This window comes from Lampris incognitus, chromosome 6 (assembly GCF_029633865.1).
Source record: "Lampris incognitus isolate fLamInc1 chromosome 6, fLamInc1.hap2, whole genome shotgun sequence".
NCBI lineage: Eukaryota > Metazoa > Chordata > Actinopteri > Lampriformes > Lampridae > Lampris > Lampris incognitus.
Genome location: NC_079216.1, coordinates 33,758,868 through 33,903,046, shown reverse-complemented (window position 1 = coordinate 33,903,046; position 144,179 = coordinate 33,758,868).

Here is a 144,179-nt window from a genome sequence, read left to right as displayed (position 1 = left end):
GTCATAGCCAGTCTTACTGCCCGGCTTACAAAAGTGTCTCACTACGCGCTGACCACCGACATGTGGTCCAGCAGGACCTGCGAACCTTACATGAGTATGACGGTGCACTTCATGGAGGACTGGAAGATGGCTTAAACTTATAACTGACTGTTTGTTTGTTTTTTAAAGGGTTTGCTTCTGGAAAAAAATGAATCTAATATGCTATAATGTTTTGGGGAAAACCACAATTACGTCACAGAAAAAATATCAATATATATCGAGTATCGCCATTCAGCTAAAAAATATCGAGATATGACTTTTAGTCCATATCGCCCAGCCCTACGTGCTCTGCCCTCTCATGGGCTTTACTATTGGTTCACACCTAAGGCGAATGCCATTAGGGATGAGTGTACTCCCAGCTGGGCCTGACTGACACTAGTCAGACACCAGCCAAAATGAAACCCTACACAGCAGCAGTCCAACGGTTGAGTACTGCCCCCTCTGACGGTCGAGTACTGCCCCCTCTGACGGTCTGATATCATACTGCACCACAGCAGCAGTCCAGTGGTTGAATACACCCCTGAGGGTCTCATACCATACTGCAACAACCCCCCAAGGGCTTGTCATGAGGCCCCCTCTTGACAGTACACTGAGCACCGCACGGGGTACCAAGTCAGCAGTCATATCCCCAAGATATGACTGCACGAAGGTCAAACTGGAGGACCAGGAAGCCGCGGGGCAGATGTCTTCCACTTACTCTCCCCTGAAAAGGGCCATCAAGGCCACAATGCCCCTAGTAGAGTGCGCCCTGAGGCCCACAGGGGTGGGGTGGCCCATTGCATCATAACTCTTTTGGATTACATCACAAATCCATTGAGCGAGCCGCTGCGCTGACAGAGGGGCCCCTGAACCCAACCGCCATGGCAGACGAACAGTCGGTCAGATTTTCTGACCTTTGCGGAGTGCTCCACATAACAGCAAAGCGCCCTCACTGGACACAGGGTGTGGAGGTGCTCCTCCTCCCTGTCAGTGTGAGGAGGAAGAAAGAACACTCTCAGACGAATGACCCTCGGTCTGAACAAGGAGGTGATGACCTTTGGCTGGAAGGACAGGTTGGGGCACAGTTCCACTGACCCCTTGTCATCACTGACAGACATGCAGGAAGGATGTACCAACAAGGCACACAGATCCCTCTCTCTCTTGGCCAAAGTAAGAGCTAAGGGAAAAGCTGTCTTGATAGATAACAACTCCAAGTCTGCCTGGCCAAGCAGCTCAAAAAGTGGGCCAGCCAGCCCACCCAGAACTGTCTGCAGGTGCCACTTAGGAACAAAGCACTGAGTAGGGAGCCTCAGCCTATGGACCCCCATCAGGAAGCACTTGACCAAGTGGTGGCTACTGACCTTGAAGTGGCTAAACCCATCATGGCCCGCTGTCATCGCTGTTGCAAACACCCCCAGGTGGAAGTAGCATGGCCACCATCAGATAGGTCCTGTAAGAACTCCAGAACATTCTGCAAAGAGCATGAGCATGGATTGAGGTCGCTGGCCTTGCACCAGACCACAAAAACCTTCCAGTGCATAGAATAAGCCCTGGAGGAGGAAGGGACATGTTCATTCCGAATAGTTGCAACCACCGCCTCAGGGAGGCCCATGTCACTCAATATCATCCTCTCAACTTCCAAACCATGAGGCACCAGCCCAAAACTGGACGCAGGAGGATTGCATTTTCTGCTTATTGAAGGGCCGTCAGTAGGTCCGGGACTGGCCACGCACCTGCCACCATCAGCGGAACTAGGTCTGGAAACCACCTGGTACCTGAGCTCTGTGGCGCCACAGGTATCATTGATAGGTGTGCGTCTAAATTCTGTAAAGCAGCTGTATCAGCCACAGGGGCAGAAATGCGTACAGCAGTCCGGGAGGCCATGCTTGATGAGCTAATGCATCCACCCCCAGTGGCGGGCATTGATTGCTCTCACAAAGAACCACAGAGGGCACTTGGCTTCTTCTTGCTTGCAAACAGGTCGACTATGATTTCCCCAAACCATCGCCAGATCTGTTTAGCTATGTCCGCGAAAAGGATCCATTCCTCCTGGAGCCACCCCCCTTTGCACATCCTGTCTGCCCCCACATTGAGACTCCAGAAAGGACATCCCCCTCCAGCCCAGGTGGGGTGCCTCAGAAAGCTATTAGTGCTAACACCTGAAACTACCTGAGTGGTAGTTTGATTAGCACAGAGAATAGCTCCTTTTTTTGGAGGATGTAAGGGTTTGTGCAACATCCTTTTAATGATACCAGAAAACACATTCTGCCTCCCACCAAGAAAAGCCGTGCGAATGGGGCTGGATCCTCCACCGATAGATTGAGGAGACTTGATCAGGCACAGGTAGACTCGCGCTGGTGGTGGAAGAGCCAAAGGACCTGTCCTCAGAGAAGCAGCAACAGGAGAACTGTGATGAAGGACGAAGCAGCTGCTGCTGCCACAGAGGGGGTGCTGGGGACAAAGATGGGAGCCCAGCTGCTCCGACGCCTTCCGGGCCATTTCCAAGCAGTTGACAAAAGCATGGCTATCTGGACCAAAGTGGGAGTCACAAGAGGGGTGCGTTGAAAAGGAGGCACCGCTTGCGCTCGTTCAGGGACAACAGGCCCAGCCAGAGATGTCTGTACCCCCCCTTTGTAGCACACATGATGCGGCCACCATTGATGGCGAAGGCCTGGGACATACGGAGAATGGCAGTGGCAGTCATCTAGACCTCAGTAATTTCCACAGCAGAGGGCTCGGACCACTCGTGTGTGGGCTTGTTAAGATGCCCAGCCAGAAAAGCTAAATTGCTAGCCAGTGTCATGGCCTGGGAGGTACCAGCATGGCCCTAGTCAAGAAAGGCGGCATCAACCAGACCCGTTTGTTGGGCACTGATGGCCTACCATCTGGCTAAAGGGAGGCTGAAGGGATCTGCATCCTCGATAGGGGGAACTCCCTTGTTCCACTCCCAACCCTCCATGGAGCAGTAAGAACCATAAGCCACATCCTTACCACCTAGAGGAGAGGCCCACTCATGTAGTGGAAAAGGGGCGCCACCTTGGGACATAACACTCGAGGATGAGGCCTACCAAGTAGCTGGGCACAAAAACTGACAGTGAGGTCAGCCAGGGGGGAAGCAGAGGAAGGAGTGAGCTGGAGCTGGATACCCAGCCTCTTGGCTGAATAGGAAAACAAGCTGGGCAGGTCATCGAGAGGGTAACTGTAAAAAACCTCAGGCTGCTTATCAAGGAAGAGAAAGGCCGGGTCCTCTTCGTTGAAGACACGATGGTCATCCTCCTCATCATACTCATCCCAAGATTTAGAGCAGGCCGCTGCCTTCTTGCTCACTGGTGCCTCGCCAGCTCGGGAAAGGCAGAAGGAGCTGGCACACTTCTGCCTGTTCTTGTGCTCCACTTGGGGGAGAGCGAGGCAGGCAGGGCAGGTGTCAGCTTCCTCCTGATGATGCCAACCAAGGCAAAAGAAGCAGGTCTGGTGGCTGTCCAGACGAGACATCTCAGAAGAGCAGGAAGAGCAGGTATTGAAAGGGGTAGACATACTGCAACACCAGAGGGTGACAGGAAGGAAAAAATTGGCAGATCCATACTCAAGGCGGCTGAGTGAAAAAGGGAGATGAGCAGCGGAGACACAGTGATTTTATAGGTGGTGGGGTGCGGTGTGGCTCCTACCACTTAATTGAGCGGTGAACAAAAAGATCTGTTTCAGGTGCCAAGGCGGGGCCTCAAAGGTAGAATTAGGTGCCATTCACATTTGAACCAATATCGGTATCATTACCGGTACCTGGAATTCGGTACCGTACCTTTTTTCGCTACTTTACTGTCTCTGTAATGACAAAAACATAATTTCAGTAGTAAAATATTATAAGCAAAGAAGCACAAAACCAACCTGACCCACGGCACACCTGCCAAGTGTGAAGTCGATCGAATGAACGGTTGTCAGGAAAATCCAGAGATAGACAGAAACTACTTCGATCTCATTTAGATTGATTCTGAGGAATTTTGAAATGTATATAGTTAATATAGCAAAGACTAACGAGCATGTGTTTGCGTCCTACTAAACATGCTACTAAACACCCACTAATGCCTACTAAAGTGTCCCTCTCAGGTCATCCATGAGTGAGTGGCCACAATTTTCGATGCGTAGCCCACAGCAGCAGTTGTGCGGTTCCTTGAGCTTTGCATTTCGCATCACAAATATCGCAGCGAGCATTGTCTGCGTCATTAGGAAAAATGTAACCACATTTACAACTGTTTTCGGCTCGCCATTGCTCTTGCCTGTGTCGGACTTGAACAAGCTGTAGGTTTAGGGGAGGGGCAATCTAGTCTCACTCCCCCTCTTTCTCACTAACTGTCTCACCTAGATGTGCACATGCCGTAAACTAGGAGGGATTTTTCGAAAGGCTCATAAGGAATCTTATCAATATTTATTTTATTTCCAAACCCGCTCTAAAGATACAAAAATTTGGCACCGATTTATTATTATTACTCGGTACTTTTAGGTACAGAGTAATAATAAGTACCAAGTTCGGTACCCAACTCTACTTGAAGGGTAAACCAGTAGTGAAGTCAATAGCGAAGAGGCAAAGAGGGGCAGAGCACCTACGACATAGAATCAGCTAGCTAGCTGACCAGACAAAGCTGATTGAGAGCATGGGTCACAGAGGCTGGGTGGTCACAGAGGTGTGGCCTACTAAGTACCCTACTATTTTTGAGTGAAGACCAAGAAATTCATCTTTTTAAATAGTTTTACAAACAGACCTTTGTATAAATTATCCAGTAAATGTGTTATTATGATTTGATTTAACATGTGTAAATCTAATTTTGGTAACCTCAGAAGAGACAAGTCCTCACACACCTCCTGTGATCTTTGGCACCCTCTTGAGGGGGGCGTGGCCCCTAGATTTGCAGCACAGTAATGTGTTTACAGGATTCTTAAATTTTCTTCCTTCAACTGTGTTATGAACTTAAAAGTATTCCCACTCCAAAAACATGGTTGCATTGAGCATCTCTCTTGGTCAACTCTGTCTCATGGTATTAAGGGGAAAAACATACTACATATATGATTCTAAAGCATGTCAAAAAAGAAAAATGTTAATGTTACTTATGGATCATGTCAAGCTAGCCCCCATTAGTCTTCAGTGGATACAGTAGGGGAGGTCCTGCGGTGTGGTACAGGGAACTGTGACCTTTCCTTAAAGCCCAAGCACTAAATCATTTTCTGTGCAGCCACGTTTCCATGTGGGCTAAGATAAAGTGGACAGCTCTATCTGGAGATCTGCCTCAGTGACTTGAGACCTAGCTCATTAATTGCTGGGGCAGCAGATGCAAGGGCAGTCCCCTTTGGTTAAAATAATCTGGATTTTTAGTTTAAGAAATGCTGACACAAGTTTGGCTGCAGTTTTGTGCCCTGAGGCAGCTCAAGTTCTTTAGGAGCTAAACTTTTAATATGGCCCTCTCTTCTCTGATTCATTTCAGATTTAGTCAGTCTGAGTAGACATAGTATAGATATTGTCTTGTTGACATGGTATTAAAAGGTATAACTTCTTTTTCAACCGACCAGTACAATTACTCCCATAAATCAACCCCAAACCCAAGATATCTGACAAAGATGTTAAACGGCTGCAGTTGCACTGTGCAGATGCTGCTTTCTTCATTTCAAAAATGGTACAACCACTTTGAATAAGAACAGTCTGTCTCAGTGTGAACACACTCAGCAGCATCTGAAGCCAGTCTGCAGAGCTGGAAGTTGAATCCCATGATACTCTTGTCTTTGTACACTGTTATCTGAAAGTTAAGATTCTACCAGCGATTTTATAATGTACCTGTATTTCATGAGCCCAAAGTCAATGTTTCTAAAATAGAAAGTACTTATATAAAGTTAAATAAAGTGCAGTGTAGATTCAGCTGTCTCGCTATTTATTTTCAGTCCATTTTGAAAATGCTTGGGGAAGGATTTATGGAAAAATGCAATACTTAGATATATGCTGGAGAAATTCACTATTTCCTTGTTTGTAAACACATCAGAAACCATTCAGGTATATTTGTGTATGTATAGATATAGATAACGGTTGGGCAGATATTTGTTAATGCAAGGAGATAAGTCGCCAGCAGAAAATTAAACACCGGAATGTGACAGGGTTACGCTTGCACAGGCAAAAAATACTCTGCGACTTGCCAGGCAGAATGAGCTCAACTTTGTCAAAGATATATATGCCACAAAATTCATCTTTATCTCCAAAACCCTTGCATGACACTGCTTGAAATCCAGAGAAGCTTGCCATTTAAGAGAACGTAATAAGCATCCAGAAAAGATTCAGAATTCCTCCAATCAAGGTGTAAGTATAATGAATGCACATAACCTGATATTCATATTGCAAATAATAAAAGCATGCATTGCATTCCATTAGTGTTACAGCTTAAAAAGCATATGGAAGGGCTTTCCCTAAAATGTCTTTGGAGAAAGCTATACAGATAATAAAAATGAGGAAACTCCATGCTAGTAGGGTTAATACATGGGGCAGGATGCATTGTTGTGGAACTAGATATAAATATACAGTTTGTATTTATGGTTGTTATTCTATGTGAAAATGTGATGCTCTCAAATTGTCACCATATTGAAAATTGCCAAGAATAACCGAGTGCCGCTAACACAAAATGAGACATATCACAAGCTTGGTGAAGATTTCCCCACTTACCCACAGCATTTGGCATCAACACAAAGCATCAGAATGGACACTGACATATTTATTTACAAGTAGGCTGCATTGGAGTAATTTACCCATATTGTCTAAAAAAAAAAAACTAAAAAAAAACAACCTGTACATTACAAACTGGAATCACTGTGGTGTTTCAACATGACTGAAATGCCAAACATTGCTTTGGTACTAAAGCCTGGCGGAGGTGGTTGGTTGTTTTGTTTGTGATTCTTTTGAAACGAGTAATTTTGTCAAATTAATGGATAACTCTGCTGCAACTAAACCTTCCGGTGTGACATCCATTGTGACAGTTGACATTCAAAGTCAACACAAATTTTTTTCCCCCATCCTCATCTTTGTCTGTAACTAAGAAATAGGGAAGAACCTCTGTGACAAATAAGGCTTCCTTCACAGACTTTGCATCTTTGTTCTCTGAAAGGTTCCTGTCATTTTGAGATTAGTGCCTGTGCCAGAGACATGCAGGGTTCCTCCAGGGATATGCACATGCAATATGGCTTGTGTTTCATCTGTCATCTTGTAACTTTTTATGACATTAACAACATCATTAGCACCATTCTGTCAAAGGAATATAATAACTACCCACTCCCAAAAACAGTGGAAATGGCATTAACTTTGAATTTTTTTTTACTAGCATTTAGCTGATCCAGAGATGAATTTATAAGCTTGTCAGCTTTACAACTCCACAATAGACAATATATGTCAAACAACATATTCTTTCAATGCTGGAGTGATTGTGTGCAATAGAAAAGTGCCAGGTAAAAAAAAGGCCTTGGAAAAAATGGGAAAACATTTTTTACATATTATTATTGTAGCGGCACAATGGCACAGTTGCCTCACAGCAAAAATGTCCTGGGTTCGAGCCCCGGGGTAGTCCAGCCTTGGGGGTTATTCTGGGTTGTCCTCTGTGTGGGGTTTGCATTTTCTCCCCGTGTCTGCGTGGGTTTCCTCTGGGGGCTCTGGTTTCCTCCCACAGTCCAAAGATATGTAGGTCAGGTGAATTGGCCATACTAAATTGTCCCTAGGTGTGTGTGTGTGTGTGTGTGTGTTTGTGTGTGTGTGTGTGTGTAGGCCCTGTGATGGCCTGGTGGCCTATCCAGGGTGTCTCCCTCCCTGCCTGCCGCCCAATGACTGCTGGGATAGGCTCTAGCATCCCCACAACCCTGAGAGCAAGATAAGCAGTTTGGATGATGAATGAATTGTTATTATTATTATTTATTGTTGATGTTATTATAATAAAAAGTATTTGACTCATTTCATAAAACAGAGATTTCCAGGATAAGGTGACATTTTAAGGTTTCGCTTGGCCCTTTTACCAGAGTAACTTACAATACAGCGCAACAGTGAAGTGAGTTTCAACATCATCGATATCAAAAGTAAGGAAGTCGAGAGAGAGCCACAGCACTGTTCAGTTCCCTGGCAGGAAGTAAAAGCTTCAAAAATTAAATTGAAATGAGAATGAAATGAAATCAACAGCTGTGTGTCAGTTTGTTCTAAAAAATCCCTGCCAACAGGCAGTATGTGAAAGAAGCGTAACAACAAACTGACCTTCCAGGCTACAAACCTGATGAAGGTTAGATGATCAAACAAAACGAAGTAGAAATATCTCATTCACATTCAAGCTCTTCCTCGCGTTACATCAGTTTTGAGACCAAAGACAGCAGAAGAAGATGGGCCTACACTACACAGAAGCCAAACTTACCAAGTTATTTTATGTTGTTTTAATTCCCATAATGCTTATTTCAAGATATTGTTAGTAAAATGCGTTTATTCCACTGAAACAAGTGTTATGATCATGAACAAGTACACTTTCTTGAAATCAGCAATACCTGCCAATGGTCTGAGAAAAAATTACTAGCAATAGCTTGAAAAAACATTATGAGATGAAACAAGATACCTTGATAAGCTGGTCTTTTTTGCAGTGTAGCTTTGAGCTGACAATAACAAGCCTGAGATTTTTACTACAAAGAGGTGCACTATTGATTATCTGACAACATGGATGTCATTTGCTTTTTGCCAACTATTCAACTGTATGCTCTGTTTCATGGACATTATTTTCCCTGCTTATCATGGTCTGCACCCACAGAACTGTCAAAAATCTTTGAGTTAAATATGAATTATGCATTATTTTTTGGGGTGTTCCAAATTCAACTTAAAAATGCATTCATGGGGGCGTCCAGGTTGTGTGGCAGTCTGTTCCATTGCCTACCAACACGGGGATTGCTGGTTCGAATCCCCGTGTTACCTCCGGCTTGGTCGAGCGTCCCTAAAAACACAAATAGCCATGTCTGCAGGTGGGAAGCCGGATGTGGGTATGTGTCCTGGTTGCTGCACTAGCGCCTCCTCTGGTCAGTCGGGGCGCCTGTTCGGGGGGAGGGGGCCTGGGGTAATGGCGTGATCCTCCCACGCGCTACGTCCCCCTGGTGAAACTCCTCACTGTCAGGTGAAAAGAAGCAGCTGGAGACTCCACATGTATCGGAGGAGACGCGGTAGTCTGCAGCCCTCCCCAGATCAGCAGAGGAGGTGGAGCAGCAATCGGGACGGCTCGGGAATTGGGGAGAAAAAAAGGGGGGGTTAACCATTAAGTAACCCATTATAACCACCTACTCAGGTGAATTTTTTATGGATTCCTAACAAGGTTGTTTCCAACTTAAATGTTCTCATGTATAATTACTGCTTAGGAGGGATCCACTCTTTGCAGTTTTCCTTTGTTTTGGTGGTTTATTTTGAGAAAACTTTCTGTGAAAATGTGCCAGCTTATGAACTTGTAGCAGGAAGAGTGACAGTGAACTGCTACACAGTGGGCCTAACCTGAGGAAAGCATGGAAACATCTCAAAGCAGATTAAGTCATGAATATTCAACTTCAGAGGTAAGAGATTTACTCCTGAAAAAAAGGGTGACTTGTCCCTTTCATCAGTTAGCGACGCCGACTGCCTTTGATCACACGCTGAAATTTAGGTTTCTTGAATCTCAAGATTTGACACCGTGTGGGAATGTTTCATATGCCACTTGCTACTCTCTTTGATTCTACACTGACTAGTAATTCTCCGCAGACAAAGATTACAATTTCTCCATTATAAACCATATGAGTACTAACCTCAGGTAAACTTGAGGTTAAACTTTCCTTATAAGGACTTTTACCTTCCACGGTGCTACCATTTACAGTAATTAACAGAAATGTAGATTTATCATTGAAAGTATAATTAAAGCACTTGTAACATCCTCAATACCCTCAAACAAAAAGATATACACCATGACAGGACGTTTTTGCCCCTCTAACCCATCTCCTATACATGTGAGGTGGCTATTTGTAAACAAAATCATACCCAATCACAGATCCTCAACATCATCAGTATTACAAGCTGCCGATACTAAGGAAATCAATCAATCAAGTTGCATTTTTTATAGCGCTTTTCTGGCTGCAACAGCCACTCAAAGCACTCTCTCCCATGACAGACAACATGCAATGGACGTTGTGGTTACACAATTTACAGAATACAACATTTGAAAGAGGATAAACAAAATTATAATGGACTTATAAAATGTGCGAACAATATGATGCGCAGGATGCCAAGCAGTGTCCCGATGCCACCGTAACAGTCCAGGACCCAAGCCACACAACCAGCATCATCATGTAAACCAAAAAAGGTCAAGGGTCAATCTAAAAACCATACCCTTCCATGTCAGCATGAATGGCTCTGAGACTGTTTCTGATGCAGCCAGTCAATCTCTTTCTTAGCAGGTACTACAGAATCCCTCGCAATGGAAAATATGTTCCGGAGGAGCCCTTGTTTAATTTTTCCAACTTCAGCTGCCAAGCTTTGTCATTTCTCAGCCAGCTTGGCCAGAGGAGCTAAAGCACTAAATTGCTGTCTGGAGACACTCGGCGGTTCTTAAAAAGTAGGCTGCTAAGATGTTCTAGTAGAGAGCTGCAGCCAATTGCGTGTTAATTCCTGTTTAATCAACAGGAGCGATAGTGCATATAAGCAGCTTATTCTGGCCCCCTTCATTTTGGAACCCGTCATATTGGGGCAGATCAGTTACGTCTGAGGAGTGTATCGACTCAGTGCTCCTTTGTTGTGGGTGAAAGACATTATTTTTGAGCATCCAAATGAGAAGTTTGAATCAAGTGTGAACGCAACGATGAGCCTTGTACTTTTTTTTTTTTTACCTTTTTTCCCCAGGAAGGATTTCATGCTATTGTAATTTTCTTCTCGTTTTATTTTCACATTCTTCTCAGGAATATGTTAGTTGGATCAGAAAGAAGAAAGAAAATGTTGTCATTGTGTTCTTACAGTGAATTAATTCTCTGCATTTTACCCATCCTATTGTATAGGAGCAGTGGGCAGCTGCAGCGCCCAGGGGACCAACTCCAGTTCTTCCTTCCATTGCCTTGGTCAGGGGCACAGACAGGAGTATTAACCCTAACGTCTTTTTGATGGTGGGAGGAAACTGGAGCACCCAGAGGAAACCCACGCGGACATGGGAAGAACATGCAAACTCCACACACAAAGGAACTGGGACAGCCTGGGGTTCAAACCCAGGACCTTCTTGCTGTGAGTCAACAGTGCTAACCACTAGGCCACCGTGCCACCCAAAGTATATGGTAACAGTGGCCTGACCCACCGTTAACATACAACCAAATCTAATGTACAGCATATGAGACTTTTTTTTTTCTGTCAGATTTAACCTGTATCACATTATGATTATGGTGAGAAAGACAGATGGCTTGCCAGAGATATAGCTTTGTAAATGTAGTTAGTTTAGTTTATGTGGAAGATTATGCAACAGTTGTTTGTAATCAAGTGATCTAATTGGCCAAAATTTGTACCTTATTTACTACGACGTCATGGGAGCCGTTTCACTTTACCTTTATTCTGCTTTGAACAGCTGATGCAGTGACTGTCATCGATTTCCTTGTCAGCAATGGATATGTTTAAAAATATCTATTCAGTATCCAGACAACCTGACAAAACGCACAGGGAGACGCCACCAGTGAAGCGTTAGCTTATTTGATGCTAGCAGCTGTCCTGCAGCATACACCTGCTTCTCTTAACTGCAAAATGAACAGAAGTGTACACATTAACATATAGTAAAAAAACATTTGTATACCTAAAAAGCCACAAACTAGCTGTCAGTGTTTACTAGTGTTATTTAATGTTTGTTTACTATGTTATTTATTTCATTAACGCTGTTGTTTGTAGAGGTACATATAAAGTGTTAATTTACAGGTTTTAGGCGGTGGCAACATTTGTTTCCACTATTTTGCTGAGATCATATCATGTTTACTTGGTTACACAGTAATAACCCACTTGTGGTAGAACTATATTTTTTTGTTGGAAGAAGCTGCAAATATTAGAAACATATTTTAAAAACGTTTATGGTTTTCTTTACTTTGTAAAACTGTTGTGAAAAAGCAATAGAACACTAAAGGTCATAGTGCTAGGTGGGTAACAAAAAGGACATTTGTTTGCAAGTAAATCTTCAGGATTTTAGCTTTAACTTACTATTTCTAGCACTCAAAGTAATTTTGGATAAGGAAGTCAGCAAAATCCTTTAAAAGGAAAATTATTATTTAAATGTTGTGCCAAGCAAGAAGGGGATCAAGCGTTGGTTGGGAGGTAGACAGAGTCAGGAGTCAATACCTGCCAACATGATTTTGGACCAGATTAAAAAATCCTTTCCATCCTGCCTAACACATTCAAGTTGTATCTTCCCAAAAGCGATAACAAACCATCGAGCGAAATAAGACAATCAGACACATTAACAGTTTATGCTTACCTGTATGTGTTGACCCCACCCCCTGCCACCCTCTCACACACACACACACACACACACACACACACACACACACACACACACACACATTTCCAGTTACCTGGTTAAGAAAACACAGACAAATGTTGATTCTTAGTGGCCCTGCTCATTTGCAGACATTTAATCTCTTCCCATATACAGCCCGGTAAAAAATTAAAGGAAAAACCTGAATGTTTGACCCCTAGAGTGAGGGGGTCCGGGGGCTCTGTTATGCTGTGGAGGGCATTTTCCTGGCATGGTTTGGGGCCACTTGTCTCCTTAGATTGAAGGGGCCTCTTCAATTCGATAGAGTTATTCTGATTGATCACCTTTATCCTATGATGAGACAACAATTACCCCCATCCACAGGGTATGAGGGGTCGCTGAATGGTTTTGTGAGTATGAAAATGATGTAAATTATATGCTATGGCCTTCGCAGTCACCAGATCTCAACCCAGTTGAACGTCTATGGGAGATTTTGGACAGACGTGACTTACGGCACTCTGCGACCATCATCAAAACACCAAACTAGTAGAAGAGTTCTCTCAGTAGAGTGCAGACCTCCACCAGGCGTATCTCCCCTTCTCCAGAGCACAGACTTGGCGACAAACCACCCCTTTTTTCACATACCCAGAGAAGGGAAAATACAGAGGCACTGCCTACGTATCTTCTTTCATCCGGTGCTTGGACTTAGGCAGAAAACCAGCTGAGGAATTAACACTCAGTTGCGGTGTAAAACATGTTTTTCAAAGGTTTTAAATCACCACAACCATGAGAGGTCCTTGATCATACAGTCATAACTGCACAAAAATGATTAAACTGACAGGCCTAGTAGTATGTGAGATTAGCAGCAGACCGATACATGGACAGATGAACCAGTTTTTCCTGCCATCCTAAAACCAAGTCGATTATACAGGAAATATGGGGGGGGGGGGGTTAATATGCAGCGCGCAAGCTAAAAAGTACCTAATAAAAACATTTTACCACTCAGTCTGTGGATGCCCTCCAGACTATACCACCTGGCAGAGATAAACAAGTTTCCACAGTTTATGTAGTGTTCACCAGTCACTCATGCAACTTCAACAAATTCAGTAAAGTATAGTCACAATATTATCACTGCACCGCCTTCAATTCAGTAAGAAAATGTGCGCACCAACCTGGAGTTGAAGTTCCACCTCACTTGAGAGACTCGTGGCAGCCTTCTCTCACAACATTCATCCAGTAATTTAGTCCGCTGGGGAGAATGCATAAAAAAAATGCACAGCCCTACCAGATTCACAAAAAAATACAAAGTAGATCAGCAACAAGTTCGTCAGTAATGCGGCAGCCATTGTGCTTAGTTTGCTCACAACCTGCCAAAAGCTCGAGCTCAAAGTTGATGACGACACTGGGGGATAGCACTGATACATTGCAGGACCCCTGGGGTATTCTATCACTACATGTCAAAATTTGATAGGCTTATGATACAGTCACTCAAACTTGTAAGCAGTTTGCCGCTTCAGACTTAAATAAAAGGCTATCAATACCACTAGTGCTGGGCTAAGGAGCTGCGGTGCATTTAGATGACATAGGCCCCAGGAGAAAACAAGTGATTGAATGCAGACACATTTGAGGCACACTTGAATCTAACTATGAAAAACAAATTATGAGAGGGCCCCTGACAGCCCACCACAACATAGTCACAGATCTTGAATTTCTCAATAATGAGGGAGAAAGAGTAGATGTGCTTCCAGCCCCTTTTTGGAGGTTTTTTTTTTTATGTGGGAAAACCATGTTAATCAATATATTAATCATCTCTGATTATTTTGATACTTTTAATGTGTCTGGATGGGTACTTTAAGCAAGGCTGGAAATGTACCGCCAGGGGCCCCTGGGCGCTGAAGCTCATAGCCCCCTGCCGCACACACACACACGCACACACACCATGCCCACTCCACGCCACTCGCCCCAGCCATTAAACCCCACCTTGTTTATTTTGAGCCTCCAGTAAAGCTGGCATGTCAAATCCACCAGACTATAATCACACACCTATTGGTCAAAGGCTGAATAACCAGTCCAGCTGAGCAGGTATGCCTATACAGTTCAATAGACCAAGTACTGCCATTTCACTCACAAATCACAAGACAAGGAAACAATGGATTAAATCATCCCAGGGTAGTGTATGACTATAGACTATGGCAATATTTGTGTTCACTGAAAACCACCCAAACAGACAGCACACCAGTTATTACTGATACATAATAATGTGACTGACTAGGAACTGGCTTACAACAGTGCCGTCCTAAGTTAATTGCACAGCACAGCTGAATGCAGGTTTAAAAATAAGACTCACCTTCACAGAGAACTGTAAAAGCCCACATAATATGACCTTGACAAACCGACTCCAACAAAATCATGTTCAGATTCATCATCATGTTTATGTTTATTGGCCATGTAGGTTTGCACAAACATGGAATTTGACACTGGTTTCGTGGCTCTCTCAGTGTACTTAACATAGTATAACAACACTACAACACAGCAATCGAATTGAATGTTGGCACTACGACTGGTAAAGGGAGAGAGCTGGCTGGTATGATGGAGAGAAGGAAGGTAGACATACTGTGTGTGCAAGAGACTAGGTGGGAAAGGTGGACTAGGTGGTAAGGCCAGGCGCATCGGAGGTGGGTTCAAACTCTTCTACCATGGTGTGGATGGGAGGAGAAATAGAGTATGGGTAATTTTGAAAGAAGAGTATGTTTAGAATGTGTTGGAGGTGAAGAGAGCGTCGGACAGCTGGAAATTGAAGGTGTGTTGATGAATGTTATCAGTGCATATGCACTACAAGTTGGATGTGAGATGGAAGAGAGAAGAATTCTGGGGTGAGTTGGATGAAGTGGTGGAGAGTGAACCCAAGGAAGAGAGAGCGGTGATTGGAGCAGACTTCCATGGGCATGTTGGTGAAGGGAACAGAGGTGATGAGGAGGTAATGGGCAGGTATGGTGTCAAGGAGAGGAATGTGGATGGACAGATAGTGGTGAATTTTGTGAAAAGGAGGAAACGGCTGTGGTGAATACATATTTCAAGAAGAGGGAGGAACACAGGGTGATATATAAGAGTGGGCAAAGTGCACACAGGTGGACTATATCTTATTTAGAAGGCACGATCTGAAAGGGATTGGAGACTGCAAGGTGGTGACAGAGGGGAACGTAGCTAGGCAGCATCAGATGGTGGTCTGTAGGAGGACTTTGGAGATCAAGAAGAGGCAGAGAGTGAAGGCAGAGCCAAGGATTAAATGGAGGATGTTGAAGAAGGAAGACTGCTGTGTGGAGTCCAGGGAGGAGTTAAGACAGGCGCTGGGTGGCAGTGAAGAGTTGCCGGATGGCTGGGCAACTACTGCAGAATTAGTGAGAGAGATAGCTAGGGAGGTACTTGGTGTGTCATCTGGACAGATAAAGGAAAACAAGGAGGCTTGGTGGAATGAGGAAGTACAGCAAAGTATACAGAGGAAGAGGTTGGCAAAGAAGAAGTGGGATAGTCAGATAGATGAGGAAAGTAGACTGGAGTACAATGCGATGAAACGTAAAGCGAAGAGAGAGGTGGCGAAGGCAAAGGAAAAGGCGTATGGGAGGCGTATGAGTTGTATGGGAGGTTTGACACTAAGGAAGGAGAAAAGGACTTGTAATGATTGGCTACACAAAGGGACCTAGCTTGGAAGGGTGTGCAGCAGCTTAGGGCGATCAAGGATAGAGATGGAAATGTGCTGACAAGCGAGGACAGTTGTTGAGAAGGTGGAAGGAGTACTTTGAGGGACTGATGAATGAAGAAAATGAGAGAGAGAGAGAGAGAGAGAGAGAGAGAGAGAGAGAGAGAGAGAGAGAGAGAGAGAGAGAGAGAGAGAGAGAGAGAGAGAGAGAGAGAGAGAGAGGGCTGAATGATGTGGGATAGTGAATCAGGAAATGCGGTGGATTAGCAAGGAGAAAGTGAGGGCAGCTTTGAAGAGGATGAAGAGTGGAAAGGTGGTTGGTCCAGATGAGTATGTCATCTGGACCTGGATCTGGATATTTAGGAGAGATGGCAGTGGAGTTTTTAACGAGATTGTTTAACACGATCTTGGAAAGTGAGAGGATGCCTGAGGAGTGGAGAAGAAGTATACTGGTACCGATTTTCAAAAATAAGGGTGATGTGCAGAACTGTAGCAACCAGAGGTAAAAAGTTGATCAGCCACAGCATGAAGACATGGGAAAGAGTAATAGAAGCCAGGTTAAAAGGAGAGGTGACGATTGGCGAGCAGCAGTATGGTTTCATGCCACAAAAGAGCACTACAGACGCGATGTTTGCTTTGAAAATTTTGATGGAGAAGTATAGAGAAGATCAGAAGGAGTTACCTTGTGTCTTTGTGGATTTAGAGAAAGCACATTGACATGGTGCTGAGAGAGGAGGTGTGGTATTTTATGAGGAAGTCAGGAGTGGCAAACAAGTATTTAGGGATGTAGGTGCAGGATATGTATGAGGGAAGTGTGACAGTGGTGTGGTGTGTGGTTGGAATGACAGATAGGTTCAAGGTGGAGGTGGGATTACATCAAAGATCGGCTCTGAGCCCTTTCTTGTTTGCAATAGTGATGGACAGGTTGACGCACGAGATCAGACAGGGGTCTCCGTGGACTATAATGTTTGTGGATGACATTGTGAGCTGTAGCAAGAGTAGTGTGCAGGTTGAAGAGAGCCTGGAGAGGTAGAGGTATGCACTGGAGAGAATAGGAATTAAAGTCAGTAGGAGCAAGAAAATACATAGTATGTGTGAACGAGATGGAGGACAGCGGTAAGGATGCAAGGAGTAGAGGTGATGAAAGTGGATGAGTTTAAATACTTGAGGTCAACTCTTCAAAGTAATGAGCAGTGTAAAAGGTGAAGAAGAGAGTGCAGGTAGGGTGGAGTGGGCGGAGAAACGTGTCAGGAGTTATTTGCGACAAAAGGATACCAGCAAGAGTTAAAGGGAAGGTTTACAAGATGGTAGTGAGACCAACTATATTGTATGGTTTGGAGACGGTGGCACTGGCGAAAAGACAGGAGGCGGAGCCGGAGGTGGCAGAGTTGAAGATGTTAAGATTTTCATTGGCAGTGACGAAGGACAGGATTAGGAACGAGTGTATTAGAGGGACAGCTCAGGTTGGATGGTTTGGAGACAAATCAAGAGAGAAAAGATTGAGATGGTATGGATGTGTGGAGGAGAGATGCTGGGTATATTAGGAGAAGGATGCTGAATATGGAGCTTGCCGGGGAAGAGGAAACGAGGAAGGCCAAAGAGGAGGTTTTTGGATGTGGTGAGGGAGGACACGCAGGTGGCTGGCATGACAGAGGAAGATGCAGAGGACAGGAAGAGATGGAAACGGAAAATATGCCGTGGCGTACCTTTACAGGAGCAGCTGAGAGTAGTAGTAGTAGTAGTAGTAGAAGTAGTAGTAGTAGTAGTAGTAGGTGGTGCTTGTCTAAAACTGCTTGGACCCTTTTAATCTCCATTTGTGGCTATATTTTAATCACTTGTATTTTAGGGTCTTTGTGCCAAAGAGCTCTGGCTGTGGATGATATTTTCTGCAGTGCTTGTGTGCGAGAGCATCGGCATGGGGAAGAGATACAGACCTGGTGACTGGAAGACTGTCGGCTCGCACGGTATTGTCCCTTCGCTGTGGGCCGCTGGCCAGAGTGAGCAGTGCTGACCAGTCGCTGAGGGACAACAGCCCATGCCATGGATACCAGCCCCGGCCAGCTAACCATCCCCATCATAACAGACGACAGTCATGTTCCAGACGATGGGTAGGTATTGTTTTTTAGTTTGTTAGCAAAAAATGGTTTTGATGCCAATGCATCACAACTGCAATTACAAGTAATTGCTAAAGGTTTGATGCATATGCTTTCTCTTTCACTATTTTGCAGCTCCTCGGAAGAAGAGAAGATTGTATTTTCAGTTCAGTATTTTCAGGCAAGAAAATTACATGTTAAAACAATTTGTACATGTAAAAAAATGCGCAAAATATTCAATTTATTCAGAAAGTTGAATCAGTTCATCTGGACACAACGTTTAGTGGGAGATCGTTTCATGACTCATCTAAGTTTGTCACATCTCAACTGACTGCAGATATCCCCTAACCTTATAAACAGCACAGTTGTATAATGACCGAAACCAACGATCTGTTTCATATGCAAATTGCCATGACTATTAACTAGAGTTGCAACGGCCATGTGTACTGTTCACAGAGGATTGGGGAATAATTGCAATCACAGCATTGTGTAGACTGCCGAGTCCTTGCCTGATATACCATCCTCTTCGCCAGTGTCTGTTTGGTTTCCCAGATGTACAAGTCACGGCAATCCTCACGGCACTTAACAGCGTACACTATATTGCTCTGTTTGTGCCGAGGGACACAATTTCTGGCGCAGCGTGTTTTGGGGTTTGAAAGCAACTGTGATGCAGTGTTTGGAAAGTACGTGTCTGAACTGTTCTGACACTCCCGTTGCATACAGAAGCACCACTAGTTTAGGCTTAGACAGCTGTTGTGCTTCTCCTTTCTTCAATCGGCTGGTGAACTGTTTGGGTGTCTTCCTGGATTTATAACCATACTGAAGCAGGACTTGTTTAATATGGGAATTTTCCCCTTCCCGGCCGCTGTGTTGGTGGGTGATGTTGTCAGCTCGGTGGTACAGCATCCTGATGACTCCTAGTTTGTGCTCCAATGGATGATGAGAGTCACACCTTAAGTACTGATCAATATGTGTTGGTTTACAGTAAACATCAACAATCAAATGTCCCCCATCACCAACTGTAATTTCACAGGGCTAACATCCTCCCTGGTGAACTTGATGTGGTTTTCCAACAAGTCAGTGTGGCTGGTGAAATGTGGTATGCCCTGATATTTAATTTTAACCCAGATGTCGTACACAAATCTGAACCAATGGCTAGGTGGTGTCCCTGAATAGGACATCAGAGCCCTCTTTTCCACTTCCTCCATATACAAGTTGGCCACTAGAAGTGAAACTGGGGAACCCATAACATATCTATGCTTTTACTGCCCCCTGTATGTGAAGTATGTGGACTGAAGACATTTTCAGGAGCAGACACACTTGGTCAGTGTTAAGGGTGGTGCTATTGCTAAGGATGGGGTCGTTTTGTAATTTCATATGGGCTACCTCCACTGCTTCATCAACAGGAACGCATGTGAAGAGACGTAATATCATAAGAGGCCATTGTTTCATCCACCTCCATAATGATGTCCCTCACCTTATCCACAAAATGCATAGTGTTCTGAATGTGATGTTGATCACTGCCTACCAACATGTTAAGAATAGAGGCCAGAAACTGAGATGCTATAGGTCACTTTGTTAATCATACAAACAATAGGCCGTAAAGGCACATCCTGTTTATATATCTTAGGTAAACTATACAGACTGGATGTAGCTTCCCCTGGGTATAATCTCCATCCATCCCTTATCTAAACCACTTATCCTCCTGTATAAAATTCGGTCAACAGCATTGTCTTGTTCTAACAGCTTCAGACGGAGACCCGGTTCGCGGCGGATTCCCGGCTGCCCCCTAAATTCGCTACATTGATGTCAGAAGTGAGATGGTGAGACTGAGGCCATCGGAAGCACGTGCGCCCAGAGGCGTGAGGGAGCTGATATTCTGAAGTGCGGGGATGCGCTTCCCGAAGAATGGGGGTAGTCACGTGCACGAATGACTAGACTTGCTAGCCATCGCTAGATGCTGAAACTTTCTTCTGCAATTGCTCCGCTTCCGGGTCCATGGCGGTATTTGTCTCGGCGTGACAGCAAAATTCAGCCCTTTAGCAAGGATGTCTCTCTCTGCCTAGTGGGGTGTCTATCGGACGGATTCGTCACCCACTTGTCCACATCACCGGTGTGTGTCTGGCATCCGTCTCTCTGCCATTGAGGGTGCCATCCATTGTTTGCCGATGGCATGCAGCAAGTAGGTCGAAATTCTTTTGCTGCCTATTTTTCAACTTTCCGTGTTGTGCTAGACAAGCCTTCTCCGTGAACTCAATCACACGTTGGAAAGTGGTCTCATCGACGTAAGTCTCTGTTGGATCTGCTCCTCTTTGCTCCTCTTTGGCTTTCAAAGTGTCAATGGTGAGATTAGTTTGTCTCACCCATATGTTCAACAGCTGGCTTTGTGCCTTCTGGAGGATCTTGCTAGCTCAGTGGCCCTTGACAGTAGATTTAATTTGCAAGCTCTTAAGAGTGATCCTGCTCTGTCTGCACAAATTTAATTGTATTCAATTAAATGTATTAAACAACTTGTATTTTTTACATTTGTATAATTTCCTAATGCAGAACACCTGAACCACCATAAGCACACACACACACACACACACACACACACACACACACACACACACACACACACACACACACACACACATTAATTTATCAGCAAGGTAAAACTTTTTTTGTGATAAAGCCTATTTGGACTCATCTGTAGGACTATTATAAGTTCAAACTCAACGTTACTGTCATGAGCAACTGTGTATAGGTACATAATTGAAATAATGTTTCTCCATGACCGCAAATTTAAAACTCCACAGAAGACAATGTCCAAAAACAACTCGATGGAGAAATGTGTGTAATATGACTGTTAAGGAATTAGCAGCATGGAGTGTAGATGCAGTCATCTGCAGCATAAAAAGGCAACCAGCATATGTGTAATTGGGGAACATAATCAAACTGCATTTACCCCTTCTGATTCCAGTGCTTGTTGATGGTATTGGAGGCAATGGTTCGCTGCCAGATGGTGTTGAGCTATCTTCATCACATGTGACATCTTATAACACAAAATGATTATGAAATTAGTGTTTATGTACAGTAAATAATAAACCTTAGTTACTGCACATTAGGGGTCTTGTACATTGTGATTGATGATTACAATCATGTTCCGTGTGTCTCAGGGGTGGGAGTATTTGTATTTGTGTACACCCCTACTGCACAAGCAATAAAACAGCTAGTGAAATTATTTCGGTTGTACAGCATTAACTATCTTACAGGTAAAACCATCATTTATTTTAGGTATTTGAGAAAAAAAACAAAAAAAAAGAAAACTTACTGGGGTCACAAGAGGATGTAGCATCCAATTCACACATTGCTTCTAGCATTGCGATCACTGAATTTAATGCACCAGTCACTTGGTTGAATGGTGTTTGACCAAGTACATTACCCAGTAAATTGGTGTATTTAGCCCAGTTTTCAATTTTTCCTTCCTGCATCACTTTCCAAAAGTTATTTTTTTATGATCTCTGTAATCCTTCTTCAGTTTGTTTGTGATTTGCTCCGTTCCACTGAAGCCAGCCATCTCAAGCTCTGCTCTTATTTCCTCATATACCTTGTCCTTTCTCACACTTCCTGCCAGGTTCTATTACATTTCTGTGGAGGCTCAGAGTGCCAACAAACCATTGGTCTCTTCCACAGACCACTGCTGGCTCAACTTTTCACTGCTGCTTTCTCTCAGGTTTTATCAAAATGGTGGCAAACTTCTTGTGGTAGCCCTTCACATAACTATTAACATCAGTGGTTCCGACTTCTGGACCAGCAATTTTGGGGAGCCATGCCAGTACCAGCTTTTTGGCACTGGCACCAGTCTTTTTTTGGTGGAAATTTGTGGAACCGGCTCTAGATTAGGGACTGGCACCGCATCGGTGGAAAAGGGCTATTGGAGAGAGATGAAGACTGCAAGGACCAGAGCTATATAGCTCTCTCCCCAACAAGACGTTTAATTGACATCTGTTTTAAGTCCTTTAAATGGTTTTTAACTCTGGTGTGTTTCAATCAATCTTTGTGTATTTTCTAATAAACAGCATGTAGAGCCCTAATCTACCATCTGTGTCCATGCCTCTGTGCCCGAGAGCCTCGGCTGTGGTGCAGGTTTGTCACAATGACAAAATATATCTTATACATTAAAACACCAGCCATAGTAACTGACAGCACAGCAACTCACTAAATTAATAGCTGTGTGAATGTAGTGTAATTGTTGTATGTGTGGAGTAGGCTGTACTAATGTAATGAGGTGTGTGTATACTAAATCACATCCTGCAATGGATTTGGCAAATTGTTTAGGATGTCTCCCTGCATTCTGTATTCTGGGACAGATTTTGCTGTGATTCAAGTGCAAAAAGGATCAAGATGGTAAGAAAATTAATGAATACATGAAACTAAATGCCATATCATTACATCACATTTTTTCTTTCTCTTCACTGACATTTTTGTGATAAAAACTTGCCGCCAGTGAATCCAAATTCAAACAGAACATCATGTTGTTCATTAGCCTTCCTTTGCTACATCTTTGGTTTGTGGATGCTGAAATGTAGTATGACATATGTGTGGTCACGATGTTAACACCTTTATAATCTCCCAATGTCATTGTGAGGACACATATGTGTTCACACTGGGTCTGATTGCCTCCCAGGGGTTTTGTTGCTCATTTCAGCAGGATCAGATTAACAGTTGACACTCTTCACTTCTTCTGTGGCAGAATGATGATGAGGTATGCTACTGGCTTGCACAGGTATTGATCTGGTACAGTAATGTCACAGTTATGTAGATCATATGAAAGACACAGAAACAAACCTCTTCTCAGTCATCTCCCTTTCAGAGACAATAATGATTAATTGCCGTCTGTCATAAATCAATAGTAAGAAAGGATATCTTAAGCCAACACAGCTATTCCTATCACAAAACCATAGTTTAACAGAGTAAATGAAGGTAAGGCTTTTACAGCTTTTAAAAACAGATGGTGACTGATCACATTTGTCATTTTGAAGCAGTTTTTGCTGAAAAATTGTAATTAAAGGTTTGCTGCTTCTTAAATGATGTGGAAGGCTCACTCCAAATCCAGAGGAAAAACCGGTGTAATCTGGCTGCTGAATTTGCACGATATGCTGAGGTGAAACTGGCAGCAGTAAAGAAATGTTCTTAATCATCATCAAGGGCGAGAAAACTGACATCACCTCAAAAGACATCCTTTTGCCAAAGTCTTTCATTGTCTTACAATAAGTAATTGTGCATAATTATTCACAAATATGGTGACAGCAGTTGTAACTCCGCTACAAACATCAGCTACAAATTACTCACACTAAAGGATCTTCACAACTGTTATTTTCTTCCTCTCTTGACAAAGGGTTCTTGCCCAAACAGCAAAGGAAGCAGATTAAAGGTAGAACGAGTAGGATTTGTCAGCTGTGGTTTGTAAAGACAACGTTCAAGGTTGGCCCCTCCTCCCCGGCTCACCGTCACCATAAGCACACGCCCCCTGACCGCAGTAGCCAGAGCACATCCCAGTGTACAGGTCAACTCCGCGTCGCTCCTCATCCCCATCCTTCCTCTCCTTCAGTGCTCGCCAGCGGGGAAAACCCAACCCCAGATTCCCTCTCGCTTTGGAATCGAGCTTTGTCCGCTTGGCGCTTCGCCTTGCTATATTTGCGTTTTTCCGGCCCCGTGTCCGCCATTGTCGTAGCTTCCCCACGGATGTGTGCTTACGATCTCGATCTGGCACCTACGCGTTGTTTATAGAGTCCCGCTACCCAAAAGTTAACGCCCGGAAACGTCCCGCACAGGCGTCCTTACAGACACAGGCCCGTGTCTGCGAGCGGGAAGTCGGATGTGGGTATTTGTCCTGGTCGCTGCACTAGCGCCTCCTCTGGTCGGTCGGGGCGCTCCCCGGATCGGCAGAGAGGGGGTGGAGCAGCGACCGGGACGGCTCGGGGTAATTGCAATTGGGGAGAAAAAGGGGGAAAATTGAAAAAGAAAAAAAACGTCCCGTACACAGCAAAATGAGAAAAATAAGAAAATACTACAGACAGAGGACAGGGTCTTTGCACATACAGACACACACGTCTTGACAATAAGTCAGAAGTGATGACTGAGAGGGATTATTTTGTATGAGTCAATGCATTGATTTTTAGGAAAATCCTACTCGTTCTACCTTTAAATAAATCTCCGAATATAGTTTAATATATTGTTTTTTCAGTTCTTTTTTCAGTAAGGCGCTAACTGCCATCGCAGACTGTAGAGGGGTAGCACCTTACCTCAGCAAGGACCCTTTGGCTAAGGACGACGTCCCTACTGATAGATCTGGTCCTCCTGCTTGCCTGTATGGTATTTCCCATGGTGCCAAGTCCAGCCAACACATTGGGATAGGAGAAGGAAACTCTGATTTCATATCCACCTGCTGCCTTGTGGGTTGATGTTTGTTTAGGCAAAGGCTAGGAGAAGGTAACTGAATTCAAATCCCCAGGCACAGTCTACCCAGCTGTCAGTACCCGGAAAGGGTAAACCATGGCGGCTCCGCTCAGTCAACTCGGCAGCGGTTCCGGCCACCGGCAGCTCTGTTTGTCAACTCGGCAGCAGTTCTGGCAAAAAGCAACAGGATTCTTGCCAAGGGACACAATAGAGCACCACATAGTGTTGTCATCTAGAGTGCAGCCTCACGTTTGAATATGTAGATGGTGAAACAAAGATATTATCATCTTGTGTATACACTATCTTTGTATTCACTTGTGTTTTACTCGCTTCGGGTGAAGGCGTATATATTTTTCAGTTCTAATTGATGCTGGATTGTGTTTGAGTGAGAGACGGCTATGAGAATCAAATCAAATTACTGTTAGTGTCACCATTACTAGACATTGTTAAAACACTTTTTATCAATAATTCTAAACTGCATGGAAACGTTAGTGTGCATAGTTTATGCTCCAAGGGAGATGATACTGCTTACAAAGTGTGAAATGTCTTCTTTTTAAATCGTCTACTTAGCGAGAGAAGGAAATTGAGGTACGCTGTGTAGTTGTGCAAACACTGTGAAAAGAAGTGCAGAGAGTAAATGCCATTCAGTGAGGTTGCTAGAGATTTCTTTCACATTTAGAAGTCAGCCAGCATCTCTCTAGTATTTACCTCACTGTCTTTTTAAATTATTCTTTGCCTTTATTAGACAGCAACAATGAAGAGGCCAACCGGAAATGGGGGGGGGGTTATGACATGCAACAAAGGTCGCCGGCTGGAATCGAACTGGTGACGGTTGCGACCATGTGGCCATGTGCTGAAAGTCAGGTTAATTTTATTTGTATAGCCCAATATCACAAATTACAAATTTGCCTCGAGGGGCTTTACAGCAACACAACATCCTGTCCTTAGACCCGCGCATCGGTTAAGGAACAACTCCCTAAAAAAAACATTTAACGGGGAGAAAAAATAGGAAGAAACCTCAGGGAGAGCAACAGAGGAGGGATCTCTCTCCCAAGATGGAACAACGTGCAATGGATGTTGTGTTTACACAATTTACAGAATATAACATTGAAAGAGGATAACAGAATTATAATGGAATTATAAGATATATGAAGAATATGATGAGGTGGGGTGTCCAGATGGCGTGGTGGTCTATTCCATTGCCTACCAACACGGGGATCGCCGATTCGAATCCCCGTGTTACCTCCAGTTTGGTCGGGCTTCCCTAGAGACACAATTGGCCATGTCCGTTGGTGGGAAGCCGAATGTGGGTATGTGTCTTGGCCGTTGCACTAGCGCCTCCTCTGGTCGGTTGGGGCGCCTATTCGGGGGAGGGGGAACTGGGGGGAATAGCGCGATCCTCCCACGCACTCCGTCCCCCTGGTGAAACTCCTCAATGTCAGGTGATAAGAAGCAGCTGGTGACTCCACATGTATCGGAGGAGACATGTGGTAGTCTGCAACCCTCCCTGGATCAACAGAGGGGGCGGAGCAGCGACCGGGACGGCTCGGAAGAGTGGGGTAGTTGGCCAAGTAAAATTGGGGAGATAAAGGGGGGGGGGGATATGATGAGGAGGATGACAAGCAATGTCCAGACGCCACTGGTATAGCCCAGGACCCGAACCACAAAATCAGTCACACATCTGACTTAGAGAAGGATGTAACATCAAAACAGGATAACAACATTATATGGATTTATAAGATATATAAAAAGAAAATGTGATGAGGGGGATGCCAAGCAGTGTCCAGCTGGTGACCACCATCACCATGGAGACCTGGGCAGAGGACAGACTGCACGTGCACACAAGGGAGACTCACATCACACCATTCACATACACAGAAGAAGAGAAAGGAGGAGACATCATTCAGAGAGAGAGAAAATGCATGTGAGAGAAGAGAACAGTTTGCAATAGTTAATAATCTATACTCTATAATCTCATCGACAGAACAGTGCTTTGTGAATTTATTGAGACCGACACCGACCCGCCATGTAGTACAGGTTTTGAAGCACTCAGCTTAAAGGCAACTAATTGTAGGTTAAGGCAAAAAGATGAGTTTTAAGTTTGGATTTAAAGGACTCAACAGACTGATTGTCTGATGACACCCATTCAGCTACGAAGGCGCCCTATTTATCTTCCTTTCTTGTCCATAGTTGAGATTCTGATTCAAGTGAGTATGAGGCTACCAAAGTAAAAACTGCATCTAAATCGGTAAATAAGTGTGTAAATGATATGTGTAAAGGGAATTTGTTTTTGAGTTGCTCCTATTTGGCTTTTTTGTATTTAAGCATCTCGTCAACACTGAGAAATACATAAAAGACTTTTCAAGGGCAGGTTTACACTGACCACGCGATCGCATTTCTAATGACACGTTTTTAATGGAGACAATGTTGCACATGTTCATCTCTGGCCACACCACCCATTTTAGATAGCACCATCCGTCCGCGGTGGTGTAGCGGTCTAAGCATTGGCTTTGTGTCGATGCAGTTGCCCACTGGGGACTGGGGTTCGCGCCTCGGTCTCGTCAGATCCGACTATGGCCGGACTCGATGAAGCAGCGATAATTGGCAACGCTGTCTTCGGGAGGGGGGCGGAGTCGGCTTGTGTTCGTCACATGAATGCGTCTCTATGTGTGTCGGAAAAAGCAGTGGTTCGGCCTGGATTCACCTTGTCCCGAAAGTGGCGAGGCGTCTCCTTCGAGACTACCGGCCGGAGAGATGCAGTTGGCGAACGCATACAGTACGAGGGTGGGTGTTTGAACTAAAATAGGGATCGATTGACCACTAAATTGGGAGAAATCAGAAATAAATTCAAAAATAAAAATAGATAGCACCATCCCTCTCTGAGTATGAACTTTTGCATCCATCATTTTATTTAGTTTCAGTTTCTTATAATCAACACTGAGCTGTGTGCATGGAAATTTCAAAGGGCAGGTCAGGGCAGTCGTTCAGCAGGGGTGTCCAAATCCCACATTTTCAAACAGGATGCTCTGATTCTCAACAGTCAGGAAACTGTGTGAAGTGATTAATGAGTCTCTTAGCACAGCGAGAGAAGGTAAAGGAGATTTCATTCTGGTGAGCTCTATGGGTGCCTGCCTTTAAACTAATTTCTGCATACGGAGGTACTTTTACAACCTGCACTTGTGTCATTTTTCTTAATGACTGTAGGGGCAGCCTGGCAAGGCAAACAGGCACTCGGGCTACTGAACAGAATGCAATTAAAATTGGGTGGGGGTTGGGGCTAAAAACTTCAGTATAACAATATTCACTGCAATCCTTCTAAACAGCTAAATGGCTAATTTATGGGCTGGGTGATTAAGATAGGAATGACTTCCTGTAGAATTCTGGACTTTGTCAAAGGTCTGTAAATTGAGTTCTGCCTGTTAAAAGATGACAACCCCGTCGTGGTTGCTCAGAGATACGGCTGGAGTGGGGTGGGTGGTCATGAATGAGCTAGCTAAAATTTTACTTTTTACCATCAGGAAGCCAGATCACAGTAAGCCATAATCTATTATTGGCCTCAGTATTTGTGATCAGCCACTGAATGCAGGGACTGCCTTGAATCCCTTGACTGCCCAGGGCTTTGTGTCTCAGCCCAGTTGTGCAGCCAACCAACCTGTCGCTCTGACCCACTTTCCAGCCTCATTTGTCATATGAGAGTCCTGGAGACTCTGATTCATTTCCCACAAATCCCATTTACGCCTCTCAGACCTTTTTGTCATCATTAGAAACTGACCTGTTAAAATCCCTTGGAAGGAGCTTGACTGCATTTGAATAGTCCATTATGTCTAATATCTTAAATAAAACAAACAATACATTCTATGTTGGTGAAAGATGCTCATGCCCATACATATACATGTATAGTATGTATGTATGGCTTTTTGTGGCTTTTTTTCAGTTATTTCTGAGCACAAAAGTCATAGATCTGTGATCAGTAGTTGAAAAATTAATCATCTGTTCCTCTGCTGAAAAATCAGATCAGATATTCCTTAAATACAAAATGCTCCTCAGCTAGAATCTTTGTAAAACACAAATAATATGGAGAAACTCAGTACGTGCACATTAACATGGATAAATATGAAAATGCATTTTTTCTCTCCATTTTGGCCTTCCACACACTAACCCAGCATTACCACCAAAAATTTAACTTTTTGAAAACATGGATAAGTTTGAAAAAGCTGGTTTTGCATTTTAGTGTGGACAGTGAAAATTTAGCTTTTCAAAAATGCTGATTTATTATTGTCATGTGACCAGCATATAGTGAGTGGCCTGTGCATGCCCAATAGAAAAGACTTCAGCCTTTTCCCATTGTTTTCAATGCAGACGCCGAACATTCTGAAAATGGTCAAAAAACGCTAGTGTGGACAGAAAACTTTCTACCCATTTTTGCCATGAAAACAGTGTTTTCAAATGTATTTGTGTTAGAGTGGATATACTCTCAGATATACAAATTGGCTGGTCTTTACATCAGCATCCATTTCACAGACAGCACCAGGAGTGATAGCTCTCCTCCCTCCACTCTGAGGGTGGAAAAAAACCTGTACACATTTTTCTCCCCCTCCCTTTCCAAATTGATTAGTGCATCAGGGGGCTAATTCAGACCTTGAGGGGCTACGCTCAGACAGCAACTCCCTAAGAGCCCCAGAAGAAGTCATCTGTAAACCACACATTGCCCGCAAAATCCCATCGCCAACCTGTTTCACAATTCCATAAAGGACTGCCTGTTACCAAGCGCCAGGCACATTCTCTCCCAAGCAATTAACTTTAATTTGATGGTGAAGCCTCCTTGAAGTTCTGGTCACGATAATCCAATTAGATTTTATATATCATTATAGTAACCGAGGAAAAGACCAATCAATTCTGCTTGCACCACTGCGCAACAGCACTGAAATAAGGCAGAAATGAAATGAATAGGTGTAGAGAGGGGGCCTGTGTCACGCTGAGGTGCGGTCATGTGAGATGCTGGTCCAGGCTCCCATCCTTTTCATTATCTTCTGATTTACACACATCGTTCTGTATTAGTGGCATGGCACTGAGGCGTAGCAGACTAACTCACTCCCAAACAGAGTTAGGCTTGGTTGGAAGAGGGACAAAGGGAGGAACGGAGGGGGGCATTGTGGATGTTATTAAGGAGCAATGTCACAGCTTCTGGCTATTGTGGGGATACAGCATGTCTGTAAAGGTAGATGGTGCAGCAGGCGATTTGGGGAGCTTAATGACCCAGGAGTTGCATGATTAATGGAAGGGTTTACGTGATATTTCCCTGACTTCAGGGCAGAGCGCGAGGGAAGCCTGAAGGCGTCATCTTTTAAGAGCCCCCATGCTCAAGGTCGACCAAGCCTGGAGGAACCCGCAGAGACAACAGTGCTATTAGTGGAGTCTCTTTTTCCACCCCATACCACTGACACACACACACAAAAAAAGGTGCACGACAACACACACACTAACATATACACATGCATTGTGTGCATGCACACAGGGTCATGTCTGTGTGTATGCATGGACCTACACGCAGGCACATGGTTATGAAAAGTACAAACTAAGTATAAAGACATTCCTGCACACACACACACACACACACACACACACACACACACACACACACACACACACACACACACACACACACACACACACGTGCACATGCACACACTTACACAAGGGACCACCCTAGCACTGGAGCAACCTCTGGGATTTGTGCAACCTGCTTGCAGGCAGCAGAGCTCACATCCCTTGTTAGGAGTTGAGCACAGGGAGAATGATGGAGTACATGTGCGATCAGACTGAGCAGTATTCAGGTCTCCCATTCTTATTCACCATACTAATATGAAATGCCCCATATAATATAAACTGCCACACAGACAGTGCTATACATTTTCACGTTTATGACTGCATTCGGTGGTGTACAAGAAAAGCTTCCTAAAGCAGGATTTCAGACTGTTTTGAATTGGTTGCAGGGCCAAGTTTAAGCGCCAGAATCAATGGATATCGGCTACTTTTAGCACACAAAAGGGGCTTACAGAGGTTGACATCTTTGCTAGGTCCAGAAAGGGATATTTATGTACAGTCAGTATAGTATAATATCAGTCACTGCAAAGTTTCCCACCTCTGTTGCACATCTCTCTGTATGTTTTCTCAATTTTCTTTGTCCTGTTGGCTTTTCAGGGCCATAGTTTGTTTAACATCTATTCAGAAACCATTGAAGCAGCTCCAACGGGTGGGGTAATTACGAATGCAAATTTCCCATTAAATGCCTTGAGGTATGTTGAAAGGTTCTCTGCAAGAAAAAAAATACCACAGCTTTATTACATTTTAAAGGAGACAGGAGTAAAAAATTTATAACTCATGTAAGCAAACAAAAATAGCCTGTGAGCACAAGCTCACAGGATTTTGGTCTGCAAGGAAATGCAGATATGAATCATAGGGATTTGGACTCTGACTCTACCCTGCAGGTTCCTGGCACCATGATAAGAAATGAAAATTCAGACTGAGTGCAGTTGTTTTCAAAGTCAAAGTTTATATTGTTAATGGTGCTTGAAAGTACACATAAAGTGTGTTCTTTGGCAATTGGCATTAGGGGTGTAACGGTTCAATAAATTCGGTTCTTACCTTGGTTTGTGAATCCTGGTCCGTTTGGTTAAAAAAGAAAAGAAAAAAGACCTGAAACAAAATGAATGTGTTTTAATGTTCATTCAATGTTTTCATAATGAGATTATAAATCATAAGTTTACAAAAATGTCAAAGACGACTTAGCAAGACTCTTTATTAACCTTCTCCTTCCTCCACTAATTTATTTTTCATTTGTTGTGAACTGTTCAGCTGCAGCTGCTAACATGTTTAGCTTATAGCAAACACAACAGATGACAGTGCTGATGCTCTGTTTGCAAGAGTTTACTGCCTGCCACTCCATTCACAGTCACAGTTAGCTGGCTAACAGCTAACTTATAGACATAATACCAAGTAGCAACACAAGTTAAGTGGTTTTTCAATAACAAATCGAAAATAAATTCAGACATTCTGAGAAAACAATCAGACATATTGCTTTAGGACTGTTACTGCCTTGACTGGGCAGTGATAATGGGAAGTATTGGAAGAGCAGACATACCTTAGACTATATTAAAGTACCCCTCCAGACACATTTTTAAGTTTAAAAATACTCTGAGATGATTCATATATTGTTTAATGTGATTTTCCCACCTAAAAAGTAAAAAACAACAAAAAAACAACAAAAAACTCTACTCTATCTCCCTCATTACGAAATTCAGGATCAATGATTATGCAAATATCACGGGCCTCGCGCCCTGCCCACCACCGCTGCTTGCTCTAGGATGTCCAGTGAGAGTGGTGCGCATCAAGATGGCTAGCGTTAGAGCAAACATCAGAGAGATTCAGCCATACATGTTTGAGCCTCAGTCACACCCAGACTCAGACTCCGGTGTGCAACAAAATCAGTTGCTAGCAGACATATCAGAATGGTAATTGTAGTTAGCATCTTGTATTTGTTTATGTTGGTTTTTTTTTAGCTTGTATCAGGCAATGGCTGACACGGCAGTGGTTGTGAAATATACAATAATATCTGCTACGACGTTACAGTGTGTTCACATTGTCACATTGTTATTACGTAATTATATACCAGAGTCTAATCAAAGTTTACAGGGAGATATATTCCGTTTGGCTGAGATTTTCATATTATGTGTAATATCTGTTTATCTTGATAGCCAACCAAGTTTATCTGGGCGCTGGCTCATTGACTGTAGTCTAAAATTCAAAACCTCCAGGATGTCAGGGTAGGGCAACCCGCACTACACTTAAGTTTATGGTTTCAAGAGTTTTGTTTGGAACCAAGCCCGGAAAGGACTGGAGGGGGAACCCCGCCGCTGATGACTCCCAACGTCACTCCATCAGCCCTCGGAGAGCACGACAACGAACGACTTTAGTGGTGCCACTGGAACAGGGGGATCCGCTTGAGCCTGGTTGGGATCAAAGTCCAGAGTAGAAAAGAGGTTTACATTGCACACCGAGCCGTTTTTCAGGTGAAAAACGATGCACCTCAGGCCGCAATCATCATCATCATCGTTTAATTTGGCTGAACTCTGAAACATTAGCTAAATACATAGTTCACACTTTTACTATTACCAAAAAACTAGCAGCAGCTAGTAAAAAAGCTAACATAGGTAATGTGGCGGACACTAGGGGCTATGCCTCTCACCCAGCAGGACTGAGCTGGGGGCGTGGTTTACGTTCCCGGGCTCGCCGGTGCAGGGTTGTTCCTGCTGCATGTTGTGACTTCTCTTATGTACACTATTGTAGTGTTACTATTCGTGTGTTACTAACTTAATCACCATTATATATAAGTACACGGAGACGAGGATGCGGCACAAGTCTGATCTTTACTGACGGAGACATCACACACTACTAGGCTCGACCAGTTTATTACAGAACTCAGTAGTGGTGACAGTCCAACACAATCGAGCACCGAGTGCTCGATCCAATACACCACATCCCTCTTTTCCAACTGAGATGTGGCCTACTCATCAGTTGCTTCAACAGTAGACCCTTTACCGAACCATTAACACTATGGCATTAACACTGAACAAGTCTTTTCTACTTGCATACTTCAATGATTAATACAGCATTTTTTTTAAATGACAGATGACTCTCATTAAATAGCATAAACCATTTCCTTTTCACATTCTGGTGGTTAGCATGTAAACATTTTGAACATTCAGCAATCTTGCAACATTTCAGGTTAAACACACCTTGTACTCTTTGTTTCACCTTCTTTTTTTTTCTTAATAAACACTTGAATGATCACACAAAAGAACCCTGAGGTTAGTCATTGTATCTGGCAGGGCGCCTAACTGCTCTGCCGCACTTTGTGTAGCATGTGGGTGAACTGCCTGTAGTCACCGGAGGAGGGTCGTGTGGTGGCAGGTCATGTGGTGGTGAGTCGACTGGCACAGGCGCTTGTGAGGGTGAGGGTTGTACCTCTGGGTCAAAATGTTCCTCACTGTCCGTGTCTCTGAATAGGCTCGGATGTATCTTCCTCAGATGTCGCCTGTTCCTTCTTTGCATCCTCCCAGCCGGTGTCTGCACAGTGTAGGACCGTGGTTCATCTCGCTGTCGGATGACAACGGCAGGCTCCCAGCCGCGCCGCGTTTGCATGTGTACGGTGTCTCCTGGGGTCAACACTGGCAGGGGCTTTGCACACTGGTCGTAACGTTGTTTTTCGCGGAACTGCAGGTTCCGAATCTTGCTGTGAATGTGCTGTGGGACTGATTGTGTCAGCACAGCACTGGAGCACGAAAGTGTGCTTCGTAGAACTCTCCCCATCAACATTTGTGCAGGTGATACGTCCAGTCCTGTCACCGGTGTGCTCCTCAGTGACAGCAGCACCAGATGTGGGTCAGTGCCGGTCTGCATTGCCTTCTTCAGCGCATGTTTCACTGTCTTTATGGCTCTCTCAGCCATGCCATTTGAAGATGGAAAACCTGGGCTGGAGTGTGTGAGCTTGAACTCCCATGAAGCTGCAAATGACTTCATCTCATAGCTGGCAAATGGGACATGGTCACTCACTATCTCCCTAGGAATCCCGTGTCTGGCAAACACAGACTTCATCTTCTGGATTACTGTGTATGCTGTTTTGTCAGATATGTTGAGCACTTCAGGATATTTGGTTAGGTAATCAACTAACAACAGGTATGACTGACCGTGTAGCTCAAAGATGTCAGCTCCGACTTTCATCCATGGCAGTTCTGGGACCTGATGCGGCATAAGTGGCTCAGCCTGCTGTTTGGGCTGTAGCTGCTGGCATTGCACGCACTTTCCCACCATTGCCTCTATATCTCGTGCCATGCCAGGCCAGTAGAGAGCCTTTCTTGCTCTGGCTTTTGTGCGCTGCACTCCTTGGTGTGCAAGATGCAGCTTCTCCAAAATCGTGCTCCTGAAGCTCTGGGGTATGATGATTTTGTCTCCGACCAAGACAATGTCATCTTCCATGCTTATAATGTCCTTTACTGCCCAGTAGGCGTGTAGTTTTCTGTCCAAACTTTTCTTTTTCATGGGCCAGCCTTTCTTGTGTTTCTCACACACAGCTTGCAGCACGCTATCTGCTGCCGTTGCTTTCTTTAATTGGCTGAGTGTTTCCTCGCTCAAGGCATCTGTGGCATTCAAGGCATACACGACTCTCTCATCACAAGGGTTTTCATCAATATGGTCACCTTCTCTGCTAGCTGTAGCGCGTGAGAGTTTGTCGGCAATGTACATGTGCTTGCCTGGTGTGTATGTTACACTCAGATCATACCTCTGCAGTTGTAAAAGCATACCTTGCAGCCGCGCAGGTGCTTTGCTCAGCGGCTTGCGCATGATGACCTCCAGAGGCTTATGATCGGACTGGACAGTTACTGGTCTGCCGTAGACATACTGGTGGAATCTCTTAGCAGCAAACACTATAGCGAGCAACTCTTTCTCTATCTGTGCGTACCTCTTTTCTGTGTCGGTGAGCGCTCGTGAGGCATAGCACACTGGGCGGTCGTCCTGCATCAGACAGGCTCCCAGTCCATCCTTTGAGGAGTCTGCTTGTAGAGTGAGAGGCTGCTTGTGATCGTAGTATCTCAGCACAGGGGCTTGTGTGAGGATGGTCTTTAGTGCCTTTAGCGCTGAGCTGTGGTGCGGGCACCATTGCCACGCTACATCCTTCTTGAGCAGCTGTCTGAGGGGTGCCGTGAGTGAGGCTTCGTTTGGTATGTATTGCGCTAGGAATTTTGTCATTCCCAGCAGACGTTGGAGACTTTGTTTGTCTTCCGGGGTTGGCATGTCGACAATCGCTTTGATCTTTGTGTCGTCAGCTCTCTGTCCTGCTGCCGTGATGACGTGTCCCATGTACTTTACAGTATCAACTTTAAACTGGATCTCGTCCCTGTTAAATTTCACATGTGCGGTCTTGGCTCTCTCCATTACTTTCTGCAGGATTTCATCGTGTTCCCGCTCTGATGACACTGCGATGATCATGTCGTCTTCTATAATGTACACACCTGGGATATCGCCGAAGGTCTCACAGTTCTTTTGTTGAAACACTTCGCTGGCCGATTTGATCCCGAATGGGAGTCTGAGGAAGCAGAACCGGCCCCACGGCGTGTTGAAGGTGCATAGCTTAGACGACGGCTCATCTAGCTTGATATGCCAGTATCCATCCTTTTCATCTAGGATGAAGAAGATGGATTTTCCTGTTAGCCTGCTGCGCACGTCTTCCGGTGTAGGAGTGGAGTAGTGTTGACGCTTGACTGCCTCATTCAGGTTGCAAGGATCCAAACATACCCTTAGCGCACCATTTTTTTCTTTGTGGCAACAAGACTGTTCACCCATTCTGTAGGTTCATTGACAGGAGTTATGACTTTCCTGTTCTGCAAGTCTGTGAGTGTCTCTCTTAGTGAGTCCATGATGGAGAGTCGTACGTTCCTGCACGCGTGAATCACAGGCGTGACGCTGGGGTCAATGTGTATGTGATGAACTCCAGGAAATTCGCCTAATCCTGTGAAGACCTCCGCATACCTCTGCAGCAGCTCCTCTTTGGTGGCCGGAGGTTTTGCTGGCTGTGGGGACTCCACTGTAAGCGCCTCGACTCTTCTCACCAGCTGCAGCTCTTCACACGCATCTCCACCCAGGATTGGCTTGTCAGCTCGGCTAGACACATGGAAGTCCAATATAGCCGTATGCTTAGATGTGTGGCAATCTAGAGATGCAACACCATCTGAGGGTAGTCGTGCACCACCAAAAGCAATCAGCACAGTCTTTGTGGGCCGTAACTGAACGGGACCTGGTAGCTGCCGGAATACGCGCATAGGAAGCACATTTGCATCGGCGCCTGTGTCCAACTTGAAGTTAATTGCTACGCCTCTGACCGTGGCTGTTTCACGCCATACAGTGCCTTTAGCTTGGTGGGCTGCTTTGTTTTTGTATTTTCCAATCATGCATATATATAAGGAATCAATTTCACTTTCTAGATTATGCACTGTCTTTGTCTTGTAATTGCCGCTTTTTTCAGTGCTTGATTTACACACCTTGGAAAAATGATTGTTCTTACCACATTGGTGGCACACTGCACCATAAGCTGGGCATTGACGGGGCTCATGTTTATTTCCACACTTGTGGCAGAGAGTTGTTGCTGCATGCCTCTTGCTGCTCGTTTTGTCCTTGTTCCAGCTGCCCGTGCGCGTTTGCCCTGTTGCTTTCTTCAATGCCTCCACTGAGGCGTCTTGGACAAAATGTGACGTCTGCATCGCTTGTATTTGTGACTTAGCGAGCTCGGCTGATCTACATATCTCTACGGCCCTGCGCAAAGTAAGCTCATTATCACGTAACAGTCTTTCTTTCAAACGGGCATCATTTATGCTGAACACTAATTTATCCCTTATCATGTCATCTTCATGTCTGCCAAACTCACAGTCTTTGCTCTTCTGGCGCAGCTCTGTGATGAATCTGTCCACCGATATTCCTGCTGACATCGTGTGCGACCAGAATTGATGGCGTTCGAACACGACGTTCTTCCGACGCTCTCGGATGGTAACTGGGTGGATCGTTTACCTTGGGTTATGCTCGGGTTGCGTTCGATCGGCTCCTAAGGAGGACCTCGACGCGTCACCCGCTGAGCTGGTGCTCGGTCAGCCGCTCCGCGTCCCTGGGGAATTTTTGCCTGGGAGTTCCGCTCCTCGACCCCGTCCGGCCGTTTATCCTTTTTTGTCCGACAGCACTCGGGTTCCAGGCCCCGTTCACCACTGTTTTCCGCGGTCGTTCGTGCCTGCGGAGCTCATGTCGGCTCGTTTTGTTTTTGTACGGCATGATGCTCACCGCTCGCCCCTCCAACTTGAGACGGGTCCTAAGGGTTTTGTGCTAGATATGGATGGGCGTAGGGAGCGTGTCACGCTTGATAGGCTTAAACCGGCGCACAGGGTGGCAGGCGAAGTTGTGTTTCCGGCCCAGGTTCCCCGTCGGGGTCGTCCTCCTTCCAGGACCCCGGCAGTGTCTTCACGGATTGAGCGTTCTGCTTCTCAGCCGGCTTTGGACTGTGTTTCACCTACTGTTTCGGCTAAGCCTCCAGTGAGACACTAATTTTCTTTCCAGGAGTCCCTTCTGGGTGTTCGGGGGGGGGGGGGGGGGGGGGCTGTGTGGCGGACACTAGGGGCTATGCCTCTCACCCAGCAGGACTGTGAGCTGGGGGCGTGGTTTACGTTCCCGGGCTCGCCGGTGCATGGTTGTTCCTGCTGCAGTTGGTTTTTGGAGTTGAGGAATAAACATCAAACTCGCCTTGGTCTCCTGTGCTTTTCCTCATCCTGCCACAGTAATGCTATTTATAAGTCACGAAGAAGCTATGTTACATGCAGAAAGCTTTCATTTGACTGTTGGTTGAGTAAAACAAATACATAACTTACATACAAAATCCCACTCACTGTCGCAGTCCCAGGATAAATAGTCGGCAGAGAATCAGATTTCAAAACTAATTTCTTGTGAAACCCAGTCACATTTGTATTAGCTTATGGAAACCCCCCTCACTGAAATGAGCATTGCAGATACACAGTCCCTCCAGGTTTGTAGGCATGTGAGCCTGATGTCTGTGAAAAAATTCCAACCATTTCAGCAGTATAGTGGGACTTTTTGGTAGATAGTGGGAGGAAGCTCCAGGGTCCGCCTTACATCCTAAAACTGCACACTCTACCATGTTTGCTGTCAAAACTTTCACTATGCTAATGTAAACTCGCTCTCTGTACTGAAAAGTCTGCTCTGCGCAGGAGGTTTCAAGTTTCTTTGCCCGCCCTGCATTTGCATATTAGACAGCGATTGGCTTTTGGATTTGTGGTGTACCAATTCTAGTTTATCCAGGGTATGTTTGAATCTCAGATTTTAGGGAAGTGCATAGACAGGGCCTCTTCTAGTAGGAATGTGAAAACACCACTCTAATGACAAACTTTGCACAGATACAAGTCAGTATAATCAAGGCCATACATAAGAAAAACACATTTTTGAGTGGAGGATATTATAAAATAATCTGTATCAACTTGGGTTCTAGAGAAATCAAGTTATTTCAAACTTTGGGGAGCCTTAATTCCAAATATTGTTTTTTAATTGATTATGCGCCGCAATCACTTTATTAGTTTCCAGCATAAGCATAAATGCTCACAAAGTTATTTGTGTGGAAAATTGCCTACGCATGGTAGCATAAATACCCTATTGCCATCTTGGTTGGTAAATGGGAAACCATGTGGGAAATCTTCCTGTACAGCTGACTTGTAAGAGGATGGAGGGTTCTGTTATTCAGGATCTTACGTTCCACTTGCCACGTAGCATTTAAATTAGTTTTCATTCTGCTAACGTTTGAGTTCACTGAACTTTTGAAGTGGACATGCCTTTACTCAGGAGCCCTTTTAACAGTTACAAACCCCAAAACATGCTGCGCCAGAAATTGGCCCACCCCCCAAGGATCGGGTCCCCCGGCACAAACTGAGCAATATAGTGTACACTGTTAAGTGCCAGAAGGATTGCTGTGACTTGTACATCAGGGAAACCAAACAGACACTGGCCAAGAGGATGGCACAACACAGAAGAACTAACGTGTTAGGCCAGGACTCCGCAGTCGACACCCATCTACAGGCCAGTGGTCACTCTTTCAAGGATGAGGATGTACACATCCTTGATAGGGAGGAATGCTGGTTTGAACGGGGAGTCAAAGAGGCCATCTATGTGAAGAGGGAACAACCATCCCTGGGGACCTAAGAGTACATCTGTCACCGTTTTACAATGCTGTGATTGCAACTATTCCCCAGTCCTCTGTGAATAGTACACACGGCCATTGAAACTCTAGTTAATGCTCACTCCAATTTGAAACCAATCGTTGGTTTCGGTTGTTATGCCACTGTATTGTTTATAAGGGTGGGGATACCTGCAGTCAGTTTAGACTGAAGAGGTCACTGATGAAACATTTCTCCCAATGAACGTTGTATCCAGATGAAATGATTCAACTCTGTTACATCCTTACCTGGATTATTGAGCATGCATCAAGACGTCTTTCTTCTAAGTGCTGTGGTCTCACTAACATCACTCACCATTAAGCATGATTATGATTTTGTTTCCTTGGCAGCAGTGGGTAATTACAGAGACAGTGCCCACACATTATCTGAGGTTTGTTCCATATTTCACACAGACAGCCTACAGCACAGACTGAAAACAGCTCTATTGTAGAATTTGTGAATGTAGGCCAAAATCTTAAGTTTATTCTCCCTTTCTCTGTCTGTCCGTATCTCTCTCTCCCTCCCTCCCTCTCTCTCTCTCTCTCTCTCTCTCTCTCTCTCTCTCTCTCTCTCTCTCTCTCTCTCTCTCTCTCTCTCTCTCTCTCTCTCTCTCTCTCTCTCTCTCTCTCTCTCTCTCTCTCTCTCTCTCTCTCTCTCTCTCTCTCTCTCTCTCTCTCTCTCTCTCTCTCTCTCTCTCTCTCTCTCTCTCTCTCTCTCTCTCTCTCACACACACACACACACATTACAACACACACACACACACAAACCTCCTCAGTGTTCCATTAAAGGCATACTGCATTCAATGAACCAAGGCTCTATAATGAAGGAATACGGTTTGAATTAGATGACCCATTTAACCTTAGTTGGCACTGTTTCATATTTGATTTGAATAACAAAAACTAATGACCACAAAATAGTAAATATATTGAAAAATTTATAAATAATTAAAACAGCCCTAAATAGCCTTGAAACACCTTTCTGCAGGAATAGTTTTTTTTTCCTGCAAGCGGCTTGCCTCCAAAATGTCCCTTTTTGGTTGACAGTGAAGTGAAAAAATGTAACCTGGAATGTCGATCTGTTGGAGAATTGTGAAATTTTGATTGTGTGTGTGTGTGTGTGTGTGTGTGTGTGTGAGAGAGAGAGAGAGAGAGAGAGAGAGAGAGAGAGAGAGAGAGAGAGAGAGAGAGAGAGAGAGAGAGAGAGAGAGAGAGAGAGAGAGAGAGAGAGAGAGAAAGACTGTAGCGTGACCTTTAATGTAATGGTTGTAATGAAGATAATGTCTGTCAGCAGGGAGCCTGGAGTGTTTGTTAGGGCTGCTTTTCTCTTTGTTATGGAGCATTATCAAGAGTCTGATGCCTCTGGATGGGAATTAGCTGGAACGATGTGGTGAACTGTGAGGAGCTGATATACGTATAACTGACAAGCACAACTCACCATGAGTAAAGCTACAGTTAAAACAAACTTCACAAACAACACACATGAGTTTTAAAAAAAAGTGTAATCAGCTACTATTTCCTGTCCACCAAGGAGTGTCCTTCTTTCTCTTTTTTTTAACAAACAGTGCCCAACTGTCTATGTGGAAAACAGTTTCTGCTGCTGCTTTGCAACTCTATAAAGCCTACATGGTGTGCGGTGCTCTTTTGCTGGAGTTGGAAAGTTTAGAAGTTTCAGTATTTGTTACACAGAGTGCTTAACAATATATTCAGTTCTCAACGCTGTCAACAAATCCTTCACTTCAATAACAAACAACCCGGAAAAAAAGCCAGCTCTGTAAGGAGAGGTCTCTTTGTGGAAATGCAACCATATAGTGAAGCATCTCTCAGACTCAGGATGACGTGTGTGTTTCTATGTTTGCGTGTGGAAGAGAGATGGAAAGAAGGAGACAAAGTTCTGCTTATTGATTACTAAAATAAAATAAGGAGGGTGTCCGGGTAGTATAGTGGTCTATTCCGTTGCCTACCAAAATGGGGATCGCTGGTTTGAATCCGTGTGTTACCTCCAGCTTGGTTGGGCATCCCTAAGGACACAATTGACCATGTCCAGCATGATCCTCCCTCATGCTACGTCCCCCTGGCGTAACTCCTCACTGTCAGGTGAAAAGAAGCGGCTGGCAACTCCACATGTATTGGTGGAGGCATGTGGTAGTCTGGAGCCCTCCCCGGATTGACAGAGGGGGTGGAGCAGCGACTAGGACAGCTCAGAAGAGTGGAGTGATTGGCCGGATACAATTGGGGAGAAAAAAGGGGGAAAATAGTCCAAAAAAATAAAATAAGCAACTCCATCATTGTGGCAGATCTGCTCCACCAAATTCCAACAAGGTGATGTAACGAATGACTTATGCTTTGGTCTTCCTCTCATGCCTGTCTCATACCAACCTGATGAAATTATTTTAAACATTCCGGAAATACGTCAATCTGCTCCTTTTGCAAGGGTACGGGGCTACCTCGCACCCACAAGCTATCACTTTCAGAAGAAACAAGATGAGGCTTCCATTTGAACCAAGAGACTGGCCAAATGTGCTGCTATTTTTTTTTTCATCTTATCCAGATGATGGAGAGCAAGGCTAGTCTGAAGTGCTTGGCAGTTTAATAGCAGAAGCATTTCTGAGGTCTATCTGCCTGTACTTCACCTCTTCACAGCCTGAGTGGACAAGCCTGAGGAAAGAGAGGGAGAAGGTGAAAGAGGTTGACCCCTCAGAGAAAGAAGCTGGCCTTGGAGAGAAAAATTACTTGGAAGAGGCCAGAGGTCAGTCTCCCTCTGCACTCTACTATTTTAATGAAGTTGCCAAATCCTCACTGACACGATCAGGCTATTTGTTATGAGAATGGGCTTCACTCCAGTCACGATTGTCCACCCAATTAATCCAACCAATACAAGCTTTTACAACAACTTTGAAAATGTAAAAACTGTTTAACTGTGTTGTGACACATGTAGGAAGTACTTGTGGCTGTTCGATCCTAGTATGAGACATACTTTTAAAATGTTTCCCTTTTTTCTCCCCAATTGTACTTGGCCAATTACCCACTCTTCCGAGCCATCCCAGTCACTGCTCCACCGCCTTTGCTGATCCAGGGAGGGCTGCAGACTACCACATGCCACCCCCAATACATGTGGGGTCACCTGCCGCTTCTTTTCATCCAATTGTAAGGAGTTTCGCCAGGGAGACGTAGCATGTGGGAGGATCACGCTATTTCCCCCAGTTCCCCCTCCCCCCCCAACAGACACCCTCACCCCACCCGACCAGAGGAAGCACTAGTGCAGCGACCAGGACAAATACCCATATCCAGCTTCCCACCCACAGACACGGTCAATTGTGTCTGTAGGGATGCCCGACCAAGCCGAGGACACACAGTGGTTCGAACCGGCAATCCTCGATACTTTTAATTTTAATGAGTAATGGTGTGGGCAGCACGGTGGCGCAGTGGTTAGCATGGTCACCTCACAGCAAAAAGAAGCTGGGTTTGAACCCCAGGGTTTCCCAACTTTGGGGGTCATCCGCTGTGTGGAGTTTGCATGTTCTCCCCGTCTCTGCATGGGTTTCTTCTGGGTGCTCCAGTTTGCTCCCACAGTCCAAAGACATGTAAGTCAGGTGAATCAGCCATACTAAATTGTCCCTAGGCATGAATGTGTCAGCCCTGTGATGAACTGGCAGCCTGTCCAGGGTGTCTCCCTGCCTGCTATCCAGTGACTGCTGGGATAGGCTCCAGCATCCCATGACCCTAATTAGGATAAGGAGCTTGGATAATGGATGGATGGATAATAAATAACAACAACCATTACTCCAATGGTTGTTGTTATTTATTGTGCTGTGATGTATGAGCCATATTAAAGAAGACTTTCTGTTACATTGTGACAGACAATAAAGAAACACAAGCTCTAGACATTTTTCAACCAATCCAGTTCAGCCCAATTATCCTGGTATTTGGAAGTGAAAACAAAAGTGCATTTTAAAAGTTATTACCCGAAATGTCCAATATTATTAACAATGGTCCATCATAAATACCAGAACTACAACTTGCAGAAACGAGCTACCACTCTTATCCTATTCTTGTGTGAATGCAAAATTTGTTTAGACTTCTCAGAAAGTTGAATCAGTTGATCTGGACACGACGTTTATTGAGAGAAATGTTTCGTCACTCATCTAAGTGACGTCTTCAGTCTAACTGTAGATATCCCCACCCTTATGAACAATACAGTGGCATAACGACCGAAACCAGCAATCTAACACAGGTTTCACATGTAAATATGGGCGTGACCATTAACTAGAGTTTCAATGGCCATGTGGACTATTCACAGAGGACTGGGGAATAGTTGCAATCACAGCATTGTAAGATGGTGACAGACGTACTCTTAGCCCCCCCCCCCCCCGTTAAGGGATGGTCATTCCCTCTTAACATAGATGGCCTCTTTGACTCCCCATTCAAACCAGCATTCCTCCCTATCAAGGATGCGCACATCCTCATCCTTGAGAGAGTGGCCACTGGTCTGTAGCTAGGTGTAGACTGTGGAGTCCTGGCCTGACGCGTTAGCTCTTCTGTGTTGTGCCATCCTCTTGGCCAGCATCTGTTTGGTTTCCCCAATGTACAAGTCACAGCAATCCTCCGAGCACTGGTTTACGCTCCTTCTCCTCTCTTCAATCGGCTGGTGAACTGTTTGGGTGTCTTCCAGGCTATAACAAATGCTCAGTTAGGATAACCACACTTAACCAGGCCCTTTTAACGTGGGATTTCTCCCCTTCCCCAGCCGTTGTATCAGTGGAGACATTGTCAGCTTGGTGGTACAGCATCCTGATGACTCCTAGTTTGTGCTCCAGTGGATGATGAGAGTCAAATCTTAAGTACTGATCAGTATGTGTTGCTTTACGGTAAACATCAACAATCAAATGTCCCCCATCACCAATTGCAATTTCACAGTCTAGGAAGACTAAGCTGTCATTTTTCATATCCTCCCTGGTGAACTTGATGTGGTTGTCCACAGAGTTAATGTGGTCGGTGAAACATGGTACATCCTGAGATTTGATTTTAATGCAGGTGTCGTCCATAAATCTGAACCATTGGCTAGGTGGTGTCCCTGGATAGGACACCAGAGCTCTCTTTTCCACTTCCTCCATATACAAGTTGGAGAAGACATCTCTTGCTCTGGTTGCTCTTTGATTGACTTAGTCTTAGATCTTTTTGTAGATCCAAAATTTGCGACTAAGCTCCCTTGTTTTCTTTTTGACATAGCTATCTGTAAGCTGACTACAGAATAGAAGTGAATAATGGCGACTCGGCGCGCAGACTGAGTGGGACTAAGAGAGTTTGTTTTGTTTTGTTTTGTTTTGTTTTTCAGAAAGTTTGTTTTTTTCTGATTGCGCCGCCACGCTTCGATGGTGGTGGCAATAATTGCATGCATGCCTGTATCTTTATTAAAAGCGAATTAGTGATCCTCATGTATGAATCATGCATCAATAATAGCCTAATTTTACGGATGATCCATAATGATGAAGACACGGAAAAATAGAAATGCATAGCATATTGTCAATATTTTAGCGACCCACCCCCCAAAAAAAATCCCAAATCATGTTTTCAGGGGAGCTCATGTCTTATTAAGGGGAGCCAAGCGCCGCCTGGCTCCTCCGTAGTTCGCACCCTGTAGGGGCGCCCGACCAAGCCGGAGGTAACACAAGGATTTGATCCGGCGATCCCCGAGTTGATAGGCAAAGGAATGGACCGCTACGCTACCCGGACGCCCCCCCCCCAAAAATACATTTTAACAAAAAAATCAATGCCACCAGTAGAATTAAATAAATATGCAGGTAAAGCATATCAGATACTGTTGGGATTCTTTAACAATTCTATAAGCCACTTAATCTTAAAAGTATTAATTAATAAATTAAAATCCAAGACTTCAAGACCACCTTGTTCTTTATTACCTCTTATAACTAAGATAATTGGGGTGTTCTTCCTCCAAATGTAATCCTATAGCGTCTTATCCAATTCCTTACGAACATTTGTTGGGACACTGAGCAACAATAATACATATACTGATCTAGAGATTCCATCTGTTTTTGGTAACAGAACTGTTGTGTATCTACAGGATAACTGAATTATACAACGATCAAGGTGTATCTTGGTCTTCCTCTTTTATTTGCTAGACCGTAGTAACATTACAAAAACGACTGCGTTAAGCAGGCACGAAAACACATGAGTGACCCTCTTGCTCTGTCTTCTTCCAAGTGCGCGCACCAGAGTGGCGCGCGTACATTCATACAACATACACAACCAATAGACATCGAGGGTCAGAGGTCTAACATAAAATACATAGTACTGCAAATAAAAACATTTGCTTTCGTGTGTATCTCCATACGCTACAAGAACCTTACCATATATGGTAATATCTCTTTAAACACGTGCACAGCCATGAGCACTTATTGTGACGTCATAAAATTATGGTTTATAAAACCGCGCAGGAGCCGCGAAAAGTTATTCGATAGATTCACGACGGACAGAACACATCAGATTACAGTCACAGACAGAGAAGTGAGAAAGGAATTAGGTACAGGAAAACAACATAAGAGCTGATTTGAACCAAGAGTACCGCCAGCAGGAAGACAGGCGACAGGTAGAAATAAGCCAAGTCAGACAGGTGAGGGATGAAATGAGATATTTCGTACTGACAGACTTCGTGTTTGCCACTGATGTGTTGAGCAGATCGAAACACATTTAATCATAGGCGGCGCTATTAAAGGCTAGGGGAAATTATAAGTGAAAAAAAACAACTTTCAGTTTAAACCCCAGCGTGGAAAACTAAAGGTATTGGTTTGCGTTCGTTATTATCCGTTATGAATTATGTGTTTTAAGCATTTTGTCTTGAGAAGAACATCAGTTATTTAAACTCTTTAAAATTCCTTTAAAAAAGTAAATAACAGATTTTCTTCTTTTATACCCCCCCCCCTTCGCTTGGTTGCAATATTAAGACGAACTGCTTCATGAGGCAAGTCACCTTACTTGTCACTCGGTTCGGAAAGTGAACTTCTCGAACCGAGTGACGTCATTCATGGGGACTGCCCGTTGTTACGACGGCCCATTATTCCGAAACCCAGCAGTCCGAAAAAATGTCCCACTGGACCGAAAGCCCATTTGTCCGACAGCCAGTTATCCCGAAAACAAAAGCCCACTGTTCCGAAAATACACTGTCCCCTTTTGCCCGTTACATCTTATTGTATTTTGACGTGCAAACGCGAAGATACCGTAATTCGCGTGAATAGGAGGTTTAACGTTAAAAGCATGTGTGAGAATGTCATCTACTACAGCAAAAATATCAACTTTCTTGTATTTATCTCTGGTCAGTGAAGAGATCGGGGTGATCTCCGCGGAGTCAATAGGGTGGAATGGATGAGCACCAGACAAAAATCTTCATACTTCAGCTGTAGTTTTATTGAGGACAGATGTTGTTGTGATACAGGTGTCACCTGGTGACGAAGTCTGCCTTTTTTTTCACGTGTTTCGCAGATCGACGTTCAACCAATGATACGCCTTCTCCTCATGAACTGAGTAACGCTCTGCATGCCTTTTCCTGATTATCTTGATTGTGCCCAGGTGTAGTAAATTGAGAGACTCCTTTAAATGAGGAGACCAAGCAGGGCCTGAGAGAGTACGAGAGCGGCCGCGGTTGGCTGTCGCGGCCGCCTACCCAGAATCTTGCATCCACCCGACGAGAGACGGCTAATCCAACGAACGGGAAGGCGCTCCCTGAAGAGGAAACCAGACGCCTCGGACTGACAAAATTGGGATGAGTAGCCTACATGGAATAGGAATCCTTGCAGTATCGGATTATAGGCACCTTTTGGACTACGGATCTACATAGAAACACTATTGGGAATGTTTTGTAGCCTATACGAAAGCCACAAAAGACACTTTATGGACGTAGTTGAATGGACACTTCTTTTAAACGGTTTTTCTACCTTTTCCTTAAATAAACTGATACCTCAAGAAATACCTGTTTTCGGTCGTCCTGAAATTGCACTGGGGCGGAAAAGAATTTGAGCACATCGACCGTGACACAGGTCCATGGTTTCAGCACGAAAGGGGAATTATTCCAAAACTTGGTGATGACGGTACGTTACCAAAATTGACACCTAGGCAGCGATCATGACATCAGTTCAGATCAATGATTAGCAACTTACCGGTGTTGTATCGAACTCTGTTTCCCGGTAGCAATCAGTTACGATTGGGTTAATGTAACCAATAGGTCGAAGTTAACGTTAAATTGAGATTAGGTTTGACCACAATTTGCGACGCATAGCCCACGGCGGCAGTTGTGCAGCGTCGTGGGGGGGGAAAAGGTCAAAATAATTACGGGTATGAGATGCTTTGTCTTCCAGCTACAGTTTATAGGCCCACACATACGCCCTTTTCATTCTGAGATGTATGACTCTGAGCCTCTTAAATACAAAAAAAACCAAACATCTGACTGGTAAAAGCACATTGAATTTAGGCTTAGGATAAATGAATGTAAATCTGTGTACCGAATGAATGGAATTATTCTGCTGTGCCACCTCAGTTTGATGACACCAGTGATGGGCCCGATGGGAAATTTGATTGTAATTTTGAGTCAAATGCTCACAGTTGAATGAGGTTCACAGAATCGTATTTTAAGAAGATGAGGACTTCATTATTTTTAAGTGTAAGTCTCGTTGTTGTGGGTTAAGCTAATTTTGGTTTATGAAAATCCTAGGAAATCTAGCTTCCCCATACCTGATGCCCTAACGCCGCCTATGCATTGATATTTACTATCTGTTGTATAGCAAACATGGTGAACATCACTGTCATGTAAAAAAAAAAAAATGACAAAGTTGATTCAACTGATCCTTTTCTGTATTAGTGTCCAATGACAGAAGAGGGGGACAGCAGGACGGAGAGACTCCCGACTGTAACATAGGAAGTGAGATGGAGAGAGCAGGAGCCTCAGAGTACGGCGATACCCCCCCACTGCATTACAGGTGGTAGCTCTCTCGCAAGCATGCCTGGACAATACTGCATACCTCCAGAGACCTCTCCAGGAGAGGAAACTCTTCTGCTAGAATGAGATTCTCAAGAGCAAGTGTCTCCTCAAATCCCAAGAGGCACGGCCCCTCTATGCCAAGGAGAACATGGCGTGAGAAAATTAGTTGGCTGTATTGAGAGAGGTGGAAGATATGTTGTGAGCCATCCTGCACAGGGCTGCATACCTCCAGAGATCTTTCCAGGAGAGATATATTTATCAAGGGGAAGTCCTCTGTCAGAATGAGATCCTCCAGAGCAAGTGTCTCCTAAAAACTGAAGAGGCACAGGCTGCTCTTTCTGCCAAGGAGGCCATTGAGCGAGAAAAGGAGTCAATTCTACTGGACAAATGCATGCTCCTGCAGCAGGTGGAGGCCCTGCAGAGAGACGCCATGCTGAAGGTGCAGGAGTTACAAACTGCTGCCATGGAGAAAACATCCTCTGGAGGGGCAGGTGGAATGCCTCACTGACGATGCTGAGCTTTGGGAGCAGCGCACAGAAAAGATGGCTGCTGCCCTCCACACAGAGGAGGATTTAAAAAGACCCCTCCAGTGGAGGCAGGAGGAGAAGGAGCATCTCTTTATTGATCAAGAGGATCTCCTCTGTCAGAATGAGTTCCTACAGAACGAGTGGCTCCTCGAATCTGAAGAGACGCAGGCTGCTCCTTCTGTCAAGGAGTGAGGAAAGGAGTCGATCCTGCTCATGCAGCAGGTGCAGGCCCTGCAGCGAGACATTGACGTGAAGGACGGGGTGTTACTTCGAATTGCTAACAAGGTGATTGGTAATAGCTTGGGCATGGTGCAATGCCTCTCTGAGGAGCTTCGCCGAGGGGACCCGAGAAAGGGAGAAAAAAAAGCTGGCAGCGGCCCTCCTCCAGGCAGCGGCATTAAATAGGGTTGGTGCTAGAATGCATTGTCCGGTGGGAGGGAACTCCGCTACATGTCATCAAATGTTGACAGCGGAATCATGGATTATGTTGCTAGCTAGGGTTGTTTAACTTTAGCTGTGTATTTTTTACAAGACACGTTGACATAGAGTTGATTAGTAAAGGCGCGAGGGCCGTGGGCCCGAGCTGCATCTAAAGAGCGAGGCTCAGGACCGCCCTGGACAAGCGAAGGCCCGAGCTGTTTCGAACATCAATTTACTTTTTTCCCGCCGTTCCTAAACTGAACTAGGCCTCACCCAATTATAAGTGTTTTTTTTTCTTTATTGAACAACACCTATAAACAAGAAAATATTACATGACAATAGGACAAAAAGTAGTTACAAAAATAATTATTTCACAATTAAAATTTACATATCCATAAAAGACAAAATAAAAAAGCTCGAGATACAGAATTTGTTATATTATATTCTTCATAGTCTTCTGGTTTTGCTGGCCTTAGGATTCATACTTCTTTTTTTTTTAAAGATCCTAAATAGGATGAAAGAAGTGCTTTGAATACACTGTTTGGACGCTGGTGTGCAAATTTGGTACGATGAATATGAAATTTAGCAAATATTAATAGAAGGTTGATAATATAAATTTTTTTCTGAACTCATTTCCTCATTTTGTGACAGACCAAATAAAACATGTTGGATGTTCAGTTTACAAGATTCAATCTTGTTATTAGATTATTTAGATCAATCCAAAAAACATAAGTACAATCCCAAAATAAATGACATATGGGTTCATCCACATTGCCACAAAAGGAACAGTGTGTCAATATTAATCTTGTATTTTACAAGAAGGGCCTTGACTGGATAACATCTGTGATGCAGTTTAAATGTAACTTCTCGTACCTTATTTGTAATATATTTTCGTGATAAAATCCAAGTGTTCCTCCAATCTATGTCATAAATATTATTCCAGTAGAAAACGGCTGCAGGTTTAGAAACAATGTCTCTCTGAATATTTCTAATGCATTGGTTAGTGGCTTTATCACTTAAAGGACACAAGTTACCAATACATATGTCATCAGGAGTTAAACCTGGAATAGTACAACTTTTACCTTTAGGAGCAGACAATGACCTAACTCCATCTGGTATTGCATCAAATACAATAGAATATTCTCTTGGTGTAACAGGGAAACCATATACAGAAAGACTTTCTTCATAAGTGAAAAGCTGACCATTGTCATTCAGTAATTGACTAACAAGTAAAATTTTATTATCAACCCGTCTCTTAATATATAAAGATTTGTTCTTAAACCTAAAATCTTGATTGTTCCAACTGAAATATTTATGGGGAGAAAAATTGTGTAAGTACATTGACTAGGATTAAAAAAAGTTGACTATGAAAGTTGGACAGTTTTATCGGTAATTTATAAATATTGTAATTGCACCTTAGGAGAAAATGTATTCCAAGTGAATTAAATATATGTGCAGTAATAAAATTCCAGACTGAGTTGGAATTTTTTAAGAAAAGTTTGATCCATTTGACTTTAAGAGTTTGAGGTGAAGTCTAAAGAATTAATCCCACCAGAACATAACTTATTCATCATGACATTCTTAATATAATGTATTCTTTTTTTCCAGATAAATTCAAATAATATTCTGTCAATTTTAGTGCATATGTCTTTTGAGACAAGTGCCATAGCTGCATATATAAGTCTGGAGAGGCCTTCAACTTTAGCTACCAAGGATCTTACAGTAATAGACAAATCTCTCTGAAGCCAAAGGTTAAACCTCTGTTGAACTGAAGCTATAAGTGGATTAAAATTTTCAGATAGTCTAGAACTTTGGTCTTTTTCAATTATAATACCAAGATATTTAACTTTATGCTTCACAGGGATCCCAGAAATAATAGTATCTGTGCAACTATTAACAGGAAGAAGCTCACATTTTGAAATGTTCAGTTTAAGGCCGGAGGCCATTGAGAAAGAGTTAATGACTTTGATTGCTTTATCAACTTGAAATGTATCCTTTAAAAAAAGTGTATCATCTGCAAGTTGAGTGATAGACAGTGTTCTGCCAACAATAGAGAGACCCAATACATCACTGTTTTTGAAATGAATGGAGAGTAATTGCATAGGAAGAGATATGCCGAGATCGGACAACCTTGACGGATTCCATGATTTAAGTTAAATCTTTTAGTGCCATATGGGAGTTTGATTGAACTATTTGCACCTGCATATAACGTTTTGACAGATTTTTTAAACATATTCCCAAAACCAAAAATGTCAAGTGCTTTAAATATGAATTTGTGTTCAATGGAATCAAAAGTTTATAAAAATCTAAAAGAGAATGAAGCTGTTATCTATAATTAATTCTGAATGATCCAAGATATCAATCACCAGTCTTATATTGTTTATGTGTCTACCAGTCATGAAACCAGACTGTGTTTCATCAATAATGTCATTAAGTGTACTTTTCAATTTTTTAGCCAAACACATAGCAATTATCTTGTAGTCATTGTTCAAGAGTGAAATAGGTCTCCAATAATCTAACAACAAATAGTCTTTTTGCGATTTGGGAATCAAAGTGATCAACCCCTGAGACAGTGAAGGAGGGAGCTTTTCATTAGCAATGCTTTCCATATCTACTTGATGTAAAAAGCGTGATAAGTCCTTGGAGAAACATTTATATAACTCTGAGGTTAATCCGTCATTCCCAGGACTCTTATTGAGTTTCATTTTTTTAATAGCATCCTCAACATCCAAGGTTGTGATGGGGGCATCACACAAATCTTTATTAGCATTGCTGATGCTCTCAATATTACCTAAAGAGTTGAAGAAACTTTCCATGTCATTTGTTGACAGTTTAGACTTATATAAGTCTTTATAAAATAGTTCACATGTCTCAGAAATCTTTTTAGGGTCTTGTGTGATGACACCATCTGAACAGAGTTTGGTCATGCTGCAAAGTGTATTATGTCGTTTCTCTAATTTGAAGAAATAGCTGCAGTTTTGCTCTCCCTCTTCAAGCCATCTCCTCCTAGAGCGCACAAAGGCTCCTTTTGCCTTGTGAATATATAGATAATCTAATTTTAATTGTAGAATTTGAAGTCTGTTCTTGTTATCCTCTGATAAATTTCAAGTGGCTGTGATGATAAAGCAATAATGTCAGAGATAATTTCTGATTCTTTTTTTCTGTTTTTGACTATTTCAGCGCCTCTTTTCATTATAAGGGACCTTAATTCAAATTTCATGAACTCCCAGTTTTTGCCATACATATTTTCAGCACATGCCTAACCCCAGCATTAATCTATTTTATTTTAATCTCCTTTACCAAAGATTCATTCAATAAAAGAGAATTATTTAATTTCCAATATGAGCTGACTCTTTTAGTTTGATGACTAGTAGACATATACAACTCCAAAAAGATAGTTTTATGATCTGTCAAGGGTGTTGGTAACATTTTAACTGAAGAGACATGTTCAGATAATGGATCAAAAATCAACCAATAGTCAATACGAGACTGTAATGACCCTGGCCTGTTCTTCCACGTAAATTCTTTAACTGTAAGATTCTTATACCTCCAAATATCAATCAGATCTCTTTCATTTATAAAATCTAACAAATAACTATTATTTGTATTACTTTTATTTGGCCATCTATCTAACATATCATTAATTGAATGATTCCAGTCTCCTCCGAATATGATCTTTAGATCTGCAAATTTACTTATTATAGAATCAAATTTTGCATTTACTGAATGCATTAAGGTAATATTCTCCTGTTTGTTGTTATAACCATAAACGTTTCCCAATAAAAATACCTGGTCATTAAATGAAATAACCAACAAAATAAAGTGACCGTTTGGATCTGTCTGTGAAGAGATAACTTTCCCTTTAAACTTGTGTTTCAAAGTCAGAGTTCCTGCTGAGTGGTTTGTGCCATGAGACATCCACAAGTCCTCTCCCCATTGGGATTTCCAGAATCTAATGTCATTAGGTGCAGAATGAGATTCTTGTATCAAACAAAAATCAGTATTCAGGCTTTTAGCATATAATAGCAGTTCTTTTCTTTTGGTGTTGCCCCTTAATCCTCGAGCATTAAAAGAAACAAAAGATAAAGATGAAATTTTGAGTGTAACTAACTTTTCACCCTGAGAAAAAGTGTGTAAATTACAGAGAGAACAGAACTACTCTGTCATTACATAAGTGTTTTTAGCAACAACAGTATATTGTATATTTATAAAACGAATAAGGGAAAATAAATCCTGAGTCATATTAGCTTACATGATGAAAGGCCCTTCAGTGAATCTCCTTTCTGTTCACAAACGCACGGGCTCCCACGAAGTATGCAATCTTCCCCTCCTTTCGTGCTTTCTCAACCTGTGGCCACAATAGGCTGCGCCTCTCTCGGTCCTCGGGAGAAAGGTCTTCCTTAAAGCGCAGCTTCCTGGTCGTCAAATAGTCGGATCGTTAAGCCGTCTTCCAGATAATGTCTCGAAAATGCCTCATAGTGAATTGAATGATTACTACACGGGGCAGTGGTGCTGCTGAAGACTCACGTCTTTGCCCAAGCCTGTGGACTGAGTCGAGTACCTCCGGGAATTTCTCTCGGTGGTCAGGAGCCATGTTTTGGCAGATTTCAATTACCTTTCTGCGAACGTCTTCTCCGTCTTCCTCAGTTAGCCCGTGAAGTCGCAGGTTCCATCTTCGTTTGTATCGTGACAGCTCCAGCACCTTGCTTTCCAAATTTTGGGTTTTCTCCTCTGCTTTACTCACTCTCGCTTCGGTGTGCGTCAACTTTCCTTTCAGCTCCTTGAGATCTTCAGAAATAAAGTTAACAGTAACCTGCAGGTCACTGATACTTTTCCCAATGCTACTAGCTCCTTGCTCTTTGATAGCCATCTTGAGCGTAGCAATGATGTTTTCTGCGGCGTCGGTTTCCATGTTTTGTCTCTTGCCAAAACGTTTGGATGGAGAAGAACTGGGAGTCGTAATTTTCCTCTTATCTGAGCCCAGATTTTTTGCCATCACATGTGGCTTCAATTTTTTATCCTGAAAGTTCGTTTTGTTGCTTTTAAAAAGTTTTCAAGACAGAGCGGGTTCTGCAGTAGACCGAACACTACGCCGCCATCTTGGCTCCCCTCCAATTATAAGATTGGTCGATTCCGCTGTGAGCATTTGATGACGTGCAGCGGAGTTCCCTCCCACCTCCCTCCAGGCGATGCATTCTAGCACCAACCATTAAATAGACAGCTCCAGCAATGCCACAAGGATAAGTCTTGTCTCCTCCTGGAGAACGAGCCCTCCATGGATAGCAGAGCAAATGACAGAGACAGGTATGATCACTGTGTATCTAGTGGCAGTTGGAAGAAACAATGCACATTACAGAAAAATATACAACTTTGCCATTGTGTCTCAGTGAAATGGATCAAATAAGTTTGCAGTAATGTCAGAAAATCAGTGTACAGCAGTAAGACGTAGTAACAGAATGACGACAGTTTTGTACTTTAAAGAGCTTCAACTAAGGGGGAAACATCCTCACCTGATGAAGAGGAGGCGGCCAGGGCAGGAGTACCCTCCCCTGTTAAAAATCTCCAATAGTGCATACCCAATGGAAAAATACTGTTGGAGATTTGTATTCCCTATTGAAACATCCTTGCCCGATGAAGAGACGGAGGCCAAGGGAGGACATAAGGTCAAATGCAAGAAGGGCCATGTCCGGGGCTTCTTTGGGAGGTTGAGGAGGATTTTGTGCTGCTGTTCCCCATTAACAAAGCTCTGTCTTGAGGGAGCCCTTCTCTGTTCAACCCTGCTACCCAATGGTCAACAACGACCTTAAAATAAAATGACCTGTCTCATTATTTTTTTCGTTGTGTTATTGTCAGTCATTTATGATACTTAAAACTGAGAATAAACTGACATTACAGTTAGCATATTATTGTATTTAGAAATCACGTCAGGGCACAGCGCTGTCGCTCGACACAACCTCTCCGTGGCATTCTTTATTTAGACTGACACAGCATCAAAGGCAGACCTGATCAAACAACCCAGAGCCCGCAGGCATCACCAATCGATCCAGGCACAATAAAACGGCACCAAATCAAATGCAGCACTGTCGATGTGTGCAGACATAACATTCCCCCCCCCCCCCGGCAGGATTTCAAACATGAAAGGTTGACACAAAGTCCTCTAGGTGGCCAGGACGTAAACGTGTGCGAACAGGTCGCGGGGCGGCCTGCAGCTGAGCAGGCCGAGGTGGGGAGGGAGAAGGCAGGGGAAGCTGAGGCCCAGGAATGTCTGGGGCCCATGTAGGAGCTGCATGAAGCCCCGGGGCGTCTCGCCATGCTGAGGGAATGGCTAAGGTTGTGTCACCAGCTGTGTGTGGCGGAGCTGACACCTTCCGTAGACGACTGGAGTGCCACCGAGTGCCATCGCTGAGGAGGTATGTGGCTGGGCCCAGCTGACGGGTGACTTGGAGAGAAGAGGACCAGTATGAAGCCATTTTATTGTCCCTGTGGGGCCTGCGGACCCTGACCCAGTCTGACACATTGATGTCTGGCACCCTGGTTCGTTTTGACTGGTCAAACCATTGCTTCATCCGCGTCTGCTGACGAGTGACTGAGGCTCTGATCCCAGAGGGAGGTGCCTGGGGTGTGGAGGGGCGGAGCCTGTCAAGGGGCATGCACAGTTCCCGGCCTAGCATGAGAGAGGCTGGGGAGACGCCTGTGGTCGAGTGCTGTGTGGCCCGATAGTGCAGCAGAGTGTGACGGATGGCCTGCGTGAAAGAGCACCCTTGGGCCATGTGTGCTCTGAGGCCGTTCTTCAGTGACTGGTGAAAACGTTCAACGCCGCCATTGGCCTGGGGGTGGTAGTACGCAGTGCGTATATGACGGATGCCCTTGCTTTCGAGATAAGCAGTGAACTCAGCAGAGACCAGCTGAGGGCCGTTGTCAGTGGTGATGGTCTTTGGGAGGCCCCAGCGAGAGAAAAGAGAGTCCAGGAAGTCGATGATGATCTGTGAGGTCACAGTGCCGGAAGTGGTGAGTTCAGGCCATTTTGAGTGTAGATCGTAGGCGACCACCATGAAGCGTTGGTGGTGGGGAACTCCATGGATCTCACCACAATTGTCCAACTGCATGTGTTCCCAGGGCTGAGAGGGCCAGGCGAGAGGTTGCAGGGGTGGGGGAGCCTGGTGGCCAGTCTTGCCACTCACAAGGCAGGCAGAACAGTCCTTCACCAGAGCCTCAATATCTCTGTCTATCCCCGGCCACCACACCAGGTCTCGGCAGCGCTGTTTCAGTTTCACAATGCCCAGGTGGCCTTCATGTGCCTTATTCAAAACACGTGCACGGAGAGCAGCTGGGACCACTGTGCAAAACCCACGTGCCACGCAGGTGTCGTTCCAGCAGGAGAGCTCCTGTCTGACTCGGGCGAACGCAGCCAGCTCCTCTGAGACCTTGTGAGGCCAGCCGTTCTGGATGTAGGTGCGGAGCTGGGAGAGGACAGGGTCCTGTTCGGAGGCTGCCCTCAGCTCCTGCAGAGAGACAGTGGCCTGGAGGGGTGTGTGTAGCATTTGGACAATGTCCTTTTCCAAACAGTCAGTGTCCGTCTGTGGAGCTGGGGTGGAAACAGAGCGAGAGAGCAGGTCGGCGACAACATTGTCTCTGCCTGGGGTGTACTGCAGGCTGAAGTTGTACTGGCGGAGGCGGTCAGACCAGCGGTGCAGCCTCAGGGGTTTGTGGCCTGTCCCAGATGTGGCCAGCAGCGCTGTCAGGGCCTGGTGATCTGTCCTGAGGGTGAAGGAGCGGCCATAGAGGTAGAGGTGCCACCTTTCACAAGCCCAGATACAGGCTAACGTCTCACGCTCACCCACGGAGTACCGCTGCTCGGTCAGGTTGAGGGCACGGGAGGCGAAGGCGATGGGCTTCTCCACACCGTTCTGGGTTTGAGACAGCACAACCCCTATCGCTGTGGCTGATGCGTCACAGGTCACAAAGGTGGAGCTGGAGATGTCGAAGTGAGCCAACACTGGTGGTGAAGTCAGTTGAGTCTTGAGATCACGCACAGCGTCACTGCATGCCTTTGACCACACCCATGGCTCGTACTTACGCAGCAGCTGGCGCAGGGGGGCTGTGGTCGCAGAGTACTGGGGAAGAAACCTCAGGTAGTAACTTGTCATACCCAGGAAGGAGGCGACCTGGGCGGCCGAGCTGGGCTCAGGGATGGCCTGAATGGCGTCCACGTTGGATTGTAGTGGAGTTAGACCGCTCGCTGACAGCCGGAACCCCACGAACTCGATGGCTGGCACAGAGAGGACACATTTCTCAGCATTGAGAGTTAGCTTGTGCTTGGACAGGGCTGCGAAGACCATGTTGAGGCGCTTGTCGTGGATTTCACTGGTGGGCCCGTGTACCACTATATCGTCCAGATAAATGGCCACGCCCAGTATGCCAGCCAGCACGGAGACCATGATTTTCTGGAAGCAGCTAGGGGCGGAGCTGAGACCGAAAGGCATCCTGGTGTAGCGAAACACTCCTGAATGTGTCACAAAGGCTGTGAGGTTTCGGCTGCTGGGGTGGAGGGGCACCTGTAAGTACCCCTGTCTGAGGTCGAGCTTGGAGAACACCTCAGAGCCATAGAACTGAGCAGTGAGTTCTTCTGAGGTGGGCAGTGGATACTTATCAGGGACCACTGCCTTATTTACTGCACGTAGATCGACGCAGACACGCAGGACCCCGACTTCTTCTTAGCCACCACGAGGTATGAGACCCAAGGTGACGCGTCCACCGGTTCAATGATGCCAGCTTCCAGCAGTTGTTGTAGCTCGGCGGAGACCCCATCATGGAGAGCCAACGGGATGCGGCGCAGTGGTTGGATGACAGATTTCACAGCAGGGTTGAGGAGAGGTTGATGGGCGAAGGCGGAGAGGCAGCCCAGCCCCATAAACAGCGATGGCCACTTCTGCTGCCAAGATGTGGCAACAGTCAGGATTGCTGCCCCCCTTGTGTCTAAGAGGGAGAACCCCAGAGCAGAGAACAGGTCCAGGCCCATCAGGTTGGCCCCACGGCATGCCACATGAAAAACTGCATTGGGCACCAGCTTGGTTCCATAGCGGACAGTCACTTGGAGAGAGCCAACCAGATCGATTTTGGAGTCACCATACCCACAGAGGACAGCTGAGGGTGCGGACAGTGGCAGTGAACCGAAAAATTGACTGTAGGTATCAACATTCAGGAGGGACACACCTGCACCGGTGTCAAACAGCAGGGGGATGCACCAGTGGCGTAACCAGGAATATTTTTGTAGGTGGGCCTGAGTGAAAATGGGTGGGCCAAAATTTTCCAGCAATAATCCTTCAAACAAGACGCAAATTCGAACCCATTACAGCAGTAAACACATAACACAGGTTTTTAGTACGCGACCAAGAAACATACTAAAACTTTAATAAAAACCCACTTAAACAAACAAGTCATTCTCGCCAGGCTCTGCACAACCATTTAAACATCACTGGGGAAAACAGCCCGACTCGGTCTAAAAGATCATGATACAACATGTAGGCTATAGGCCTATAGTACACGTTTTACAGCACAATGTGTAGACGCCGAGGGCGAGCGTTGAAGATCGAGATTATTTCATCATAGTCCAAAGAGTCAGTAAATTCCCTTTCAAAGGACAACAGGGATATATTGTTGAGGCGTGCAGTTAGCATGGAAGATCTTAGACATGTTTTGATACGGCCTGTAGTGGAGAAGAGTCTTTCAACAGTACATGAAGTCAGGGGAATGGTGATCATTGCCCTTAACAGTCTGTTAATGTTTGGGAAAACGTCAGAGTTGCAGCTGTCCAGCACTTCAATGAGGGATGGGTATCACTGACCCCTCTCCACTTTACGACGCAGTGCCTGAATGAAAACGGTCCATTCCGAACCCTCAAATTTACCAAGTGCAATACAATGGGGTTTGCTAGCCTGATGTTTCGAGCATGCCTGGCGGAGGTGCTTCCAATCTACAAAGCCACTTCGAAAAAACGTGTTTTCCATATGGGGCTCGGGGAAATGCCTACACATTTTACAGAAAACAGCGTTCCTTGCTGAGCTGTATTCAAGCCACTTAAATTCTTCATACCACTTATGGGAAAAAGAACGTAATTTTCCTGAAATGTTGGTTGCGGGGAACACTAATTTAGGCTGCGTGGGTGGCTCATCCACAGCAGACAAATCTGACGGTGGCATGGTCAAGGGAATCGTCTCACCGTCGTCAGAGGGGGGAGGAGAAGCTGCCTGCAATGGAGAAGCTGTAGCCTCCTCTGTCGTTCTCTCCGGCGGTATCTCACTCTCACTGGGCGGCTCAGTCGGTGCTGGAGCAGGTGTGCCTTCCTCCTCTCCATCCGTGGCTTTTTAAAAAAGCGGAAGATTGAACTTTGTTTCGCCATTCCATAAGTTATGGCTAACTGTTGGCTATTGGCTAGTTAGCAGCAGTGAAAAATACAGAGCGTGATGGTATGCGTGCTCAGATTTTGCAGTTCTACGTACGTAAAAGGGGCCGGCCTACGTGCTTGTAAGCCAGCGTGATTGGGTGGGTCTGGGCTTGAAATGGGTGGGCCTGTGACAGGCCAGGCCCAGCCGTGGTTACGCCCCTGAGATGCACACATCATTAATGTTGACTGTGCATGATTTGAATGACACTGGCCCAGAGCTCACCTTGTGAATGACGGCGGTTGAAGACTGGGGGTTGTGGCCCTCTGACCCAGCCGGGGAAGATCGACAGACGTTGGCAAAGTGATTGTGCTTACCGCAGCTACGGCATGTCTGGCCATGGGCAGGGCAGTTCTGAGCCCTTGAAACATGAGACCGAGACCCACAGTTACCACAGGACTGTTGAGGGCGGGGCCGAGAACGCCGTCGTTGCAGTTGCAAGACGTCCCCAGTGGAGTCGGCGCCCGCCTCGCTCTGGCTGGGTTGCGTCCCGAGGGGCAGCCGTGAGTAGAGGGAGGAGTCGTTGGCAGCTTGACTGGAGGTGGCCACTTGCTGTGTATTTAGCATAGCAGCACACTCGGCTGCTCCCTCAACCTGTAGTGCGATGGTAATTGCTCTGGACAGCAGCAGATCGTCTTTTTCCAGCAGGAGAGTCTCACGCACCTTTGCGTTGTTGGTGTGTTCGATTAGCTGGTCGCGAACCATCTCGTCCTGAAGCGCGCCAAACTTGCATGAGCTAGCAAGCCCTCGCAAATTAGCTACGTACTGCCGCACAGACTCACCAGGCAGTTGGTGTCGCTGACGGAATATAAATCGCCGAAGGAGGGCACTCTGTGGAGCAGTGAAATGGGTGCTCATAAGTCCCACAGCTTCGTCAAAGTTTGTGACGTTCCCCAGAGTCCCGAGCACACGATGACCCTCTGCTCCCAAGCAGTGTAGCAACAGAGCCGTCTTCCTAGCCTGGCTCACGTCGTCGAGCCCTGAGGCGATGATGTAATTTTCAAAACTATGTAGCCAGCGAGTCCATGGTACCGGAGGCTCGCCAGGTAATGCCAGGAAGGGGGCAGGTGGTGGGAGAGAGATATCAGCCATCCTCGTCGCCAATATTGTATTTAGAAATCACGTCAGGACACAGTGCTGTCGCTCGACACAACCTCTCCGTGGCATTCTTTATTTAGACTGACACAGCATCAAAGGCAGACCCGATCAAACAACCCAGAGGCCACAAGCATCACCAATCGATCCCAGCACAATAGAACAGCACCAAATCAAATGCAGCACTGTCGATGTGTGCAGACATAACACATATCAAGTCTATTTATGTTGTCTTAGGCATACTTGGGCATGCTTAGGTTGGATGCTGGCAGACTGGCTATAAAAGCTGCTCACATTTACATAGCATTTTCAAGACACCCAAAGTGCTTCACGGGCGATTCTAGGGTCAGACCTTTAAGAGCGCTCAGCCCCTTATGAGAATGATATGCATACAGTGCCTTGCAAAAGTGTTCAATCACTCACGTGCCCCAATCCCAGAAGTGAAGAATAGATTTATCCTCTCTCGCTTCAATCTTCGAGTGGCAGTGATAAATTTCAAGCCATGTTTAGAATGTTATGAAGTCTGTGCTGAGACTTGGAAAATGCTATCTATACAAGTGAAGTACAAGCAACTTGATGGAGCTCAAACTGACTTGCCGATGTGCAGACAACTGCGTGTGTGTTACTGTAATTAAGAGCTTTCAATTTGTTCAGCTACTTTGCTGCCCATTTTAGGTCTGTTAATAAAAGCATTCCCTCTTATACAGCAATTATTCAATTATGTGACTAGAAAGACAACAAATCTGAGAAAACTTACTTTAATGTTGAGTCACAAAACCATCCCTTGGTTTATAAAGGTAGAAACTGTTGTGGTTACACCGCCCCGAGCTGCCTCCCCGGCACGTTCAAGCCACTTCCCCAGCTCGGACGTGCCGGAAACATCCGAGCGCTCGGCTCGCGCTCTGAGACGAGCGCTGCACTGCACCAGGTGTTTGCCATCATCCATCAGGCACACCTGTGGCAATCAGGCAGCCTTCTACAAGAAGCCGCCCAGAACGTCTCTCAGTGCTTCGACGTACTGAACCCTGCGGTAAAGTTCTGACAAGCCCTCCAGCGTTCCTTGCTTTTCTGTTTATTCCCCAGTGTCTTATCTTCGTGTCTCTGTTTCCTCCCAAGACTCTCCCTCCGCGATTTCCACGGCTCCCCGCGTCTCCCTCGTCCCCAGCGACCTTCACGTTTCTCCCCGGACCTCTCCTGCGATCTCCCCCCTTGTCCCTCTACCTGGACCCCTCCTTTCGGACTCGACTTCCCGGATCTCGGACCTGGACTTTCTCGGACAACCCCTCTTGGATCACGGACTGGACTTTCTCGCCAGGTGCACGCACATTTCTTCAACACCTCCTGGTCATTTACATACCGCACCACACATTGGCTAAAAACACTCACACATAGTTATACACGCAAACCACGGGACACCACACATAGTTTATTCACACATCCCACTAACAGAACGCCTTTTTTCACCATACATTTCCCTCCCACAATAAAACCCCCCTTTGTAGACTTAGAAGTCATCTCGTGTCTGTCTGTCTTGGGTTTCGCCACACGGGTCAGGTTCTGGTGCGCGAGCATAACAGAACGTCGAAGCCATTATGGACCCAGGCAAACCCAAGGAGCGGACGGTCCCTGTGACGCCCCTGAGCCCCGTCCCCCTAGAGGCAGTAGTAAGAAGTCACAGTTGCCAACTTGCCTCTCTCTGCTCAGAGCTTACTACTTCCTTCACCCGTGTCACCGGAGAGATCAGCGATCTTCAGTCCGGCTCCCAGGCCGCGACGAGCACGTTAGATGCCCTCACCGCGCAGATCGCTGCACTCTCCACAGCGGTCTCCAGGATGAGCGACCACCCTGCCCTGGCCTCGGTCTCTGCCCCCAGCTCGGCCTCCGTTTTCCCCGTTCCTGGTCCCGACGTTCCCCCTCCGAGTCAACCCCCACTGGACCCCCGGTGCGAGCCTAACCTCCCCTGCCCCAAGGCCTTCGGTGGGGAGTTCGAGCTGTGCAGGGGTTTCCTTGGTCAGTGTGAGCTCCTGTTCAAACACCAGCCAGCTAGGTATAGGACAGGAGAGACCAAGGTAGCCCTTGTCATGTCCCTCCTCACCGGCAAAGCCCTCAGCTGGGCCATAGCGGCGGTAGGCCATACCGAGCAGCTCGCCTCGGACTATGGTGCCTTCCGCCGCGAGTTCAATCTGGTGTTCGACCACCCAGCTGACGGGCAGGACGCTGCCGGCCGCCTCCATTCCATCCAACAGGGAGCCAGGTCGGTGGCAGAGTATTCCCTGGAGGTAAGGATACTCGCGGCAGACAGTGGGTGGGATGACACTGCGCTCAAGAGCGCGTACAGGAGGGGGCTGAGCGAGCCCATCAAAGATCTTATCGTTCGGGACCGCCCTGCCTCCTTCAACGAGCTCGTCACCCTCGCCCTCCAGATGGACGAACGGCTGCGGGAGCGGCGCCAGGAACGCGCCCCGCGCGCTGGCCCCTCCCATAGACCAACCCCCGTCCGTCCTACCGGTGCCTTCCCTGGGTCAGCGTCCCGTGGGCTCTCTCCACCCTCACACTCCACCTCGCAACCCTGGGTGGCTTCTGGATCCAGGCCGGAGGAGGAGCCCATGCAGTTGGGTCGGTCACGGCTCCCGCTGGAAGTTAGGGAGCAGAGGATGCATGGCCACCTCTGCCTCTACTGCGGGAGGTCGGGCCACTATATCAAGGCCTGCCCGACTCGCCCAAAAAGACCCGGCTCACTAGTGAGGGGTGTCCTAGTGAGTCTGACGACCCTTCCTCAGCCCCAGCCCAAGAAGGAGCACAACCACCTCTTTCCGGTCACTCTCACCTGGGGTAACCGCTCACTGTCTGTTGGTGCACTCCTGGATTCGGGGGCGGACGAGTGTTTGATGGACACCTCGCTGGCCCGGCAGGCCGGCATTCCACTCGTCCCCCTAGACACACCCCTCACAGCCCAAGCCCTAGATGGACGTTCACTGGATAAAATCACACACAGCACTGCTTCCCTCACCCTCACTCTTTCGGGTAATCACGTGGAAGCTATCCGTTTCTTGGTTTTGCGCGCCCCTGGTGTTAGGAAGACCGTGGTTGGAACGGCACGATCCCTACATCTCTTGGTCTACTGGGCGGATTTTGGGTTGGAGCGTTGCGTGTCATGCCAACTGCCTTCGCTCCGCCCACTCCCCGTCCAGCGGCCTCAGACCCGTGCCTCCTCCCACGGATCTCACTGGTGTTCCTTCCATTTATCACGATTTAGCCCCTGTATTTAGTAAAGAAAGTGCACTTTCCCTCCCCCCTCACCGTCCCCATGATTGTGCCATAGATCTCTTTCCCGGGGCCGCCCTTCCCACCGGTCGGTTGTATAACCTCTCCGTCCCAGAGAAGGAGGCTATGCGCAATTATATCACAGAGTCCCTGGCCTCAGGAATCATAAGGCCCTCGTCTTCCCCGGTGGCGGCGGGCTTCTTTTTTGTGGCAAAGAAGGAGGGCAGCCTGAGGCCTTGCATAGATTATCGAATGTTAAATAATATCACGGTGAAAAATAAATACCCACTCCCCCTTATGAGTTCCACGTTCGAGCCACTCACTCACGCCACGGTGTTCACGAAGCTGGACCTGCGCAGCGCGTACCACCTGGTGCGCATCCGGGAAGGGGATGAATGGAAGACGGCCTTCAACACCCACCTAGGGCATTTCGAGTACCTCGTTATGCCCTTCGGCCTCACCAACGCCCCGGCCGTCTTCCAGGCATTGGTCAACGACGTGCTCCGGGACATGCTGAACACGTTCGCGGTGGTGTACCTGGATGACATACTTGTGTTCTCCAGGACTGAGGAGGAACACCACCAGCATGTCCGCCTGGTCCTCCAACGGCTGCTGGAAAACAGGCTCTTCGTGAAAGCCGAGAAGTGCGTGTTCCACTCCGCCTCCGTGGAGTTCCTTGGCCACATCGTGGAGAAGGGGCTCGTCCGCACTGACCCCAGGAAGACCCGAGCGGTGGAGGAGTGGGCACGGCCCACCAACAGGACGCAACTCCAGCGCTTCCTGGGGTTTGCAAACTTCTACCGGCGCTTCATCAGGGGGTTCAGCCGTGTGGCCGCCCCCCTCACTGCACTCACCTCCAACCTCCGCCCCTTCTCCTGGAACTCGGAGGCGGAAGCCGCCTTCTTGGCCCTGAAGAGGCTGTTCACAACGGCTCCGGTGCTCGCCCACCCGGACCCGTGCAGACAGTTCATCGTGGAGGTGGACGCATCGGACACGGGCATCGGAGCCGTCCTCTCCCAGCGGTCGGAGGAGGACCAGAAGATCCACCCGTGCGCCTTCTCCCGGCGTTTCAGTCCTGCGGAGAAGAATTATGACATCGGCAACAGGGAGTTGCTGGCCGTCCACGCCGCCCTAGAGGAGTGGAGACACTGGCTGGAGGGAGCAGGGCAGCCGTTCATCGTATGGTCCGATCACAAAAACCTGACCTACGTACGGACGGCTAAGAGGCTCAACCCCAGGCAGGCGCGCTGGGCTCTCTTCTTCAGCCGGTTCGACTTCACCCTCACCTACCGCCCGGGCACCAAGAACGTCAGGGCAGACGCCCTCTCCCGTCTGTTTCCCGAGGGGTCCCCTGACGCCCCAGACACCATCCTTCCCCCGGCCCGGGTGGTGGGCGCCGTCACCTGGGCCATCGAATCAGTGGTGAGAAGGGCCCAGCGCGCCCATCCCGACCCAGGCAATGGACCCCGGAACCGGCTATTTGTGCCTCCCTCTGTCCGGCCCCAGGTGCTGGAGTGGGGCCACTCCAGCCATCTTGCCTGCCACCCCGGTGTCTACCGAACGGCGGCCTTCATCCGCAGGGGTTTCTGGTGGCCCACCATGGAGGCAGACACCAGAGAGTTCGTGGCAGCCTGCACCACCTGCGCCCGCAGCAAGGCTCTCCATCGCCCTCCAGCAGGTCTCCTGCGCCCCCTTCCTGTCCCCGGCCGACCTTGGTCCCACATTGCCTTGGACTTTGTAACTGGCCTCCCCGTGTCCCAAGGCAATGACACCATCCTGACCATTGTCGACCGGTTTTCCAAGGCCGTCCATTTTGTTGCCCTCACCAAACTCCCCTCTGCAGCCGAGACGGCGGACCTTCTCGTCTCCCACGTCGTCCGACCTCATGGGATTCCCCTGGACATTGTCTCTGACCGTGGTCCCCAGTTCACTTCGAAGGTATGGCAGGCCTTCTGTAAGGGGATTGGGGCCACGGTCAGCCTCTCCTCCGGGTATCACCCCCAGACCAATGGGCAGGCAGAGCGGGCCAATCAAGCCCTGGAGGCGGATTTGCGTTGCGTTACCACCAGCAACCCCGCCTCCTGGAGCAAGTACCTGCCCTGGGTGGAGTACTCGCTCAACTCCATGGAGAGTTCGGCTACCGGTTTGTCCCCCTTCGAGTGTTCCCTGGGCTATCAACCCCCTCTGTTCCCCCATCAGGAGTTGGAGGTAGCGGTCCCGTCCACGAGGGCCCATCTCCGCCGATGCTGGCGCGTTTGGAAGACCGCCCGGGCCGCTATGTTGCAAGCTACAGAGCGGGCCCGGCGCAGCGCCAACCGGCGGAGAGTGCCGGCCCCAGCTTATCGACCTGGCCAGAGGGTATGGCTCCTGGCCCGGGACCTGCCCCTCCCTACCCTCAACCGGAAGCTGGCTCCCCGCTACGTCGGTCCCTACACCATCGACCGCATCGTCAACCCTTCGGCGGTGCGTCTCCATCTCCCTACCTCACTCAAGATCCATCCCGTCTTCCATGTCTCGCGCCTCAAACCGGTAGCCACCAGCCCCCTGTCTCCCCCTGTCCAGGCTCCTCCACCCCCCAGGGTCCTCGACGGTGGTGACATGGTCTGGGATGTCGACCAGCTGCTCGCCGTACGCCGCCGGGGGCGTGGGTACCAATACCTGGTGGACTGGGTTGGCTATGGGCCCGAGGACCGCAGCTGGGTTCCCCGGTCCTACCTGGCCGACCCCGCACTCCTGGAGGAGTTCTATCGGGCCCACCCCAACGCCATCGGACGGTCGCCCGGTGTCTCCCGTAGGAGGGGGGGTCCTGTTGTGGTTACACCGCCCCGAGCTGCCTCCCCGGCACGTTCAAGCCACTCCCCCAGCTCGGACGTGCCGGAAACATCCGAGCGCTCGGCTCGCGCTCTGAGACGAGCGCTGCACTGCACCAGGTGTTTGCCATCATCCATCAGGCACACCTGTGGCAATCAGGCAGCCTTCTACAAGAAGCCTCCCAGAACGTCTCTCAGTGCTTCGACGTACTGAACCCTGCGGTAAAGTTCTGACAAGCCCTCCAGCGTTCCTTGCTTTTCTGTTTATTGCCCAGTGTCTTATCTTCGTGTCTCTGTTTCCTCCCAAGACTCTCCCTCCGCGATTTCCACGGCTTCCCTCGTCCCCAGCGACCTTCACGTTTCTCCCCGGACCTCTCCTGCGATCTCCCCCCTTGTCCCTCTACCTGGATCCCTCCTTTCGGACTCGACTTCCCGGATCTCGGACCTGGACTTTCTCGGACAACCCCTCTTGGATCACGGGCTGGACTTTCTCGCCAGGTGCACGCACATTTCTTCAACACCTCCTGGTCATTTACATACCGCACCACACATTGGCTAAAAACACTCGCACATAGTTATACACGCAAACCACGGGACACCACACAGTTTATTCACACATCCCACTAACAGAACGCCTTTTTTCACCATACATTTCCCTCCCACAATAAAACCCCCCTTTGTAGACTTAGAAGTCATCTCGTGTCTGTCTGTCTTGGGTTTCGCCACACGGGTCAGGTTCTGGTGCGCGAGCATAACAGAAACATATTGACTATCAGGAATTAAAGCAAAACAAAAATATATTTTGACCGAAATATGTTTCGTGAAAATTACCATATGTTAATTTGAGATTTCAGCACCACTCGACACATAACCATCGCTGTTGTTCTCTAATGCAGCCATTGAAGTTTGGACGTTGTGGAAAACGTATATAAAAACAGAATACAATGATTTGCAAATCCTGTTCGACCTATATTCAATTGAATACACTACAAAAACAAGATATTTAATGTTCAAACTAATAAACTTTATTGTTTGTTTGGTTTTTTTTTTGCAAATATTCACTCATTTTGAATTTGATGCCTGCAACACGTTCCAAAAAAGCTGGGACAGGGACATGTTCACCAATGTGTTACATCACCTTTCCTTTTAACAACGCTCAATGAGCGTTTGGGAACTGAGGACACTAATTGTTGAAGCTTTGTAGGGGGAATTCTTTCCCATTCTTGGTTGATGTACGACTTCAGTTGCTCAACAGTCCGGGGTCTCCGTTGTCGTATTTTGCGCTTCATAATGCGCCACGCATTTTCAATGGGAGATAGGTCTGGGCTGCAGGCAGGCCAGTCTAGTACCCGCACTCTTTTACTACGAAGCCACGCTGTTGTAACACGTGCAGAATGTGGCTTGGCATTGTCTTGCTGAAATAAGCAGGGACGTCCCTGAAAAAGACGTCGCTTGGATGGCAGCATATGTTGCTCCAAAACCTGCATGTACCTTTCAGCATTAATGGTGCCTTCACAGATGTGCAAGCTACCCATGCCATGGCCAACACATTCTCACTCCCTAGGCGTAATTTTCTGTAGATTAGTCAAGTTCCTTATGCGTCAGCATATGATGCTTTTCACCCACCCTGGGCTTCCATTTCTGAAGCCCTGAGCAGTTGTCTAATTTAGACGGAAACGCGCATGCGCCCTGCTCCGGTTGCTCACGCATACTCGTGCTATTGTACTCGTGCATGTCACAGGAACACAACAAACAGTCATTGAAAACCGACTAACAGTGTCCAAAATTCCTCAACACTTCGTTGCTTTAGTGAATCAGGTCTTAACATATAAACAAAAGCACCAAGATTATCCGAGGAGCACAGATAGTTTATTTTTACCAGTGTTTTCAAAGCCATGCATCCATACTCTAACGCCTTCTGAGGAAAAGACCAAAATAGTCGATCGACAAACGAAAACAGGAAATATGGTGGGTTCGTGAATTACGACCCCATTGTTACTTTTCCAAAGCTAACCTAATCTATTTTGTTGTCTTCAATCGTTATTCCAATTAATAATGTCAGTTGGCTGTAGTATCGTTCAATGCAGTGATAATTCACGAACCCATCATAGTTCCTGTTTTCGTTCGGCGATCGACTATTTTGGTCCTTTCCCTGAAGGCATTGACGAGCTGTTGAACTTCGGATGCATGGCTTTGAAAACACTGGTAAAAATAAACTATCAGTGCTCCTCGGATAATCTCGGTGCTTTTGTTTATATGTTAAGACCTGATTCACTAAAGCAACGAAGTGTTGAGGAATTTTGGACATTGTTAGTCGGTTTTCAGTGACTGTTGTGTTCCTTTGACATGCCCCCCAAAAGGCTAGTAATTAGCCATGTGTAAACTACTAATAACACACGTTAGTCCCTAGCTAACGGGTCTGACCCTTTAGCCGAGCGGTTAGTGATGTCGCCTTGTGGTGCAGTACACCTCGTATCGAATCCCGCACCGGGCAAAAAAATAACCGGTTACATTGGTGGCAGCGGTGGGATCCGGAAGTGTGCAGATCCTCAGAAGTCTCTTTGGAGCGCGGGAATAACAAAGCGCGAGGGCGCGCTTCCGGGGAGGGTGACGACTGTAAACTACTAATAAGACATGTTAGTCCCTAGCTAACGGGTCTGACCCTTTAGGCGAGTGGTTAGTGATGTCGCCTTGTGATGCAGTACACCCCGTAGCGAATCCCGCACCGGGCAAAAAAATAACCGGTTACACATGTTAGCAATTTAGCTAGCGGTGGCTATCGGGTGACCCGTTCGTCTGGAATACTTGATCTCCCGGCATCGGTTTCTAATAGGGATTATACCACAATACACCGTAAATTGATTTTACTCTGGAATTCTCCTTTAACGGGTGTTGTGCCCCCTTTTTAGCCAATGCAATGCAATGGCACGCCGGGACTTGGAGTTTACTCCCCCTGATGCGGTACCAGTAGCTACCTACCGGTAAACAAACCTTATTTTGATTAACGTTAAATAAACCGCATGACTGGAATTTACAATCACTCTCTATCACTACTTAGACTTCAAACCTAATAATGTGACACATAATGTTGAGATATGTGTAGCGCTATCTATCCTTTTTAACTGTCAAGGACAACGCTCCTGAGTTCTCTATACAACTCGGTATCCAATAAACTATTGAAGTATGTTAACTTCGCTTTTTATGTGTTTAAAGTATGTTCTAAAGGCTCTAAATGTCTTACAGTGTCATCTGGTAACTCCAACTAAAAAGTTGACTACCCCTTTAAGGCGCTCAAATATGGCATATGATGTTGTGCTTACACCGCCCCAAGCTGCCTCCCCGGCACGTTCAAGCCACTCCCCCAGCTCGGACGTGCCGGAAACATCCGAGCGCTCGGCTCGCGCTCTGAGGAGACGAGCGCTGCACTGCACCAGGTGTTTGCCATCATCCATCAGGCAGCCTTCTACAAGAAGCCTCCCAGAACGTCTCTCAGTGCTTCGACGTACTGAACCCTGCGGTAAAGTTCTGACAAGCCCTCCAGCGTTCCTTGCATTCTGTTTATTCCCCAGTGTCTTATCTTCGTGTCTCTGTTTCCTCCCAAGACTCTCCCTCCGCGATTTCCACGGCTCCCCGCGTCTCCCTCGTCCCCAGCGACCTTCACGTTTCTCCCCGGACCTCTCCTGCGATCTCCCCCCTTGTCCCTCTATCTGGACCCCTCCTTTCGGACTCGACTTCCCGGATCTCGGACCTGGACTTTCTCGGACAACCCCTCTTGGATCACGGACTGGACTTTCTCGCGAGGTGCACGCACATTTTTTCAACACCTCCTGGTCATTTACATACCGCACCACACATTGGCTAAAAAACACTCACACATAGTTATTCACGCAAACCACGGGACACCACACATCCCACTAACAGAACGCCTTTTTTCACCATACATTTCCCTCCCACAATAAAACCTCCCTTTGTAGCTTTTGAAGTCATCTCGTGTCTGTCTGTCTTGGGTTTCGCCACACGGGTCAGGTTCTGGTGCGCGAGCACAACATATGACCCCTTTAAGGCAATCTAACATGGTCTAGACACCACAGGAATAAACACACATAAATAATCCACACTCACACAGGTACATAGAATTATATATACAAATGTATCATGAGTAATAATTATTAAAATGAATGAAAGTGATAAGCCTCAATGGCTAATGAGCATCTGCATTCAGATATACACAAATTAATCAGACTAACACATTAGCATACAGCTAAATAACCCTATAACTAAGCCGGCAATAAAATAAAAGAAAGTCAACCCCCAGTTGCAGGCCTGTTTCTTTATCGGGTACGTGGGGACCCTAAACAGCCCTCTTCGCTCCCCTTGGGAGCCCGCACATCCGGCTTGTACTCACAAAGAATGCTCCTCTTCGTCTCGCGCTTCCCGCCGCAGCGCAGCAGCGAACGTCAGGCCGGCAGCCATCCTAGCTAACTCGCTAGTTAGCCGTTAGCACCATCTCACGGTCGAACCGTGCGCTCGCCTCGGCAGCCCAACACGGCAACAGACGACTCCTTCTGCGTTCCTCGATGGTCGCATGAACCCACCACTACACTGTAACTGATGTTACTTCGCTAAACTAGAAGACGGCCCGACTCACTGTGGGGAGCGCCCCTTACCGCATCCAGTCCATTCGCCCGTCTTGCTGTGCTAGCAACGAACACCGACTGGCTAGCTCGCTCCGTAACGTCACTGGGTCCCCATATGGGACTGACGAGTAGTCAGTTTGTCTCCACAGTTCACACAAACAGTTCCCGGAATGGGTCTCGGTCAGACACCCGCACACATAACTGTTCACTAAACTTCAATTACATTTCTCTCACCGCAAAATAGCATATAACAACTCGCCATCAAACTGCTCCGTTTTGCTCACACAAGGGACGAGAGACCTCCTTCTCCCCGTCCAGTCTGCTCGTGCTGACGTTTTCCGCTGCCCTCTCAACCAATCACATTCAAGGTAAGGTATTCTCTCCACAGCCGACCAATCACAACAATGGTAAGTTTCCACTAAAGCAAATGCATTTCACATTGGTAAACAACTGTTTTGCAGAACAATATCAACAATATAATATATTCATATTCAAAAGGTATACAAAATAACAAACATAGGCCAAACTCTTATCTAATAGTGCAATGTAATATATCTAAGGCCTATAATTTAACCACAGGGTTACATATGACACCAGTGTATTTGTATGACTATGTGTTACTCTGTACTATTATTTTGTTTACGACTTTGTTTGTCCACAAGTGGGCGGTGTTGCGCTTGCATGCGCGGATTGATTACGTCACTGAGACGCTGTTCATTTTTCTTCTTCTCCCGAAACTACCGAATAAACGAAGGCTGCATTTTTTCCCTCCAGCAGAAGTTCGGTAGTCAGTACGATTCTATATAACGGTTTAATAATCCACTTCATCTGCGCAGAGATAGACATACAGTATTAGTCTAGTCTTCTAACAGGTTATGGGCTCAGATAACGTTGGATTATTTAGTAGTTTGATAAAAGAAGTGCACGAAGTGTGATAACCTCGGATGGCGGGATGCGCGCAGGTTAGCACGGAGTAGCAAGTTAGCAAGTGTGAAGCTAGTTAGCATCGAGAGAGGCTATCGGGAAGCTAACGGAACGCTAAGCTAAGCTAACGCTACCTAGAGAGATGGAGCGGAAGAAGAGCAGGTGGCCCACATTCAACGGACAGGCCGATGAGTATGAACTGTGGGAAGAGCGAATGCTCTGTTGCATGCATGGTGTGGGGCTGAAAACCACCATTCTTACCGAGCCCGTGGGACCTTTGACAGCGGAAGAGCAGGCTCTAGACGAGGAGCGGAACGCGGACGCCTACTGCGCATTGGCGCCTTTATTGGACAACACAAGCTTGGGACTGATCTTCAGAGAAACGAAGAACAAAGGTAGAGAGAGTCTACGGGTGTTGCGGGAACATTACATTGGTAAGGGCAGACCCCGGATTGTCACTCTGTATGTAACATTGACTGGGCTAAAGAAAGCTGATAATGAGACGATAACCGAATACATTATCCGAGCTGAACAAATCATTACGGCTCTCAAAGGGGCGGGAGAAGCACCGAGTGAGGGACTAATGATGGCCATGGTGATGAGGGGGTTACCCGAGAGATATAAGCCATTCACTCTAATGGTGACACATGGCGACAGTGAGTTGACATTGGGACAATTTAAGGCCAAATTGAGAAACTTTGAGGCGGCTGAAGATGTAGCTAATGCTACAGCATCGGACGAGACGTCCGAGAGGGTGATGAAGGCCCACGCAGCGCCTAAGAAAAAGCCAATGAAACGCTGTGAGGGAGATGATGAACAAACGGTGTGCTGGCGATGCGGTGACAAAGGCCATCAGAAAATGGACTGTTCACGCAGCATGTGGTGCAGCTTCTGCCGGGTCAAGGGTCACACGGACAAAGTGTGCAAGAAGAAGGACCGCGCTGATGGAGCCAGGTGTGCACGCGAGCAAGGTGGCGGCGGCGGTGGTGGTCACGGAGCAGGTCGAGGTCAGGGACCGGGGAATGCTGCGGAAGAAGAGGACTACATCTTCAGGGTGCAGGCTGGAGAGACCAGCTCAGCAGGACCAGGTCGACGGCAACAGTTCAAACCAGGATTGATTGTGGACTGTGGGACTTCTTCCCACATAGTCAATGATAAGAAGAAGTTCAAGAGCTTTGACAGCTCGTTCGAGCCAAAGAAACACTGCATGGAGCTGGCGGACGGTAAGCGCACCTTTGGTGTGGTGCAGGGCAGGGGAGATGCTACGGTATGTCTGCTCGACAGTGAGGGGCGACGGTGTAGAGTGACACTGCGGAACGCACTATATATTCCATCGTACCCCCAAGAGCTCTTCTCTGTGAAGTCTGCAACAGCACACGGAGCCAGTGTGTTCTTCGAAGAGGGCAGAGGTGCCCTGATGTCACCGGATGGTACCAGGTTTGACATTTTTGTACAGGGGAAATGTGCTATTTGCAAACTGAATGTGTTGTTGAAGATTCAAAAAAAAAGGACTGGTTGTTAGCACATCTGGCTGCTTCTTCCTGTCGGCGGACCTCCTCAACCACCATAGTTCGCCGTTCGATAGTAGTCGCCTTTTGCCAGGTAGGTGTTTTTATTCCCAGGCCAAGGCCGCCTCTGCCCTGTTGAACATGGCCTACTACGTCTCGGTGGCGGAGGGCAGATTTCGCCTCCAGTACAGCTGCAGCCGGGGTCCATTTCTTCCCTGTTGCTAGGGTTGGAGCAACTCCTCTCAATACTGGGTCTCGGATTCTGTGAGGGACATGTCCAGCCTCACTTTGGCACATTTGAATTCCTCAACCAGGCTGGAAATTGGCAGTGCGAGGACTCCATTGCCGTAGAGTCCAACACTGCTGAGGCACCTTGGCAGTCCAAGCCACTTCCTCACCTGCGAGTTCACTAGCCTCTCCAAGCGATTGGCATGAGATAGTGAGACTTCGTACATGGTTATTGGCCACATGAGTCGGGGTAGCAGCCCAAACTGAAAGCACCAAAGCTTCAACTTCCCGGGCAGTGCAGTGTTGTTGATTTGCCTGAGGCCACTGATTGTATCCTGGCGAAGTTGCTCCAGTTGCTGGGTGTCTTTGAGGTCTGCATTGTACCACCGTCCGAGGCTCTTGATGGGCTTCTCCCGGGCTGTGGGGATTGGTTGATCACTAATGCAGAACCGTTCATCTGCTAGTTGGCCTTTGACAATGGAGATGCTGCGAGATTTACTTGGTTTAAACTCCAATTCGTGCCCACTTGATGTTCTCCTGGAGTTTCTGCAGCAGGCGCCTGGTGCATGGTTTTGTTGTTGCTATGGTGGTCAAGTCATCCATGTACGCCTGGATTGGTGGAAGACGCAGGCTATTCCTGGACCTTTCGCCTCCCACCACCCATCGAGATGCACGGATGACGAGCTCCATTGCCATGGTGAATGCCAGAGGGGAAATAGTGCAGCCCGCCATAATGCCCATTTCCAGATGTTGCCAAGTGGTGGTGGTGTTCACAGAACTGGAGATCCTGAAAATAGGTCTTGACCAACTCTGTGATATTTTTGGGGACATGGAAAAAAATCAAACGCCGTCCACAGGATCTTGTGAGGAACTGATCCAAAAGCGTTGGCAAGGTCTAAGAAAACCACGTGCAGGTCTCTCCGTTCTTTCTTGGCAGCTTGTATCTGGTGCCAGATGATATTAGCATGCTCCAGACATCCTGAGAAGCCATGGATCCCGGCTTTCTGCACTGATGTATCAACAAAGTTGTTTCTTTGCAGGAATGTGGAGAGCCTTTGGGCAATCACACTAAAAAATATCTTTCCCTCTACATTAAGAAGGCTGATCTGGCGAAACTGGCTGATGCAGGAAGAGTTCTTTTCCTTGGGGATCAGAATGCCTCCTGCTCTTCGCCATGCCCTGGGTATGACTCTTTTCTGCCATGCCACTTTCATCAGCTTCCAGAGGTATTTCAGGACTCCAGGAGTGTTCTTATAGAGTCTATACTGAATACCATTGGGCCAAGGAGCTGACATCGATCTTGCCTGCTTTACCGTCCTCTCCACCTCGCTCCATGTGGGGGGTCTTGTGTCCATATGGTGGTCAGGTGGGTGAATTGGTGGCATGTCATCCGGGATGGTGACTGGCTCATGTCTCCGGACATCAGAGTAGGTCTTCTTTAGGTGCTCTTCCAGATCTCGTATGGGGACTCTAAGGCTCCCATTTTTCTTGCTGTCAAAAAGGCTCTTGACAAAGCTGCAAGGGTTGCTGTAGAAACGAGTCCTAGCCCGTTCTTTCCTCTTATGCTGTCGTCTGAGGTGTTCTGCTCTTCGCAGCTTTGTCAAACGCTGCTTTATTTCAGCCTGCAGTGCGTCAAGCCCAACCCTCTCTCCCTCTGTGGCCTTCCTCCACTGCTTCCTCAGTTGTCTTCTCTCCTTCACCAACCTGTCAATTTCCCGCTGTCTCCTGGATTTGGGCTGGGTTGAAGGGTCTTTCTGCCTACTGGGTATCTTCTCCTTCACTCCAAATCTCTCTACGCCATAGCTGTAAATGATGGCTCCCATGTTCTCCAGTTTTCTTTCAACTGTTCCCTTTTGACCTTCTAGTAAGAGGACAAGGTCAGAGTTGATGGTCTCCCACTCAATCTTCTGGCTGGACTTGGGCCACAGGATTTGAGGTTTTCTTCCTTCCATCTTCCTCTCTGCTGCTGGCTGTGGCTGGCCGGGCTCCAGACCGGAGTCCACTGGAGGGGGTATGCAAAGTTGAGCTTCGTGGGGGTGCTGATACCCTGAGGACTGTGGGGGTTCTCCTGCCTCCGGGCTTCACTCGACTGATTTGGCCTACTTCTTAAGAAGTATTGGTCAATGCGAGGCCCCTTACCAAGCTCACTAAGGCACTTCTTTTTGCCTTGATGGATCTTAAGACCCTTCACTGATGTAACCTTTGACCAGCCACAGATGCAGCTGTGCAGCTTTTGTCCTGCCAGTGCTGATGATCCATCGGTTGCAGTGCTGGTCATCCGACTCGTTGTCAAATCCTTTCCGTGTTCCGTTACCGTGTGATCCACCTGTGAGTCATCTTGCGCCCCCGCTCTCGCAGACTCTGGGGGTATTCTTCTCCTTAAAGTTTTCGTAGCAATATTGGGTGGATCCAGGAACGCTAACTAGCATTGGATCCTGCTAGTATGAGTCGCTAGCCCATACCAGCCCCGTTGGGGTCTATTCCCTCCTGTCAGCAGTCTTTCCAGGCCGTCATCTGGTCTTTCCCTGATTGTCAGCTACCCTTTCGCAGCGGTCACTGGTTTACTCCAGATATTCAAGATTCAAAAAAGGACTGGTTGTTAAAATCCCTAGTGTTTGCACTGCAACAGATTCAGTGGAGATCAAACTGGAGATGTCTGCCAAGGTGACATTGCCACCACCAGGACACATCATCAGTTGTGTACCTCAGCATCACAGGGTGTTTCGGCCTTTTATCACAAGACACCCTCTGCTGAGGCAGGCCCACCACAGGTTGATCGGTCCTGGGTGCGTGACCTGTGGTTAGCTGTTCACCCTGGCAGCCCAGACGGCGTCTCTCCTTTTGAGCCAGATCCAGTGGCTAGTCCTCTCAGCAGTGTTGGCTAGCTCTTTGATCACTCTCCTGTGGGCCTGCCCCCTGACTCCTAGTTCCCTCAGGAGTTTTGTTGTGGAGCTGGCAACAAAGCCCCTACAACCCACCTCCACAGGGCGCACCTTGTGGAAAAGTGCCATGTGAGCCATGATATAGAAACTTGGCATGAGATAATGGGCCACTGCAACTATGACAATATCATAAAGCTACAGGATATCACTGATGGGAAGCATATAAAGGGTAAAGTGTGTAAACCTGACAAAGAGTGTGCAGTATGCATAGAAGGGAAGTTTACCCAAAACAGGAACAGGAAACCTACAGACAAAGCCAAGACACCACTGGAGTTGGTAAACACTGATTTAGCCGGTCCTGTGGCAAACGAGTCCATTAATGGTTTCAGGTACATGCAATCATTTACAGATGTGTTCACAGGGGCTGTGTGTGTTTATTTCTTAAAAACAAAGAGTGACACAGTGCAAGCGACCGAGAAATTTCTGGCAGATGTAGCTCCCTATGGGACAGTGAAATGCATAAGGTCGGATAATGGAACTGAGTTTACAGGCAAGGAGTTTCAAACCCTGTTGAGACGGAACAAAATAAGACATGAGACGTCCTGCCCATACTCTCCCCATCAAAATGGCGTTGCAGAGAGAAGGACGCACACTATTCGAGATGGCAAGGTGTATGCTAATAGATAGTGGTCTACCAAAGAGCCTCTGGCATTATGCTGTACAGGAGGCAGCCCACACCAGAAACAGATGCTTCAACAAGCACACAGGCACTACGCCATACACGGCAATGACAGGAAAAAAGTGCAACATGGCTAGAATGCAAAAGTTCGGGACAGCATGCTATGCTTACCAGCAGGACAAGGGAAAGTTAGATTCTAGATGTGAGAGGGGGCGTTTTGTAGGACACGACAAGAACAGCCCGGCCTACCTAGTCTACTACCCTGACCAAGAGAAAGTACAGAAACACAGACTAGTTAAGTTTGTACACAAGGCAACTAGTGAAAATGAGACTCAGACACCAGGTCTGCACCCAGAGCCCTGGGTAAGAGAGAGAAAGTCTGTTGAGACAGCTGCAACTCAGCCTCGAGTACAGAAAAATGTACAGACTGATGGTACACAGTCAGCACCCGAGGATGATGACGAGGAGCACCCAGGGGTAACGTCACAAGCCTCAGCCAGTGGGAGGTACCCCCAAAGGGAACGCAACCCTCCGAGATACCTGATTGACTATAGTCAGGGCGACAGTGATGACAGTTCACTCACTACTATAGATTATGCATACAGGGCAGTGTGCGGTGTCCCTCTGACCTTTAAAGAGGCCATGGAATCACCAGAATCAGAAAAGTGGTCCAGGGCAATGGACAAGGAAATGGAGTCTCTAAAAGACAACAAAACATTCACCCTTACGAAATTGCCAGAGGGCAAGAAAACAGTGGGAGGAAGGTGGGTGTATGCGATAAAGACAGATATAGACGGACACGACAAGTACAAGGCTAGATTTGTAGCAAAGGGATATAGCCAGAGAGCTGGGGTGGATTATGGGGAGACATGTTCGCCGACAGCCAACCTAACAAGTGTTTGAGTGCTTCTACAGAAGGCGGCTCAATATGACTTGGTTTTACACCAGATGGATGTAAAGACAGCCTATCTTCATGCCCCCATAGACTATGACATATACATAGAACAACCTGAGGGTTATATTGAGAAGGGAGAAAAACTAGTGTGTAAACTAGAGAAGTCAATCTACGGCCTCAAGCAGTCTGGCCGAAATTGGAACTTACTGTTACACGAGTGTTTGACAGGTGATGGTTTTACACAAAACCAATCAGACCATTGTGTGTACTCCAAGGAGTCAAAGGAAAGGATGTCATTGGTGTATTGCCCTACAGACGAAATGGTTGCGGATGTAATGACGAAGCCCGCATCCAAGGTAAAACTGAAGACATTTGCTAAGGCAATGTTTGGTGTGTGAAATGTGAGTGGTATGGGTTATACCAAGTTTCTTTTCATTTGTTCTATGGATATGAAAAGGTATACAGTAAGCACATGATTCATAAGTGGGAGTGTTGAGATATGACACCAGTGTATTTGTATGACTATGTGTTACTGTGTACTATTATTTTGTTTACGACTTTGTTTGTCCACAAGTGGGCGGTGTTGCGCTTGCATGCGCGGATTGATTACGTCACTGAGACGCTGTTCACTTTTCTTCTTCTCCCAAAACTACCGAATAAACGAAGGCTGCATTTTTTCCCTCCAGCAGAAGTTTGGTAGTCAGTACGATTCTTTATAACGGTTTAATAATCCACTTCATCTGCGCAGAGATAGATATAAAGTATTAGTCTAGTCTTCTAACACATAAGCTATCAAGTGACAGCCATTTATCTTGCAGAAAGTACCAAACTGACCTAATGCTGCACAGGGAAGCTAACGTTAGCTAACGTTAGCTAGCTAGCTTGGTAACGTTAACGTTACCTTGTGAACGTGGTCCAACTCTGTGACCGACCACCCTGTAAACATCATCTCGCTGCACCCATCTCACCCGGGAGGGTGGTGGTGGTGGTGGTGGTAAGATCCAAGATGGATTCCTCCTCCACGCTGTAGTGATATAACGCCATGTATATATACGGGAACTACACTAGGTGTTATGTACTACCCGGACTGTTATTATGGTTACACCACTACCATGTATGGTTATTACGTCTGCCTGCTGAGCCGCGATTAAACCTGAGTTCTATAACCCGGTGTGGTCATTGATCCTCGACCAATACTACCCCAAGTATTACTTCATGGTGGCAGCGGTAAAGTACTCTCTATGAAGAATGAAGATAGACTAATAAAACTGTCCGTGGATAATTTCTGTCATCATTCCCGCAAGAATGCGCCGGAGCTGAGCTAGCCGCAAAGCTAACTAGCTAGCTAGCAACAGGAGACGTCATGGCATCGCATCTACCGACGATGAATTGGTCAGACCCGGACCTGGGTGAGGCAATTTCACTGTATAAACAGAAAATGACTCTGTATTTAGAAGATGAAGAAATAAATGGCGCAGCTAAACAAGCTAGGAAAATATGTCGTGGAATCAGAGATGAAGGATTAAAAAGACTGAACGCCAGTGGTCTCACCGATGATGAAAAGAAAAAGCCTGCCAAACTATGGGACTTCTTTGAAAAACAGCTAAAGTTGAACGTAAATTTCAGAATCCATAGACTGCAACTGATGCAACACAGACAGAAACCAGATGAGAATATTGATGATTTTGTGACCAGAGCCAGAACACTAGCACAGAAATGTCAGTTTTCAGACGAAGAGCTTAACGAGCGTATGATTGAGCTTATTATTGCGAGCACTCCCCATGATGCCCTGAGGAATGATCTATACAGCAAACCAAAAGGATATTCCTTAGCAGAGGTTCTGGCCGAGGGACGAAAATATGAAGCCCTGACAGCAGGCAATGAACAGTTAGACAAACTTAGCCTGTCACACAATGAGAGAATCCACGCTGTGGACAGGGACCGCATATGTCGTAACTGTGGGAGAAGCCACAAACCACGTCGATGTCCTGCATATGATGATGAATGCAATGCGTGTAGTGCAAAAGGTCACTGGGAGCGGTGCTGCAGGAAGGCCAAACGAGAGCGCCAGGAACACTCCAGCCAGAGCAGGAGCGGGGGAAGTAAGTCCCACACACCACAAGACAAACAGCACAAGCGCAAAACCTATATAGACAAAAAGCAACAGAGCAGGACTCGCATACATGCTGTAGAGAGTAGCAGTGAAACAGACAGTGAGAACGAAAGTACTTACCAGAAACAGTTCCACTCCATAACTATCAGTGAAAAGTGCATGCATAGCATAGACAGCAAGCCAGCCAGAGAGGAGGCGTACACAGTCCTGAAGGTGACACCACCTGACCTACCTGGTCGTGGATACACACTACGTCTGAAGATAGACACAGGTGCGTCAGGCAACACACTCCCATTGCGTACCTTCAAGCAGATGTACGGTGAAAATGCATGCACCCAGAAACGACTGAAAAAAACCAACAGGAGGCTATCTGCATACAGTGGTCACGCCATCCCCTGCCTAGGCACCATTGACATTCCATGCCAGTACAAAGAATCCAAATGGATCAATGCAAAGTTCTATGTTGTAGACGTACCAGGACCAGCCATAGTTGGGCTGCCAACCTGTGAACTGTTAAACCTAGTGACTGTCAATGTAGATGCAGTGACCGAGAAAGGACATGCAAACCAGAAAAAAGTCAACACAAGACAGACAAAACCCAAAATGACCATATCTAACAGTGCAGACCTGAAGAGAGCATACCCAGACCAGTTTGACAAAATTGGCAACTTCAGTGGAAAGGCCAAGCTCTTCCTGAAAAAGGATGCTGAACCATTCATAGACCCACCACGTAAGTGCAGCATTCACATCAAAGACAAACTGAAAGATGAACTGAATAACCTAGTCGAACAAGATGTGTTAAGAAAAGTAGAACAGCACACAGACTGGTGCTCGAGTCTGGCGTACAGCCCAAAGAAAGACGGTTCCCTTCGCATATGCTTAGACCCCCAAAAGCTTAATGCCAGCCTTAGGAGATGCCCACACAAGATTCCTACTGTGGAGGAACTGAGCCCGAAGTTTGCAAATGCAAAAATATTCAGCAAACTTGACGCAAAAGCTGGATATTGGTCAATACACCTAGAGGAAGAGTCACAACTGCTAACCACATTCCGAACTCCATTTGGTAGATACTGCTGGAAACGTTTGCCATTTGGTCTCAGTGTCTCTCAAGATCTCTTCCAGGCAAAGATGGACCAAATCCTGGAGGGGCTCGGCGTTGTCGTCAGCATAGCCGATGATATCGCAGTCTACGGAGCAAGCGAAGAGGAGCATGACAGGAACCTGACCAACCTGATGGAGAGAGCAGCCAAGACAGGTATTGTGTTCAACAGTGACAAGTGCACAATCAAACAGACAAGCATCTCATTCTTTGGCAACCTGTACACAGACAAAGGTATCAAACCTGACCCAGCCAAAATCAGGGACATCCAGAAAATGCCGACACCCCAGAACAAAGGTGAGCTGAGCAGATTCTTGGGGATGCTGACCTACCTGTCACCCTACATCCCAAAGTTCGCAGACAAAGCACACACACTGAGGGTGCTGCTGAAAAGTGACGTGCCTTGGACATGGGACACTGACCACCAAAAGAGCTTTGAGGACCTGAAATCAGTTATCAACGAACATGACTGCCTGAAGTACTATGATCCAAGCACACCTCTGACACTTGAGGTCGATGCATCACAGAAAGGACTGGCCGTGGCATTAGTGCAGAACAAAAGACCCATAGCTTTTGGCTCAAAGACACTGGACGACTGTCAATCCAGGTACAGCAACATAGAGCGAGAAATGCTAGCCATAGTCTATGGAATGCAGCGATACCATACCTACCTGTATGGGAAGTCATTCATTGTAGTTACAGACCACAAACCCCTTGTTACCATATGCACAAAGCCACTGCATGCCGCCCCGCCACGGCTTCAGCGAATGCTGATAAAAACACAAGGATACAACTACGAGGTCACGTATCGAGCAGGAAACCAGATGGTCCTGGCAGACACACTCAACCGACTACCCAACCCTGAGAACAACAGCAACATCGAGCTGGACGAGTGCATTGATGGAATAGAGGCAGAAGTCGAGGATCCAGAGATGCTCACTGTTGCAATGATAAACTTCTCTCCCGAGAAACAGGACGCACTCCGCACGGAAACCACCAGCGACCCCAGACTCAATGCACTGAAAGAGCTGATCCACCAGGGATGGCCAGACAACATCAAAGCTCTACCAAGACAACTACGTCAGTACTGGTCATTCAGAGATGAGCTCGCAGTTGAAGCAGGAGTCATATTCAAAGGCAGACAGGTGCTCATCCCAGACTCCATGACTGATTCTATACTTGAACAGCTGCATGTAGGACACCAGGGCATCGAAAAGACACGGCGACTGGCGAGAGAAAGTGTCTACTGGATCAGAATGAACGATGACATCGAAAGAGTCTGCAGGTCATGTAGCGTATGCGTGGAACATCAGGATGCAAATCCAAAGCAACCTCTCAACCCACACAACACACCGTCAAAACCACGGCAATCCCTAGCTTCTGATCTATTCGAGATCGATGGACATCAGTATTTACTGATTGTGGACAGATATTCTAAGTTCCCTCTAGTGGATGAAATGCCCATGCCTGTGTCCAGCCGGGCAGTTGCACAAAAAAATGGAAATGTACATGTCTCTTTTTGGAAGGCCTGACGAGATACTTACAGATAATGGACCCCAGTACACAGGGCACGCGTTCCAGAAATTCACGGCTGACTGGGGAATCAGGCACGTGACAAGCTAACCCCACCATCCAAAAAGCAATGGATTCATTGAGAGGCATGTGCGACACATCAAATCCATTGTGAAGAAAACCATGAGACAAGGAGGTAACATACAAGTGGCCTTACTACAGGTCAGAGCAACACCCATCGACAGTAAACTACCATCACCAGCAGAACTGATCTTCGGAAGGCCAGTCACCACCCTGCTGCCGAGTCGAGGGGACCCAGGCAAGGAGGAAAACTGACTCCACCTGGAGCAGAGAACAGCAAACATGAAGGAACATCATGACCGCAGCAGCGGCAGAGAACTACCTCCACTCGGTCCCGGACAGCACGTATCTGTCCTAAACAAGGAAAAAGGGACTTGGTATCCAGCCACCGTCGTACAAAAGTGCGATGAGCCAAGGAGCTACATTGTGCAAACATCAAATGGGAACAAACTCAGACGTGGCAGGAGCCACCTGCAGGAAATTCACCACCCCCATGCACTGAGGAACGCAAGAACCCACTTCACAGAACCTCAACGGGACACTCATGCAGCTGGACCTTCTTCCAGTCAAACCTGTGAAACACACAAGACAGTACGCACAAGATATGGAAGAGCTGTTTCCAAACCAGCTCACTACAAGGACTATGAGTAGAGACAATCACACACAAAAGGAGGGCTCTGAATATGTTTATATTTTGATACTGTAAAAATTGAAAACTAAACAGGGGGGATGTAGTGATATAACGCCATGTATATATGCTGGAACTACACTAGGTGTTATGTACTACCCGGGCTGTTATTATGGTTACACCACTACCATGTATGGTTATTACGTCTGCCTACTGAGCCGCGATTAAACTTGAGTTCTATAACCCGGTGTGGTCATTGATCCTCGACCAATACTACCCCAAGTATTACTTCACACGCTATCTAAACTCTTTTTATATATATTTTTTTTTATTATTATTGAACATTGTTCATATTCATGTACAGATTCTTGAAGAAAGTTCATTATAAAACAAACATGGCAAATATATATTCCATCCAAAAATGCATAGATATATCCAAAGTGCCAAAGGGAACAGTATGTAAACATTTCTATACAGTATATCAGGAAGTACATAGAGGTTGAATGTCATATGACAAATATACGGTAATGTATTATGAAAATAAGGGTACAAACAATAATAAATTAAATACATGACATACACTAATTAAAAATAATAAAACATAGTCCATCATACAAGGGGGAATTAATAAGGATATCAGTCTTCTAATTCAGTGGGAAAATGTTTTAACACCTTATAAATCCTTAGAGCTTTTGTATCGGTCATTAGTTTTAAAGATTTCAAGTATAATCTAAATTCATTTAAAAAAACAACAAATTTGGGGGATGACTTAAAGTGTCTATTTTTATGAATAAAGAATTTGGCTAAGCAGAGGATTACATTACAACAGAGTTCATCGTTTTTGTTTTGCAAAATCATACCAAATGTTATATTGTCTCTAGAAATCGAAGTTGGAAAGGGAAAAATCCTTTGCTTTATCCATTTGCGAACGTCAAGCCAGAACACAAGTACCACACCGCATGAGAAAAATACATGGCCCGTAGTTTCTACGTCATTTTCACAAAATGAACATATATTATCGTCAAAACCAAACCGTGATCTAAGTAGTTCTTTGGAGGGATATATGTTATTCATAATTTTGAAGTGTGTTTGCTTCGCTTTGGATAGGAAATGTTAGATACATTGTTCTCAATTTAATAATTGAATTTTTATCAAATTTGTGTAAAATGCCATTTTTGTTTTGTCTTTCAGGGAATACGTTTTCAGTGAGACAGTTTCTAATAAAATTATTATCACATTTTTTGTCCAAGATTAAAAACCCTTGAATTGACAGTGGGGCTAATCGTGGCTGTATAGGTTGGTGAGTCATTATATTTGTTATCAGAGATACAAATTTTTTGGGGAGTGCTTTATGTAATTTAGTAAAGTCTGATTTGGAAGGCTTGAAAGTATGTTTTGTCTGGAATTGTTCATAATTTAATAAATTACCACTAGGATCCATTAGATCAACTATTGACCATATATTTTCCTCATACCAATCTTTAAAGAATAAAGACTTGTTCCGATATAATATATATCTATTATTCCAAAGTACAGTGGTGTGGGGTGAAAAGTTATGTACATAAACATTCTCCAATACAACAGTATCTCTTTATGGAACTCTGATAATGAAACAGGAAGTTTATCAATATTATATTCATCTGAGTATAAATTTCTATCCTCCAATTTTATTGAATAAATCATTTGGAATACAGTACCAGAAGGAGTTAATATGTTTGATCCAAGGTTTTAGCCAATTTATTTTCAATGTTCCATTAAGGCAATCAAAATCAATAACTTTTAGTCCTCCATCCTTTACTTCTTTAACCATATGCCTTTTCTTTATATAGTGTGGTCTGTTTCGCCAAATGAAATTTAAATTAATGTGATTGATTGATTTGATTATTTTTTTTTGGAATGGCGTGAGAATAGGCTGGGTAAATACACCTTGATAAGCATTCCATCTTAGTTAAATAAATTCTGCCAAGAATCGATAGGTCTCTTTGGAGCCAGATGTTTAGCTTTGATTTACATTCCTTTAACTTATTTTCTACATTCAAAGACTGACTTCGTTTTTGGTCTTTTGAAAGGAAAATTCCCAGGTATTTGATTTCTGATTTAATAGGAATATTACAGATTTCTTTTAGTGGGGTGTCATGTACAGCCAATAGTTCACATTTTTTTAAATTTAGTGTTAATCCTGAAGCTTTAGAGAATTTTTCAACTTTTTCAACAGTTGTTGGAATTTGGTGTCTATCTTTTAAGAAAATGGTCGTGTCATCTGCTAGTTGGCTGATGATAATATCTGTACCTAATACATTTAGTTGTTTAATGTCATCACAATTTTTGAGGTAAATTGCTAACATTTCTGTAACTAGTATGAATAAATATGGAGAAACCGGACAACCCTGAGGAATCCCTACATTAACCTTAAAACTTGGGGTAGTGCCAGCAGGTAGTATGACACAGCTGGTAATATTTCGATACAGTCCACTGACAAAATTCCTAAAATTAACTCCAAATCCAAAATGTTCAAGTACCAAGATGATAAATGGATGCTCCACAGAGTCAAACGCTGTATACATATCTAGAAACAGAAGAAACCCATCATCTTCAATTTGGTTTCTGTATTCAATAATGTCCATTACCAGCCTTATATTGTTGTGGATTGATCTTCCTTTTAGAAAACCTGATTGTGTTTCTGCAATAAGATTCGAAATCCCTGTTTGAAGATGAGTAGTGAAAATGTAGGTTAGGAGTTTGTAGTCTGAGTTTCTAAGATTGATGGGCCTTCTATTATCTATAATTCTGGGGTCTTTTCCAGGTTTTGGAATTGAAATGATAATCCCTTGTTTCATTGTAGGTGGAAGTGTGCAAGTTTCAAATATTTCCATGAAAACTTGATGTAGTAGTTCTCTAATATCTTCCCAGAAATGTCTGTAGAAGTCACCTGTGAGGCCGTCTGACCCAGGGGCTTTATTTAAAGACAAGCAACTAATAACTGCATCAAGTTCTGCAATTGTTATTTGATGATCGCAAGTTTGTTTGAAACCATCTTCAATTCTGGGACTATAACTTGCTATATCCTTTAAGAATGCATGAAAATCCTCAATAGAAAATGTAGAGCTGTAAAGCTGGCTATAGAATTTAAGGATTTCCGAGGAGATTAATTTTACATCTGTGGTTTCTATATCATCAGTTATCAAGGATTTAATGTTATTTTTTTCCTGCCTTCTTTTTTCAAGGTTACAGAAATATGCTGAGTTTTTTTCACCCTCCTCTATCCATTTAGTTCTAGACCTAATAAAGGCTCCTTTTGCTTTCTGAGTGTAGATTTCATCCAAATTGGGTTGAAGGTTTAATATTTTCTGTTTATCGTCTTCAGTGGGATTAGGTTTATTGCAGTAAACATTAAGCTGTTTAATTATATCTAGTTATTTTCTTTCAAGATCTTTTTTAATTGTTTTACTGAATGAGATGGTGAGTTGGCGTATTTTATATTTTAGGAACTCCCGTTTCTTGACAGGCGTTGTTAGTTCTTCAGAGTTTATGATCTCTTGTATCAATAGTTTAATTCTTCTACAGTAATCAGAATTTTTATTTAGACTGGAGTTAAATTTCCTATATTTGTGAGAATAAGTACTCCTGTTTTTAGGTTTAACATGTAGAGAAATAATGCTGTGATCAGTAAGTGGAGCAGCCGAGATATCAGAGTTGATATAGCACAGCAAGTGGCTTGCAATTAACCAATAGTCAATTCTAGATTTTAAATTTGAATTTGGGCTGAACGCTATCTAAACTCTTGAGTATCGCCTCACCTTCAGAATCCATCTTGCCAACGAAACGGAAACAGGAAGTCTTTTTATGTGTGTGTGTGGTTTATTTTTTTGGGGGGGGGGGGGTAAATATCATATAACGTTAGTTATTATAAAGGTTAAGGTAAATATAGACACCAGATATCGAATTATTATATAAGGCCCGGAAGAGAAGTGTCATTTTATTATGCAAGAAAAACAGAATTACAAAGACAATGTATAGGCCTACAGAATTATTCAACTTTATTTGGAATGCTTGATTCTGATTGGCTGGGAGGGGTGTATGAACACGGTTATAATGTAGCCTACATATCCCATTTACCTCATAATTTTATTTGGCAGTGTAACTGGAGATATGAACATTTAAAATAGTTGATACTGTGCCCTCTAGCTACACACTGGTAGGCTAAAGTACAATGATAACTAGTGGACTGAAGACGATTATGGGACTGCCTGTTCGGACGGTGTTTCGAAAGCAAGAGTTATTCGATTTGTATGCCGGGGCGGTCCGTGGCAAAGGCGGCTCTTAACTATACCCCAAACCCAACCTTTGGACCGCCCTGGCATCCAAATGGAGTGTATCTTGTGCGCGAAACACCCAACAGGCTAACATGTTGTGTAACGTTAAACAAATGCGAAAACGTGAGCAACGAAATAAAGCTGCAGCTCTTTCCCTTCTCGCTGGCATCTCCACAATGTCACCAAACCACATATTATGCGCCGCAATTTATCATTTTTAGGAATTTTACTCTTGGGAAGCTTGGAAACCCAGCCGCTGAGGATGCACAAGCCAGTGCATCCTTAGTGCCGGTCCCAAGCCCGGACAAATGGGGAGGGTTGCGTCAGGAAGGGCATCCGGCGTAAAATCTTTGCCAAATCAAATATGCGGATCATAAATTAGGGATGATCCGCTGTGGCGACCCCTAACGGGAGCAGCCGAAAGTAGTAGTAGTACTCTTGGGAAGCTTGGACATAGCAACAGTAAATACGGGGGGCGGGATTGATTGATTGATTGATTGACTGACTGATTGATTTTGCACACATGTATGCAGCCAAACAAAAAAGGCCAGCATTATGGTGAAATAGCAAGGAATACTTTTAATAGCAATAGCCTACATTTCCGATCAAGAAATCAGTGCATAAGCCTAGTGCATGCAAGGAATCGCTATTCAGCGACCCTCGGAGCAGTTCCGTCTAAATTAGACCACTGCTCAGGGCTTCAGAAATGGAAACCCAGGGTGGGTGAAAAGTATCATATGCTGACGCATAAGAAACTTGACTAATCTACAGAAAATGACACCTAGGGAGTGAGAATGTGTTGGCCATGGGCACCAACACACCCCCAAACTATCACAGATGCTGGCTTTTGAACTTTGTGCTGATAACAATCTGGATGGTCCTTTTCCTCTTGAGCCCGGAGGACACGACGTCCATGATTTCCAAAAACAATTTGAAATGTGGACTCGTCAGACCACATCACACCTTTCCACTTTGCGTCAGTCCATCCAGATGAGCTCGGGCCCAGAGAAGCCGGCGGCGTTTCTGGGTGTTGTGATATATGGCTTTCTCTGTGCATGGTAGAGTTTTAACTTGCACTTGTAGATGTAGCGACGAACCGTGTTAACTGACAATGGTTTTCCGAAGTGTTCCTGAGCCCACATGGTAATATCCTTTACAGAATAATGTCGGTTTTTAATGCAGTGCCGCCTGAGGGATCGAAGGTCACAGTTATTCAATGTTGGTTTTCAGCCTTGCCGCTTACGTGCAGATTTCTCCGGATTCTCTGAATCTTTTGATGATATTATGGACTGTAGATGATGAAATCCCTAAATTCCTTGCAATTGTACGTTGAGAACCGTTGTTCTTAAACTGTTGGACTATTTACTCACGCAGTTGTTCACAAAGTGGTGAACCTGGCCCCATCTTTGCTTATGAACGACTGAGCCTTTCGGGGATGCTCCTTTCATACCCAATCATGACGCTCACCTGTTTCCAATTAACCTGTTCACCTGTGGAATGTTCCAAACAGGTGTTTTTTGAGCATTCCTCAACTTTCCCAGTCTTTTGTTGCCCTTGTCCCAGCTTCTTTGGAACATGTTGTAGGCATCACATTCAAAATGAGCGAATATTTGCAAAAAACAATAAAGTTTATCAGTTTGAACATTAAATGTCTTGTCTTTGTAGTGTATTCAGTTGAATATAGATCAAAAATGCTATTACTATTACTGCTGTTCTTTAATGCAGCCATCAAGTTTAAATACTCAAGACCAATAGTGTTTTAAGGGAAGAAGTTGCTTTTGAAAAGCTTGTTGGTAGTTTTATTTTATTTTTTTGATTCTTTTTCTTGTTTTGCAAAGCTTGTCTCAGTTTTTACTCTTTGAAATAATCAACCATCTACATTAACAAAACAAAACTGAATGGAACCATGAAAACTTTTTATAACTCCATTTACCAGTCCATTGTTGTGCTAGCAGACACTGCCTCCTAGTGGTGGAATTGGAAACGACTATTAGTATAATAATAGTAACCTAAAGACAGAAATTATGAGCAAAATTAATTTTATTGAAACATCAAACAAACAGCATAAGCATTAAAATAACAAGTGCAATAAATAATGTGTGCGTCAAACAAACAGCACAAACAATAAATAAAATAACATAACATTAAGTGCAACCAAATTTTCATTTTTTTCTGTCTTTTCTGGGCAGTGAAATCAAATGCCTGAAGCTTGGCTACCCGTTTGAGGTTTTTCTTATGATGACTAGCTATAGCAGCAGGGGCTCTGACTCCAGGAGTGGAGACAGGGCGCTGTAGAAACGCACAATCAGCGGATCCATAAGCTCCCGTACTCTGTCGCACACTTCCAGCATCTGCAGGAAGCTGCTGCTGCTGGGACGAATCAGGCTCTTCTTTTCTAAATACAGCAAGGACTGAAACTCTGGAAAAAAAATTCCTTTTGTTTTGGGAATTTTTCAATATCATAATTGACATCCGAGCAAAAACTTTCCACAAATGACTCAAAAGGATTTAAGAGGGCCTTGGCCGCATTTGAGACCATGTGTACTGTGTCTACTTATGTCCAGGAGTGATGGGTTTTGTCTTCTGGCTTGTGTCTCCACTCCATACCTTTCCCCCTCATTACACTGCAGTTGTCCAACAGTATACTAACAACCTGAGTCCAGTTAAGGCTGTATGACTGGAGAATGTCGGTCAATTCTTCAGTGAGGGTTAAGGCATCCGCTCTGTTGATTTTTCTTGAGGCCAGGTACTGGGTTAGAACCTTCCCCATGCCCTCATCAAAGAAGCGAACAAGAACATTTAAGATCCTGTCCGTATTCTCATTTGTTGCCTCATCTGCATTTAACGAAAACGTGTTTTCAATTTACTTGCCAGTTCAGTTTTCCTATGTGCAGCAATACCGTGCGTGCAGATAGGACGCGTGTGCATTGGAAATGGTCAGTCTTCACACAGTTTTGACCTCTGCAGCCGCTTGAATAAAATTGACCAGTGGTTGAGCGATAGTCAGCGACAGGTCGTGTTCCGCTATACGAACATATGCTAACTTTATGATTGCACACACGGTCGGCCATGGATTGTTGCACCTCCGCTGTAGTGGTTGTTGCACCAGGCAATGAGGAGGTGTTCTGGAGAGCGCGAAGTGCAGCCTCGTGACACGCATCTGACAGATGGCGAGCAAGCACTTTTTTCCCATTACTGCCATACAGTAGTTTCTTGTGGCATACCGTGCAATAACACATACCTGGCCGTTTTATTTTTTTGCACCACGAACTAAAGGGCTTGCCGTTCTCCCCCGTTTCGGTGAGCCAAGCCCATCGCCATTTATTTTTAACCGAAACATCAGAGCCGGCCTTCATGAAAAGCGAGTCCATGGCTAATGGTAGCATTAAGGAACAAATTAGCCCGCAGTGCATGATTGTATGGGTTTTTGGTAGGTTAAACGTTAACTAACGTGAACTTGCCAAACGCAATACGTGGCCAGCCACTGTGTCATGGGTGTGTGATCTGGATCATCGGGGCTCTCCCATCCCCTGATTGGTGTTTCAGTTCACCTGCGCCCGTGTACCTGATTGACCCTGATTGCCCGGCTTCACTCACCTGCTCCCTTCTCCGATTGGCTGTACGGGTCCTGCGCCCTTGTGCCCGACCCCCCCGGGTATATACAGTGCATCCGGAAAGTATTCACACCCCTTCACTTTCCCCACATTTTGTTATGTTACAGCCCTATTCCAAAATGGATTAAATTCATTTTTCCTCTCTCATCAATCTACACACAATACTCCATAATGACAAAGTGAAAAACGTTTTGCAGAAATTTTTGCAAATTTATTAAAAATAAAAAACTGAAATATTGCATGTACATAAGTATTCACACCCTTTGCTATGACACTCAAAATTGAGCTCAGGTTCATCCTATTTCCACTGACCATCCTTGAGATGTTTCTATATCTTGATTGGAGTCCACCTGTAATAAATTCAACTGATTAGACATGATTTGGAAAGGCACACACCTGTCTATATAAGGTCCCACTGTTGACAGTGCATGTCAGAGCACAAACCAAGCCATGAAGTCAAAGGAATTGTCTGTGGACCTCCGAGACAGGATTGTATCGAGGCACAGATCTGGGGAAGGGTACAAAAAATGTCTACAGCTTTGAAGGTCCCGAAGAGCACAGTGGTCTCCATCATTCGTAAATGGAAGAAGTTTGGATCCACCAGGACTCTTCCTAGAGCTGGCCGCAAGCCAAACTGAGCAATCGGGGGAGAAGGGCCTTGGTCAGGGAGGTGACCAAGAACCCGATGGTCACTCTGACAGAGCTCCAGCGTTCCTCTGTGGAGATGGGAGAACCTTCCAGAAGGACAACCATCTCTGCAGCACTCCACCAATCAGGCCTTTATGGTAAAGTGGCCAGACGGAAGCCTCTGCTCAGTAAAAGGCACATGACAGCCCGCTTGGAGTTCGCCAGAAAGCACCTAAAGGACTCCCAGACAATGAGAAACAAGATTCTCTGGTCTGATGAAACCAAGATTGAACTCCTTGGCTTGAATGCCAAACGTCACATCTGGAGGAAACCAGGCACCTCTGATCACCTTGCTAATACCATCCCTACAGTGAAGCATGGTGGTGGCAGCGGCAGGAACTGGGAGACTAGTCAGGATAGAGGGAAAGATGAATGGAGCAAAGTATAGAGAGATCCTTGATGAAAACCTGCTCCAGAGTGCTCAGGACCTCAGACTGGGGTGAAGGTTTACCTTTCAACACGACAACGACCCTAAGCACACAGCCAAGACAATGAAGGAGTGGCTTCGGGACAAGTCTGTGAATGTCCTTGAGTGGCCCAGACTTGAAACCCATTGAACATCTCTGGAAAGACCTGAAAATAGCTGTGCAGCGATGCTCCCCATCTAACCTTACAGAGCTCGAGAGGATCTGCAGAGAAGAATGGGAGAAATACCCGAAATATAGGTATGCCAAGCTTGTAGCTTCATACCCAAGAAAACTTGAGGCTGTAATCGCTGCCAAGGGTGCCTCAACCAAGTACTGAGTAAAGGACGTGAATACTTATGTACATGCAATATTTCAGTTTTTTATCTTTAATAAATTTGCAAAATTTTCTACAAAACCTTTTTCAGTTTGTCATTATGGGGTATTGTGTGTAGATTGATGAGGGAAAAAAAGGAATTTAATCCATTTTGGAATAAGGCTGTAACATAACAAAATGTGGGGAAAGTGAAGGGGTGTGAATACTTTCCGGATGCACTGTATGCCCCTTGGTTGCTCGGTCTCTTTGTCGGTTCGTTTCACACACTCACAGAGACTCTTGGTTGCCAGATCGCCACGTCATTTTGTGAGTTTTCCCGCCCAGCCTGTCCTTGCTGTCTGCATTTGGGTCCTCTCCTACTCTTGCCGTGACCCACTGCTAAACCATCAAACCATCTATCTGTCCATTGTTTTTATGTTGCCGTTAACTCGTTTTCACTAATTGAACATTCAACAACAATATAAGCAATCTTACCATTGTCATTCCGTCATATCAAATTCTGTTGTTTAATCCGTTAAATTACTCTCAACCAGAGCGGAACCCTCGGGGACTTCTATGACTTCAGAGAAGGTCCAACATATCAGCATTTTAAATGCTATATTTAAAATCTTTCATTTAATAATTATCTCCTCTAATTCAAATTTTAGCCCTAGTTTCTATCAAGTTTGCTTCAGTAATGAAAGGGTTACTGTCCTGAAACCACGAAAATCGAGTTATCCAATCAGATTTTTGTTGTCTCTTGGCAGAGAAAGGGTTAGCTGGCTTGCTCCCTCATTGGTTAGGACTGCTGGAGGTGCTTGTGTGTTTATTTAGAAAGTGACAGGTGAATCAGCCAATCATATTTTGCTGTTGTAGTGAGTGGGACAAAAAAAAATCCCCCTAGGACTTCTAGAAGTCCAGATCTATCCAGACGAGGGCTCACTCATGTACAAAGAATGATGTGCGGTTGATGAGGAGTCATTACTTGTGACTGACCAAATCTCAACTATTCCCTAAGGTTCAGCGACGCTGATATTATTCTGCATCTGTTTTAATGGGGCGCTGCCTCACTTTCCAGTATGAGAGGCTAATTATGTTAAAATGATATTTACCAGGGAGCAAATTGATAGTATGGCTTGTAATATCCATAGGTCAGGATATAATGGTATGATCCAGTAATGGTCTAGTCCAGCACGACGCTAGGTGATGACGTCACTGACCTGTCCTGGAGATTCAGGAAAAATTGACCAGAAGGGATTGTGTATGCATGGTAGCCCACAGTAAACACGGAACACCAAACGTTATTTAATGTGTGGACATTGCTTCATTCGAGACACTGTAGAGTGACCGTTAGGAGGCAACCCTTTTAAATATTACATGGTGTCAGAATCACTGGCGTAAATATAGGTGGTGCAGCCGGTGCAGTGGCACCAGGGCCCGTCGCTAGGGGGGGCCCGTCAATATTTCTGCATGCATTGTCCTAATCCAATGTTACGTGTCTGTTTTGAGCATGTGATGATAGCTTGTTTAGCGCGCGCAATATCATTTACCTATCTAGCCTACCTAAGTAACGTTAAAAAAATAAAATCAAGCAAGCAAGCATGAGTTACACACATAAAAGTGGATGTAAATAGAGGAAGGAGAGCAAGGAAAAAAAGGAAAGCTGCAATGTGTGCGCGTGCATGCCAAACCATGCAATCTACCAGGTTTTGAGTCTGGTGTGTGCTCCCCTGTTACTGTCGAATGACAAGGCTATTAGCTATATTACAGCCTAGTGGCTTTGTTGACTTGTTTCATTGCCTTGTCGACTGATTTGATTTAGAGACCGTCTGTTTAGGTTTCCGAACTCTGTCCGTGGTGCGTCCGCTCTCCGTGGTTCTGAAGTGTAGCCAATCTTTGACGTACTGATCTTTACAATAACTAATCTGTGTAAACTTTGTCTGTTACTTTGATATTGCTATTTTATTTGTTATATTTTATGCTGTGAAGCACTTTATGATTGTATATCTGTGAAAGGTGCTATACAAATAAATTACTAAAATTACTTACTAAACCCACCTATGGTGGTGGTGGTGTGTGTGTGTGAGCGAGTGAGAGAGAGACAGGTGGGAGGGGGGGGTCTACGAGGGTTGCTTGCCTCAGGGCCCATAATAAATATGTTACGCCAGTGGTCAGAATCAACTCGCTAGAGCTCACATCGACCTGACGAAGAGAGATGAAGGCTACCGGTGTTCCGATGCCACGGATGGATTGGGACTCTTCCAACCTTCCCGATGCATGGAGAAAGTTTCACCAGCATGTGGAGCTTACGTTTGCTGGATCGCTAAGTGCAAAAAAAGGAGGAGGAAAAATGCAGCTACTTGCTGTTATGGATTGGAGAGAAGGGCAGAGACGTCTTCAATACATGGACTCTCACTGCAGACCAGAAAAAGGTATTGAAAACCTATTATGACGGCTTTGAAGCCTACATAATACCCAAAGCTAACCCCATCTTTGCACGTTATAAGTTCCACGAAAAGATGCAAGGCGAAGGTGAAACTTTCGACCAGTTTGTGACTGAATTAAGACTGCTCGTGAAAGACTGTGATTATCCTAACAGTGACGAGATGGTCAGGGACAGAAGTGTGTTCGCCACAAACTCAACAAGAGTGAGAGAAAAACTTATCTGTGTAGGTCCAGAGCTAACACTGGATAAGGCCATTGACATAGCACGATCACACGAACTATCACAGCAGCAAGTAAAAACAATGGATTCCCCACAGCAGGCATAATCAACCAGTCTGTAGATGCAGTTAGCAAGAAGCCGTTCAGAAGAGGACAGGCACGTCACGACTGCAAAACGGTAAACAAAACTGATGCTAACAGTGCCATGCAAAACAAAGGATGTGGTGCGTGCAGAGGAGAGTACAGCCGCATTGAGGAATGTCCAGCAAAGGGTTACGCCAGTGTAACAAATGCAAAAAATTCAATCACTATGCTAGGGTGTGTAGGACACCACCACAGCACCGTCAAGCACAATAGAAAGTGCATGCTATTGCAGAGAGTGATGAACAGCAATCAGAAAATGAACTGTACATTGACACTATAACTAAACAGCATGAAAACACAAATAAGGAACAGGCCTTTGCAGAATTGGAAATGGGCAAACAGAGGCACAAATTCAAGTTCAAAATAAACACAGGTGCCCAGGCCAACATAATACCAGCAAACACATTCCACCAACTGTTTGGAAATGTAGTGCTAGGCCCACTGTCCAGGCTTTCAGGATATATCAGGAACACACTCAGTGTGAAAGGTGCCTGTAAGTTAACCTGTAGGTACAAAAAGAAAAGAGTAATGCTAGATTTTGACATAGTCTGTGCAGAAAGTGCTCCCCCCGTCCTAGGCATGAGAGCATGTCTACACCAGAACATTGTCAAAATAGTGCATATGGTCAATGTGCAGCCAGAGCCACACATGAGCCTGATGGATGAGCATGTGGATGTGTTTCAAGGCATTGGACTGTTTCCTGGAGAGTGTAGTCTTCGCCTGAAACCTGAAGTAACACCAGTGGTGTGCCCGCCTCGCTGCATCCCATAGGCTTTGCGCAGACGACTCAAAGACGAGTTAGATGAAATGGAGAAAATTGGCATAATCCAAAAGGTCACTGAACCAACAGAATGGGTTAACGCACTGGTGGTAGTGGAAAAGCCCAAAACAGGAAAGCTCAGGATTTGTTTAGATCCCAGTCCCCTAAACGAAGCCATCCAAGGACCCCACTATCAACTCCCTACTCTAGATGACATTACGGCAAGACTGGCAGGGGCACAGTACTTTAACGTATTAGACACCAGGTGTGGTTACTGGAACATAATACTCAGCGAAGAGTCATCCATGCTAACCACATTTAACACTGTCTATGGCAGATACAGGTTCAAGAGACTCCCGTTCGGAATCATATCTGCACAAGATGAGTTCCAGAGACAGGTGGACGAGGCCTATGAAGGACTCCACAATGTCGCCGCCATTATCGATGCCATCATTGTATATGGCCGCACCAAAGAGGAGCATGATGCCAGCCTGCGTGCCATGCTGCAGAGAACCAAAGAGAAAGGAATAAAATTAAACAAAGACAAGAGCATCATCTGTGTGCCCAAGGTGAGCTATTTTGGACACATACTGACACGAGAGGGCGTCCGGCCTGACCCCAACAAAGTCAAAACAATCAAAGACATGCCCCCACCGCAGAGCCAGGCAGAGCTTGACACAATATTGGGCATGATCACTTACCTGTCTAAGTTTGCCCCCAGACTCTCGGCGGCAACAGCCCCGCTCCAAGAACTGTTGAAAGAGAGCAGCGAGTTTGTATGGGACTCGAACCAGGATGCTGCATTCTTGCAAGTGAAAAGCCTCTTAACACAAGAGCCTGGTCCCGTACTAGCCTACTTTGACCCCACTAAGGATGTGAAGCTGCAGGTGGATGCCTCCAAACATGGTTTAGGAGCAGTCCTGCTACAGGATGAGAAACCAATTGCATATGCATCAAAGGCACTGAATGAGACGGAAGTCAACTATGCTCAGATCAAAAAGGAGCTGTACGCCGTGCTCTTTGGATGCAAACGATTCCACCAATACCTGTATGGACATCAGGTGACCGTGGAGTCAGATCGCAAGCCGCTTGAGTCAATCATGCGAAAGCCCTTGGCATCTGCACCGCCATGGCTCCAGCGCATGATATTACAGTTGCAAAGATACAGCATCAACATTGTTCACAAGCCTGGAAAGCAAATACCAGTCGTGGACACGCTGTCTAGGAGGCCGATTGTGTACAATGACAACTCCCTGAGTGAAGGCATGGATTCCCAAATACACACAGTGATCAGCAGTGCTCCGGTGAGTGACCAGAAAATGGCAGAAATCAGGTCTGCCACAGCCAAGGATGAACAACTCTCAGCCTTGAGACAGGTTATCCCACCAGGGTGGCCTGAGACAGTCAAACAATGTCTGCTGTCGCTGAATATTGGAATCACAGGGATGAAATATCCGAGACAGATTGCATTCTGTTAAAAGGAGAAAAAATCATTGTGCCAAAATCAGTCAGAGCAGACATGCTTGCGCACATACACACAGGCCATCTCGGTATGAAGTGTAAGCAGCGTGCGAGAGAGGTTCTATTCTGGCCAGGGATGGGTAAACGAATAGAGACACTAGTTGGATCTTGTAGCATTTGCCCTAGAGTGATGCCACTCCGTCCCCAAAGAGCCAATGCTGCCACACCCCATTCTTGAATGACCTTGACAGGTCATAGCCACCGACCTGTTCAAATGGAACAGCACTGACTATATAGTTGCAGTTGACTATTATAGCAGGTACTTTGAGGTAGAGAAAATCGCAAACCTCTCTTCCCCAACTGTCATCCGGAAGCTAAAGGACATGTTTGCAAGATTTGGAATGCCCCAGTCTGTAGTGAGTGATAATGGTCCTTGCTACAGCTCACAGGATTTCAAGAGCTTTGCACAGGCATGGGACTTTGAGCATGTCAAAAGCAGCCCCCTGTACCCACAGAGCAATGGGTTGGCTGAGAAGACAGTGCAAACATCCAAAGCCCTCATGGACAAAGCGCACACACACAGAGGTCAGACCCATACCTCAGCTTATTGGAATACAGGAACACACCAGTGGATGGACTCAACTCCCCAGCACAGCTGTTAATGAGAAGAGCCTTATGCTCAGTCCTACCAACCACTGCAAAACAGCTACAACCAGAAGTCGCTTGTCGCAGTGCAGTCCATGGCAGGAGAGAACTGTGCCAAAAATGACAAAAACAGTATTATGACAGAAATGCCAAAATGTTACCTGCACTGCCGACAGGAGCCACAGTCCGAGTCCAACAGCCAACTGGAACGTGGAAAACCGCTACAGTTGTCGGACCAGCTGAGACCCAAAGATCTTACAACATTATCACAGATGAAGGTCAAGTACTTCGACACAATCGACGACACCTTCTACAGACCAACGAATGTGATGCAGGTCAGGAAGTTAACACACACGACCAACAGGTGGAGCCGCAGACCACTGAGTCTAAGACTGTACAGCAGTGTGTCAGGGTCCCCAAGAGTGTCACCACAACGCGTCACCACCAGGTCAGGACGTGTGGTTAAGCCAAAAGTTATCTTTGACCTGTGACTGTTTGAAATCAACCTAAAAAAAACCAGAAAGGTTGATATTGTGTTGCCAAAAAAAAATATTGTTGATCATGTAAATAGTTACCTGTATAATAAAGTGTGTTAACTGTATAACAGTGTACAGTTTATTTTTTTAATCTTCAATATGAATTAGGGATCGTGACTGAATGTGACTGAATGATGGTGACTTCACTATCCCTAATTCATATTCATACTTCACTATTCCTAGTGAAGTTTTCATCCAGGTACAAATAGCACACAATTCTGTTTGTGTGTGTGTCTGCGTGCGCACTCGCACATGTGAAAGAGTGTGTGTTTAGACATACTGTACTATTTAATGGTGTCATGATGTAATGTGCCGACATCAGGATGGGTGGGGGTGCCCTTTTGCTTGGCTTGAGCCCCTGCCCCTCAAAATGTCTGTGCACGGCCCTGCCTAGCGCCGTCAATATGTGCCGAGAGTTACAGAGGGAGGCAGCGGCAACGAAAATCCAGACCGTGCCGCTATCGAACGACACAGTGAGGAGGAGAATTGTTGATATGAGCGATGACATCGAAAGCCAACTTCTGGGGAGAATAAAGGCAAGCCCACATTTTGCCATACAGTTGGACGAGTCCACTGACGTTAGCAACGCAGCTTTATTGCTGGTTTTTGTGAGATACAGCTGGGATGGTAATTTTCAAGAAGGTCTACTTTTTTGCAAAGAGCTTCCCACCAGAACCAAGGCAGACGAATGCTTCCGCTGCCTTGATAATTACTTCACTGAAAAAGGACTAGATTGGAAACACTGTATCGGTGTCTGCACCGGACGGCGCTGCATCGATGACAGGAATACATCGTGGTGTTGTCAAGCAAATCCATGAGAGGGCACCGGAGGCGAAGTGGATGCATTGTTTCTTACATCGGGAAAATCTGGCTACGAAGAAGATGTCACCAGAGCTGCATGACATCATGAATGTGGCTCTGAAAACTCTCAATTATATTTAAAAAAAAACGCAGTCAACTCCAGATGTTTTGCTGCTCTGTGTGAGAGAATGGATGTATATCATGTGCAACTCTTGTATCACAGTGAAGTAAGGTGGCTTTCAAGAGGACACGTGCTTAATCGCCTACTTGAACTGAGAAAATAAGTGCGTGCATTTCTTGATGGGAAGCAGTCCCCCCTGACAGAGCATTACATCGATGATGACTTTTGTGCAAAACTAGCCTATTTATCAGACATATTTGATCAGTTGAATCGGCTGAATATGTCAATGCAAGGAGGAAACAGCACCGTGTTTTTGGTTTCAGACAAAATTGAGGGGTTCAAGAAAAAACTCGTCCTTTGGAACAGGAGAGTCAAAGAGGGATGAATGGATATGTTCCCACTCCTGAGTGAAACTGTGGAAGGTTCTCCTCCTGTTAACATTTCCAATGCTGTCACCCAGCATTTAACTCGGTGGTCAAATAAATTTTCAGATTACTTCCCAGAAGACCCCCTGAATGGAAATCTTTGGGTTTTAGACCTGTTCTCTTTGAATCCTGCATCTGAAGACATGGCCCTGTCCACTGTGTTGGAAAATGAGCTGATGGAACTATCAGCTGACAGCAGCCTGGAGCTTCAACTCACACAAGTTGACCTTGCTTCATTCTGGATATTGGCTGCTAATTAATCTCTCTCTGGCACAACGGGTAATCAAATTTCTGTTGCCTTTCACCACCGCATACCTGTGTGAGTCAGGGGTTTCCATTGTGACTGTCACAAAATCAAAGGCTAGGAACAGACTGCAGGTAACTTAGAATGCTACTCTGCGAATCAGCCTCTCACCCATCCCACCCCGGCTTGATCTGTTCATTTCTCAGAAGCAACCCCAAGTATCTCATTGAGGGCAAGCAGACTATTTAATGCAATCATTGCAGCTGACAGTGACGTAGCAATCGGAACATGTCAGAAGACCCCTTTGTTTATTTATTTTTATAAGGTATTACATTTATTTCGGTATGTGGGCCTTGACTGTCTTGACACATACCCAAGTGGGCTTTGAGTTACAAAAGGTTGAAAACCCCTGCTCAAGGAGTTCATCCAGGCTGCGATCAGGCTCCCTGAGCACTCGTCTGCGTAGCCTCGTTTAAGAGCAGCTTTGAAGTTGCGCTTTAATCTCCTTGTCGACGTCGTTAAACTCACAATTCTTCGCTAGCATACGTAGTCTTGTACAGTATGCACAGCCGCGGGAAGTAGGGGCGCTGAGGGTGCTGCAGCACCCCCTGGTGTGGAGCCCAAGAAAAAATCGAGGGGGTTAAAAATAAATACAAATGTTGTAACGCAAAAATTAATTCTATTCATTCGTCTATTCATTAAAATTCATTGGAAACATTAATAACTTGGCTGGAAAAAGTAAGTGGCTTAAGCCACAATGAATGACAACAAGCAACAATTGTCTCATGACGGCACCTGTCTGTGACTCAGTCGGGCCAAGTGTCTGAACACCAGTCCAAATGGCGCAAAAACGCATTTCTGAGTTTTCTGGGAAGCCCAAAAAAGACAAAAAGAGATTGAGCCTCGAGTTGGCTGATCAAGTGGAGGAGGTGGACGCAGACTTGAAGCCTAAGCCAAGTAGGCTTACCAGCAGCAGCTGCAGCACCTCCGAAGCGACCGCCACACCTGCCCCGGCCCCAGGAGCCACGCTAATTCAAGCTAACGTCGCGGCAGTATGAGGATAAAATGCTAGGGTTAACGTGGTTTCAGTCGAGGCAATCACTCCACACCAACCAACCAACTTCAGTTCTCCTGGAAGGCAGTTTGAAAAAGTGACGTTTTCTCGTTCATTTAATGCAAACTGGTTCAACAAATGGAGGTGGTATATTGAGGAAGGTGATCGCGTTGTCTGTTTTAGCTGTGTGAAAGCAGTGGAGAAACGTTTCATCAATAAAGATAGGTGAAGGTGTAAGGTTTGACAGCAGTTTTGTCAAGGGAGGCTTCACAAACTGGCGGAAAGCCGCAGAAAAATTCAATGAGCATAAAAAGTCTGAACTTCATAGTGATGTCATTCAAAAAAATCGCTGCTCTACAAAACACCCCAATTACTGCCCTTTTATCTGACGCTGCCCGCCCAACTGAAGACACAGCAAGGCATGTTTTGGAGCTGGTCAGTGCTCTTCCTGGGAAAGAAGAACCCGTGATGGCATTTTGTATGAACTGATTGTTGAACGGACCTACAACCTCCCAGGAGAGAGACAGTGGATTGAGAGGAGAGATAGCTGGCTCTCGGACACAATGAAATCATTCAACAGTATGCCTGCGCTTTTCAGCGTGGGATTGTATCGTGTGCCAGAAATAGTCCGTACTATGGACTCACAGCTGATGTTACCACCGACTCCAGTACAATACAACAGTTCTCATTGACGCTGCAGTACGTATATGTGGATGAGAAATTGGAGATTCATTCTGAATTCATTGGATTTTACATTGCCCCCTGTCGTGTATGAAACACTAATAAGGTTCTAAGCTGTTTAAGCAGATAACTGGAAAGTGAACACGGCAGACTTATGACAGTAACGTAGTATATTTATTATTACACTGTAACAACCTAGCTATCCAGAGTAGAGCGGAGTACCAAGAGAACGCCCTGGTGGCGATTCTGCCTTATATACTATTCAGGAACAACCAATAGATGACCTCCACCTTATTCAGTACCAATCACATTGATCTGTGTATATTCAAAACTAATAAAACCACACTGGTTAATATTCTGTGTTGGGAACACCACAACCCCAACTGCAGCGGAGAGACCCTGTTCAAGTGCATCAAAGATGTATTTCTCAGGCTGAACATCCCAACTTGAGCGTTTCCATGGATATTGTTTTGATGGAGCTTCTAACATGTCAGGACTGTTTTCGAGTGTTCAGGCGCAGCTAAAAGAAACATGCATTGAGTCCCTCTTCGTCCACTGTGCCAACCACTCACTTGACCTAGTTCTTCGGGAGGCTGCGCGTGAGGTGGGCCTCATCGCTGATTCAATTAACTTTGTTCAGGGCATAGCTGTGGTAATCCGTGAATCAGCAAAACGTAAGGAACTCTTTGAGTCCATGTTTGGCTGCAATAAGACAGTTACCATACTGGCCATATGTCCAACAAGATGGTGCACACAAACAATAGCTATCAAACGTGTGTTTAGTGCCTACAGAAAAATCATCAAAACACTGGAGCAGCTTAAGGATGACACAAGTGTGAGGGGAGAGACCAGAGCTAAGATCGGAGGCTTGCTCAAGCAAGCAATGAAGGCTAAAACCTATTATAGCCTCCTCTGTTGTGAAGCAATATTTGAGCCATGCGAGTCGGTGGCCAGGAGTTTGCAGCATACCAAAGCCAGCGCACTGGGAGCCCTTGAGTGTGCCGAACTGCTTGGAAGGCACATGGAGTCCTTTCGGGATGATACAGTGGTGGATAACATGCTACAACAGACTGTATCCACAGCGGGACTTAAAATGCCAGGTGAGCACAGGGTGACAAAAACCCAGCCCGTTATCGACACACAGCAGAGCCAGAGGCAGGCGCACAAGTTGCGCAACACTCATGCAGACGAGAGTTCTATGAAGCTGAGGACTTGGTCACAGCAGAAGTAAAGAGGAGATTTGATCAAGATGGTATGAAAACGGCAGTTCTCAGAGAAAATATGCTTATTAAGGCAGCAAACAAGGAACAAATCGCGGATATAGATTCCTTTCACCTTCCCTTGCACTTTGATAAAGCCCAACTGCACCAATGCAATAGCTATTAAGAGATAATCTGGCCAGGTGTGAGTACATCACACCTGGCCAGATTATCTCATATGTTGGGGTTTGTGGAAGACCCCAAGCGCACGACACCAGACAGAGATGGGGTTAGCCGAAAACTGCCGTACTTTATTCCTTACGCATACAGATAGTCAAACATAGGAAGGCAATGAGCGACAAGGAAAAAACGGAAAGTCCAAGGGGGAAAAAAACTCGCGGGTAATCCAAACGGGAACACGGCAGGATACTTCCACAGGGAAACTTTGCAAGGGAAAAAACATGAACCAAGGGCTGGGATGAGTTCGTAGAGAAAAGGACCGTGGGAGGAGAGTTGCCGCTACTGCGGGGAGGTTACAACACGAACTGACAACGGGCACGTGGGAGGCCACCAAACTTAAGCCCAGCCCTGATGCCTAGGCCCGGCCCTGACGAGCCGATTGGCTGCCGGCACGGGGTGGGCGGGCAACGGCGCGGGGGGAGCGAGCCATAACAGTACCCCCCCCCCTCCACGGGAGCCACCAGGCGACTTGCCCGGCTTGTCGGGATGGGAATGATGGAACTCAGTGAGCAGCCCAGGGTCCAGGATGAGCTGGCGGGAGACCCAGCTACGTTCCTCCGGACCGTAGCCCTCCCAGTCCACCAAATACTGGAACCCCCGTCCTCGGCGCCGGACGTCCAGCAGCCGGCGGACCTTCAACTGGGGGTGCCCATCCACGATCTCAGGGGGAGACGGAGCCGGGGCCGGAGGCATCAGAGGACTGTGGGAGACAGGCTTAACCCGAGACACATGAAACACGGGACGGGTCTTCAAGGAAGCCGGAAGCTTAAGACTCTCCGCCGCGGGGCTGAGAACCTTCCTGATCTCAAAGGGCCCGACAAACCGGGGGTTCAGCTTCTTCGCGGTGGATTGAAGCGGGAGATCCTTCGAGGACTGCCACACCCTTTGGCCTGGTTTGTACGTAGGTGCTGGGGACCGGCGTCGGTTGGCTCCCCGACTGGCGCGCTCAGCTGCCCGGAGCAGAGCGGCTCTGGTCACCTCCCAGACGCGACGACACCGGTTTAGATGGGCCTGCACGGAGGGAACCGCCACTTCCGACTCCTGCGCAGCAAAGAGAGGCGGCTGGTAGCCCAGGGACACCTCAAAAGGTGAGAGGCCGGTGGCAGAGCTGACCAGGGAGTTGATGGCATACTCGACCCAGGGGAGGAACCGGCTCCAGCAGCTGGGCTTCTTGGCGGCCACGCACCGGAGGGCAGACTCCACGCTCTGATTCATCCTCTCTGTCTGTCCGTTAGTCTGTGGGTGATAGCCAGAGGAGAGACAAACAGAGGCACCCAACCCCTTACAAGAGGCCCGCCATACCTGGGAGACGAACTAGGGCCCTCGGTCCGAGACGACGTCCAAGGGAAGGCCGTGGAGATGGAACACGTGGCTCGTCAGGAGGTCCGCCGTCTCAGAAGCCGATGGGAGTCTGGGGAGGGCCACCAGGTGCACTCCCTTACTGAAGCGGTCCACCACTGTCAGGATCACAGTGTTACCCTAGGAGGGAGGCAGTCCGGAGACAAAATCCAACGCCACATGGGACCAGGGCCGGCTTGGAGTTGGGAGGGGCTGCAGCAGACCCGCGGGTGCCTGGTGAGAGGCCTTGCTGCGAGCACAGACGGAGCAGGCCCCTACGAAGTCCCTGATGTCGTTCCTCATGGTGGGCCACCAGAAACGCCGAGCCAGAAAGGTGAAGGTGCGGTGGACACCCGGGTGGCAAGCAAACTGACTGGCATGGCCCCACTGGAGAACCCGGGGCCGGGCTGCGTCCGGGATGAATAGGGGGCGTGGAGGGACGTGGCTCGGGGAGGGATGGAAGCGCAACGCCCGCCTGACCACGGTCTCGATGCCCCAGGTAACCACGCCAACCACCCTGGCCTCAGGAAGGATGGGAGTCGGCTCCTCTGTAGCTGGCTCCCTCCTCGGGTGTTGTCGGGACAGGGAGTCTGCCTTCGTGTTGCGGGACCAGGGGCGATAAGTCAGCGTGAAGTCAAACCGACTGAGGAAGCTGGCCCACCGTGCCTGCCGACCATTGAGGCGCTTGGTTGCCCGGATGAACGTCAAGTTCTTATGATCCGTCCAGATGGTGAACGGCTGTTCCGCCCCCTCCAGCCAATGGCGTCACTCCTCCAGAGCAGCCATCACTGCCAGCAGCTCCCGGTTCCCGACATCGTAGTTCTCCTCGGCGGGGAGGAACCGGCGAGAGAAGAAGGCGCATGGGTGGACGTTCTGGTCAGACGCTGACCACTGGGAGAGGACAGCCCCCAACCCGGTGTCCGACGCATCCACCTCTACGATGAACTGCCTCTTGGGGTCGGGGTGGAGCAGGACCGGGGCGCTGGTGAACCTCTCCTTGAGGGACTGGAACGCAGAGCAGGCAGCCGGAGACCAGATGAACGGCTGGGAGGGGGAGGTCAGCCTGGTGAGAGGTTCTGCCACGCAGCTGTAGTTCCGGATGAACCTCCGATAGAAGTTCGCAAACCCGAGGAAGCTCTGTAATTCCTTCCGTGACGTGGGATCGGGCCAGTCCACCACAGCCTGGATCTTGCGGGGGTCGGCCCGTGTCTGTCCCCTCTCAACGACGAAGCCCAGGTTGTCAACGGAAGGGGAATGGAACCGGCACTTCTCTGCCTTGACGAAGAGCCGGTTCCGGAGGAGACGTTCGAGTACCCGGCGGACATGCTGGACATGTTCCTCGAGGGTCCTGGAGAAGATGAGGATGTCATCGAGGTACACCACCACAAACTCGTCGAGCATGTCGCGGAGAATGTCATTCATGAGAGCCTGGAATACCGCCAGGGCGTTGGTGAGGCCGAACGGCATGACCAGGTACTCATAATGACCCCGGGGCGTCTTAAAGGCTGTCTTCCACTCGTCCCCCTTCCGGATCCGGACCAGATGATAGGCACCCCGGAGGTCCAGCTTAGTGAAGACTGTAGCCTGGATGAGGGGCTCAAGGGTGGAACTCATGAGAGGAAGGGGGTACTTGTTTTTGACGGTTATCTCATTGAGTTGGCGATAGTCAATGCAGGGTCGGAGGCCCCCGTCCTTCTTCTTCACGAAAAAGAATCCAGCTGCCACCTGGGAGGACGAAGGCCAAATGAGCCCCGCTGCCAAGGACTCGGAGATGTACTCGTCCATCGCAGCCTTCTCGGGGATGGTCAGACTGTACAGACGACTGCTGGGGAGGGGTGCCCCAGAGTGGAGGTCGATAGCACAGTCATAAGGCCGATGAGGAGGAAGAGATTGGGCCCGGGTCTTGCTGAAAACCTCACCTAACTCGTGGTACTCAGGGGGAACAGAGGAGAGGTCGGGAGGCGGGGTACTAGGGGCACGTCGGGGGGATGGGGCGGGAGCAGCCTGGAGACATTGGGCATGACAGGAGGAGCTCTACTCCATGATGGTACCAGAGGCCCAGGCGATGTGTGGCTCATGCTGCACGAACCAGGGGCGCCCTAGGATCACAGGGACTAACGGGGACTGGATGATGTAGAACCGAAGTCTCTCCACATGGTTACCTGCTATGGTGAGAGAGACAGGGTGGGTGCATTGGGTGACGCTGGCCAGGCAGCGCTCATCCAGCGCGAAGGCCTCCATGGGCTTCTCCAGCGTCTCTAGCGGGATGTTAGCCTGGGCAGCAAACTCCGAGTCCAGGAAACACTCATCAGCCCCCGAGTCGAGGAGTGCACCCACCGTGAGCCGCTGGTCAGCCCAGGCCAGGGTAACGCTAACTAGATGGTTCTGTGGGGCAGGACGGCGGGAACAGGAAAGTCGGCTCACTAGGATCTCCCGGGGCCCCAGTGAGCCTAGTCTTTTGGCCGAGTGGGGCAGCCGCTGATCAGATGTCCCTTCTGGCCACAGTAGAGGCATTGACCCGCCTTGAACTGGGCCTCCCGTTCGGCCGGACTAAGGCGCATGCGCCCCAGCTGCATAGGTTCCTCCCCCGTCGTGGTCTGGGGCGCGGGGGGAGAAATGGCCACAGGGAAAGTGGGGCGAACAGGAGTAGGGATCCTGTTAGGAGTGCTGGACGACTGGGGAATGGATGGGGATCCACGCAGGGCTCGCTCGCGCCTCCTCTCCCGGAGGCGTCCGTCGATGCGGATGGTGAGCTTGATCAGGTCCTCGAGGGAGGTGGGCTCCTCGCGGGTGGCTAGCTGGTCCTTGACAGCCTCGCTGAGACCTCTCCGGAAGGTGACCCGAAGTGACCGGTCGTTCCAGCCGCTCTCAGCTGCGGCCAGCCTGAACTCCACCGAGTAGTCTGTGACACTGCCACTGCCCTGCTGGATACTGCTCAGCCGAGCACCAGGGTCCTGCATGGCCACCGGCTGGATGGTGGAAAACCTTCCGTAGTTCCGCCTCAAAGGCCTCATAGGTGAGGCAGAAACTGGCCTTCATGGACCAGGAAGCAGTGGCCCACTGAGCTGCTCGGCCTCTGAGCAGGTTGGTCATGTAAGCGACCCGGGCAGCATCAGACGTGAACATGCTGGGTTGGTGCAGGAAGACCAGCTCACACTGCATGATGAACGTGGCACAGGTCTCAAAGTCGCCATCAAACGGTCTTGGGCTGGAGAGGCAGGGCTCCTGTGGGTTGAGCCCCACAGGGTTAACCGGGGCAGCGGGCCCAGGGGGCGGGTTACGCACGACTCCAGGGGCAGGCTGGCCTGGCGTCTGGATGGTGAGAGCCGCCGTGATGGTTTGCAACTGCCGCAGGATCTCTGCTTGTTGGCTCGCCAACGCCGCCTGCTGGCTCGTTAGGTTACCCACACAGGCCTGGAGGGGCGGGACCCGAGTCTGAAGATTTCTCACCGCGGCGGAGGCCGCCTCTAGCTGCTGGGTGTGGGAGTTAGTCAGTTGGATCTGTTCGATGAGAGCCGCTTGAAGCGGGCTGGCCGGTACGCTCTCTGTGTCGGCTGGGGTCGTCATGGTCAGTTCGTACTGTTGGGGTTTGTGGAAGACCCCAAGCGCACGACACCAGACAGAGATGGGGTTAGACGAAAACTGGCGTACTTTATTCCTTACGCGTACAGATAGTCAAACATAGTGTAGCGAATTCGGGGGGCAGTCCGAGGTACCGTCGCCATAGCCGGGACGCGAACCCGTATCTCCTGCACCGCAAGCGACAACGTTAACCAGTCGACTAAAGGGTCCGACCCGTTAGTCAAGGACCAAGGTGTCTACTTATCCATGCACGTTACACTACCCCCCTCCTTCGGGAAGCGCGTCCCCGCGCTTAAGCATATCAGCTCCTTCACGCCTCAGGGCGCCTACGCTTCCGATGGCCTTACGGTCGCTCCATCCCACTTCTGACACCAATGTAGCGAATTCGGGGGGCAGTCCGAGATACCGTCGCCACAGCCGGGACGCGAACCCGTATCTCCTGCACCGCAAGCGACAACGTTAACCAGTCGACTAAAGTGTCCGATCCGTTAGTCAAGGACCAACGTGTCTACTTATCCATGCACGTTACAATAGAAAGGCAATGAGCGACAAGGAAAAAACGGAAAGTCCAAGGGGGAAAAAAACTCGCGGGTAATCCAAACGGGAACACGGCAGGATACTTCCACGGGGAAACTTTGCAAGGGAAAAACATGAACCAAGGGCTGGGATGAGTTCGTAGAGAAAAGGACCGTGGGAGGAGAGTAGCCGCTACTGCGGGGAGGTTACAACACGAACTGACAACGGGCACGTGGGAGGCCACCAAACTTAAGCCCAGCCCTGATGACTAAGCCCGGCCCTGACGAGCCGATTGGCTGCCGGCGCGGGGTGGGCGGGCCACGGCGCGGGGTGAGCGAGCCATAACATAATAGCTATTGCATTGGTGGCATTTCAAACATAATCAAAGATAATTTACTCATGCTGAAAAGGACAACAAGATAGCAAGCGTATTCTTTTTTCTTTGATATTTCCCCCTTTTTTCTCACCAATGGTATCCGGCCAATTATCCCACTCTTCTGAGCCATCCCGGTCACTGCTCCACCCCCTCTGCCGATTCGGGGAGGGCTGCAGACTACCGCATGCCTCCTCCGATGCATGTGGAGTCGCCAGCCGCTTCTTTTCACCTGACAGTGAGGAGTTTCGCCAGGGGGACATAGCGTGTGGGAGGATCACGCTATTTCCTCCAGTACCCCCCCCCCGAACGGGTGCCTCGACCGACCAGAGGAGGCACTAGTGCAGTGACCAGGACACATACGGGATAAGCAATGGTATCATTGCTGAATTAATTGTAAAGCGATTTGAGTGGCTGTTGCAGGTAGAAAAGCGCTATACAAAATGCAACTTGATTGATTGGTTGACTCCCAGCTGAAAATGATGGGAGACCTCTGTAGTGATTCTCCCAAGACAGTAAAAGACACCGCAACCATGTCTAAACTCCATCCACAAACAAGGGCACCTCATCAAACGCTGCCTAAGTCTCCCCATCTCAACTGCTTCATTGGAGAGGACATTTTCTGCTGTCCGCCGTCTGAAGACGTGGTTACACGTGCATGTTCAAGGAGATTTATTGAACAGTTTGGACATTGATGCCCTCATGAGGGACTTTGTCAGCGCCAAGCCAGAGAGAAAGGCCACGTTTGGCTATAGGCAAACATATTACGTGTGTTTATGTGTTTGTTTGGTGTTTTTTATGCTGCCGCCGAGCAGTCTGCATTTGTGTGGTGATGTGCTTTTGTGTGTCATGCATAAATGAGTGTTGACGTTCAGCATCACGGTCAGCATACAAGCACTCCGCATGGAAAAGCAGCGCCCATAACATGAGGCCTGGCACCACCGTGTGTGTGTGTGTGTGTGAGAGAGAGAGAGAGAGAGAGAGAGAGAGAGAGAGAGAGAGAGAGAGAGAGAGAGAGAGAGAGAGAGAGAGAGAGAGAGAGAGTATTTGTCCCTCAGCAGCAACTAATCTCACATTCTAGTCATCTATCAATGTTTTACTTAAGCGTCTAGGCTATGCACAGTCATAACGTCATCCTGGCAAAACTCGACCCCCCCCTCTATTTTTCTCAGCCCCCCCCCCGCTCAAAATACGTTCCCGCGGCTACGCTATGTGTCTCAATTTTCACCTGGCTGTTGCACTGCCTTTTTAAACATGTACACTTGGTATTGCATTCTTTTTAGGCGCGAAGTTCTTTCCTAGCTTCGGCTTTACCTCAACAAATGTGTCTGCCTCTGCAGCTAGCCTGTCATATATGTCATGCACGCGCGCTCCTGCTAAGCGTGGCAGCAATGCTTTTTGCTTCGCATATCGCCTGTAATGTTCATGGCAGTAGTATAATTTTCTTTTTTTTTGTGATCAAATATTTTTTATTTTATCACTTTTTAAACAAGACACACAAATGAACAATAATGCAAACAAAAACCCACCCACAAACGAGAAAAAAAAGGGAAAAGAAAAGAAAAAAAAACTAAAGAAAAATTTGCAAAAAAGAAACAGCATACAGTACTCGGTCAGTGTTCAGTCAATAAAGTTCTTCAACTCAGCGGCCACAGAATTCCACATGTCTATAGTTCCAGCCCTTGCTCCATGGATCCTTGCTGTCGAGAGCTCCAAATATACAATGTCCAGATATAAGAGGGACCAATGACGAGATGACAAATCATCTGGAGCTTTCCAACGCATAGCAACCATCTTCTTGGCTGCTGTGAGTCCCGCAAGCAATATGCGCTGCTTGATTAGTGGTACATGTAGTGCAGAGAAGTCATTTAGAAGTAATACCGCAGGCTCAGCGGGTACAATAATCGACAAAAATTGGGACAATTTATCAGCAACCATTTCCCAAAACCCTTTCACCCTTGGACATTCCCAGACCATACGAAAGAAGGTTCCAACCACATTCAGCGAACAAAATGTACAGTTTGGGCTATCAGCAAGTTTCATACAAAACCTCTGTCGTGGGGTGCGATATGTCCGATGTATAAAATTATAGTGTATCTGCTGATGATCTGGATTCCTAGACGCTAAGAGAATACTAGACCACACCGTCTGCCAACAGAACTCAGTATCCAGATCGGGCACATCTGTTCTCCAAATTGTGTCCAGCGCAAGGGGTTTGTATGTTCTTTCCAGGATAAAGCCATACAGCACAGAAACTAAACCCCTAGTACTAACCTTTTCACTAATTACTCAATAAAGTGGATGCACTGGGAGAGAAGAGAGCCACGGTACCCCGTGAGCCTTCATGGAAGCCCTCAACTGAAGATAGAAAAAAAAAGACCAGGCCGGTAAATCATATTGATTCCTGAGATCCTCAAAAGAACGCAGACCACGGTCATCACACAGATTACCAAGAGAGTGTAAACCCCTACTGGACCAGCTATTATGCGGGATAGGACGACGATCAACTAGGAGACCTTGGTTGTAAGATATAGGAGAGCAAACGTTCCACTTAGCGGTGATCTTACATGCCGACTCCACAGATCTCCAGACCGCAACCAGGTGTGATATGATGGGGCCAAATCGTTTCCTACACTGGGCAGTAGAAATATTAGAAAACAGTAAATCTGCTAGTCGTATGGGGTGAACCAAGTTTTCTTCCAAAGATTTCCACGCGACCTCTGCACCTGGATCGAGCCAGGTCGTAAGTGAACGCAAGGTGTAGGCCCAACAGTAATACTTTAAGTTAGGGAGCGCAACGCCACCATCTGATCTGTTACGATTCATGGTCGTGCGTTTGAGGCGAGGAGGCTTGTTCTTCCAGACGAATTTGGTAATCGCTGAATGGAGTTTATCCCAGTACCGAGGAGGGGGTGGAAGAGGGAGCATAGAGCTAACAAAATTAACCCGCGGCAATATATTCATCTTGACGATGGAAACCCTAGCACGAATGGAATTGGGCATTGAAGCCCATCTAATCATGTCCTCAGAGACCTTCTTAAAGGTCAAGTCGAAGTTAGAATTTGTTGTGACTGTCAGAGACGGAAAGATGTCAATCCCTAAATATTTGAAGTGGCTTACAATCGGAACAAGCGGGGGAAGGACGGCCGAACGCATGGCCTCGTTCAGGGGCAATAACGCTGATTTAGTCCAATTAATTCTGTAACCCGATAAGGAACTAAACTGGTCAAAAATATCCAGGAGAGGTGGAATTGATTTGGGGGCATCGGCATACAGGAGACAATCGTCCACGTATAACGAAATACGGTGAGAGGTACCATTTAGCACGAGGGGAACAACGAGATCAGACTGCCTAATAGTCTGTGCTAGGGGTTCCAGTGAGAGCGCAAACAGCAGGGGGCTAAGGGGACAACCCTGCCTGGAGCCCCTGGCTATATCAAACAAGGGTGAAGAAGTCTTCCCGGTTAGAATTCTAGCAGTAGGGTTAGCATACATCACCCTGATCATATTAATAAAGGGATCACCGATACCCATGGCAGCCAGCACAGACCAGAGAAAAGACCACTCAAGGCAGTCAAAAGCTTTAAGAGCATCAAGTGACAGCACAGCAGCAGGCGTTCTAATGCTAGAAGCTTTGTCAATAATGTAGAGCAAAAACGTCTGACATTGTCAGAGGCCAGCCTTGTTCTGATAAACCCAGTCTGGTCGCAGTGTACTAACTTAAGCATATCATTTTGGAGGCGGCCTGCTAAAGTTTTAGTGTAAATCTTAACATCAGCATTGAGCAGAGAAAGAGGTCTATAATTGCCACATTCAGTGGGATCTTTGCCTTTCTTCAATAATAATGAAATAATAGCAATATTCACATCCCTTGCGAGAGACCCTTCATCAATAGAAAACAATATCATGTTGAGAAGGTGTGGACCCAGAACTTCCCAAAAAGTTAAATAGAATTCGGGGGGGGATGCCTTCACACCCAGGCGATTTGCCTCTGCGCATAGCCTTAACCGCCTCCTTCAACTCATCCAGAGTGACAGGAGAGTTCAGTGAGGCAGATTCCTCTTCTGTGAGACGAGGTAGTACGAGATTGTCTAGAAAATATTTATGCTTGGCTGCATCTGGAGTAACCTCAGAGGCGTACAGGTCTACATAAAAGGACTGGAATACCTTGTTCACCTGCACAGGATCAGATCTGACTATGCCATCAGCATCCTTGACAGTAGAAATATCAACAAAATGTTCATTAGATTTCAAACGCATGGCAAGCAGATGACTCGGCCTTGCCCCATTAAAATAATAAAACTGCCTTGTGCGGTGTATTTGGAATTCAGCTCTTCGTTTAAGGAGAGAATTTATTTCTTTTTTAACTAAAATGTGCTGTAAGGCTGTGCTGTCACTGTATTTGGCCTGTAACTGACTGTCCAGAGCGATGAACCTATTTTCAAGATCACAAAGCTTCCTAGCCCTCGCATTACTTAGAGTCGAAGTATATACTGTAGTATTATTCAAAATAAAACCCTTAATCGCATTCCAAAGAATCCTTGGGTCACCAACTGATCCGACATTAATAACTAAAAAGTCTTTCATAGCAGCCACAAACTGGGTCTTAAATGACTCATCATTCAGGAGGGAGGTGTTGAAGCGCCAGCGAGGGGGCTTGTTTAAAGAAGGGCGGATAGAGGCCTTAGCTAACACTACTTTGTGATCGACAAGGGTCATGGGGACAAGTATAACATTATCAATATTTTGGAATAAGCCCTGCGAAACAAAAATATAATCGATTCTCGAGAAGGACTTATGCCTTGCTGAATAAAATGAAAAGTCCTTAGCAGATGGATTAAACCTTCTCCAAAGGTCCATCACACCCACCTCATCAGCCCACCTTACGAGTATATCAGAGGCCGCCTTTTGGTCATACGATGCACTACTCCCTGACCTGTCCAGCACATTATTCATCACCGCGTTAAAATCGGCCCCCCACAACGAAAGCACAATCGGAATATTTTAACATAGTGACAGTAAGTAGATTGAAAAAGTCTTTGACACAGCCATTAGGAGCATACGCAGATACAAGAGCAATACACCGCCCTTCAACAAAAACCTTAACCAAAGTTATCCTACCCGACTCGTCAGAGAAACACTCATTCACAACCATATTTAATCTGCGGCGGCAGAGTATTGCTACCCCTCTCGTTCTACTGTTTGTGCACGATGATGCCACAACCTTGAAATATTTATTAGCTAGTCCGTTCACATCAGAGGATAATCTGTGGGTTTCTTGTAAAAGGATGATGACTGCCCCCCTCTTACGAACCACCTCCATCAGTGCAACACGCTTGCTACGGTGATTCAGACCATTGGCATTAAGGCTAATAAACGTTAGAATCGCCATGGGCTGAGAGTGTAAAAACGGCTTACTAGACAGACCACTGACCAGGCATTCGTCCGAGTGAAAGATGCATCAATGAAAACAGTAACAAAAAAACCCCAAACTAAACCCACCCACATAACATTAACCCCATTGCGCACACAGGCATAGAGAGGTTCCTGCATTTCTCTAGGCTGTGACTGGTATGCAAAGCAATGCTTCTATCCAGCAAATTCGACCAGAATTATATTCAAGAAACAACATGAAAGATAAGCAGTATATGAAGATAATTAGGCCACTACGAACAGTAGCCCAGAAACAACCATTGACAATAACATTAGAAGTAGACCTACAGCCAGAGGGAGTGCGACCAATATTGAATTATAGCCTAATGGCTAGGCCTGAGTCGGTAGGGGAGAAAAAAAAACACATACTGTATTATGAAATAAAAATAATAATTGCAAAAAGCCTCACCTCCCCACACTATAAAAACAACATAAAAGATAGGTCTAAGCAGTATATGTAGATAATTAGGCCACAACGAACAGTAGCCCAAAAACAACCATCGACAATAAAATTCAGACGTAGGCCTACAGCCAGCGGAAGTGCGACCAATATTGAATTATAGCCTAATATATGGCTAGGCCTGAGTCGGGAGGGGAGAAAAAAAACACATACTGTATTATGAAATAAAAAATAATAATTGCAAAAAACCTCACCTCCCCACACTATAAAAACAACATAAAAGATAAGCCTAAACAGTATATGTAGATAGTTAGGCCACAACGAACAGTAACCCAAAAACAATCGACCTTAAAAGTAAAACCATAGGCTATAGGCCTAGAGCCCAGGCGGAGGCGGAGAAAAGTGTAGGCCTATTACGAAAATATTGATAGGCCTAGGCAAATAAGCCACTAACCTAACCTTACTCAGTAATGAGTGTTTGGCCTATCACACAAACCACACTTCCATGGTAGGACACAGGAAATAATAACATTCAAAAGTAGGCCTACAGCCAGAGGGAATGCGACCAATATTGAATTATAGCCTAATATATGGCTGAGTCGGGAGGGGGAAAACAAAAACACATAAGTCTACTCAACAAAATTAGCTTAATGATAAATGTATTATGAAATGAATTACAGAAAGCCTCACCTCCCTACACCTTAGGCTAGATAAATAAACAGCCAGGTAGGCTATAATAATATGTATAATATATATTATTAAACTGGCAACTTCTTCAGGACATTGAAGACGGCCTTAAAATGGCGCATAAATCTTATCCAAACTGGCGTCCAATAATGTAGGCTAGGCCTAGATCAGATTATTGTGTGAAAAGAAAAGCGACCAGATAGGCTAACATAGAAACGAAAAATATAGCCGTCTAGCCGACTACAAGTAGCACACAGACCTCAGCTCAAGAACAGGGCACCTACCCCAGCAAAATTACACATTAGTGAACGGCATCAGACGTCAGTCCAGGTCCACAAACGAAGTTCAGTGGCAGCTAGCAGCGGAGATTAGCCGCCAAGATCAGGCTGGACCCAGGGCGTCCAGAAAGACGTGACGCTCTCCGGGTTTGGGGAGCAGGACCAGACCGGCGCTGAAGTTGTATTGGTATCTGAAGGAGGGGTGGTCCTGTCGCAGCCTCCTCCGAACCTCATCGATCTTGGCCCGTTTCTGCGCGTGGACGGTAGAAAGATCCGGAAAGATGTGGATCCGTGCGTCCTTGTATTTAAGAACACCCATCTTCCGCGCCTTCTCCAGAATATCCTCCTTCTCCCTGAAGGTCTGCAGGCAGAGCAGGTAGTGTCTGGCCGCGGGACGATTCCCTTCCTCCCCGCTCCGCACGCGTCCCACATGATGAGCTCTCTCAACTCTGGGCAGAGTGGTCAGGTTCAGCATGTCTTTCAGGAACCTCGCAGCAAACTCGTGCTGCGGAGGCGACTCAGAACTCTCCGGCAGGCCAATGATCCTCAGGTTATTCCTCCTAGACCTCGATTCAAGATCAGCACAGCGTTCGGTCAGATATTCCACTTGAAGTTCCAATTTACCGATTTTTCCATCTCTGATATCACCCTTGTTCTGGAGCTCGAACACGTCCGCTCGGTTCAACTCGACAGACTCCTCGCATTTCGTAATGGCGGATTCCAGCGCACGCGTCTTCTCAGAGAGGCACTTGTCCATCTGATCAAACTTGGCTAGAATCGGGTCAATGTGCCTCTTGATCTTCTCGTCAAACGTGTCTCTGAATTCTCTGACCATGTTCTGTACCTCCTCCATAATTTTGGCCAGCGGCTCAATCTGTTTCTGCTCTTCTCTCGACGAGCGGCCCGTCTTCCTTCTGGGAAGCGACTTGTTGCTATCGGAATTTTCATCCCCAGACGACATTCTTCGGCCAAAAAAATCTAACAAAAAGTCGAAATACACTGCGATAACGTGAACTTGGATACGAATGTCAACAATACAGGATTTTGCTCGATAGAAATATGAAATAAAGTCACGGGCCTCCGGATCTCACAGCAAACGTGGCATTTCGCTCGCTGGCCAAACCGGAAGCCGCAGTAGTATAATTTTCAAACCTCTGCACCCATTTGGTCCAGCGTGGTCCTACTGAGCTTGGATCAGCTGGCAAAGTGACGGTGTTTGCGGGGGACATTTCGAATTCAGTCTTTTGCTAGCCACTCATTCTGTCTCTTTTTCTTTACTTGCGTGCAGAGTGTGACATTCGTCGTCGTTTTGTCGTCCTTTTGTCCTCGTCGCCAATGTGATGTTTTCGTGTGTAATATATAAATATGCAGACAACTTATTAAACAAAGGCGGAATGTTACAGGAGAAGCTCTGGTTCAATGCATACAGCCGTACTGTGAACTACTGTCTGACTACCGGATTTAGCGGGTTCTGCCTCACGTAATGTATGACTGCACATGACGGCATTACGTCACTGTCGTAAGTATTAATCACTGTAATGTTGTACATATCCGTGAACGACCAATGTTACAACCACAACACTAACAGCAATTTGTAACCAGTAAACAGCAGTTGAATACTATAACAATCAAAAGGAATGATGAAAAATACTATGAAAATAAGAACCAGATTGAAAGAAAATTGAATTTTGTGGTGACCCACATCTATATAACGAGAGACATTCACCTAAGAGGACGTTTACCTTTAAGGGAAGAGGCGAGGGGTCAGATAATGCACTTCCGCTTCCGGTTCACAGTTCAGTTCAGTGTCGTTGTCGAATGTATGACATGCTAAGTTGGAGCTAGTAAACTACCTCGACTACGTCTACTCTCACGTCTCCTGTCTCGTTGTTTTCTAACTCCACATTGGTGACCCCGACGTGATCGAACTACTAATACGAGTATGTCTGACAACGAAGACGCCGGGAATAATGCTGCCGCGGTACCCGCTCCCGACGCCGGTGCTAACAACATGGCTATTGCTAACGCTAGCATTTACGCCGCTACTGTGAAGCTACCCGACTTTTGGCAGCATAATCCACGGCCGTGGTTTCAACATGTGGAAGCCCAGTTCCAGCTGAGAGGGATAACGTAGGATGCAACGCAGTACTTCCACGTAGTGGCGGCGTTAGACGCATCGACAACGGCGCGAGCAATGACACTGTTGGAAGCTCCGCCAGCTGCTGGCAAGTACGATGCTATAAAGACATTCCTCCTGAAACTATTTGAACTGTCGGAGCTGGAGAAGGCAGACCGTTTACTGTCCCTGAATGGCCTCGGCGACGGCAAACCGTATGAGTTAATGGAAAAAATGCTGTCTGTGCTGGGATCGGCTGATCCGGCCTTTCTTTTCACACACATTTTTCTGAGGCAGCTCCCCGCACCTGTACGCACAGCACTGGCCAGTTCTCCTCTCGCCGCCTCCAAGGACTACCGTTCTCTGGCTGCTGAAACAGACAGGGTTTTCCTGGCCAACCGGCAACAGTTTGTGCATGCCCTGCTACCCCACCAGACCGCCCCACCACCACCTGTGTACGACTATATGGACACCGCGGCTGCGTCGACAGCCCGCCGCCAACCTGACGACGGGCTCTGTTATTACCATGCCAGGTTGGGGGCAAAAGCAAAACAGTGTCGCAAACCCTGCAGTTACAGGGTTCAGGGAAACGCCAAGGCCGGCGCTCGTTAACGGCTATGGGCGCCGGCCGTGACTGCAAGCTGTTGTTCATCAGAGACTCCTTGTCGGGCCGGCAGCTGCTGGTTGACTCTGGCGCTCAACGCAGCATACTACCAGCACAAGCTGTGGACACGATGACCGACAGTCACGGCCCCCAGATGGACGCCGCCAACGGCACGTCCATTCGGACGTACGGTATCAGACATGTGGACGTGTGTTTTGGCGGCCGACGTTTCGGCTGGGACTTTGTGATGGCTGCTGTATCCACCGCGCTCCTAGGTGCGGATTTCCTCTGTGCTTTCAACCTGCTGGTGGATGTTAAAAACTGTCGCGTGATTGATGCCGTCTCTTTTGCGTCATACCCCTGCACGCTTGGGGGGGCTGGAGCGCTGTGCCTCGCTAACACGCTCTCCACCGGGGATCCATACCAACGCCTGCTCGCAAATTTCCCCGAGCTCACCACACCCACCTTCTCCTCGGCGGTGGCCAAGCACGGCGTGGAACATCATATCACCACAGTGGGCCCCCCAGTTTACTCCCGGGCCCGACGCCTCGACTCGGCCAAGCTCGCAATAGCCAGGGAGGAGTTTTCGACTATGGAGCGCCTTGGCATTGTCCGCCGTTCTGACAGCCCGTGGGCTTCCCCTCTTCACATGGTTACCAAGGCCGACGGGGGTTGGCGCCCGTGCGGGGACTACCGTCGCCTAAACAATGCCACAACCCCCGACCGGTACCCCATACGGCACATACAAGATTTCTCTACCCACCTGGCGGGCGCTGCCATCTATTCCAAAATCGACTTAGTGCGGGGGTATCACCAAGTGCCGGTCCACCCACTGGATGTCCCAAAAACGGCTGTCATCGCACCCTTTGGGCTCTTTGAGTTCTTACGTATGCCTTTCGGCCTTAAAGGGGCGGCGCAGACGTTTCAGCGCCTTATGGATTCTGTGCTCCGCGACATGCCATTTTTGTTTGTGTACTTAGACGACATCCTCGTGGCCAGCGCGTTGGCGGAGGAACACATGACGCACCTCAAACAGCTGTTCGACAGGCTCAGCGAACACGGCCTCATCATCAACCCCACTAAGTGTCAGTTCGGGGAGTCGTCCATCACCTTCCTCGGGCACCACATCACTCCACAGGGGGCCGTTCCCCTCCCTGCCAGGGTTGAGGCTGTCACCATGTTCCCCCGCCCCCGCACTGTACAGTCGCTGCAGGAATTCCTGGGCATGGTGAACTTTTATAACCGTTTCCTGCCCCGTGCCGCCCACATCATGCGTCCCCTGTATAAGGCCCTGCGAGGTAAGAAGTCTAAGGACGAGCTGGACTGGTCTTCGGGGATGGACGAGGCTTTTGTGGCCGCCAAGACCGCGCTGGCCAACGCTGCGCTGCTAGCTCACCCGTCGCCTGCCACCCCCATAGCCCTTACAACGGATGCCTCCGACTACGCCGTGGGGGCCGTGTGTGAGCAGTGGGTGGGGGGGGGGGCTGGCAGCCGTTGGCGTTCTTCAGTAAACAACTCCGTGAGAGCGAGCGCAAATACAGCACCTTTGATAGAGAACTACTGGGTCTCTTCCTCGCAACCAGACACTTTAGGTTCCTATTGGAGGGCCGACAGTTCACCGCTTTCGTGGACCACAAACCGCTGACGTTCTGTATGGCCAAAACCTCAGAACCGTGGTCTGGGCGTCAGCAGCGCCATCTCGCGGCGGTTTCCGAGTTTACCACGGACATACAACACGTGTCGGGCAAGGATAACTTCGTCGCCGACTGCCTTTCACGGGCGGTTGTTAACGCCGTTCACTTGGGACTCGACTACGCCGCTATGGCAGCGGACCAAGCCAAGGACGCGACCGTTCAAGACTACCGGTCGACCCCTACGGCGCTACGGCTGGAGGACGTGACGTTCGACGCGGCCAACACCACCCTCCTCTGTGACATCTCCACCGGTCAACCGCGCCCCCTGGTGCCTTCTTCCTGGCGGCACCGAGTTTTCGACACCGTCCACGGCCTTTCCCTCCCGGGAGTGAAGGCCTCGACCTAGCTGGTGAGCGTCAAGTTCGTTTGGCCTGGGCTCCGTAAGGATGTTAGAGCCTGGGCCGACTCGTGTGTGGCGTGCCAACGCGCCAAGGTGCACCGCCATACCAAGGCCCCTTTGGCGCCGTTTGTGGTTCCAGAGAGGCGGTTTGACCACGTCAATGTTGACCTGGTGGGTCCCCTGCCCCCCTCCCGTGGTTATACGTTCCTCCTCACTATTGTGGACAGGGCCACCAGGTGGCCAGAGGCTATTCCCTTGTCCTCCACGACGGCAGCAGAGGTAGCACGGGCGTTCATCGGCTGCTGGGTGGCCCGTTTCGGCACGCCTGGTGACATCACGAGCGAGCGGGGTTCCCAGTTTACCTCGGAGCTCTGGACAGCGGTCGCTGAGCACCTGGGGGTGAAGATCCACCGCACTACGGCGTACAACCCGCAGAGCAACGGACTTTGTGAGCTGTTCCATCGGGACATGAAAGCCGCTCTGCGGGATGGACCGGCTCCCGTGGGTCATGCTTGGCCTGCGTTCGGCCCCGAAGAAAGACCTCCAGACCTCCTCCGCTGAGCTGGTGTATGGCCAGCCCCTGCGGGTTCCGGGGGAGTTTCTTCCGGATGCTACGGCTCCCTGGTCGGCCGCCTCTCACCTCAGTGCGTCCCGGAGTGCTGCCGGTGCCTTCGCTCCCGTTCTGATGTCTCAACACTGCCTCCCCCGGTCCTACGTCCCCAAGGATCTGCCATCGGCGAGGTACGTCTTCATTAGGCACGACAGCCATCGGTCCCCGCTGCAGCCCCCATACGACGGGCCCTTCCGCGTCCTGGAGGCGGGGGATAAGAACTTTGTGGTGGACATGGGGGGGCAGGCCGGAGCGGGTCGCTATAGACCGTCTCAAGCCCGCTCACTTGGACATTGGGGAGCCAGTGCAATTGGCCCTACCCCCGCGGCGGGGGCGCCCTCCTAGGTCGGCCCCGGCACCTGCCTCTGTTCCTGCTTCGGCCCCACCTATGACCCGGGTTTCGGCCCCATCTGTTTCCCCTCCTGTGAAGCGCAGCCGTTATGGCCGCAGGGTCCGCCCCCCGACTCGTCACCTGTTTTCCCCGTGACTTTGCACTATGTCATTGACTGTTCTGTTGTAGAGTCTATTTTTATGTTCATGACTTGCACTTTTGCTGTTTTGCATTGCTTTGTGTAGGTGAATTCTGGGGGGGCCTGTGTGGTGACCCACATCTATGTAACGAGAGACATTCACCTAAGAGGACGGTGTACCTTTAAGGGAAGAGGCGAGGGGTCAGATAATGCACTTCCGCTTCCGGTTCACAGTTCAGTTCAGTGTCGTTGTCGAATGTATGACATGCTAAGTTGGAGCTAGTAAACTACCTCGACTACGTCTACTCTCACGTCTCCTGTCTCGTTTTCTAACTCCACAATTTAAAGCCAGATGCACCTTGGATAGATGTTAAATAAAGAGATAAAATTAATAGATATTCTTTTGGCATGTTTGAGTTAAGAATTTTGTCATCCTCTGTAACTATAATTACTGCCTGGTTGTCTTGCTTGTGTTATGGGCGGAGGGGTCGTTGTATTTCTCCTTTGAGAATTTTCCTCATTAGAGGCACCATAGTACAGATCACGCACAGCTCTCTTCAGCCTGCCATTACTCAGCCCAGCTAACGGCACCGCCTGTTAATTTTAATGCACGCCAGCCTGCAAAACAGCAACTCAATCTACTCAAGAGAAAAATTACAAAACCCAATCAATACAAATGTGTCCTACAAAGTTAAATACCAGCTTGTCTGATAAACAGCCACTTCTCCCTGTGGTTAAATCATCCCACACTGAAGACTTCTACAACTACAAATTGCTTTAGGGGGGACTGAGGAGGGATGTTGAATTTCGAGGGTAAGAAGCTGTTTTGTTTGGCTTTTTTTTTTTTAGATGAACTACAATTTTAAAATGAAAACCTATCTGACTCAAAATCTTGCAAGCAACACTGCCCGTGCATGAAGACGCACTGGTTTTGTCATGTTTGCTATTATGAGAGTGGACCCTGGCAATAACAACATGGGAGAGAACCTTTTCCTTTTCATTAGCTGGAATTTCTTCTAAGGCGGGTGATTTTTATTCAACTAAAAAGGCATTTGCTTTTCTCTCAAATGACTCAAGTGAATATAAAAAGATAGCCAACTTACCAACACGGATATCTCCGGTTCGAATCCCCGTGTTACCTCCGGCTTGGTTGGGCGTCCCTACAGACAATAGCCTGGGTGCGTAAGATGGCGTCGTTCGACTTCCGATGTACGAATACTTGCACAAGAACGTCCGGTCTGGTTTGTTGAGAGAAGAGACGGCTTTGTTCTACACTCGCTGTTTGCAGGACCTCCCTAAAATCACGGTCAACGATGTACATCGCATCGCGAGTGCTTCCTCGGTAGCTCAGACAAGCAAAAAAGAAAAGGGGTACCATACAGCACATGGTAGTTTCACATTGTATCCTCTGTACAGTTGTTAAAGTATAGCACAGTACTTATTGCAATCTACTACGTGTGGATGGGTGTGAGAGAGGCATGGCGGGGAGTGGAGAGACTGAACAGGTGAGTTAATTTGGCAGGGGCGATTAAATGAAATGATACAAATCAGACATACCTGGTGTAAAACCGAATGTCCTCATCGGAACCTGCAAATCGCCTCAGGCTGAATTTGGACTGTAGCTGGACGGTCTCTATTTGTTTCCTCATTGACTTGTTTTGGGCCAGGGCATCATCCAAAGCGGCAGCATTAGGAGCCATGCAATAGTCGTGCTCTTGCAGGCAGCTACTGACATCCATCTCATTATCGGAGGAGTCCACAGCTGGCAGAGGGACGACAGCAGGACGCTCCCGGCGATCCCACACACCTAGCCTGGGTGCGGGTTTGGAGTACTCATTCCACCCAAAGAGTGTGGGGACAGCTCCTTTCTTGAGCCTCCTCAACACACCTACATCTGTGGCTGGCGCAGCGAAATTTTCTCACGCACTACGTCCCCCTGGCGAAACTCCTCACTGTCAGGTGAAAAGAAGAGGCTGGCGACTCCACATGTATCGGAGGAGGCATGTGGTAGTCTGCAGCCCTCCCCGGATCGGCAGAGGGGGTGGAGCAGCGACCGGGACGGCTCGGGAGATGGGGTAATTGGACGGGTACAATTGGGGAGAAAAACGGGGGGGAAGCCAAAAAAAAAAGTTGGCCAACTTGAGTGTGAAAAATGCTTGTTTTATTGCACATTTCCAAAATTATATGGCACAGCAGCTGTAATTGTTTGAATCAAGTTAATTATTTTCCATCTATAGTGTCCTTTCCAGATTTGACTGAAACCAGAGAGCTCTGCAGAGCCAAATAGTGAGCCTATCTTTTAAAGTGGGTTCGAAAGTGCTGTGAAACTGTCAATTACAGAAACACGAGTGAGCACAACTTCATAGCTGTGTACAGGCCGCAATTTATGGCCATAATAGAAACATGCATCCCACTGTTCGAGGCTGGTGTCATGGTGTCACAGCCCTGAAATGGTATGCATATTATACCGCTCCAGGCTCTTCTGGAGCTGAAGGGACTCCGGCTGCCATTTTAAAGAAAGCTGATATTGAAGTGTGTGTGTGTGTTTGTGTGTGTGTGTGAGCGTGCGTGCGTGCGTGCGTGCGTGCATGCGCACGCATCTGCGTGGGTTGCTGGTTTTTGCAAGAATGTGAGTGCGTTTGGGTTTGTATTTGCAAGAGCAGGTGCTTTTATTTGGTGTGCATTGAGTATGATCTCTTCTCTTTTCATCGGGATTGAGGTGCGTCATTAAAGAACATTGTTGTTCTAAGTGTACGTGTTTTTCTTTTTTATAAAAAAAGCATCCACATGCCTTGCAGCACCCCAACCCCTGTCCCCAAACGGCACTGAAATCTTCGACTCAATATACTCTTGGCAGATGTTGCACAAAGGAAGAAGATAAATTAAAAAGCTGCAATTGTAAGAACAGAAAATAGTTATGTTATTTTGTTGTTGTTGTTGTTCCGCTAAACACTGTGCTGAACCGAAAAATAAAAGATGGTTTTAAGTGATAACAATTTCTCAGGCCAGTAAATTTCTTAAGAGTTACATCATAACATTTTCACATCGCTTTTTTTCTTTTTTTTTTTTTAGCTTTGCTTTCTGAGTTGGGAGACGGAGTGGCTGAAAGTGAGAGGTTCGAGGATGCACCAGGGTGCCACCGCCTGTGAAAGCATCAGCCAAGGCAGTAAACCTCTTTGGGTGTGTAAGATTGGCTCTATTGATTTGTCTTTCTGAAGATAACATTCTCACTTCAGTAGCACTGACATCTTTTTTTCTTAAATATCAGACGTTCTGACACACAAACACACGTCTCCCTCCAAATGTTGTTTGACAGAGTTGAGAGATGCACGTTATACAAATCCTGGCAGTTCTGAAGAACAGGGCCAAACTCCACATGGAGTGTCAAGAAATAATTTCAAATTTGCAATGGAGGTGAGACAACTGTCTGAAAGATAACTTTGGCTTTAAGGTCCGATATTTTTGCAGTTGTTCCAGTGAACGGTTTGGTCTGCGTGCTCTGAACCAACGGTGGCTTAATAGAGGTGAGATATGCTGCTGGGTATTGATCTGAGGACCATGTGATTCCGCTTTCCTCCCAGCGGTCCTGCTCCCTTATCGTCTGCATCCGCCTCTATCGATTCGCTGCTGGAGGCAGGCTGAACCTGCACAAGACGGCCACCAAAAGTCTACTGCAAAAGAGCCTAGCCACTTAAGCGTTACTCCTGTTTGACGTTTTTCCTCAATATTATTATCAGTCATCACCTGCTAATCCGACTGTTTTTGAATGAAAATGCACACTATTATTTGTCACATCCTGTTTTGTTAAGCGTGAATGTAGTTTTGAGACTTTGACAGAGCTCTGAAGTACTGAAGGGCTGTTGAGAGTAAATGCCGTCTCAAGATCATTAGCGCGGGAAGGGGGGGGGGTCGCAGCTCCCCTAGTGGTGGGTGCACCCCCCCCCAGAGGTGGCAGGTGGTTGTGTAACATCTTAGACCCAACTGTATGCCTAACTTTTCTTAAATGCATAAAAAAATAAAACATGCCTTTATTTTAAACAGTGGGCGGGGCTGCGTGGAACGTACGTTTTTAATAATAAAGTGAGTAAACACTCCATTCCAAATCTGCAGCACACGCGCCTTACAAACAAAACAATGACGTCATACTGTAGCGACCGGGGGAGGCGGTCGCTCTGACTGTCGGCGGTTCTGCGCTGGGGGAGCGCAATGGCCGAGGGACTGCTAATGTTTGATTTAAAAATGTGTTTTAATGATGTGGTGTTCATGCTGTGGTTATTCTTGTGTTGTTGTTTTGGGGGTTCGACTCAGACTAAGTAGGAGACCGTTTACTGACTAACTGACTGTAGGACCGTGACTGCAGAGTGCACTAGAGTGCACACTCTAGTTGAGATTACCCAGAAAAGGGCTTGTAATAGGTTGCCTTATTTTAAAAAAAATTAAAAAATAAACCAGCAGATTATTTTTTACTGTGATGGGAGTAATGTCGCCACTTGGGACAGGCATGGGGGGGGGGACTCGTTACGTTGTTGTCCGTTCTGGCCAGTGTGTGAATAAAAGAGCACTCCCGGGGTCGTGCGGTGTCCGATTAAAAAGATCTCTGCCTCTCGACTCACTCTTCCACGCCAGCTCGCCACAATACTTTTCATTTTAGTTGGTAGCCTCCCTACTTAAAAAAAATCTTCCCGCGCGCCTGCTCAAGATTGCATCTGATTGGCGGCCTGTCCAGGGTGTCTCCCCGCCTGCCGCCCAATGACTGCTGGAATAGGCTCCAGCGTTCCCGCGACCCTGAGCGCAGGATAAACGGTCTGGATACGCCCATTTACCAAAATTAAGAGCTAGTAAGTGTCATTGTCGATAGAACAACCACAGACGAAAACAAAAAAAAATAATTTAGCGATCCTTTTTGTAGCTGCTATAAATTTGTAGCTGTTTAATTTGAATACAACTGAGGTTCTAGCTGCTGAACTATATTGTAACAATCACGGATCAAAAAGCTCGGTAGCCCTGGGCTAACGGGACAAACCTTTTAGCCGAGCGGTTAGCGATGTCGCCCGCGGTGCGGGAGATAAGGGTTCGCGTCCCGGGTATGGCGGTCCCCTATATCGGATACGCTTCCCGAAGGAGGGGGTAGTGTAACGTGGATGGATAAGTAGACACGCTAACGCGTCGGGCCCTTTAGTCGAGCGGTTAGCGATATCGCCCGCGGTGCGGGAGATACGGGTTCGCGCTCCGGCTGCGGCGGTTCCCATGGTTGCCCCCCGAATTCGCTATAATATATGTCTTAGCGTTGAAGTCACTGACTGCAATCAAGCTCTCCTCGTTAACGCAGGCTGGTGTAAACACCTCCCCAAGAACCTACTCAATGGAGTTAGTATTTTCTCTTTGGCTGAGAAAACAGATTGCATGTTTCAATCAGTGCAGAAGTTGAATTGAAGTAGACAGCGGCGGCGGCTGGTGCTAGCAACGCAACAAAACAAAACAAAGCAAAATTAGGGTGGGGGTGGGGCAATTTACCTTGGCGCAGCTGCTCTAATGTCCACACAGTCAGAGTGGCGGCTAGACAGCAAACAAATCCAAGCAATTTCATAATTTCCTTTGTTTTTTCTTCATGCAATATGATACTGATTAGCATTTCTTTACTATAGTCACGTGTCATACCAAACTTGTGATAACAGCAAATTGTCTAATTTGGTATTACTGTCTTAATACCAAAACACTCTGCTGTCAACATCCGCTTTAGTTACACATAACGCATGCTCGTTTTGATGCGTAAATCTCTGCTTTTCTTGGTAAACCACTAATCGTTATTTCACATGAAACTCCCACTTCACAGGCTATGTGGCAGGGAAATTGTGCGATGTCTAATTCTTTATCCCTCTTTAAACTACTTCTAAGCTTTATTTGATGGAGCAGAAATAAGGCAAAAAGCTCTGCTGTTTGAACTGAATTCCAGATTCAGACCACTTCACTCACTGCAATTTTCCACAAAAAAATACTTCACAGCAGGCCTTGAAAGTCATTGTACTTAGTGGCGGCCTCAAACAGATGACGATAAGTCCTGGTAGGTGTCCGTTTGGGTCACTGAAAACCTAAGCGGCTTGACAGAAATACATAGGTTACTGCGCTGGTTTATGGGGGAAAAGTCCATGAGATACCATGAAACAAATGTGAAACAAGGTGTCCCTGGATCTGTTACTTTCCCCTTCATCCAGAGGGGGAAGTGGCTTGTCCTCCTGATACTGAGCATATTCCGTATCATCCAGTCTGAGCCAGACTCAAACTGGATGATACCGAATTGAATTAGTTGCCTCGAGGTACTTTTTCCTTGGACCAGTGAAATTTGATATGAACCTATTTTCTACTAGATTGTTAGAAATTGGTTATTCTGATTGGAAGTAACTGTCCGTTTCTCTTTTTTTTGGAGTGAGTAAAGCTCTGGATACATTCCATTCCATATTTCAACGTATTACATAAGCATAATTTCTTGAAGAAATCAAATTTTATGATTTGACAATGTTTGAGTTACTAACCTACAGGTGCTATGCAGTCACATCCCCACCCACACAAATATATGCATACGTATACCGCGCGCACACACACACACACACAAGGTCATTAAGAAGACAAAAGACAAGGTTCCTTAAATTTTTGAATTCTGGGTGATTTTGAAGCTCCGCTCAATCTACAGAACTTTTCACATTGAGCTCCATACTTTCTGAAATTGTTTCTCTGTGTTGCTGTCCTCCAACATTGTCCTTTCAATACTCAAGTAATATTTCATTAATGTTTTCCATTTCTGATGTGTACGTGCTTCTTTATTTTTCAAATTTTGCAATATTAGCTTCTTTAATCTATTGACGAAAAAAGAATTTGCCCTCCAGTCGGGTATCTTATTTTCTTTACATTTTGAAAGAGACAAATCATTGCTGAAAATGTAACTTTACAGTTATAAGTTCTTGAAATCCATCTTCCAATGTTCTCCCAAGTCTTCCTCATTTTTTTCACAATACCAGAAGGCATGTATGAGGGAGTCACTCTGCGTGCGACCTTTTAAGCATAATCTGATGTTTAAGGAGCAGGTGTCAAACTTGTGAATTTTGTCTCTACTATAGTATATTCTTGTCATTCATTTAAACTGAATTTGACTTGAATTTTCATTAGCGTTAATTTAATATGTGAGTTGCAAACATTCCTTCCTTTTTCTATCTACTCTACCAAGGTCTTTATTCCAAACGTTTTGTAGCAATTCTTCATTGCCCTCACTTTTGGTAAGTGTATTCTATACAGCACCTACAAATCATCTCTTTTTATCCCTTTTATTTAGAAATTCCCCGATCTCAGTTGAAACTATTTCCAAGGTCGACGTTTTCTGTTATCCAGTTTTCAATTGCAAATGTTCAAAAATTATCTTGTAGTTTATATTTATTATTTAGTTCCTGAAAGTACTGATTAAGGATTTATAATATCTGATAACTTCTGAATTCCCCTGTTTATCCACGTCTCCCAGCATAGCTGGGCATTTTTAATAGTTATTGATGGATTATTCAAAATTTGTATATGTTTGATGATTTCTATTTCTTGACCTAGAATTGTTTTCTTTCGTTTTTTCCAAGCATGTAATGCAATATTAATTACAGAATTTACTGTTTCATTTTTTTGCTTAGAGAACAGAGCTAGAAATAAACTGTTAAACTGTAACTGATGATTTTCAATTTCTATTCACGGATACTTATTTGTATAGTTAATTATAAGGCCAATATAAAACATTTGAGCTGTTTTATGCTAAAGCACCAAATTGGGAAGGTTTAGGCGTCCCTCTTCTTGATGATAATGCAATAATTTTCTGCTTAATCTGTGAGCTTTATTAGACCAAGTAAACAAAGAAAGAAGTGAGTTCACTTCTTTAAAAGAAAAAAAGGATTTTGTTGGGGTGATAGATATACTCTGAAATATGTAAAGAAACTTTAGCGGCCACATCATCTTGAAAAGGTTTATTCTACCTATTAAATTAATCTTCAAGTCAGACCACCTTTCAATGTCTTGCTTAAGGTCTTTAATTAATGGAAGACAATTGTCATTATACAGTTGTAAATTATCCACACTAATACAGCAACTGAGGTATTTAATATTCCTTGTTTGCACTTTAAATTACTTTAGATTTTTCAAATTATTCATACTTTTGTCTGTTAACATACAAACCCCAATTCCAATGAAATTGGGACGTTGTGTAAAACGTAAATAAAAACAGAATACAATGATTTGCAAATCCTTTTTGACCAATATTCAATTGAATACACTACAAAGACAGATATTTAAAAGATATTTAATGTTCAAACTGATAAACTTTATTGTTTTTTGCAAATATTCACTCATTTTGAATTTGATGCCTGCAACACGTTCCAAAAAAGCTGGGACAGGGGCATGTTCACCACTGTGTTACATCACCTTTCCTTTTAACAACACTCAATAAGCGTTTGGGAACTGAGGACACTAATTGTTGAAGCTTTGTAGGTGGAATTCTTTCCCATTCTTGCTTGATGTACGACTTCAGTTGCTCAACAGTCCGGGGTCTCTGTTGTTTTATTTTGCGCTTCATAATGCGCCACACATTTTCAATGGGAGACAGATCTGGACTGCAGGCAGGCCAGTCTAGTACCCGCACTCTTTTACTACGAAGCCACGCTGTTGTAACACGTGCAGAATGTGGCTTGGCATTGTCTTGCTGAAATAAGCAGGGACGTCCCTGAAAAAGACGTCGCTTGGATGGCAGCATATGTTGCTCCAAAACCTGTATGTACCTTTCAGCATTAATGGTGCCTTCACAGATGTGCAAGCTACCCATGATGCCATGGGCACTAACACACCCCCATACCATCACATGCTGGCTTTTGAACCTTGTGCTGATAACAATCTGGATGGTCCTTTTCGTCTTTAGCCCGGAGGACACGACGTCCATGATTTCCAAAAACAATTTGGAATGTGGACTCGTCAGACCACAGCACACTTTTCCACTTTGCGTCAGTCCATCTCAGATGAGCTCGGGCCCAGAGAAGCCGGCTTTCGCTTTGCATGGTAGAGTTTTAACTTGCACTTGTAGATGTAGCGACGAACTGTGTTAACTGATAATGGTTTTCCGAAGTGTTCCTGAGCCCACATGGTAATATCCTTTACAGAATGATATCGGTTTTTAACGCAGTGCCGCCTGAGGGGTCGAAGGTCACAGGTATTCAATGTTGGTTTTTGGCCTTGCCGCTTACATGCAGAGATTTCTCCGGGTTCTCTGAATCTTTTGATGATATTATGGACTGTAGATGATGAAATCCCTAAATTCCTTGCAATTGTACGTTGAGGAACGTTGTTCTTAAACTGTTGGACTACTTGCTCAAGCAGTTGTTTACAAAGTGGTGAACCTCACCCCATCCTTGCTTGTGAACAACTGAGCCTTTCGGGGATGCTCCTTTTATACCCAATCATGACACTCACCTATTTCCAATTAACCTGTTCACCTGTGGAATGTTCCAAACAGGTGTTTTTTGAGCATTCCTCAACTTTTCCAGTCTTTTGTTGCCCCTGTCCCAGCTTTTTTGGAATTTGTTGCAGGCATCAAATTCAAAATGAGTGAATATTGCAAAAAACAAAGTTTATCAGTTTGAACATTAAATATCTTGTCTTTGTAGTGTATTCAATTGAATATAGGTCGAAAAGGATTTGCAAATCATTGTATTCTGTTTTTATTGACGTTTTACACAACGTCCCAACTTCATTCGAATTGGGGTTTGTACATTCTGTTTTCCTACATTCATTTTATAACCTGATAACTTCAAAAATTCTGTCATAATTTCAAATACATATGGAATGCAAGTATTTACATCACTTAAATACAGTAATGAATCATCAGCAAATGACGTTTGTATTGCTTCTTACCTATTGTAATGCCATTTGTTATTTCTATAGACGAAATCTAATGCTTTCTTCTTCTTCTTTTTTAGCTCTAGGTTGTCTCTTCAGAACCTTTTTGACTAATGAGGTTAGCTGTTTACTCGATTCTTTAGCAGAAATATAACTAAGCTTGTGAGAGTTATGACTTAAGTAACCCAACCACTGAGCATGCACAAGCAAGAGCATTCTTAGGGTCGGTCCCAAGCCCAGATAAATGGGGGGGGGGGGGTTGTATCAGGAAAGGCATCAGTCGTTAAACCTTTACCAAATCAAATATGTGGCTCATAAATCAGATTTGCATACTGGATTGGTTAAGGCCAGGTTACCAACGACCACCACCGGTACTGTTGGTCAGCAGGGTGCCGGAGGAAACTAACTACTGTTGGGCAAAGAAGAAGGAGAGGGCAAAGGCATGTCCAGAGGCAACGGGAGAGGAGGAAGGGTAGGAGTGTAGAGGTGAGAGTCGGAACATTGAATGATGGCACTATGACTGGTAAAGGCAGAGAGCTGGCTGATATGATGCTGAAAAGAAAGGTAGATATATTACATGTGCTAGAGACCAGGGGGAAGGGGAGTAAGGCCAGGAGCATCGGCGATGGCTAAAATCTCTTCTACCATGGTGCGGATGGGATGAGAAATGAGGTCGGAGTAATTCTGAAGGGAGAGTATGTCAAAAGTGTTTTGGAGGTGAAGAGAACGTCGGACAGAGTGATGTGTATGAAGCTGGAAATTGAAGGTGTGATGATGAATGTTATCAACACATATGCCCCACAAGTTGGGTGTGAGACGGAAAAGAAAGAAGAATGCTGGTGTGTGTTGGATGAAGTGGTGGAGAGGGCACCTAAGGAGTAGAGAGTGGTGACTGAAGCAGACTTCAATGGGCATGTTGGTGAAGGGAACAGAGGGAATGAAGAGATGATAGGTAGGTATGGGATCAAGGAGAGGAATATGGTAGGACAGATGGTGGTGGATTTTGTGAAAAAGATGGAAATAACTGTAGTGAATACATATTTCAAGAAGAGGAAGGAACACAGGGTGACGTATAAGAGTGGTGGGTGGTGCACACGGGTGGACTATATCTTATGCAGGAGGCATGAAATGAAAGGGATTGGAGACTACAAGGTGGTGACAGGGGAGAGCATAGCTAGGTAGCATTGGATGATGGTCTGTAGGATGACTTTGGAGATCAAGAAGAGGAAGAGAGTGAAAGCAGAGCCAATGATCAAATGGTGGAATTTGAAGAAGGAAGACTGTTGAGTGGAGTTCTGGGAGGAGTAAGACAGGCAGTGGGTGGTAGTGAAGAGTTGCTGGATGAATGGGCAACGACTGAAGAAATAAGGAGGGAGACAGCTAGGAAGGTACTTGGTGTGGCATCTGGATAGAAGAAAAAAGACAAGGAGACTTGGTGGTGGAATGAGGAATTACAGGAAAGTATACAAAGGAAACGGTTGGCAAAGAAGAAGTGGGATAGTCAGAGACATGAAGAAAGTAGAGTAGAGTACAAGGAGATGCGGCATAAGGCAAAGAGAGAGGTGGCAAAGTTAAAGGAAAAGGCGTATGGTGAGTTGTATGAGAGGCTGGACACTAAGGAAAGAGAAAATGACTTATACCAATTACCTAGACAGGGGTATTGAGCTGCGAAGGATGTACAGCAGGTTAGGGCGATCAAGGATAGAGATGGAAATGTGCTGACAAGCGAGGACAGTGTGTTGAAAAGGTGGAAGAAGTACTCTGAAGGGTTAATGAAGAAAATGAGTGAGAGAGAGTAGGTTGAATGATGTGGGCATACTGAATCATGAAGTGCAGTGGATTAGCAAGGAGGAAGTGAGTGTGCTGCTAACTCTCAAACAAGCCCCGCAGCTGAGGCGAGGATGAACAGGACGTCACTCAATGGTCGAAATTTTTTTTATTTTTAACCAACAGGTTACGAACCTTGAAAAAGAAAACACACAAAATACAAACATACATCATTCAAGTACCCTCAACTCAAAGCTAACACACAATATAACTCACTCACTCTTGCAATCACTCACCAGTCCGTCCTCGTCCAGTCATACTAAAGAGTCCCCGCTCTGAAGCTGTATTAACTTTCTTGACGTCACCCCCAGAACGTAAATCAGCCAATCACAGCAGCTCCCTAACTGAGACCCCGGATGCACGCATTTCTCGCCAATAGAATTTCGCAATAAAAGTCCTTATCAAGCACACAGAAATCACATACAATCGGAACTGGAATAAATCTCATTATTATTATCAATACTCAGATTCACTTATGTAACTAACTATTCAAACAATGTTACAATTTAACTACATGTAAACGAAATAACTTTCACAAGTTTGTACTTAAACTAAACAAAAATCTCTGACTAAACACAACTCAAATCCAACCACCCCATAGAAAGTAACACACCTCCCACTTGGTCTACTGGACTCTAGACCTAAGGAGACCACACTAATAATCACCGCTTTCTCTTTGGTGGTGTTTCTTCGGTCAACTCTTTAATTTCTTCTTTGAGTCTTTAACGACCCCGGGGCCAGGTCCCCCCGAAGAGGCACGACCTGCATCACAGGGTCGCTCACTGCCAGCAGGGTGCTTCATACGGAACCAGCGGCGCTCCTGTCTCTCCTGTGGTCTGGACCCTTCCATAGCACAACAGTAGTCCTGACATCTCTTCTCTGACGACTACAAGCTTGTTCAATGTAGACTCAGGGAAAGCTATCCCCTCTTGGGCTGCCAAGCATAGGTCCCAAAAGGCAGCTCTGACCTCCCCCACATCGAGAACTGGCTTGCCCACCTTCTCTCTCTAGTGCTTAGCCTCCCACTCTGCTCTCTCCATGGCTCTCCCGCGAATCATCCGTCTCTTAACAGCTCGGCGAACCCAACCGATCACCCCACAGAGCTTGGCCAAGCTACTGAACTTTTCAGGCTCAACCAGATCAACGATAGCCGCGCCCCAGAGCCTCTCCTTGTTTTTTATCTCAGCGGAGGTCGACTCTTCCTCCTTCACCGTGTGCACAGGAGCCTCGTCAGTCCCATCCAGAGGCCCCTGGACAGGATTTGCCATCTTCTTCCACTGGGCTCTAGTGAAAGCCACTGTGAATGCCCTCCGCTGGAGCTTACTCACAGCCTCTCTGGTGCTGGCCGCCACCTCCGCCGCGGACTTCATGGGACACTCTTCTACCGGCCTCACTTGGAACTCAGGACCCTTTTGCCAAATGGAGCCCTCACCCAGGTCTTCTAGAGGACCTCCTCGGGTGATAAGGTCGGCGACGTTCAGATCTCCTGAGATCCACCACCAGTCAGCTACTGGCCCAGCCTTCTGAAACTCCCCGTTCGCGAATAACGTCTGATACCCGTAACTCTCCCTCTGGATAGCTCCCAGGATAGCCAGGCTGTCTACGAACCGGAACCATCTCTCCACCTCAAGTCGACCCTGCCTCCCCCAAAACCCTCTCAGCCTGGCAGCGAAGACGTCACCGCAGAACTCTGCTTTGACCACGTCGCCCTTCTGGTCAAGGGGCGCCAGCTTGGCCTTTGACTCAATAAGGCGGATGTCCACCTCTGTAGACGTCTCCCACCTCAGGTACAGAACAGCTCCGAAGGCGTCATCACTCCCATCTGAAAACGTGATGCCCACAGCCTCCCCCTCCATCCAGGAAGAGTAAGGCTCCTTTCGAAACTGATTTGACGAAGCCGCACATACTCTTCAAAAAGCTTGATGGCATCTGCCCAGAGGTCTGTCAGAAGGGGACTGTCCCACGTGTCTTTCTTGGAGTCTCCTCCCCCAGTCTCCTGGAAGGCTCTCCTTACCAGGATGGCCCCTCTCTCTTTGGCCGGGGTAGCTACACCAACAGGGTCATAGAGCCCTGCTACCTGGCTTAGGAGCTACCGTCTGGTCTGAGGGTTTAGCGTTTTCTCCTTGATCTCCTTCTCTGAGAGGTCGACCTCCGTCCTCATCTTCTGCTTTCTTTTGGAGAAGTTGATTGAAACCATCAGGAAGAGTCTGTCGCTGTCCACGTAGTATCTGACACCAAGAGCCTTGTTGTCTTCCTGCCCTAGCTGGTTGGGCAACACCAGGGTTCCGGACTCTGGACTTGGGCTTTTAACAGCTTGCCCAACCTGACTACCCTCGCACCTCCCACTTTGACCGGACCGAACCCACGGTTTGAGCGAGAAGCCTCCGGCCCAGAGTATCTCCTCCACTCCTCTTGTGATCTTGTCCAGCTTCCCTGGGTCATTGTGGGACGTGAAGATGTCGTCCACATAGCTTTCCTCTTCAAGCACTCTTCTCTCGTCGCTCATGTGAGAGAACCTGGGCAGTCTTGCGGTTTCCCTCATGGCCAACTGCGCTATGCATCCCGCTGGCCTGTCTCCAATATTGACCCAAGTGATAGCGAAGTCTCTGATCTCTTCCTCGAGTGAGTCCCTCCAGAGGACCTGATGAAGGTGAACCTCTCTTTCGTTCAGCCACACAGAATTGTACATCTTCTTGATGTCTCCTATGGCCGCATGCTCTCCTGCCCTGAACCTGAGCAGAACCGCCCGGATTGGGTTTAGCACATCCGGACCCTTCAGCAGGATGTTGTTCATGCTCGTCCCTTTGAACTCTTGACTACTGTTCCAGACGAGACGCACTGGCGTGGTGACAGAGTGAGGGTTCGGTGCGATTAGGTGACTTACGTACCAAACTGGCCCTCTCCAACTGTTGATTGTGTCCTTCTTTAACTCGATGGCTGCTCCTCTTTCCACCATCTCGTGTACTTGGGCTGCGTAAGCAGCTCTCCACAATGGGTCCTTCATGAGGCGCTTTTTGGTTCTCAAGAATGTCGCTTCCACCACTTTCCTGTTATTTGGAAGTGAAGCCGGGTCTTCAGTCCAGGGGTATCCCGCGTTCCAGTGCGGCGAGTCACTGTGGTCGTCAGTAGCCACATAGGTCAGGCCTTCCTTGATCTTTTCTAGTTCCTTCCCTTCAGCTAGAGTCATTTCCTTCCCCTCTGGCTGGCATTTCCCGCACCGGCATCCTCCACACTTCGGCTCACAGGCAGCTCCGATGCTGTCCCATTTCCACCACTCGAACTTCCTTGCTGGTTGTGGCCATGTTCCTGATCTCCTCGCCACTCTCTTGCTCCAGGCCCAGCGTTTCCTCTCTGGAGCTATTTGGCTCTCTGGAAATCTCTTCGACCTTGATCACTTGTGCTCTCATTGAGCGTGCAAAATGTGTCTTTGAGTTGTGAATGGATACCTTCACCTCTTCGAACAGATCAGGGTGCGCTCCCCCCACAGTCTTGCCCAGTGGGCCGTCCCACAACACCAGGTCTCCCACTGTCTTCATCCGCTGCGGAGCAAGCCTACCCTCTCGGTGGCTGATTAAGAGTTCGATTTTCTTTGGCCTGACCAGTTCCTCTGTCTTGCCCTCCGGGAAGAACTTCTTGAGCTGCTGCGGGCTAACGACACGGTCTGCTTGTGCGATCTCGTCCAGTCCATAACAGACGATCTGGTGGGGACTCCACTCATTCTCTGAAGTCCACATTCTGACTTTGAGCAAGTACCTTTTTGTCTGGACTCTTACTTTCATTCCACCAACTCCATGCACGACCAATATTACCTTCTCTCCTTTCAGTCGGAGTCTGTTGGCGGCTTGGTGGGTAATGTAATTAGTGTCAGACGCAAGGTCCATCAGGGTCCCAATAGTTTGTCCTCCATTGGTTGTGACCTCCATGATCATCATAAGCACTGGACGCTCTGTCAAACCCCTTTCTTCAAGGAGACCATCACCGTTTGTGCTCGCTCTCATTGACGCTGTTGTTTTGTTGGTAAATGCCCTTATTACCCTTTCCGCTACTTCAGGGGAGACATCAGCTAGGGCTTTCTCTTGTTCTTTTGAGAGCCTTCCTGCCTTTGTGTCTCTCTTTCCCCCTTCTTGCTCTTCCCTCTTTTTCTCATCACTTTTGTGCCCTCCTTCCACGGAGCACAAGAGGTAGTGGTGGTCTGAGCCGTCTCTTCTCTGGCAGCACTTCTTCTTGCAGAGGAACCTGTTCCTACATTCTCCATCTGCACCATGGGATGCCAAGCATCTCCTGCAGGCTCCATTCCTTTCGACGACGTCTTTCTTTACGGCTAGGCTGAGCCCTTTGAACTTCTCGCAGAAGAAGATTCTGCCTCCGTGTTGCTCATCTCCACACACGCTGCACTCTTCTTTTGCCAAATTCCTTCCTGTGGCCCTTGTGAACGCCCTCCTTTCCGGTTTGCTCGATTTCTCAGGCTCTTCTGACACTCTTAACTGCTCCAGCCTTTCGAAAACCGCTTCTTGCTCCTTTAGGAACTTTAAGAGAGCATTAAAGCGACCATCAGCGGTGACACCGTTCTCGGGTTTGGTTTCGAATTTGAGCCAGTCCATCTTCACACTGTCAGGTAGTTTGCTCTCTATAGTTTCCATTGCCAGCGGATTCTTTATGGCATCGGTATTTCCGAGATCCGTCAGATCGGTCAGGGCCTTCTCCACAGCTTGAATCAGATCAATTGTCTTTCTTGGTTGGTTTCCTTTCACCGCTGGAAACTTCTCCAACTCCCTGATTATCTGAATCGCGATGGTAGTCTTGTTCCCAAACCGGTTCTCCAGGACCCTAAACATTTCTCCTGCAGTATCGTAGCTCGAAAGTCTGAGGTCTTTGGCGATTTTTTCTTCCACGCTGTCTAGGAGCTGGAATTTTTTCACTTCCGGTGACTCTGACGGATCTCCCTGCCTCTGCAGACTTTCCCAGTCTCTTCGCCATCGGTGGAAGTCTCTCATGCAACCGCTGAACGTCGGTAGTCTTGTTGGTTGGAGGCGCACTCTCGGTTTGGCTGCTGCTTGCGCGCCTCCCGCTCCCAGGCTTGCCATACTGGCGCTATGTGCTTCCTCCCATGCTTTCCGCTGAGCCTTAGCTAGCTCAGCACGCTCTTCTTCGGCAGCTTCTGCCATCCTTTGCTGAGCTTCAGCAGCCTTTTTCCTGGCCTCCGCAGCCCTCTCCTCAGACTCGGCGCTAACTTCGGCAGCCTTTAGCCTGGCCTCGGCGGCTCTCTTCTCAGTCTCGGCGATCTCATCGGCCTTCTTTTTCCTGGCCCTGCCGAATTCTGCCAACCACCTGATCCAGAGCTCGTTTCTCTTGTCCTCCAGCACCCGAAGCCGCTTACTCATGTCGCGCGTGACACCTTCAGGGATCCACTCTTCCCAGACAGCCAGCAGATTTTCTGCCTTAGCGATGAGACCTTCCAAGAGTGCGTTTTGCTCCTTACCGTTGTTGTAGGTTACTCCTTTTAGGCTGACTCCTTCAGCGCTTTCATAGCTTCTTTCTGCCCGTCCAATGGCAGATATTAGCTCGGTCTCCGCATATCTCAACCAAAGGCTGGACTTGACTGCCCGTCTCACCTCTTCAACTTTGAGCTCACACTCTCTGGTTACTCTCTCTATGTCTGCTTTGAGCTGCCGATCCAGTGCCTCTGCGTCATCGTTCGCTTCAGCTAGCAAGCCAGCCTCATAGTCATCAATTGCAGAAAGAACCCTTTTTGCATCATCAGAAAATGATTTCCACTCAACTTTCAGCTCATCTCGAACCATGGTTGTTGCCATTCTAAGGATGTAGTTGGCTCTTTTCGTGAACGCCGTCTTCACTTTGGTCCTCTCTTTCTTTAGTGATTCCATTTTTATTGATTTACCTTGGATGCTAAGCCCTGAGCGTACCTGTATCTCCTTTTCTAACTCAAAGTCTTTCGCCCTCTCTAGCTGCCTACTCTAGCTCAGAATCTTCTGCCCTGACTAGCTCAGCCTGACTAGTCTTCAGCGGCGTTACCGGGCTCACCAGGGGTCCCCCCGGGGATACCGTCCAAAATAGAAAACAACACAAATAAATAAAGTGGGGAAGGTCTCACCTTCCCCCGCCGGCTTGCTACCCAGGTACGCTCAAAACTAAGCTAAAGCTTAGGTCATTAATTTAGACGGCTGCTAAATGTGATCACTGGCATCAGCAGGTAGCTGTTTAGTTAACCAGCTCCTATTCTACTGGCTGGGCTAGCTTTCCTTGCTAGCTCACGTCAGCTTTTGTTATGGTAATTACGTGAGCTTCCGATGCTAACTCACGTTAGCTTTCCCTTGCTAACTCTCATAATTGCTAGCTAGCACACTCGTTTCATAGCGTACTAGCTGTGCTTACTTTAGCTAGCAGCGTTAGCTTCCTAAACTGCTAGCTGAGCTTTTACTTTAGTTAGCTACACGGACCAGAGCGAGCATGCTAGCTACAAACAGGTACGTTGTTGAAAGGGAAATTTCACCACCTGCTCGCTGACCCTAGTGGCCTTATTTGCGGGTTTATTACGTTTACACCAACAACATGGATACCACAAGCTTTCTCTTCCAGGCGACGGTTCAGCAACTCTTCTGCCGTCGTGGCGGTTCGTAACTGTGCTGCTAACTCTCAAACAAGCCCCGCAGCTGAGGCGAGGATGAACAGGACGTCACTCAATGGTCAAACATTTTTTTATTTTTAACCAACAGGTTACGAACCTTGAAAAAGAAAACACACAAAATACAAACATACATCATTCAAGTACCTTCAACTCAAAGCTAACACACAATATAACTCACTCACTCTTGCAATCACTCACCAGTCCGTCCTCGTCCAGTCATACTAAAGAGTCCCCGCTCTGAAGCTGTATTAACTTTCTTGACGTCACCCCCAGAACGTAAATCAGCCAATCACAGCAGCTCCCTAACTGAGACCCCGGATGCACGCATTTCTCGTCAATAGAATTTCGCAATAAAAGTCCTTATCAAGCACACAGAAATCACATACAATCGGAACTGGAATAAATCTCATTATTATTATCAATACTCAGATTCACTTATGTAACTAACTATTCAAACAATGTTACAATTTAACTACATGTAAACGAAATAACTTTCACAAGTTTGTACTTAAACTAAACAAAAATCTCTGACTAAACACAACTCAAATCCAACCACCCCATAGAAAGTAACACATTGAGGACAGCTATGAAAAGGATGAAGAGAGGAAAGGCGGTTGGTCCAGATGACATACCTGTGGAGGCATGGAGATGTTTAGGAGAGATGGCAGTGGAGTTTTTAACTAGAATCTTTAACACATTCTTGGAAAGTAAAAATATGCCTGAGAAGTGGAGAAGAAGTATGGTGGTACCAATTTTCAAGAATTACGGTGATGTGCAGCGCTGTAGTAACTACAGAGGTATAAAGTTGATCAGCCACGGCATAAAGATATGGGAAAGAGTTGTGGAAGCTAGGTTAAGAGGAGAGGTGATGATTAGTGAGCAGTAGTATGGTTTCATGCCATGAAAGAGCACTACAGATTCGATATTTGCTTTGAGAACGTTGATAGAGGAGTATAGAGAAGGTCAGAAGGAGTTACATTATGTCTTTGTAGATTTAGAGAAAGCATATGACAGGGTGCCAGAGGGGTGGTGTGGTAGTGTATGAGGAAGTCAAGAGTTGAAGAGAAGTATGTAAGAGTGGTGCAAGGTATGTATTAGGGCAATGTGAGTTAGGTAGGAATGACAAATGGGTTCAAGGTGGAAGTGGGATTACATCAAGGATCGGCTCTGAACCCTTTCTTGTTTGCAATGGTGATGGACAGGTTGATGGACAAGATCAGGCAGGAGTCTCCATGGACTATGATGTTTGTGGATAACATGATCTATAGCAAGAGTAGGGAGTAGGTTAAGAAGAGCCTGGAGAGGTGGATGTATGCACTGGAGAGAAGAGGAATGAGAGTCAGTAGTAGCAAGATGGAATACATATGCATGAACAAGAGGGAAGACAGCGGAATGGTAAGGATGCAAGGAGTAGAGGTGATGAAGGTGGATGAGTTTCAATACTTGGGGCCATGTGTTCAAAGTAACGGGGCAGGCAAAAGAGAGTTGAAGAAGAGAGTGTGGGCAGGGTGGAGTGGGTGGAGAAGTGTCAGGAGTGATTTGCGACAGAAAGAGTGAAAGGGAAGGTTTACAAGATGGTAGTAAGGCCAATTACGTTTTATGGTTTGGAGACGATGGCACTGACAAAAAGACAGGAGGCAGATCCTTAGGTGGCAGAGTTGAAGATGCCAAGATTTTTGTTGGGCGTGGTAAAGAAGGACAGGATAAGGAATGAGTAGGTTAAAGGGACCTCAGGTTGGATGGTTTGGAGACAAAGCAAGAGAGGTAAGATTGAAATGGTTTGGACATGTGTGGAGGAGAGATACTGGGTGTATTGGGAGAAAGATGCTGAATATGGAGCTGCCAGGGAAGAGGAAAAGAGGAAGGCCAAAGAGGAGGTTTATGGATGTGTTGAGAGAGGACATGCACATGGCTGGCATGACAGAGGAAGATGAAGAGGACAGGAAGAGATGGAAACAAATGATCCACTGTGGCGACCCCTGACAGGAGCAGCAAAAAATAATAGTTACGTTATGTCTAAAGTCATTAGCTTTCTTGAGTAATAAGCTGTCCAGTTTTCATTTCATTTCCTGTAATTTTTTGGTTAATGTTCTACTATTGACTTTTATCTCATGTTTTTTCTCTAGGATATTTATGTGTTCCCTCGATTCATTTATTTCATTATTCAAATCTGCTTTACTTTTTGCTGCTAACCCTAACATTATTCCTCTTAGGTTTGTCTTACATGCATCGCAAATTATACCTATTTCTGGCCTGTCCTGAGGGTCCACCCCATCTACATTGGTTTGGATAAATAAATTACATGTCTTTTAATATTATGGTCAATTAATATGGTTCAAAAAGTCAGTATCCATTTGATATACAATTTGATATATATTGAATTCAGTATCCATTTGAAATAAAATTGACTTGACTTGACAAACAAGTGACTGCACTGCCTCTGTCATGGTCTTCCCATCTCATTCCAGTGCCAGATAGACCTCAGTTTGTAAAGTGCGTTGAGTGGCTGTTGCAGCTAGAAAAGCACCATATAAAATGCAACTACACTGATTGATACACTGATTGATATTTCCTATTCCTTCTCCATACCTTATGAGACAATGTATTTTGTTTTGGGGACATAATGCATGTAACCATAGCATAATCCAATATTATAATATTATTATTTTTTCTCAATAGTACCCTTTCCAGGCCTGTCTTAGATATAAATAAGTAATCTATTTGACTATAGCTATTTTGAAGGCGTGAAAATATGTATAATC